Below are 121,896 nucleotides of genomic sequence, written 5' to 3'. Positions count from 1 at the left end.
TATGTTGCGCATCAAGATAAATTATCTGGGCTGAGATCTCAATCAGGAAAGTGCCTGCCTAGTAAGACAAGAACCTGAATTCCATACCCAGAACCCACATTAAAACAAAACAACAACAACAACAACAATAAAAACCAGATGTGGTGGTTCGCATGTAAACCCCAGTGCTGAGGAGGCAAAGATAAGTGGATCCCTGTGGGTCACTGGCCAGCCAGCCTAGCCTACGTGTCAAGTTCTAGGCCAGGGAAACACCCTGTCTTTGAAAAATTAAAAAATGTCAACCATGCCTAGAGAACAATACCGAAGGTTGTCCTCTAGACACACACACACATACACACACACACACACACACACACACACACACACACACACACTTCAGTCACTATGAACTAGTAACTACAGTGTATACCTTCACTTTTCTTTCTTTTTGAAATGAGGGTGTCTGTAGCAATAATCCCATGTCTAGACTAGGACTGTGTGTTGACTATGCAAGAGGCAGGTGGTGAGGTTTTTGACTTCACAGCTTTTCCAACTAATGGATGGACAGGTACCCTGGATTTGTACCCAGGAGACAGGACCAGAGCCATATACACACTGGGACCTGATTCAGATGAGATCTGTCATTGGGCTGATGGAATCAGATTTGAAGGTCTTGAGGAAAGAGATGAATGTATTTTGTGAACAGATGTCAAGATGTGGCAAATAACATCATCCAAGTTATTGGTCTCAACATAGCTCCCATTCATATATATTTATTGGGCTTCAGTTGATACAATGCCTGCCACACAAGCATGGGGATCTGGGTTTGCTCTCCAATACCCAAGTAAACACTGGGAATGGTGGCATGAGTCTGTAATTCCAGTGCTGGGGTGGTGGAGACATGGATCCCTGAAGCTCATTGGACAATTAGTTTAGCCAATCCATGAGCTCTAGTGGGGCCAGAGAGAGATCCTGCCTCAAAAAATAAGGCAGAGGCTGGATGTGGTGGTCCAAACCTTTAATCCCAGCACTTGGGAGCAGAGGCATTGTAGATTTCTACACATTTGAGGTCAGCCTGATCTACATAATAAGTTCTAGGCTAGTCAGGGCTACATAGTGAGACTCTGTCCCAAATAAGTAAGAAGAAAGGAAGGAAGGAAGGAAGGGAGGAAGGAAGGGAGGGAGGGAGGAAGGAAGGAAGGAAGGAAGGAAGGAAGGAAGGAAGGAAGGAAGGAAGGAGACAATTAAAGAAGACAACTGATATTGACCTCAGGCTTACACACACACACACACACACACACACACACACACGCATGCACGCACGCACACACATGTACATGCTCACACATGCATATACTCACACAAACACATACATACAAAAAAAACCTATTCCATACTTTTGTTATATGACTTTGACCTTCCTCCCATTGAGACATGGGATCTATGCTCCCTGTCTTGCAAGTGGGTTTTGGGGGTTTTTTGTTTGTTGTTTTGTTTTTTTAAGCCAGCAGGATTTCGTTTTTCTGTGCATTGGAACATCTGCCTTTGGAACCTTCAACTACCATGTGAACAGCCCAGTTGCCCTGAAGGTACCAGGTGGTAGGAAAACCAAAAAGCTACCTATGAGACACCATGAAGGCAGGAGGTTGTCCAGAAAGTTCCTGATGTTTAAGCCCCAGCTACCATTTGACTACAGCGACACCAGAACCATCCAAACGAGCTCACCCTAAACTCCTAGCCCACAGAAATTAAGATAATGAAATGATTGCTTACACCATAAAAAGTTATGGTGATTCACTGTGAGAAAGCAGATAAAAAAAGCAAACCTTCAAATGTTAACACAGAGAGAATCTGGGAGACGGGGTAAGTAGCGTGCTTTATAGGTCATGTGTGATGAGGTTACAATCTTTCATCTCAGGATGACTCAGGGGTTGTCTACACCACTCAGGTCTACACCTGCAAAAACAGAGCTGTGCTAGAACTTCATAAGTAAGAAAAGTAAACTGAGCCTGAGATCTGATCTCACCCTTGTTTTTGTAGCATCCAGACACCTCGTAGGTACAGTCAGGACAGAAACCACTTCGGGTTTCCGGTTCTGTGGCCAGGGGCAAATGTAAACTGGTACCTACATTTCTAACTATTTGTCTTGGGAATTATTTGTCAAACAGAACTTTTTCCTGAAAATTGCTGTAGATGGTGGGGAGGGGATTGGTTCACTACATTGGCATGTTTTGGGCAGGTTTTGGGTTTCATTTCTGGTTTTGTTTTTTGTTTTTTCCTACTCTCTAATCTGCCTCCTCTCCTCCCTGAGAAAATGGACCTGTTTGGGATGCTTTGATAGCAGTAGTCTTTGGGTAGTCCTGGGTGGGGTTCAGGGGAGCAAGACAGGGAGACTTGGAGGAGAAAATTAGACCTTGAAGGCTAACTTTTAAGTCACTCAAAGAGAATATAACATCTCTGGTGTGTCAGTGTGTCCAGAAGAATCCAGTGATGTTCCCCAAAGGGGTGTAATCAGAATATGCTTGTGTTCATACAGAGGGTGACTAAGCCAAGGAGGGCAGGGAGGGTGTCTTCAGACAGTAGGAACATACACCTCACTGGAAACACTTGTGACTGAAGAAGGGAGGAATCAGGATACAGAAAATGCAAGAGTCTTGGTTAATGGATGACTAGAGCCTTGGCACGAAGATCAAAAGATAAGGGTGTGGGCCAGCTAAAACAGTAGCAGCCGTAGTCAACAAAATATGTGCATAGACAATGAAGAAGATGTGGACTGAGAGTCTGAGGGAGTTAGGTCAGAGAAAGTGAGGAAAAAGCGAAACCTTTGTCTTCGCTTGAGTCAGTTACATACACAGTTCGTGGGACTCGTCTATGTGTCACATTCTGTGCGTGCGAGATGCCGAGGAGGCTGATGAATAAGACAGAATTCCTGCCCACCAGGATGCATAGTCTGGCTAGGGAGACAGAAGTGTAAACAAAGGATGCCGCTGTAAGATGCGTGTAACAAAGAAGGTGCATACGAGGTGGGTTCAGAGGTGACCACAAGACGTCCGTGGGAGTCAGGGCTGGGTGATGGGGAGACAGAAGACCCCTGCACGAAGAGAACCATGAAATCTCAATGATGCTGGGCACAACAAGGCTCTGGAGAGAGCAGTGTGGGCCAAGGACTGCAGGCGTTGGGAGGTATCCAAAACTGAGGAGCTCCATCAAAGCAGACTTGGAACAAGGAATTTGGGAATGCGAATGGGTATGTCAAAGAAGGACCTGGCTGTGAAGAATAGAATCTACACCCGCTAGTGGGCCAGGGGAAGGAACAAGAGCTGTCAGCAAATGCACTGTGAAAGGGACTATACGGTTGGCCAATACTCAAGGAGAGCAGATCAAAGGTGGTGAGTTCAAGGCCACCAGGCTACAGGAAAGAGTCCCTGTCTTTTGTTTTTGTTTTGTTGCTGCTGAGAGAGGATGTCACTCTGTAGCCCAGGAATGACCTTGAACTTTTGGCAATCCCTCCTGATTCCACCTCCCAAGTACTAGAATTATAGGTGTGAGCCTATAATTTACCAGGCTGCTCGGAGGACCTGTCTCAAGCAACATCGGCAAATAAACAAAACCCTCAAATATGTGTCTCAATGCCCATTCTGTTAGCTCGACTTCGGGGTAAAGGTGCAGGCTTCCTCGCGGGAGGCTCAAAGGGACGTTTCACTGAGGTAAAGATTTGAGTAACAGACTGCAACTGGAATGCCGTAAAGCAAGAAAGGCCATCAAACCCGGCTTCAGTCCTTCCATGTCAGCGAAAGAGAAGAAATAGTCTCTTCTTTTGCCTTTGCTGAAACGGTAAGAAAGACCCCATCATCCCGCTATGACGGGATCGGAAGTAAAGGCTTGTTCCTTTTTGGACGAGTCAGGGTGGGGGAATTGTTACCCTGTTGCTAAGGAAAAAGGAAGGGGCTGTTCCCAGTTGCCATGGTGACAAGGTAAGAGCGTTCCCTCGGTACCGCCGTACGTTTACCAGGCGGTTTCTTCTCCTCGTTGCCATGGCGATCTAGAGGGATTGTTCTCGTCTCCCGCACCTCCCGCCGCCGTTGCCAGGACGAGGTAGAGGTAGGGGTTGTCCGCCTCTCGCCGCCCGGTTGCCGTGGAGACGGCGGGTGCCCTGGCCCCGCCCCGCTCGGGCTGACAGCGGCGGCCGCATCGCGCCTGCGCAGTGCTCTCGTCCCCCTCCCGCAGTCTCTGTGCGTTGAAGCCGGAGACCGCGGCGGCCTCTGCTAGGACCCTCCGCCCCGGAGCCTCCGGCCGGAGCCGCAGCCGCTGCCGCAGCGCCCCCGCCGCCCGTCCCCTCCCCTGCCGCCTCCGCCGGAGCCGCCTCGCGCACTGTGAGTCGGGGCCGAGGCCACGGTCGCCGTGGGGCTGAGTCAGCGGGAGGCCCGGGCCGGGCTGGGGGAGGGGAACCGGGCTCCCCATCTCCGCCGGCCCCCGCCCCCACCCCCACCCGTGTCCCATTCCGCCGGTCTCCGGCCCTCGGTGGCCTCCGGGGCCAGGCCTCCCCAGCCACTCCTCCTACCCTGCCCTCCTCCCGCTCTCCCTCCCTCCGGACCCACCTTGGGGTTCTTCCCCCTCTAAATGTGGCGCTGTCGCACCTCTGCCCGTGGCCTTGTATTTTTCCTCCAAACTCGCTCCTGCCTGCCCTTGTCCCTTCTCTTTTACTCCGGCGCCTGGCATCTCCGGGCCTCTAGTTTCCCCAAGTGATATGCCAGAGGAAAAGAGTGACAGGGGAGACAGCCAGTGGAGACCTGGGGGAGGGGGGCATTGTATCCGTTCAAACCTTGGGACCCTAGGGACCAACTTACCCACCCTCTTCTGACCCACTCCTGACCCGCTCCTGACGGGATTGGTTTAGGAAAGCAGGCCTGGATAGTTCTAAGTAGCTGCAGAGAGCCGGCGCGGCTTTCGGAATAGGTTTTTGCCAAGAGGGGTCAAGCTGCGTTTGTGATCAGCTACTGTTGGGTGCGTAGGGCTCGTGCATGGTGGCCTTCTAGTGTGCTGAGCCACGGCCGCCCCGGCCACAGGGAAGCGAAGGGAGTGGGGGGGGGGGGGACATGGTTGGTTTGGGAGCTTCAGTTCGTGTGCTTCCGGTGCGTTTTTGTGAATAAGCATCCTGCAGGATTCTTTAAATGTCTTTAAAGAGTCACATTACATCCTTGGTATATGCGAAGTTTGAAGACCGACCTGTAATCGCTACAGCAAGTGCTTACTGTCTGTATGAGGGGTTTGGGCAGGGCTTGATTTTTCCGATACCTGTAAATTTGGTGAAGTAACCAACCAGGCAACAGTGGATTTTGACAGTATGAGCAGAGTGGGGACGAGGGGCGGTTAAGAGCTCTCATGGAGTAGCTCTGAGACCTGTATCCCTACCTCCTGCAGCTCTGAGTCTTGGTGGGGGCTGTTGCCTGGTGGGGGCTGTTGCCTGGTAGGATTCCCAGGGTTGCCTTTGCCCACCCACTTGCCCATCTTGCTGTACCTAGTGTTGAAAGAGAGACCCAAGCTATTTTCTTTTTGCCAGTAAGAAACTCAGCTGAAGTTCGTTTGTGCTCGTAGCCAGAAAGTTCTTCATAGACATGCCTCAACTCGAGGGCTCCTAACTACTGTGTGTACCTCATTGCCAGCTTCTTTGAGTCCTTTTTTTTTCCCTCTCCCAGATTTCAATGCAGTGTTAGAAAATATGTGTAAATATAAGGCAGTTCTAATGAATAAGAATAAAAGATTTCTTTCTTTTCTTTTTTAAACTCCAGGCTACAAAGGGCATGGTCCACTCCTAAAACTCATCAGGAGTTTCTGGAGTTGCACACAGCGATTTCGCTCCTAGGCTTTGCTCACTCATGGCCTATTGGCAGCTCCTCAGGGCCACTCCCTGCCCCCATGCCCATCAGATTCGTTTACAGTAGCAAGCACGGCTGTCGCCCTAGTTTTAAACATAGAGGTGGAGTTCAGGAGCATGACAGCCCCCATCCCACAGTGGAGTGTGTTCTCTTTCGGATGCCAGTCTGGGGTTTGGCGGGATGCACCTGCCTGTGGTACAGTGGGAACTCTGGGGCCTGAGAGTTACATTCCTTCTTCTGGTCCCTCTCTGTGTCGCATAGCTCTCCCAAATACCCGAAGAGGGCAGGAGGAGACAGCTGGAGAGTTGCTCTTCCTGGACTGAGTGTATTTTGGGAAGCAGTGTTATTACTGGGGTGGACCGGGCTGAATTAAGGAAGAAAATGTGTCAAGAGAGATCAGAGGAGTGTGAGGTACACATGTTCCCTTTGCAGTCTGCCATGGGATAGTAGCTTTTCAGAACATCAGAGTGGCGTTTATATGGGTTAATTTGCCTTTGAAATCCACAGCAATGCTTTATGAGATAATGAGTGAATGCTTTATAAACTGGTCCTCTTAAGAAACATGACTGAGACCTGTCGTACGCCTATCCAGCTGCTATTGAAGGTAATTGTTAAGATCAGGGAGAGAGGCATGATTTGGACCCAGTCAGACCTAAAGCTGTGTGACAGATGTTATATAGTTTTATAGGACTGTATTTCCTTGATCTTGAGACAAACCTGTAATTTACTGACAGCTTTTGGGTAAAGTGTGTGTGTGTGTGTGTGTGTGTGTGTGTGTGTGTGTGGTTTGTGTGTGTATTCTGTGCTACATCCTAGCTTGAGAAGCAGGAATTAGCAAGCCTTGAAGGAGGTATTTGTGTGTCTTAGAGTTAGAATGGTGTTTCATGTCTGTGAAGATACCAGGACTGCCTGACCTAAGAGCACATCCATTGTCAAGGAGGATGTCTCCAAGCCCATGCTCTTCGTGGGTTTAGGTGACTAACCAGACTTAGGCATGCATGTAGCTATTGAAGAAAACAAAGTTCCCATATGGCAGTGCAACTTAGGGCCGTATCATGGTACTTTCCAGAAATGTAGCAGACAGCCGGAAGCAAGCATCTTATGACTAGCCCTGAATTCCGGCAAGTAGCATTTGTCAGAAGCTGAGTAGAAAATGTAAATGTTCAGACTAAAATGCGTGTGCTCTAGTTCATTTATAGACGTGTGTGTGAGGATCCCAGACACATGTTCCTCTCCCTGTAGTATGTTAGAACTGGACAGGACATAAGATGTCATAGTGTTATTTCCAGGTTTTGACATGAGATACTAAGCGTTAAGTGATTTGCCCCAAGGTGATTGAACTCATGTAAAAAGTATGTGAAAACACTGTCAACTGTGTACAGTGTGCAAATGACTGTTGGTGGCTATTCATGGCTGAGTCAGGATTAGAACTCACATTTCCAGACTAGTGCTATTCTACACCACCACATTGCTGCATTTGTCACACTTAATAGTACAAAGGGCTTTAGTAAAAATAATTTAGTAGTCTCTAATTAGCCCTGTAGACAAAGGCTTCTTTTATTGTCTGAGATGTTGCAAGGCCAGGCAAAATTTAGTGTCAACATGTCTAATTAAATATTTATTCTTGCCACCTTAAAAATAATAATTTTTCCTCACACATTGCAACCTCGGGAGGTCTTCTTTTTTTAAAATATGCATCACCTAACAGAAAGCAAATGTGAAGTTGGGTGTTGAAGTCTTCTCGGCTTATCTGTGAGGGTGCTGCATTCTGGACAGCAGGGAGAGAGCAGAAATGGGGCTAAGAGTGGGAGCAAGCGTGAGGGACAGCTTCAGGGCTACCTTCCAGCTCTCAACAACGTTTCGTAGGTCTTGGGAACCACGTGGGTTTCTCATTCCCATCCTTTGGAAACTGAGTTGATCTGGCCTCTCAGAACAGATATATCTGAGCAGGAATCCTGTCCTTCTACTTCCCGGCTGTGTGACATTGGGCAGGTTATGTAACTGCTGAGTGTTAATTTTCTCGTCTGTAAGCCTGGACGATGGCTGTCCCACAGGACTGTTAGAGGATGCAAGTAAACAAACCTTGTAGAGCAGCTGCTTGGTTAGCAGGTAGCAATCATTATTTGTATTCGTTAGTGCTGTAAGCTCGAAAATAATGTCTCAAAGTTTGTCATGACGAGTCCATCCTGAACTAATCCAAAGACCCCATTCCTCAGGAGCCTTCCCAATGTTTTCAGTGGGAGCAAAGACTTGTCCCCTGGAAACCTGAGACTCGCAGTGTTCTTCCAACTGCCAAACGAGAGAGTGTGTCTATGAAATATTCCTTTGTCTCCATGCAATCAGCTGACTTGGTTGTCTGACAAAATGACCAGGCATGAGCAGTTGACTGGAGCCGAGCACAGGCTTGGTGTGTTGTGGGGGTGCTCAATCCTTCTGCTGGGGAGCTAGGCCAAGGAATGATCTTAATTTGAAATAGAGAAGCTTCTGTGTGCCGGCTTATTAGTAAACCTCCCATGGCCCTTGTTCACTTCCTCTACTCTTAGAGGTGCACCTTGAACCATGACATTGCTCAGATTAGTTTCCATACTTGTAGGATACAGAGGTCATGGGACAGGAGCCCCTCCTCCCAGAAGGGAAACCTTCACCCTGAGTGAGGAGAGGAAAGGGGTGGCCGTTCTGGATGGAGCAATCACAGGAAGGCCAGGGCAAGTCAGTCAGGTGGCCGAACACAGATGGATCTAAATTCCTAGATTAAGTTCGTATCCATCTCAGGCCTCTCCATAGCAGGTCCTCTAGCATGTGCAGCTTCTGGTTTGATCCCCAGCATTACAAGTAAACTCGGGAAATACCTCCCTGTGGGAAGTAGGATTGGGTGCAGAGACGGGGAAAGGGGCCTCAAGGGGGAGCTTTTACTCTCTCTGCTTCAGCATTTGACCTGTTGGAAGACACGCTGTTTTGTAACTTAGAGAAGACCGATGGATAGTGCATGTGGCTCAGTAAACACATTTTAATGTAAACCCCACTTGGAGTGTTCAGTGATGGAGCAGACAGCACTAATTGCTTCCTTCCTCACAACAAGCCCGTGTCCAGACCCAGCTCTTGAGGAAGGAAGAAGTGGCTGCTTCCCTGGTGGCCCAAATATTTAATGAAACACCTACCGCATCAGTTTTCTTGTCCTTTCGTTCCCTTTTTTTGAGGCTGGTCCCCTCTTCTTGACCATCTGAAGCAATTACTTCCTCAGAGGCTAAATTAATTTCAGCTAGTGACACAAGTGGCATCTGCCCACGTGACCTTTACAACAAGTCTGTGAGGTGGATGTGGTGCCACACGTGGAATCCCAGCCTTTGGGACAACCTGGGCTATATAGTGAATCTGAGTGTCAGATAATGACAACATACTAAATCCTGTGCTTCTTACATGAAGAGCTGGAAGCTTAGGGGACCTACCTGAAGTGTGGGTACAGTCTGTGATGGTAGCTGCTGCAGTCTCAATCAGGCCTGCCTGGTCCTTTTACACAGTTTTGACAGATTCTGTTAGAAATGACTAATAATGGGCTGGAGAGATGGCTCGGCGGTTAAGAGCACTTGCTGTTCCTGTACAGGACCTGGGCTCAGTTCCTAGCACCCACATGTTGGCTCATGATCATCTGTAGACACTCATGTGGTGCACATGCATGCAGGCAAAACACTCAAGCACATAAAGGAAGTAAATCTAAAAAGAAAAAAAAATACAGCGTGATGAGAATTCACTAAGTGATGTCGAATTTTTAATCTTGTCATCGATTGGCCCGTGGCCTCCCTTAGGCAGGTGTCCTGTTGATTATAGAAGGATGACACACTTAGCAGTTGGGCATGTGCTTTGGGTACTTACCCAGAAGTAACGTGGATTATGCTGGGTAATTTACAATCCTTCACCCATCTTTCCTTTGGCTAAGAGGACAAATCCGCGTGGTAGCTGGCTGGGGTTGGTGAGACATCCTACAGCCAAGGGTGGATTTTCCCCAGCATGAAGCTGGCTGGCCAGTTCTTCCACACGCTGAATGGCGTTTTCAGTAGCACCGTGCCCTGCCAACGTTGCTGAGCTGACTAGATGTTGTTTCCCAGCTTCTTATCATAACATCAGTGTTCTAGCTCGGGATGCTTCGTTTCCCTCAAGTAAATAAGGACTTAGCCCGCCTGGAATGTTTTGACTCCACACAAAATGGTGTTTTTCATGAAACTGTTTCCTATATATAGGAAATACATACCACTTGTATGATATGATTAAAATAGCTGAGCAAGAAGCATGACACCAAATCTGTCTAGTAGTTCAGACTACACACACACACACACACACACACACACACGTATGTACACACTAGCACATACATATATCCTTAAAAGGACATATATCCTTAGACCATAAATTGCCATTTTCAGGCTATTTAGAACCTTTGGTTAAAGGTGTATTTAAAAATACATGGATTTGTATTAATACATTATTAATAATATAAAATATTTAAGATAGCCAGAACTAATGGGCTAGAACTACTGGGCATGGTGGCCCACACCTTTAATCCCAGCATTTGGGAAGCAGAGCTTTTAAGTTCAAGGCCAGCCTGGTCTATGTACTGGTCTGTACATAGTTCCAGGCTAGCCAGTACTATAATGTGACCTTGTCTCAATCTCCCTCACCCCCTAAATTTAAGTAAAACAACCAGAAGTGTTAGACACTAGGACTGGTCAGGTTCACAAAAATAAAATACTGCATAGGCATTAAAAACATTTGTCTAGTAATATTATTGAAGCCAAAAATAGTGGCACATGTCTATAATCGTAGCACTCAAGAGCCTGAGACAGGAAGATCCAAGTGGAAGGCCAGCCTGGGCTGTACACAGAGTCCCGGGCCTCCTTGGGCACTACACATATGTGGAACATACACATACATGCATGCAGACAAGGCACTCATGCACAGAAAATAAAAATAAACCTTTTTTAAGTGGGTCTTAAAATATCCTTATTTGCCTCTTAATTTTGCTGTTGAGATTTATCAGCTGCCATAGCCCAGGGCTCTGTTTTGGGTGGCCTGCCTTCCTCCCATGCCTTTCCAGATTCTCTGAATTGCCAGATCCCCAGTGCTCGGGGACCTTCCCGTAGGCTCCACGGCTCCACCTTGCACTGGGTATACATATTCCTGTTAATTGTTCTCAGTCTATGCTCAGGACCTTCATAGCCTCCTCCTTTTCTCTGTCCTTGGTCCCATTTTGTTCGCCCATCAGCTCAGAGATCCTTTTTCTTCCAGAAATGGATGTGGTTGTCTAGGTTAGGCCTTTGCCAGTAGTGGAGTCTGTTCCACTTGAAATGCTGAGGAAGGGATATTTCTAACCTCCTCCTGAGGATCCAGGGCCCGCGTGGAGTTGAGGGACATATGGCCCGACACACAGCTTGGCCTGTGCTGCAATAAATGTTTGCTAAGCGGGGTCTGTCTCTGCTTCGAAGTGGTTCTGACTACCCAGACACTCATCCCAGATGGGGCAGATGCAAGCCCTGCTGTCTGGTGTTATTAGTGAACAAGTCTTCGGTTAGGTCTGGCTGGCAAGGCTCCACTACCAAGGGATTGTTGAACAAGCAGTCACCTTATCTTGAGGGCATTGTTGTCCTAGTCACCTTGTAACATGATATGATTATAATATAATGTCCTGGTGACCTTGTAGTGGTGTTTCCTGGCTGGTAAGAAGTGATATCTTAGCTGTTTCTGAGTCAGCAAGATCATAGAGTTGATGTGTACGTTGCCATGTGGAAGAGGCCACTAGATGAAATTCAATATTCCTTCCCATACGAGGAGTGTTGGGCTGAGGACTTATCCCCAGGGTGTAGCCAGATTTCCCTGTAGCACCAGACTCTTGGCCGCTAGCCAGCCCTCACCTCCTTCCTTGTACGTTATTACCATTTGTCAAGGTCTCTGATTTTAGATAGGTGGGGTTGGCAGCTGAAAGCTCACACTTGGGACATCGTATTAACACCCCTAAGTGACAGGACCACTGCTATGTGCGGAGATGTGATGTTCTGGCCCCAAAATAGCAAGCTGCAGTGTTTTGAGACAACTCCCTAAGACTTGTATTCCCCAGGAAGTAGAGCTTCCAGGTTCATAAGTTGTTCTTACGAATGTGCATGTTGTCTTCACGAGGCCTTGTTGTGAGTAGAGTCAGCAGGTATTGCCAAGTGTTTTCTCTGACTTGTGTACGTGATTGCTCTGTATTGATGGTGATCCAGCAGGATTTCAGTTAGAGTTTGGTATTTCAGTGATTTTGAAGAGGTCTTCACATATTCAATGGCATAAAGAAGAGCTAGAGTCAGCCCCCCTAACCCCCCATTCCTATGGATTTAACCAACCAAAAAGCAAAACTTGAATTTGGCACATACTGAGAGTACTGTGCTGAATCCATGTGAGGTGACATGTAGTCATTGCATTAGGTATTACAGGTAATCCTCTCGCGCGCCCTCCTGGATCATCCGCTTGACCCTGACCCTGATTTGAAGTATAAGGGAGGCTATGCCTAGGCTGTATGCAGGTCTAGACTATCTTATAGGAGAACTGAACACAAAAAGACTTTAGGATTGCAAGATCCTGGAGCCAATCGCCTATGAGATTATGTACCAAGGGACAGTTGTATTTGGAGACAGTCATTCAGTACAAAGGAAAGGGGGGCAGAAAGAACTGTCTGAGACATCAGGGAAGGGGTGCCTTCACAGGCGAGGGCTCTTCTCCCTCTGAGACTGGTGGCGGGGAACACGGCTCTTCCCACCTAACAGGTAAAGTTCGGGGAAGATGGCCGGCTTCCTGGTGAGAAATGATCCTCACTTCTGAAACAGCCAGGGCTGCCTGCTAAGGAGGAGTGGACGGGACGGTGGTGGGAGACTGAGGTCTCAAAGACCTGAATTAACCACAGTGAGGATTTAGCCTGGGCATTTGGAGATGAATAAAAGTCTTATTGTTCAGGGCCAAGGGCCTGTTTGGGCGTATGAATTCATAATGGGCCAGGTCTCCGTGCTGGCCCAGAGACACAGCAAGGGGAAGGGGGCCCCAGGATTGGGGTTGTTTGACATTGTCTAGGCAGGGATTCTGAGGAGGCAGAGTTTAGAACAGCTATGATGCAGCCGGCCCTAAGGTCAGAAGTGAAAGGAGGGATCCAGATTGAAGCGAAGCTGGCTGCCCACCAGAATGAGGGGTCCCAGTGACAACAGAAGACAGGTTTGGAATGAGGACTGAGCCACAAGGAGGTTAGAGACGGGGGGAGGTCTTCACTGGAGTTGGGAGTTCTAGCTGTAGCTACCTTGACCTTTGTTTACCTTCGTGTGGTACCTGGACTTGTTTGAAGTGGGCGTACCTAACCAGCCACATCTTTAAGCTAAAATCTCAAGAGAAGAGCTGGGGCTTCATGGTGCCGCTGGCGTGTTTTGACACTGATGAGGGACATGGAGGCAGGTCTGGCTCTATAAGTTGTTGGAACGGGGAGGAGCCTCTGCTTGTCAGCTAGTTGCTCTTAGTTAGGTCCCAGCTTGTCACCACTACAGAGGCGCCTGGCCAGGAGCCCTTATCTGCCTGCACGTAGAGCTTAAGCTTAAGACACTGACCCTCCAGGAGGCTCCACAGCTGTATCTTAGACGTGCAGTTGTGTGGGTCGGGCTGTTTCCCCGACTTCTGCCCACATACCCTTCCAAATCAGTCCTTCCTGGCCTTTGTCAGGAAAGAGGACCACCTCTGTGTCATCAAGACTGATGCCACCCCTGGCTAGAAGTGAAGTTTTGAGAGTGGGTCTCCTCCCTTGCCCATCCCCCGAGCTAAGTGCCCTGTGCGGTGTATAGACTGTAAAATTGTATGTAGCAATCTTTTTTCTCACCTGTTCTCAAGCTTGCCCTAAGGCCCTTGCCTCCACCGACCCCTCTGTCCTAATGTCCTCCTAGACCATCTGCTTTGACCCTGACCCTGACTGACACCCTTGCTTGTGGCCTTTCACCTGCTAGACTCAAATGACTCTCAGGCTGGAGAACGGAAGGCGTTGGCCCAGCTACTGCTCCAAAGCAGTCCCAGGGCTGATGACCCTGGACACACGGGGTGGAAACCTGAGGAGGTCAGGTGTGAGTGTGGAGAGCTGGAAAGGCAGGGCTGCCTCCATTCCGGGGCCCTAAACCTAACCTAACCCTTGCCTGGATGCTGTGTCCATGCCCCTTCCTGAAAGCCAGGGCCCAAGCAGGAGCCTGGCCCCCAGCCAGTCCCCACAGGAAGGAACAAACAGCCCTGCGCAGGCAGGCCTCCAGCCAGGTGGGGTAGAGCGGAGGTGCACTGTCTTACGTGGAGAATCAAACGGACGCTTTGTAAACAGCCCCGTGCCTGTGCCCATCCTCTTCCCGGTTCTCCTGCCCTGCCCGGCCCAGAGTCATTAGTGCTCGGCTCGTGATTGGCTAAAATCAAGGGTTGACTACAGACAGCTGATGGACTTCAGTAAAGAACCTCGGACTGGAGTTAGCAGAGCTGGGCTTGGAGTTGTGAGACTTGAGAAAGTTTGATCTCAGTTTCTCCGCTGTAACATGAGGGCGATCTGTGTGTGCGCTTCCCTTTACATGAAGCATCTTTCCCTGGCTCTTTTACCCTCCTCTGTCTTGGCCTAACGAAGCATTCTGTGACTTCCGCCCTGTTCCACTGTCATTTAGGGCTCCTGTGTCACCTTCCTGTCAGTGTGACAGACTACCTGTGAAAATCAACTTAGAAAGAGGAAAGACATTTTTTGGCTCATGGGTTCCAGAAGTTTGAGTCTGTTGTCAACTGTCTTTGTTGCTCTGGGCCTGTGGCAAGAAGAGGATCACTGGGGGGAGGTATGGGGTAGAACAGAGAGAGGTGCTCACCGTATGGGGCCAGGGAGAAGGGAGAGAAGGAGGGGAGAGGGGAGGGGCAGGGAGGAAGAGAAGGAGAGAGGGAGGAGGAGAGAGAAAGAAAGAGGGAGAGGGAGAGAGAGAGGGAAGGGAGGAGAGAGAGTATAACCCTAGTGACCTAACCTCCTCCTGATAGACCCCACCACCTAGGGGTTCCACCACCTCCCAATGGGACCCTAGTTTGACAACCAGGCCTTTAATCCATGGGACTTTGGGGGAGACCAGATCCAAACTATAGCAGCCTCCACCACAGGCTTTTCCAGCTTGTGGACCACAGTCATTAACAAGCAGAGAGCAGTCGATTGGGTTTTGTAGCCATTGTTTTTAAAATGAACAAGCCAGGGACTGGGGATGTAACCCAGCTGACAGAGTGCTTCCTTAGAATGCTCAAGTCCTGTGTTCCATCCCCAGCACCACGTAAGCTGGGTGTGGTGGTACATGCCGGTCATCCTAATGCTGAGGAGGTGCACAGGCAGGAGGATCAGAAGGTTAAGGTCATCCTTGTCTGAGGCCAGCCTGGGCTACGTGAGATGTGTTCTCCCACCTCCCCCAAGAAGGAACAGATCAGAAAATACCGACAGCAATTGCTTATGATATGGATGAGAGTGCTTTAATGAATCATTTGTTATTACATACATCTCTGTCCGTATGTTTGTATATATGTTAAATTATAAAATGTATTTTCATAAGTAGATTAAAGGCCTCTGCTTTAAAAATCTTCTTTCCCAGTACTTGTCCTTCGTAATATTTAATGTGCCATAGCAGCAGCTTATAATTACCTATAGCTATGAGTATGATTTATACATAACTAACAGACTCCTTGAGGCAAGGACCAAGACTGACTCACTTATCCACATAAAAATTGATGATAATTTGGATATGTCCTTATGTGTGTATATGTATGTGTGAGTGTATGTGTGGTCTGCATGTATGTGGTGTGTGTACACATCTGAATACACATGTGCAAGGCCTGAGGAGCATGTCAGTCTCCTCCTCTATTGCTCTTCACCTTCTTCCCTTGAGACAGAGTCTCTCACTGAACCTGGAACCAGACAGGCCCCAGCAAGCCCCAGCAAGCCTCCTGTCTCTGCCTGACACAGCACTGGGGTTCTGGGGATTCAAACTCAGGTCCTTAGACTTGCACAGCAAGGACTCCCCTGTCCCCTGGTGATACAGTGGGTCAGTGCCTTCTGGCTTTCAGGGGTGTGCTGTGTGGTCATCCTTAGTGGCTTCGATGAGGAAAAGAAAACCTTACTACATAACTGATGGACAGAATACCAGGAAGAGCCATTGTTTTGCCTCCCCATCCTCAGTCAGCAATGACTCTAGAAAGGCCACCCAGCCTGGTGGCAGCAGGAGGCGGCAAGATAGGACACCGCTGAGCACCTCAGGTCCAGGTTTTCCAGAGCAGCGGCTCCCTTCCCTTCAGGACCCTGCCCGCTGCTGGGGTCTTGAGGACTGAGGCATCCATCAGGGTCTGCCACACATGCAGCTTCTCCTCTCGAGAATTCCACCTTTACACTGTTACTTCACCCTCGTCCTGGTAACATTTGCATCCGTGGGTCTGCCTTTTCAGGAGTGAAGGAGAAAAAAGGCTGTTCTCAAGAGCACTGTGACCTTGCCCATGTTTGGAGAGAAACTTCAAGAGTGACAAATATTTGAAGGGAAGTTCTCCATCACTTTGTCCCCAAAGAATCGTTGCCACTGTTTAGGTGAACAGTCCCCTTTACTACACACTGATACAAGTTATTTGTTTGTTTGTTTATGTATTTGTTTATTTTCAAGGCAGCGTCTCACTGTGTAGCTTTGGCTGTCCTGGAACTCACTCTGTAGACCAGCCTGCCTCTGCCTCACAAGTGCTGGGATTACAGGCGTGCACCACCATGCCTGGCTCTAATAGTTTTTAAACAAACAAAGTAACAACTTGAGGGGCTGGAGAGATGGCTCAGAGGATGAGCGCACCTGCTGCTCCTGCAGTGGACCCAGGCTCAGGTCCTAGAACCCACGTGGCCGCTCCCGATTACCTCTAACTCCAGTTCCCAGGAATCTGTGCCCTTTTGGGGTTCCACAGATACTAGACTTGAACACACACACACACACACACACACACACACACACACACACACACAAACACTTAAACACATAAAATAAATATAAATATTTAAATTAAAAAGAAACAAATTGAGATCTTGTTGATTTTCATTTATAGAAAAATTGAGAGAGTTAGAAAAGGGTAAGTGGGAGAACTAAAACTACTTAGGCTAGATGGAATCCCAACACTTAAGCAGCTGAGGCTGGAGGATTGTGATCTAGGCCAGCCTGGGCGACACACATATAGTAAAAAATTGTCATGTGTCAAAAATTTAGAAAGAAAATAAAACCATTTTTATTATACTAATGAGAAGTAGTCCTAAGGGGTGGTTTAAGTAGACTTCAGCACGACCCAGTCTCTTCAAGCAGCCCTAAGTAGACATAATACAGGTGTGTGTGTGTGTGTGTGTGTGTGTGTGTGTGTGTGTGTGTGTGTACCCGCATGTGCACTCACATGTTCTGCTCATGCAGTTTCAAGGCCCTCCAGGTGACCCTCCACAAGCCCCTCCTACAAAAGACTTCTTGCCGCTGAACTGTTTACCTGGGTAAACGTGGAATGCATTTTCTTGCATGTCCTCTAACTAAATTAGGATCATCTGTCCCTAGGGTTCCAGCAGTCATGTTCTAGTCCCAGGGCAGAGTCCTGTGGGAAACACTGCCTGTTGCTCCCACAGCTCTGGTTGTGGATTTTGCATTATTTCAAACAGGCAGGAATAAAACATCAGGAACTTTGTTCTGAATTCACTGTGTCCTAGTCAGGGTCACTCTTGCTGTGATGAAACACCATGACCAAAGCAACTTGGAAAGGACGGGGTTTATTCGGCTCACACTTCCAACTCACACTCCATCACTGAAGGGAGTCAGGACAGAAACTCAACAGGACAGGAACCTGGAGGCAGGACCTGATGCAGAGGCCGTGGAGGGGTGCTGCTTGCTGACTTGCTCCTCATGGCTTGCTCAGCCTGCTTTCTCACAGAACCCAGGACCACCAGCTCAGGGATAGTCCCACGCACAATGGCCGGGCCCTCCGCCATCCATCACTAATTACAAAAATGCCCGACAGGCCTGCCTGCGGGCCAGTCTGGTAGAAAGAAGCGTTTTCTCAGTTGAGGTCCCTCCTCTTAGATGATGACTTCTGCTTGTGTCAAGCTGAGGTAAAAATATGCAGCACACTCTGTGAGGTGCTTCCGCTGTGCTCGCTGAAGAGCTAAACACATAAGGCAATCAGTGGCTTGCTCTGTCTTAGCGGGATTTACCTGCTGGTGTCAGAATGCGCAGGAGCAGCAGGGACTTCCTGTGTCCTGACTTCGTCCTTTGAGCCTAGATACCGGCTGCTTTGTGCCAGATGCTGCTCAGATGCGCCTCTGCTTTGGAAAGGCTGTTAAAGACATTGCTGCTCAAAGACTTTCTCCCCTCTTGTGGAAGGTTGTTGCCAGAGTCTGCCAGGTACCACATGGCCAGGCTCCAAGCCACTGAGCTGCTACATGGTCCTCTTGCCCACAGTATTTCACTAGGTCCTCTTCCGTGCATCATTTCTCCGTGAGCACACACCTTTCCAGAGGAACTTCTGAGAGAGTCAGGCTGAGCAGGTGAAGCTATTCCTTTAGCGGTAACATGGCAGACATAGGCTCTGGGGAGCACCACAGCAGACCCGTGCCAGCCACAGCCAGTGGGACAACCATCAGAACCGGAGCAAGCTCTGCAAGGCCAGACAACAGAGAGACTCTTCGGCTTTGTGGGTCCAAGTGACAGGAGATATGATTTGTGCGGTGATTTTCAATTGCACCTCTAAGAACTTACACTGGCTTAGACTAGCACATCATCTTAGGGCTCTGGAAGCTGGAAGTCCAAAATCTTTGTCAGTGGGTCTAGTGGGCTGAATGGTGTCTCCCCAAATGTCCTAAATCCCAGAACTTGAGACCACTACTTTATATAACAAAAGAATGAAAATTACTTTGTATGACAAAAGGTGTAGCTAAATTAAAGATCTGGTAATGCATACATAGAGAAGCAGAGGCAGACAGATCTCTGTAGGTTCAAGGCCAACCTAGTCAGCGTAGTAATTTCCAGGACAGCCAGGGTTATGTAGAGAGACCCTGCCTCAAAAACCAACAACAAAAAAGTAAATATCTTCAGACTGGGTTATCTTGAGCCCTAAATGCAGTCATGTCTCAGTCCTGGGGATGAGACGTAGCCCAGGAGCTCAGTGGTAGAGCACTTACCCAGCTGTGTAAGACACACATGCACACACGCGCGCGTGTGCACGTGTGCGCGCGCGCACACACACACACACACACACACACACTCCTTGTCTGGAGAGGCAGAGGGATTTTATGAAAGAAGAGGGGACTGAGCCACAGAGGCAGAGATTGGAGTGGCGTGGCTATAAGCCCAGAGATGCCTGAAGCCCCGAGAAGCTGGGAGCGGATCCACAGAGTCTTTAGAGGGGAGGGTGCGGCCAGGCCAACATTTTGTTGTGGGGTTTCTGGTCTCCAGGATAATGAAGGAATAAATGTCTGTTGTTTTAGCCACCCAGCGTGTGACAGTTTGGTGGTGTAGCCATGGGACGCTCCGTGGGTCAAAGTCCAGGTGCTGACAGGGCGTTCCTTCTAGAGGCTGCAGGTGAAGTTGTGTCTCCTTGCCCTACTTGGCTCGTGGACCTGAGTCACTCTGTCCCGTCACCACTCCCCCTGACCCTTCAGCTTTCCTGGCCCCCATTGGGTCCACCTCGATAAGCCTTTCCCTTCCCAGTTGCTCAGCCTTACCACAGCGCAAAGTCCTCTTTGCCACTTGAAGTAACAGATTCAAAGGTCCCTGGCGTGAGGGCGTGGATTCTTGAGGGGCGCGGGGTGGTTTAGCACAGTCTATAATCCTGAAGGGTGTGGGGAGGAAAGGTGGGTCTGTTCACCACATCAGGGTGTTCTCAGGAGAAGCCAGTCCTTGGGATGGAGGCGAGCACTGGGGTTGTGTGGACCACATTACTCTCCCAGGTCCTTTGGGCAGAAGAACATAGGTCTAGATGAGCAGTGATGAATAGGGTGAAGGGTGAAGGGCTGGGGCTGGCTGTGTGGCTCAGTAGGTAGAGGCACTTGCCCACCGGCCAGATGGCATGAGTTCAATCCCAAGAGTGTTGCTGACCTCTACGTGCGTGCCATGGTACACATAACATCTGCACACACACAGCCAAAACATAAAATAATAGATGAGGGTGTGGATGTGGCCTGGCTTAGATTAGTGCTCCCTTGAAGTTTTTGAGGTGACAGTGGAGCAGAGAGATTGTCCTCACAGCCCTCACCTGTGGTGCTCACAAGGCTGACTGAGCTAAAGGGATCTTCGGCTCAGCCCAGTGAGGACGTTTTGTGCAGCCACCGGTTATAAAGCTGGTGTGGAGATACTGGCCACCTGAGGTACGTCACAGGGAGAGTGCATGGTGTGAGGGCTAGAGGTGAGGGACAAGTTCTGATACTGAGAGTAGCTAGTGCAGTGGCAGGTGCTGAGCTCTCCTGGGAAAAGACGGAGCCAGCCCCTGGGGTGTTGATCAGAAGGGAGAACGAAGGGCTGAGGAGCGGCCCGGTGAAGCACTTCCTCCTAGAGGGAAGACAGCTTGGGACCAAGTGGCCATGTGACGTTGCTGTTGAAGCAGGTGGTGTTTGAGGCCGTTTGAAAATACATCAGCCATCAAAAGCAGAGTCCCCATTCTGTTCCTGTTTGTCTCTCCAGCTCTGGAAAATAATTTCTTTCTCAGAAGTAAATAAAACTTCCTACTTGGAGAGGATGAGAAGGCATTCATTATTAATGTTTATTTTCACATTTATAGATGAAAGGCACACTGACTTCAAAGCCGTAGATTGGGACTGGGAAAGCGAATTCATTCTTGACATTAAAATTATCTGCTAGAAAACACTCACACCTGTTTTGAAAAGGTTTCTTATGGTTGAATATAAAGTTAAGAACTTGAAAAAGAGATTTGACAACCAATAGAAGTGAACAGTTTGTTAGGACTGAAGTGTTGGAGTTCCTAGGCACCCAAACTCCTTTCTAGGACAGGGTCTTAGACAGCAGGCAGCCACATCAGGCATGCTGGGGACTGTGAGAGGTTCTGGCCAGTTCTCACAGGCTCTCTGCTCTGCCACCGCCTCACTTATGGAAGGTCTCACTATATAGCCCTGGCCGTCCTGGAACTTGCTCTGTAGATCAGGCTGGCCTGGAACTCACAGAGATCCACCTGCCTCTGCCTGCTGAGTGCTGGGATTAAAGGTGTGTGCTACCATGCCTGACCCATAGGTGTCTACTTCTGTCATAATACAAAGGTTTGGAATTCTAGTTGATGGATTTCCCTTTTAAGAAGAGCTTTTTGAATACTTGCTCTGGTATAGAATACAAAGTTAAGGCAGTGGCTCTCACCCTTCCTAATGCTGTGACCCTTTAATACAGTTCCTCATGTTGTGGTGATCCTAACCATAAAATTATTTTGTTGCTACTTCATAACTGTCATTTTGCTACTGTTATGAATCATAATGTAAGTATCTGAAATTCAGGGTATCTGATATGTGATCCCCACAGGTTGAGAACCAATGGTTTAAGGTAAAAGACACCAAAAGAGCTCATCCTACAGCCACCTTTACACAGACCACAGTGCCGTCTGACACACACCCCCAACAGTCTCATGTAGGCTGGCCTAGAACTTACTGTGTAGCCGAGATTAGCTGCTCCTCCTGATTACACCTCCCTAATGCTGGGATCACGGGCGTGCGCCACCACACTATGTTTATGCAGCACTGATCAAGCCCAGGGCTTCGTGCACGCTAGACAAGCCCTCTGCCAATCAACATTCCCAGCCCCTGAGTGTACCTCCTCAGCCATTGGCCTGTGCCACAGTCATATGGCCACAGTGTCACTCACGGACCAGCTTCCTGACTTGATGGCTTTTAAATTCAAGGCCATTGCCCCATCTCAGCATTCTGTGCTAGTGTGAGATACTATTTATCCTCCTAATCTTTAAAATGTACATATCTGATCGTCAAGAAAGAACACTGCATACATTATTTGCTTCAGAATAGTTGGCAGAAGAAACCAATCAACTAATAGCAATGACCTGGGACCCCTGATCATGGATGGGATCTTTGTTTTTGTTAACATCTATATAAGAAGGCAGCACTTAAAAAAAAAGCTTCTTCACATTGCATTTATCCCATCACAACATTCTGGAACCCAAGAGAAAATACCGAGGCTTCTAGAGATGGAGGGAACAGCCGCGTAAAACACCGTGTCTTGTAGTGACTCAGCTGCTTACTGTCAGGCTGCTGGCTGACTGGCAGTGACAGGAACAGGGCCAGTAGCTGGGGACTTTGCATGTGTTCTCTGGAGTTGACCTACTCAGACATAGCCCTGCCGCTGAGTCACCAGGCGAGCCTGTGGAAACACCGCCCTGAGCCCTAGCCCACACGTGTCCTCCTCTGTGCTGGCCTTGGGATCTGTGGTAGTCATAATCGAGTCCATCCATCCACACTGTAAGTTCTGAGGACTTTGCCCTAAGGAACTTTCCTTCTTGAGGTCAGTCTTGGCCTGAAGAGGTTCATCCAAAGCCAAAAGAAATCCTGCCAATCCTTAGTAGAAAAGGGATCCTGTTTTTGTGTGTGAATCTCTTTGACCTGGGAGAGAGCTGTGCACTGACTCAGCATTATCTGCAGGGAAGCCCTGGCTTTATCACTCATTGCCACCCGACTCTTTGTAAGCAGCCTACCATTCTAGCATTTTTGTGTTCAGAATAGATATAGAAGCCAAGCCTTGGGATGTCACTGTCTTCACCTCTTGGATTGCATGAGGGTGTTCTTGAGTTTTTCTTTACCCCCTAAGAAGAAAGGGCTGTGAAGACTTTCTGGTTTATCAGACGTCAGGCAACATCCTCTCATCTCCAGAGCCCCAGGAAGCCCCTCCTTGATTTGGTCCAAGAGAGAAATGGGTGCTTTGCTGAGCTGGGCACCGTGCAGAAAGCTCTGCACGCACACCTTAATTAATGGTGAAAGTCGTCCTTCATCATGTAACTCGGGCGGAAGGACAGTAATGTGAGCAGAATGACAGACAGGCTCCACTGTGTTCTCAGTTTCAGTGTTGTTGGCATGCTGTGCTGGGAGAGGCAGCTCCTCGTGCCTCTACAGATCCTTCTAGAAAATAGAAAATGAGGGTACTGTCTGTTCCCATTGATCGTGAGGCAGTGTTGAGAAGACTTTGAATTTTTCAGATGAAAGATGATATCAAACTCCAAAGTGAGGAGCTGGCTGCAGGACCAGGTGCTGGATGCCTGCAGAGGAGGGTACGCAGAGCACAGCTGCAGGATGTCAGGCTCCTCTGCTGCCATGGGGGCTCTGGGGACATTTGTCCCATGCTTGTCTGATGAAGGATAGGATACACAGTGTCCCAAAGAGAGGCAGCATTTGCTTGTGTGGCTACAGCAAAGCCTGGGGTCTGAGTCAGAATTCTGGGGATGGAGGCAGAGCACATTCCTAAGATGATTCTGATGCACCCCAAAGTTTAAGGAGCATCTCTGCCTCACCAGCATGCATTTACACACTTCCCCAAACACACACACACACACACACACACACACACACACACACACACACACACACATTCCCCTTTCCCACTCAGCCCCTTTCTGTGCAAGTATCTCGTTTATCACACGTGAATCAGATGGCCCACTGCTGATGTACCAACTTCCTTCAAGGCCAGGTCACACATCACCCTTTGCCCCAAGCCTTTCAGGCTGAATTACTCTCAAAAATGAAAGAATAATATACAACCAGGAGAGTGGGGAGCTTTTCCATACCTACATAGAAACATGACCATGGGGCTTTTAGAGGGAAAAAGTCACACCATATTCTGAGTCTCTGCTCTCTAAATTTTGATAAAAATATGTGTTCATATAGGTTAGCTTATATAAAGGTTCAAAGAAAACGTACTTATTAACAGAGTAGTTTATGAATCTGTGTTATTTGAGCTTGCATACTCTTTATGTAATTTTTCAAGCTTAATACTAGAGTACTAAATAAGAGAGTAATTGCTTGCATAGTTACCAGGGAAGAGTCGGTTGACTTTATAGTCCTTGTATAGTGTGGCATCTTTATGCTTGTGACTTTCCACCGTTCAGTGATGAGCTCTAATGACAGAGTCCTGTGCTGCGCATCTGCCTGTCACCAGTGCTCAGCACTGTCCCTGACACTTCATGGATGTAGAATACATATTTATTGGGTTTCAAAGATCTAAACAGCTGGGCCTGGTGTTGAATGCCTGTAATCCCAGTGTTGAAAAGGCAGGAGAAGTGTGAGTCTGAAACCAACCTGGGTGCCTCTTGAAGAGAAAGAGGGAAGGAAGGAGGAGAATTAAAACACAATCTGGGAGTCTCAGATGGTCATCTGGGGGGAGGGGTCAGGTCAGCACTGATGAGCAGCAGATGGTCAGTGGCGTGTTTAACCCATATAGGACTCTAGCAGGAAGGAAGCAGTGTGTGGACCACTATTTCCCCTCACCACAGAAAGGGTTTGGCAGTGGTGGGAGAAAGGAGAGGACTTGAGGGTGGCAGTTGGCTACACATGGTCTGTGTGGGTGGTCACCACCCCTCACTCTGTAAAGGAGTGACTCCTCCGTTCTATAGTGTGTCTGCTCAAGAAACTGCTACTTTTTCTAGATACAATGAAACACGCTGTTCCTTTGTGGGACGTAAAGAAAGGGGCCCATCTTCAACAGTGTCCTTAGCATTCTCATTCTTTCCCTGTCCAGAATCATCCATCATGAAACTGCCTCCTCGGTGGTCTCTCTGGAAGGCCACCTTCTGGGCATCCCCCTGTCTCACGTTCACAGTCAGCTTCTCAGACTCTAAGTGCAGACAGTTATAAACAGGTGCCACTCTCCATGTGCAATCCGTTCTGAGGCAGCTGTCATGCTGGCCAGGCCAGGCTTGTCACCTTGACCCCCTCAGCCACACAGGTGAGCTGAGTTCCCGCCCTTCGCTACCAAAGCCAGACACATACTCTGTGCCAACCCACTAGTAGAAATTGGATGAATCCAAAACTGTTCAATCTCATCATTTGGAGAACTCAGGAGCTGTGATGATGGCTATAACTAGGAAAGAACAACAAATTTAATATTGAGTGTTTCCACCCAAAAGTTAACACTAACATGTAACGTGTAATTGTAGAACTGAGGATGTAGCTTGATGGTAGAGTATTTGCCCGGCATACTCAAGGCCTTGGATTCAATCCCCAATGCTATTTAAAAAAACAAAACAAAACCAAAAACTGGTAGCTTTAGGGCTGGAAAGATGGCTCTGTGGTTAAGAATGCATATCACTCTTGCGGAGGCCCCAATTTCGATTCCCAGTACCCACATCAGGCAGCTCACAATTGCCGTGACTCAAGCTCTGGGGGAATCCAGTGCTTCTGACCTCCAAGGGTACCTGTATTCACAGGCATGTGCACATGCGCGCGCACACACACACACACACACACACACACACACACACTTTTTAAGTGCATTTACTTTAGGATTGAGGTCACCCTGCCATGACACATGTGTAGAGATCAGAGGACAGTTTGTGGGAGTCTGTTCTCTCCTTCCACCTAGATTCTGGGGGTCAAACTCAGGTCATCAACCTTAGTGGCAGACATCCTTACCCACTGCGCAGTCTCACTATCCCGCTAAAAAGTGATGATTTTAAAGTGATATTTTAGAGGGATCGTAACGCTTGGTCTCGTTAAGAATTGTTCTTAGGTAATTGTTCTAATAGTGACTTATTGTAAGAGTTGGGATGATGTGTGAGCGGAAGGGAAGATAGTCACCCAATAAACATTACAAATTGACTTGGGCTGTGTATTAAAATGAAAGGACAAATATTAGGCAACGCTACCCTGTTCCTGTCCTTGAATCCATGCTTTGGTTTTAATATACTCTGCCATAATCTTGAAAATGTTGCATAAGTCCTAAAACTGGAACCGAATGGAAATTGATTGATATTACTCATCGACAGCCTTGTTAAGACACTGCGTGGGCCACAAGTGGGAAGATGGCTAGAAGCCCTCCACTTCCCTGTGTGGAGGTTGAGTCTGCTGCATACCATGTCATTTCTGCCCAAGGAGGCCGGCCTTCTGCTTTATCCCCCGCACACATTGTACCTTCACGGCCTTCCTACCCTGTTCTGTTTGCTCTAGTGGGGCTAACCGCAGAGCAGCTGTAAGGACTGCACAGCTCCTACTTAATTTTCTCTGCAGACACTGTGCATGCTGCAATGGAAGACCTGGCCAAGTATAGTGTTAGAAGCTGATTCCCTGTGCGTCTCTGGGCCCCTTTTAAGCCTAAGTGTGAGTCACTTTAGGCTGGCTAGTGTCAAGTTGGCTGAGCATCCCACCAGATTACATCAGTTTTTCTAGTCACAACCTAAGTCCCCTTCCAAGATACAAGTCGTTCCTGGGGACGGGAGATCTTTGTCTAAGGATGATCATGAGGAAGTGGGGGGCCTGCCTGACTTAGTGTAGCCTGCTGACACAGTGAGAGTTAGGAGTGGTGTGTGAGGGGACGGAAGACAGACTCATCAGTAAACATTCTGCATCCACTTTGAGTATGCGTTAGAGTTGAACGTTCACCAGGATAGGAGACACTGCCGATGTGTGGAGCCACTGTGGGAGCCGACCAGGATCTTAGTTTCGAATGTGACTTGCTGCATTGTGGGTCTGCCAGCTGGAAGTCAGCTGAGGAACCCTCTGCTTCATTCTCAGCCTTACCAACATCAGTGTTGACTGATGCTTGCTGTGTTCAGGAACTAGTTCTGATCCTTGATCCTTCTACTATTGATAGGGCCAGCTTGGTAGTGACCGCTGGGTGAATCTGAAAGTTTGTGTTTGCCTGGAAAGCCAAGGTCACATAACAAAGATTAGTGACCTGCCCTGGCTGAGCCAGACAGACTAAGGTTGACTTAAGGAATGCCTCCAGAATACCCCAGGGGTTGGCCGCAGACAGGTGGGAGCTGTCCAGCATTTCAGCCTGCTTTTGCATCTGCCTGCTGGCAGGAAGTGGATTGCACTCTGGCCGTCTTGACTGTTGGGGGTCAGCAAGATGACTCCGTGGGTAAAGGCATCTGTGACTGTCGTAGTTACTGTTTCTATTGCTGTGACAAAAAACACCAGGATCAAAAAGCAAGTTGGGGAGGAAAGGGTTTGTTTGGCTTACACTGCCATATCGCTGTTGATCATTGAAGGAAGTCAGAGCAGGAACTCAAGCAGGGCAGGAACCTGGAGGCAGGAGCTGATGCAGAGGCTATGGAGGGGTGCTGCTTACTGGCTTGCTCCTCATGGCTTACTCAGCCTGCTTTCTTATAGAACCCAGGACCAACAGCCCAGGGATCGCACCGCCCACAGTGGGCTGGGCCCTCCCCCATAAATCAGTAATTAAGAAAATGCCTTACAGCTTGATCTTTTGGAGGCATTTTCTCAGTTAAGAAATAACTAGTTTCAAGTAACTAGTTTGTGTGTCAAGTTGACATAAGACTAGCCAGCACAGCAACCAAACCTGACTATCTGAATTCAATCCCAGGACCCACGTGATGGAAGGAAAGAACCGAGTCCATGAAGTCCTCTGACTGCCACAAGCCTACTGTGGTGGGCATGTGCACACGAGTGTGCACACGAGTGCCCGCACACACACACACACACACACACACACACACAAATAATACACATAATTTTAAAATGTATTGTTTGTTGTGTGCCGTGTTGCAAACTGGTTTTTAGTTCTAACAACTTCATGATTGGTTCTGAAGGTCAAGGGCCCTGAGGACGCTGTCTGCAGTTATTTCCCAGGCACATAGAAGCCAGAGATTCAGTTTAATATGGCGGGGACATGCTGCTTCCTAGTCTGTGGTACCTTGGAAACCAGAAAAGTAATCAGAGCTTGCTTTGTGAGCATGAGACAAGAGCACCTGGTTTTGGGAGATGCTAAGGAATGGTGGGTGTGTCATCCACACCATGGTTAGTCCAGGCCCCTCCGCCATCACCATGGTGACCAGAATATCAATCCCAGCTGAAAAGGATGCTACACTCTTGACAGTGTTGGAATTTCTCTGGTATAGTTTCACTCTCCTGTTGCCTTTTCTAGATTCTATAATAACTACCACTTCTGTTCAAAACTGTCCTAGAATCCAGATTCCACACCGTGCTGTATGACAGTTTTCCAAGCCTGTAGACTATTTTGCATTAGTGAGTTAAGTCACTGCTGCCGGATGACGTATGGGAACAATACCGGCCATATTTATAGTACACACTGCACTGTTTCCCCTGACGGGTGACCCTGTGCATACGAGTAAACACTTCTTAGTGGGGACTTAACAGGCACTGGCTCTAAGGGCCAATTACTGAAAATTGTACCTTGGCGGACTCAATGATTTCAGTCACAACTATACTCTGCTGTTGTCAAATGATAACAACTGCTCACAACAGGTAAATGAGTGGGTGTGTCTGTGTGCCCTTAGAACTGCTAAACAGAAGCAGAGAGCACTAGCTGCTTGTGAGTCACGGTTACAGAGGGGGCTCTTTCCTGGCTTTGCCACAGGCCTCTTAAATATTGGCTTACACCTTTAAACTGGATTCCAGTTGCCTCTCAAAAGTCCAGGAATCTGGAAATGGCATGCTCAAGACTGGGACTGGGAGACTCTGTTGGCCTAGAACATCTTACTGTGTCAGAAATTGAGGCCCCGGAGGACTGGGGAGATGGCTCAGCATTTAAGAGCACTGGCTGCTCTTCCAGAGGATCTGAGTTCAATTCCCAGCAACCACATGGTGGCTCACACTTGCCTGTATCTCCAGTTCCAGGGATATGGTGTCCTCACACAGACACACATGCAGGCAAAACACCAATGCACATGACAACATCTTTTGGGGGTGGGGGGGGCAGTCAAGACAGGGTTTCTCTATATAGCCCTGGCTATTCTGGAACTCACTCTGTAGGCTGACCTCAAACTCAGGGATCTGCCTGCCTCTGCCTCCTGAGTGCTGGCATCAAAGGTGTGTGCCACCACCGCCCAGCCAAAAATAGATCTTCAAAAGAAAAAAGCAAAAGAAAGAAGTTGAGCACCTTCTTGAACAATGGTGAGATGTGTCTGAAAACTCGCAAGCAGCTGGATTCCTCGTGGATAAGCTGTTTTCCCTGGGTCTTACTGGGACAGTTAGAGCATCAACATAAATGATATCAATGTGTTAGACCCCCTCAGATAGAACAACAATCTTTTTTTTTTTTTTTTTGGTTTTTCGAGACAGGGTTTCTCTGTGTAGCTTTGCGCCTTTCCTGGAACTCACTTTGGAGACCAGGCTGGCCTCGAACTCACAGAGATCCGCCTGGCTCTGCCTCCGAGTGCTGGGATTAAAGGCGTGCGCCACCACCGCCCGGCACAACAATCTTAATAAATAGGAAGCCAAAGCTCTTTCTAGGTTGTGGGATTAAGGGGAAAGAATTGCTATCCAAGTCAAGTGATGGTGGCACACGCCTTTGATCTTAGCACTTGGGAGGCAGAGGCAGGTGGATCTCTGTGAGCTCCAGGCCAGCCTGGGCTACAGAGTGAGTTCTAGGACAGGCATCAAAGCTACACAGAGAAACCCTGTCTCAGAAAGAAACATGTGGCTGTCCAGTAGACTAGAGGTAAGGCAGAATCAGGTCTTTTCAAACATTGAGCCTCTTGCTAGAGGGTATGTGTGCAGTAGAAAAGCTTCCCTGGTGAGTCTCATGAGGCTCTCTGGAGACCACTGCTACCCAGATCACAGAAGACAGAGGACAGTGGACATGCCATGGGAATGGTGCCATCGTAAGCCTTCCTGGCCTGTTCTTCCTGCCTGTCACCTCTGTATTGTCTGCACTTCTTGTTAGTGTGTTTGATCCTCTTGAACCTGGAGGTCCAAACCCAGAGCTCCTGCCTCTGGAGTTCTTGGACAGCTCTGAGAACCAAAGCGGAGGCCAGAGGCTACCCCCTACACACACAGACACACAGACACAGGCACAGACAGACACACACACACAGAGACACACCACATACACACAGAGACAGACACACACACACAGAGACAGACACACACACACAGAGACAGACACACACACACAGAGACAGACACACACACAGAGACAGACACACACACACAGAGACAGACACACACACACAGAGACAGACACACACACACAGAGATAGACACACACACACAGAGATAGACACACACACACAGAGATAGACACACACACACAGAGACAGACACACACACACAGAGACACACCACATACACATAGTACTTCTCTTTTTTTCTTCTTTTGACTTATTTTTTGGTTTTTCAAGACAGGGTTTCTCTGTGTAGTCCTGGCTATCTTGGAACTTGCTCTACAACCAGGCTGGCCTCAAACTCAGAGATCCATCTGCCTCTGCTTCCCGAATGCTGGGGTTAAAGGCGTGCACCACCACCCCACTATTATAGCAAAATTTTAAAATCCAGATAAATCTAAAGAATAAAGTAAAAATCCCCTATAACTTCAACATAGACAGAACTATTGAATATATATATATCCTTATATTATTATATATAATTATATATGGCTATAGCCTTATGTGTTTTATATATATATATATATATATATATATCCTTATATTATTCTTCTGAGCCTATTTGTTGTTTGGTTCTGTAATCCACCCCCTTAAAATGTGTTACAAGCATCTTCACCTGTCTTTCTGGACTTTAAGAAAACATTTGAATATTTACTGGGTGGCACACACACTCCCCAGCATGAGTGTGGAGAGGTCGGAGGACAGCTGGTAGAAGTCATCTCTCCTTCTACCATGAGGGTCCTGCAGAACAGACTCAGGCTGTAGGGTCTAGAGGCAAGTGCCTTTACCCACCGAGTCTCCTTAGCCTGTCAGGATTGCTTTGTGGACTTTTTTAAGATTTATTTTTTACTTGTATTAATGTGTATTAAATATGCAGTCAGTCTGTGTATATGTGGTACCCAAGGAGGCCAGAAGATGATGCTAGATTTCCTAGACTTTGAGTTACAGGCAGTTGTGAACTGTCTTCTGTGTGTGCTGGGGACCAAGCTCTGGTCACCTAGACGAGCAGCTAGCCCTCTTAACCACTAAGACAGCTAGATCTCTAGCCCCCAGCATGGTTTTGATGCAAGGACTAGCAAGCTCTGTTAGAGGCATTAAACAAGGGTGTGTGTGTGTGTGTGTGTGTGTGTGTGTGTGTGTGGTGTGTGACATGTGTGGTATGGTGTGTGTGTGTGGTATGTGTGTCTTGTGTGGGTGTATGTGTGTGATGTGTTTTGTGGTGTATGTGATGTGTGTGGTGTAACGTGTGTAGTATGTGGGGTGTGTGTCTTGTGTGGGTGTAAGTGTGTGATGCATTTTGTGGTGTATGTGATGTGTGTGGTGTAACGTGTGTAGTATGTGGTGTGTGTGTGTGTGTGTGTGTGTGTGTGTGTGTGTGTGTGTTGGGGGTGTTTTGCTCACATAGTGGAATCTGGAAGAAGGCAGTTCAGACTGGTAAAAACTCCCTTAGGCTGCTGTGCTGTCTCCTGGTCTCGGGGTGACTCAGCTCTAAGGGAGGCTGGGAGGCAAGGGTCTCCACTCCTGACCTCTGTGGAGACAGGCAGGGAAGAAGACGGGTGCTGGATCAGCAGCTCCTGGGGCTAAGGCGTCACACGTATGTCCGGAGTAGTTCTCTTACGTAGTGTAGCTTACAAACACTGTGATGTGTTCAAGAGTTCGTGTTGAGTACTTCTGTTGTCACCTTTCCACGACTACAGATGTGCTTATGCCTCAAGCCAGGTGTGGTGGGGCACATGTGTGAACTCACCACTCCAGAGGTGGAAGCAAGAGGATGAGGGGTTCAAAGCCAGCCTTGGCTACATAGCAAAGGCCACAAGGAACTATATGAAATCGTATTTTGAAACAAGTAAATAAATAAACACCTAAGGTTTAGACATATCCATAGTTATTGACTTATTATAGAATTCCTAGACATGGAATCAAGGTCAAGGTACTGAAAATGTAAAGACATTTGATTTTTTTTCCTTTCTTTCTTTCTTTCTTTTTTTTTTTTTTTTGTTTTTGTTTTTGTTTTTCGAGACAGGGTTTCTCTGTGTAGCTTTGCACCTTTTCCTGGAACTCACTTGGTAGCCCAGGCTGGCCTCAAACTCACAGAGATCCGCCTGGCTCTGCCTCCCGAGTGCTGGGATTAAAGGCATGCGCCACCACCGCCCAGCTCTTTCTTCCTTTCTTTCCTTCCCTCCTTCCCTTTCTTTCTTTAACCAAATTGCCCACCAGGCAAGGCAAGAGAGCCAGGGATCTGGCCCAGCTGGTAGAGGCATTCTGCCAAGCTCGATGGCCTGAGTTCAAGCCTGAGACACCCACTGCACATGGGTGGATCCAGAACTGAGCGTCCTTTGAACTTCACACACACACACACACCATGCTCGCAAACCCGTACACATGCATGAACAACAGAGATAAATATGAATTTTAAAGACGAGGGTGTACTATTACCCTTACCAGTGTGTTGAAGAGCCATTTCCTCAGCCCAGCGTTAGATGTTTAAATGTTGTCATCAAGTCCTGTGACTGTTAACTACAGATTCATTGTGCCTTAGCCCTGACCACTCTGAATCCCCACTGGTCTCTTAGAACCCAGAGCCAGGGACCTTGGAAGCCCTAGGCCAGTCCTCCCTCTGGCCCCTTGCCGTCTGGAGGTGGGTGGGACTGCAGGTGCATCGTGTGGATTCACAGGCCTGCCTCACCCACCTGCCCCTGTGTTGAAAATCCTTTTGTTTTCCTTTTTTGAACTGGGTCTTCTACATAGTCCTGGCTGGCCTCGAACTCACTCTGTAGACCAGGCTGGCCTCAAACCATAGCAGTCCTCTTGCCTCTGCCTCCCGAGTGCTGAGATTACAGGCTGGATGCTAACACACCCCACTCTTACGTCTTCTGTGCCATCTCACCTTAGTCCCCATTCAAGGTCATCCTTGTCTAGGTGTGTCTGTACCTGGGGTCTGGCCGAATTTGAATCAGCTGCCCCCATCTCCTGTCACAGCACCGCAGGAAGGTGACCGGACAGGTTTCTGACAGTGTGACAGAGAACTGAGTGTAGCTCAGTGGGAACAGGCAGTGGGGTGGCTGGGCGAGGGAACAGACAATGTAGCCTGACTCCAGACGGAAGGCTGAGAAGATCGTGTCAGGAGATTCCAAGGCTGTCTTAATCATACTGTGCTGTGACATGCTGCAATTTCCTGGGAAGTAGTCAAAAGAGCACGTTACTCCGGGCATCACCACTGTTCAAAATACTTATTAACTAGCGAGCACTTAGCCGCTGTGTATAGTCCTCAAGTGAGGAGTCAGCCACACGGTGCCGTAATGCCTGTGGTGTAATGCCCATGGCGGAGTCTCTGTGCACGCAGCTGCTCTAAGATGTCCACACCTGCAGGCGTCATCATCCTGTGTCAGCAGAGGAGGAGTGGGGAGCCAAGGAAGGCAGCCAGGTCAAACACCAGCACCATCCAGCACCCCTCTGAAACAAGAGGAAGAACACTCCAGAATCCTGATCTAGGGAGGGGGGTGACCGAGACCATTTCAGTGGTCCTTCAGGACCGTACCCAGACCTTAGGGGCCACTCCAGAGTGTGAGAGGCACTGTCTTAAGGAAAGTGGCCTCTCTAAATGCCTTCTTGGGGTGTGATTTTACTCCCTTGTTCGTTATTACCACCCCTGGAGAAGAGACAGGAACACTAAAATCCATGAAGTGTCTGTTGTGAATGCATCTAAAGCAGGATCCGGTGCCATGTCCTGTCTCTATGTCCTGACTCCCAGCTCATGGATCCAGTGCCATGTGCTGTCTCTACCTAAGTAGCCCATTCCTGGCCCCATGTTAGGCTTCCTAAAATTCTCTTGCAGTCAGAATTGCATTAATAACCTCTGACCTGTAACCATTACTAACCCACTGGCCAAAGTCGAGTCTTGTGTGACTCCCACACTACCTGAGCTTCGACCTTCATAAAGTCTGTTGACTTTGACTTATGTCATATAAGTTGAGTTTGTATCCTAAATTAGCCACTTACGCTCCCTCTTCCGTGAATTGTCTGTACCTGTGACCTTGTTTCACACCCCCCAGTTATGGCTGAAAGGCACTGTATTTTATAGTAAGAACTTCTGCCCTGGAGAGGCCACCTTCGTCCAGGGCGTTGACTGTCAGGAGGGGTACATGGAGTTTTTCTAACAGATCTTCTTTTCTTTTTTCTTTTTTTGGTTTTTTCAAGACAGGGTTTCTCTGTGTAGTTTTGGTGCCTGTCCTGGAACTCACTCTGTAGACCAGGCTGTCCTCAAACTCACAGATATCTGCCTGCCTCTGCCTCCCAAGTGCTGGAATTAAAGGCGTGCACCACCACCGCCTGGCTTCTTTTCTTTTTTCAAACATATTTATTTTTATTTCCTGTGCACTGGTGTTTTGCCTACATGTGAGGCATCAGTTCCACTTGAGCTGGAATTACAGACAGTTGTGGGCAACTGGGAATTGAACCCGGTTCTGGAAGAGCAGCCAGACCTCTTAACCTCTGAGCCATCTCTGCAGCCCCCTCTTGTTTTTATTCCTTCCTCTTTTGGGGGCCCCAACTCCCAGGTCCCAAAATAAATCACACACGGAGTCTTATTCTTACTTATAAATGCCTGGTCTTAGCTTGGCTTATTTTTATCCAGCTTTTCTTAAATTATCTCATCTATCTTTTGCCTCTGAGCTTTTTCCTTTTCTTACTTCTGTATATCTTACTTTCACTCTTACTCTGTGGCTGGCTGGCTGGCTGGCTGGTTGAACCCTAGTGTCCTCTTCTCCTTGTTCTTGCTCCTTCTCTCTTGCTTACTGGTCCCTCTTTTTCTCCTTCTATATATTCTCTCTGCCTGCCAGCCCCGCCTATCCTTTCTCCTGCCTCGCTATTGGCTGTTCAGCTCTTTATTAGACCCATCAGGTGTTTTAGACAGGCAAAGTAACACAGCTTCACAGAGTTAAACAAATGCAATATAAAAGATGCAGCACATCTGTGCATCATTAAAAAGATGTTCCACAGCATAAACAAAAGTAACACATCTTAAAATAATATTCCACAACACCCTCTCATGGCTTTTCTTTCCATGCACCACACTGCCTGTCTACATAGCTGAATGTACTAGAATATTCCTTGGTACGTACACCAGACCACAAGTCTTTCTGTTTTGGTTAGTTTTCAGTTAAAGTTTGTTCCCTGGGTTCTGCGTTTCCTACTAACAGCAACACCTTGGGAAATCCTACGTCATTTTCTCTTTCTGAACAAGTCCATGCAACTTTTTTTTTTCCTAGACAGAAATTTAAGAGGGGAGTATCTTGAGTGAGCTTCAGTTTTTGCCTGGTCCTCTGGTAATTTGTGTTTTCCTGTTGGTACCAAATTTCCCCATTTTTCAATATAGCAGGAACATTCTGCCTGTTTAAATAATTGCCTTCTGTGGATCTTCAAAACCTTCAGTAAGGATACCTCTAGTGTCATGTACTTCAAATAAAACTCATAGACTAGTGAGTATTTTATTTTAAAAAATAAAATTAAGCTGTGAGGTGGTGGCACATGCCTTTAGTCCCAGCACTAGGGAGGCAGAGGCAGGTGGATCTCTGGGATTTCAAGGCCAGCCTGCTACAGAGTGAGTTCCAGAACAGGCTCCAAAACTACACAGAGAAACCCTGTCTCGAAAAACAAAACAAAACAAAAAAATTAAGTATTGTGGATATGTCTGAAGGCAGTACAGATTTGTCTCAGGAAGCATGGCTGTGAAAATTCATTATCAGGACTTCCAAATGTTAGACATGCATGACCACACAGATTTCCAAATGGTCTCTAGATATTACCATCTCTCAAATGCTACAGCCAGAAACGATTCACAGAAGAGTAAATATGTGTGGGCAATAAACATGAAAATAAGTTCACCTTTACTAGTCATCAAAAAAAAAAATTAGAAAAATAAAAAAGTATCAATTTTATTAAATCAACACATAACAAAACAATAATACTCAGGGACTGGGCATGATTTTACCAAGAATATTTAAAATCATACTGTTTAGTTCAGGGGTCTTGGACATGAACAAAATGTTTTGGGAGACACCTTTGAAGAGTTAGGAGGACCACGTGGCAGCTATCCAGTTACCCCTTAAATTCTTGGGGCTGGATCTGAGGAGGTTCAGAATGACCTGCCTTTCAATTTCTACACAAACGTGTACAATACCCTCTTAAGTCAGAACAAAGGGGGACTAAAACAGTCAAAAGCACGATGAAAAAGGACTGTGTGTTCTTTGAAAGACCCTGACACTCCTAGGAAGAACGCCAATGGGTGGGATTACAGATTTGCTCAGAGCCTCGGAACTCTAAGTGGTTGCTTCCTCATTAGAACCAAAATACAAACAAAAGAAAAAGTTGTAGTTTTTTTGTTTTTTGGTTGCTTTGTTTTGTTTGCTTGCTTGCTTGCTTGCTTGTTTGTTTTGGTTGTTGTTTTGGAGGTTTCCTGGGTTTTTTTGTTTGTTTTGAGATAAGGTCTCACATAGCTCAGGCTAACCATAACGCACAATGTATTGAGCTCCTAATCGTTGTGCCTCTGTCTCGGAAGTACTGTGATTACAAGAGTGTGTCACCAGCCCCAGCTTGTAGTTTAATGAGTGATATACGTGATGATCGGTTTTAATTGTCAGCTTGACGCAGTCTAGAATTACCTGGGCAGAGTGTCTCAATGAGGGATTATCTAGATGGAGCTGGCCTGTGGGCATGTCTGTAGGGGTTTATCTTGATTACCCACAATGGGTGGCACCGTTCCCTGGGATCTTGAACTGTCTGAGTGAAGGAGAGCAGGCCGAGCACAAGCATCCTTGCATCCATCAGTTTCTACGCTTGACTGTGGATGTAACTAGCTGTTCCAGTTCCCGGGGCCTGCAGCTGTGAGCCAAATAAGCCCTTTCTTCTTGAAGTTGCTTTTGCCGAGGTATTTTATCGCAGGAACTAAGATAACACAACAAATGTCCATTTCCTGTTTCTAGCCATTGTCATATAGCTGGCGGAATCTGGATATGGACACCCGAGAACTCTTCATTTTTATTGGAATTTCCAGTCTCAAATCACTTTAAAATGAAAAACTTGCAAAAGTTGGAGCAGTTCTGTCTTCCGCAGCAGCCCTTGGAATTAATTCTCTTTAGTATTTTATAGGAAAGATAACAGAAAGGAAGACCTCTGAAAGTTGTACATTGAATTACGTTTCTAAATGCTGTGACTCGTATCGATTTCGGTTCAGAAATGGCACTGCAGTTTTAACCATAGTCTTGTTACCAGTACTTGTGTAGTGCTGCAAATATCGTGTATTCACAAGAAAAACACTCTTTGGAGACACCCCCCCCCCCATGGCACCAGAGCTGCTGGCAATGTGACTTTTGCCTTTTTTTTTTTTTTTTTTTTTTATTTTCCGAGACAGGGTTTCTCTGTGTAGTTTTGGTCCCTGACCTGGATCTCACTCTGTAGCCCAGGCTGGCCTCGAACTCACAGAGATCCGCCTGGCTCTGCCTCCCGAGTGCTGGGATTAAAGGCATGCGCCACCACTGCCCGGCGCTTTTGCCTTTTTAGTCATGTCTTTTGCCCACACTTGCGTTCTGGGTAGGCTCTTGGCCATCCTCCCTCTCTTCCCTGTTCATTTTCCTTCCTCTTCACTCTCAGCTCAAACTCTGCTTTTCCTACGAAGCCTCCTAGCAGGAAAAGCAGAGCAGCTCCATCAGCTGAGTGTCACCTCTGGTCGCTTCTCTCACTGCGTAGTGCCCCTTCACCTTGGTTTGCTCCGGCACCAGGCTGGGTCTCATGGCTTCCTGTAGGCTGCATGCCTTGCACAGTGGCTAGCATGCAGTATGTGTGTGGAGCATGCAGCCTGCAGTACTGTGTGTGGAGCATGCAGCATGCAGTACTGTGTGTGGAGCATGCAACCTGCAGTATGTGTGTGGAGCATGCAGCCTGCAGTACTGTGTGTGGAGCATGCAGCCTGCAGTACTGTGTGTGGAGCATGCAGCCTGCAGTACTGTGTGTGGAGCATGCAACCTGCAGTATGTGTGTGGAGCATGCAGCCTGCAGTACTGTGTGTGGAGCATGCAGCCTGCAGTATGTGTGTGGAACATGCAGCCTGCAGTACTGTGTGTGGAGCATGCAGCATGCAGTATGTGTGTGGAGCATGCAGCCTGCAGTACTGTGTGTGGAGCATGCAGCATGCAGTATATGTGTGGAGCATGCAGCCTGCAGTACTGTGTGTGGAGCACATGCTTCAGTTGCAGTGAGTGGAGTGAGGAATATGGCAGAGTCTCTTCAGTGTCTCTGGCAATCCCTGAGTTTATCCCTTGTCTTCCTACATTAATTTTCCTTAAAACTAAAGGTCAAAGGGGCCTCTGATGAACCACACCCACACCAAACACTGAATTAATACACAAAACGTTCTTTTCTGGGCTGGAGAGATGGTTCAGTGACTAGGAGTACTTGAGGACCCTCGTTTGGTTCCCAGCACCCACATCGGGTGGCTCATAGCCACCTGTAGCTGCAGCCCCAGGGCATCTGATCCCCTCTTCAGACCTCCCCAGGCAGCAAACACAAGACACACACACACACACACACACACACACACACACACGTAAAGAAAAAATAAACATTAAACAAAACATTCTTTTCTAAATAGTCAACTCCATGTAGATTTTATTAACATTCCCCCTCATTCTTTTGGGGTACTGGCAACTAAACCTGGGGCCATACCCAGCTAAGCTGGCCCTGTAACTTAGCTGTATCCTCAGCCCTGTCCATCCTTCCTTCCTTCCCTCCTTTCTTTTTTTGTCTTTCTTATTTTGAGACAGAGGTTCACTGAGTTGCCCAAGCGGGCCTTGAACTTGTGACCCTTCCCCCTCTTCCTTTCTTCCTTGATCCAGTGTTTTAAGCATGGCGGATATGCTCCCACTCCTGAGCCTCCTTGCGCAGATAAGATCTAGAACTGACTTGGGCGGGTAGACCGTGAGTTCTGAAGGACTGTGGAGGCTATCAGCCAAAGAGTCTGTGTTGAATCTATATTGCACTTGAAGTTTTAACTAAAGGAATCTGAGCTCACTGCTCTACAGGCCGCCATTCCCTTGTCTGCCTCAGACACAAGTGGCCTTCGTGACAGACTCCTGAATTCCTTCCTTAGCATTCTTCTGGCTGTGACTCCCCAGTCACTTGCAAGTCTAGCTTCTGTCCCCACACTCCAACAGAATGACTCAGGGTTCCATCATTCCTTCGTGTGCACTCTAATGGCCGCTCCATCAAGTTCTGGTCATACCATTAACTGGACTGCCACCCTCCTCTGGAACCAGCCCCTCCCTTGGCTCCCGGGACTTGCCCACCTGGCCCGGCCTCCTTTCCTTTGATGGCACACCCTAACATTCCTCCAGGACTTAGTCACAGGTCTCATGCTTACTTTGTCAAATAAAAGTGACAGTGAACACACTTCCCATACCCAAGTTCCCTCTTTTCACTGCTCTCTGTCATCCTGTCATCTTCACAGTTCCAAACCAGGGACCACCTTCCCCCAGAACTGCCTGCCTACTGAGCCCCGACTCATCCTTTGCAGGCCAATGGGGTGCCCGAAAGCCAGATGTCCTGTTCTAGTGATGAGGTCCCTGGCCCTTTTATGAATGACTTTATGTCTTCAGCCAAACAAAAGACTCCTTAAAGGCAAGACCAGGCTGTAAAATGATGCTGGGGCTACAAGGTGCCTCACTGTGTGAACACATGAGTCAGTGGTCAGCAAATACTTGCTGGTTGAAAGTGAGGCTGATTGAAACAGTGGGTTATAGACAGACAGACAGACAGACAGACAGACAGACAGAGGAAACCTCTAGAATTCCTTCTCTTCTCTCACTCAGAGGGTGAAAGCAGAGTGCAAACATCAGCTGTCTCTCCCAGTCAGCGCAATGGTGTTGGAAGGAGCTGAGCTGGGTTCAGGAGGCCTGGGCTCAGCTCCGACTTTGGCAGTGGCTGACCATGAACGTGGGCAAATCACTTGAACCCAGAGCCCTTCTCATATGCAGAGCTGAGTCGGTGATTAAAGCTCTGGGGGAGGAATGCTCTGACCTCCACGAGGGATGCTCCCAGGAGGCATTTCAGGGCCTGGGATGGGCCAGAAGAGAGGCTATGGGAAGGTAGGCAGGCCTTCTGGGACCTCACCAGTGTGCACTCTTAAGGTGGGGTCTGTCTCCATTTGGGACAAACCCTGTAAGTGGGCAGGGAGGGTGGAGTGCTGGGTGCGTGGATCGGCTGGACAGAGAATCAGACAACACTGAATCCTAAATTTGTTCTGGACAGCTTTATGGCAGGCAGGCTGGCAGGAGGGCTGGAGGATAAATGAGCAGTCTGTGCTCTGTCAAAAGGGCAAGGGGCCGAAACTGGGAAGATCCAAAGGGGACACTGAATGGAGGGAAGGAAGGAAGGAAGAAAACAGAGCAGGGGCTGAGCCTAGGGCCAGAGGAAACATACTGGTCAATCCAGCCACTGTCCTAGATGACCACAGTAAGCTGCAGATCAGAAAGAGGCAGCTCTGTTTAGTGTGTGTGTGTGTGTGTGTGTGTGTGTGTGTGTGTGTGTGTTTTTAGTGTGTGTGTGTGTGTGTTCGTGCACATGTGTGCAGTGGTGTGTATATGTAGAAATCAGAAGATAATTTGGAAGAGTTGGTTCTCTTCTTCCACCACGTGGGTCCTAGGTATTGAACTCAGGGCATCAGGCTTTGCCGCAAGCACCTTGAGTGACTGAGCCATATTGAAGCCCAAATGTAGTTTTAAAGGAACATAAAGTAACATGGTTTGTATGTGTCCCCAGAAACACAGACAGGTTTTGGGAACATGGAGAGCCACAAAGGAGATGCCAGACCCAATAGGGCTCTGGAAACAGGAATGTTCTCTTCCCAACATGTCCCAGCAGCTCCTGCAGCTCCATTCCCTGTCCGTGGGCCATCTGCAGTGGGTGACTCTCTGTTCCCCTGAACATGCTAGGGGGGAAGATGCTCTGGAGTGTGGCCAGCCAGGTCCTTCTCTGGAACCATCCTGAAATCCTTCTCTGAGTAACCTGGAGAACTGTTGTCTACTGCTAGAGAAGAGACTTAAGTCTATGCTGAGAATCCCAAGGCTCCATACTGTATGTGTAGCCAGATACCAAGCTGGCATTTCCTCTCTCCCTGTCACCAGCTGGCTTGGAGTGAACACATAAAACAAGAACAGAAAATCATCTTTCCCAGCTCCACCTCTGCATCTGATTCCTGCATCCTGGTGATACCTCTCTTACCACTTAGCAGCTGTTGCATCCAGGACCCTAAGCTAACTGAAGGAAGAGAAGGGTACCTGGCTCCCAAGATACCCCTCTGTCTTCTTGCCAAGAGCCTTGGCAACCAGGCAGCAGAGAACCGAAAGACAAGCCCGTCCCTGCCCTCTGCCTGCTGAGGACCCTGAGTCAGGAAAGAAGGAAAGGAGATGAATAGGTTGATGATCTCAGAGTTGCCCAGCCCGCAAGGTGATGCAGCCTTTGGTCCTCACAGCAGTGTCTCCCCCTTCCCTTCCAACCAGCCCCACACCCAATATTGTCACAAGTCTGGTTCTTCAGTCATGAAACCCAAGCCTCTTGCCTGGGCTGTCCAGGCAGGAAGATGCATTTCTTCTGCACACATTCTCACTGCATCACGTTCTCACTGCACCACGTTCTCACTGAACACATTCTCACTGAACACATTCTCTCTGCACAACGTTCTCACTGCACCATGTTCTCACTGAACACATTCTCACTGCACAACATTCTCACTGCACCATGTTCTCACTGAACACATTCTCACTGCACCACGTTCTCACTGAACACATTCTCACTGCACAACGTTCTCACTGCACAATGTTCTCACTGCACCATGTTCTCACTGAACACATTCTCACTGCACAACATTCTCACTGCACCATGTTCTCACTGAACACATTCTCACTGCACCACGTTCTCACTGAACACATTCTCACTGCACAACGTTCTCACTGCACAATGTTCTCACTGCACCATGTTCTCACTGAACACATTCTCACTGCACAATGTTCTCACTGCACCACGTTCTCACTGCACCATGTTCTCACTGAACACATTCTCACTGCACCACGTTCTCACTGCACCACATTCTCGCTGCACCACATTCTCGCTGCACCACGTTCTCACTGCACCACGTTCTCGCTGCACCACGGTCTCACTGCACCACGTTCTCACTGCACCACATTCTCACTGCACGCATTCAGACTGTATCATATTCTCAATGTACACATTCTTTCTCACTGCACCAGTGTCACTGCACACATTCTCACTGCACCACGTTCTCACTGCACCATGTTCTCACTGCACCACGTTCTCACTGCACACATTCAGACTGTACCATATTCTCAATGTACACATTCTTTCTCACTGCACCAGTGTCACTGCACCATTCTTACTGCACCACATTCTCGTTGTACCACACACTGCACACATCCTCACTGCGCACATCCTCACTGCACACATCCTCACTGCACACATCCTCACTGCATACATTCTCACTGCACCACATCCTCATTGCACGCATCCTCACTGTACACATCCTCACTGCACCACATCCTCACTGCACCACAGCCTCTCTGCACCACAGCCTCCAGGAGCCTTGGTTTGATGATGGTTCCATGGAGTTTTATTGACTTAAAAAAGTAAGTGTTAATGGGGCTGGAGAAATGGCTCAATGGTTAAGAGCATTTGCTGCTCTCACAAAGGACCCCAGTTCGGTTCCCAGAACTGACATTGTGACTCACAACAGACTAACTCCAGTTCTAAGGAAACTGACACCGTCTTCTGGTCTCCCCAGCACTAGATATGCACATGGTACACAGATTTACACACAGGCAAAACATTCATCCACGTAAAATTTTAAAAGATCTTGTCTTGCCTGGCAGTGGTGGCGCACACCTTTTATCTCAGCACTCAGGAGGCAGAGGCAGGCAGATCTCTGTGAGTTCAAGACCAGCCTGGTCTACAGAGTGAGATCCAGAACAGGCTCCAAAGCTACACAGAGAAACCCTGTCTTGGAAATAACCAAACAAAAAAAGATCTTGTCTCAAAAAAATTAAAAATTAGCCTGGTGTGGTGATACATACCTCTACTGCATTTAATCCCAGTACTCGGGAGGCAGAGGCAGGCAGATCTGGAGTTCAAGGACAGCCAAGGGCTGCACAGAGAAACCCTGCCTCAGAAAAAGAAAAAAAGATAGCCAGAGAAAAGCTTTTAGAAGAAATGATTGTCTTTCTCCCTGCCCAGATGGGTCTTACATTTTTTAAAGGGCTACTTTTAACAATCAGAGCTGTTTCTGAATGCCTAGCTCTCCCTTAACCCAATGAGTTATGGTCAAATAGAGCAGACTCGTTGTGACTCCCCCAAAGACACCTTTCCCTAGACAGTGGCCAGCCCAGGGAAACCTCTGTAAGAATTAAAATCCTCTTTGGCAAGACAGACTCACAACCCAGCACTGAGACCTCAGCTGGGCTCACTGGCAGGGAAAGAGCTCTGAGATTTAGGAGTGTTGTGAGGACAGATCTCTGAAGAAGCCCTGCTCCCTATGGGCCTCTGCCACCATCCAGATCTTGTGCTGGATCTGCCAGAGTGGGTGCATGTGTGTCCCCTGGCAGGCCCTTACACCACTCCCCTTCCCATCTCTGCTTTGACTAAACCAGGTTTTCGCCACTGAGCCTCTGTGTGAGTCAGGTCTTCACTCAGCCATGAGAGGAAGGTGATTGGCTAGGCATGCCAGGGCTTTGTGACCCGCTGGCAGAACCCTCTGGCTCTGCCAGCCCCTCCGAGTCTGCCATCTCTGCTGTCACCTACTGCCTCCATGGATCCCCAGAATAGCACGGGTGTGTGAGCCGAACGGGGAAGGAGGAGCAGTTCTGCAGCGTTTCCAGACAGGCGACTTCAGCCCCCTGGGCCTGGCAGGAAGGGGTAGCCCAGGGACAATGGGCATAGCCCCATGTCAAGAGAGGAGAGATTTTGGCAGGATCCACAGAGTTCTCTCTTCTCAGGTCTCACAGCCTCTGTTCCAGCCTTCCTTCAAGGTAGGATGCCATCTGAAAGCAGATTTATGGAGCTGGGCCTGGTGGTGCACACCTTTAATCCCAGCGTTTGGCAGGCAGAGGCAGGTGAATCTCTGTGAGTTCAAAGCCAGCCTGGTCTACAGAGTGAGTTCGAAGCCAGCCAGGATTATATAGTGAGACCCTGTCTCAACAACAGCAACAGAAGGCAGCTATATGGGGAAGGTTGGAGTTGGGAAGGGATTGTGTCAGAGGCCCTGATGGCTATCCCAGGCAGAAGGGCAGAGAACAGGATGGTTCTGAGGTATCTTCTGAACCACTGTTAGGATCTCTAAAACCTAACAGTAGCTGTGTGCCAGGTGCCTGCTCTGAATTGAATGCTCTTGGACTCTTGTCTTCCTAGTAATATTGGTGACACTTAGCAAATACTGGGCACCAGGCTTTGTATGAGCCTGGTGTATACATAGTTCACTTAGCCCTCAACAGCTCCATCTGGTGGAACCACCCGTTTTATAAATAAGGAAAAGTGAGGCCTAAAATAGAATAGGACATGGAAGAGACTGGACTAGAACCCAGGTGGTCTGACTAGAGATCCAGGACTCTTTCAACAAAGTTTTTGGAGCTGACACGATGGGATGTCAGTCTCAAACTGTGGGAATAGAAACTGTGTGTAGTTCATAGCTATGCTGAGCAGAGGTCGTGGGCTGGGACCTGCAGAGACTTCTCCAGAACCATCCAGAACAAAGCTGAACCTGAGAGAAGGAATTCCTAGAGATTAGAGAAGACTGGAGCCCCTGGCTTGTCCTTGAGACATATGTAGAAGGTAGATGTCAACTAAAAATTTGAAGCCAATGAAATGGAGTTAGGATGGTGGTGAGGCAGTTAGACATTAGAATATGAGATCCGAGAGGTCTTTAGACATACTGTCTTTGTGATTTAGGAGTGGGAACACCAGCAGGGGAGACCAGGGTATCTGAGAAGGAGCTGGGGCTCTACAGAAACCCTTAAAAGAATTATTTATTTGCGTGCATGCACTACAGCCCATGTGTGGAAGTCAGGGGACAACTTCATTTTTTTCTACCATGTGGGTCCTGGGGATCAATAAAACTCAGGTTATCATGTGTGGCAGCAAGGGCCTTTACCCACTGAACCACTCACCAGCCCTCCAGGAACCCTTCTGACCACAGGATTTCAAGATTTGCTCTTGGCAGCCATTTTTCAAGGCCTCGGCCAGCAGAATAAGCAGCAGGTCCCCTCCTATCCAGAGCAGTGGGCACCCAGATCCTGAGGAGCCTGGCTCAGGTAATGACTTAGCAAAGTCACAGAATTATACCTCCTGGCACTTTCCTTTCTGACGCTGGAGCTAGTAACAGGAGTCAAGGCCCTGGAAAGCAGGCTCGTCCCAAGACTACATCCTGATCAGACCCCAGAGTCCCTAGCTCACCTGGAAGGGAAGGTGCTATAACCTGATCAGAGGATGTTTCTCTGGACAGTCACTTGGTGACCAGAATGATGGTGGACAGATGAGGACATTAGATGATCCTGCTGGTATAGCTCCAGGGAGGTTACCTGCCATCCTCTCCCAGGAGTCAAAAGCTCTTGGTGACAAGTGTGTTACCTTTACAAGTTTTTGCAGACTGTGACTCTGCCATCATTCAGCCAGCTGTCCCAATGGGAACCAGATGTTTGGGCCAGTGCTTTATACACCTTTGCCCCAGCAACTGGCTTCTCAGCTCAAAGGCTATCACAAGCTGGACCACTTGATGGGTTTAACATGTGGCTTTAGGAGAAGGGAAAGCTGGACTCAGCCTAGAATCTCCGAGTGTAGTCCACGCTAGGCCACTTCAGCTGACCTGACTCTGAGGGGACAGGCGTCCCATTCTATGTGTTTCCATGTTGTTACCAGATTTGGGTGTAAACTGGCTTTCTTTAGGGGGAAGGGAAGCTCAGGCCCAAGTTACAGGATCTCTCTCTCTTTCTCTCTGAACTGAACTGGGGAGAGGGCCTTGGCTGGGAGAGGGAGGCAGTTCAAGGACCTGGGTGCCACCTGCTGGCATGCCTCTTTCCATGCCCAGGGCCAGACTCGGGTCAGGAAAACTAAAAGGGAACCTGTTCCCCCACCCCACCCCACCCCACCCCACCCCAGCCTAACAAGGTTAAAAAGGCTGACTTCTTCGTGGTGCTATGGGAGTTGTATAGATCCCCATAGGACCTGTCAGATGAGTCCTCCTGAACCAAGATGGACCCAGCCAGGGCAAAGGGCATCCCACTTGCAAGAAGCACTCTGGTTCTGGTATTGCTCTCCCACAAAAGCCAATTTGGGAGATGGCGTGATTGGTTACTTGGCCCTTAAAGGAGCTGGGGTTTTGTTGTTGTATTGCTGTGTTGTGTTGTTTTTTCAGACCTTTCCTTACCAGTACCACCTCTCGAGGACCCTAGATTCACATTCCTGAGAAGTCTGGGAAGTGCTCCCCCATCACTGGGCACTGACAGTACAGGAGGCGTGTGATCAAGCTGAGGAGACCTGGGCATTTTTCAAGTAGTCATGTAGCTCTTGGTGACTCCTGAGAGTATCCTAAACTCTAGGAAAACTAGAGATTTTTCTTGATGCCAGGGAAGAGGGGGCTAATGTTTTCCCTCAAGAGAGGTAGCAGAAATAAATAAATCTCCCGGCCCCAGCCGATGCCCTTGCTAAGATGAGGGCCGTGGTTCTCAGATCTGGCAGCTATACAGCAGAATCACCTGGGTTTGTCTTGTTTGTTTTGTTAATGTGTGTGTGTGATGGATGGATGGATGGACAGGTGGATGATGGGTGGGTGGGTGGATGGATGGATGGATGGATGGAGAGACGCAGACAGACAGTACGTATATATAACACAAACACACACATAGGCACATGTACACACATGCTTGGCTTCTCCTAGTATGGAGCCTCTGGAAAGCATGGAATGGGCCTAAACCTTCAGCAAGTCCCATAGATGCCCAGAAAGGCCTCCCTCAGGCTAGGAAACCCTTTGAAGGTCATAGACTGAGGAGTGGAGTATAGGACCATTGTCTCTGCTTATGTGAATGATCAGCTTTCGAAAGTCTCACCCATAACACAGAATAAAATCCCTAATTTGCCTGAAGAATTCCCAGAGCAAAACTAAGAACAAGAACCACCCCACAAACCCAGACCCTTTCAGGGTGTCTCGGAGTGTCAGTGGACCAGAGTCGTCCTTGCTAATGAGCTCAGGGACCTCCTAGAGAAATGAGCCCCATATAGGAAAGGTTCATTTTGACGGCCACCAGAATGGCTTATGCCCACTACACCCAGCCCAGCAGACCACACCCAGAATCTGGCCATCCTCATACGTGGGTCCATTCGGTCCACCTCTCGGAGTTACATGCCTTTCTTGACTTCCTGTGGTGCTTTTGTTTTTACCACACATTAGGGCATTTGGTTCTGCTCTTTATCTCCCTGAACCCTCGCAGTCCATAGCATATGGGAATAAAATGTCATCCTTGGCTCTTTCCCATTCTGCCTCTTGAAAAACTTACCTATCCACGCGGTCCACCACCCCTGCTGGTGCTTCAGGGGAGTCCCTTGGAGATTCAGAAACTCCTGACTCCAGCCTCCACCATCCCCTTCTACCAGTGTGGTTCGGCCATTACTGCTCACCAAGAACTAGCATGGAATCCAGAGGTAGATCACACAGCCTGGCCCCGCAGCGCTCCATCAAGTAAAAGGGGTAAGGCCCACTGATGATTCTGTGAGCGCAGGGACGCCATTGTTAGCTTTGCCCAGGGTTCCATAGGGTCCCGTAGTGAGCTTCTAAGAAAGTTCTCTGTAGAGGATGCTGACACCAGACCCAAGGAGTGGAGCTGGGGACCCGTGCCAGAAAGTGATGGAAGACACCGAGAACGGGTGTGAGAAGCTGTAGGTCCATCCTTCAGCAACTTTCCTAAGCGGCAGACCATGTTTCCAGGCACTTCCAGCAGGGAAGCCAGGCATAGAAACATGTCTAGTGGTGAGTTTGGGGGTCAGGTACAGGGCAGTGGGCTCAAACCCAGTCAAAATTATCCTGGGAAACCTCTGAAATTGCCGGGTCCTGAGTCTTTAGAAAGTCCCAAGATAATAATTTTTGTTTTTCTTGGCTTCGGAGCCCCACTTGGGCTCCCTTGCCCCAGACAATCAAGGACAGGGTTTATTTTAAAAGAGGAAGAACTAGGAACAAATAACAGGATTTTTCTTTAGTGGTTTTTATGCCAAAAGAAATGTCCATTTAAGTGAAAGATGCACGACACGAGGGTCTGTGAGATAGCGATGGGTAGGGTCAGGGACGGAAGCGTGAGGGGAGCCAGCCCAGACAAAGCTGAGCTGAGCCCTGTTTTACATCTGTCACATCTGCCTGGCCTAGAGTGAGTGGCCTGATCAAAGTCAGATTCTGAGTCAGCAGGTCTAGCTAGGTCTCGCTAGTGAAGAGTATTTCTCCAGGTTTACTGTGAAGGAAGCTGATACCAGGCATGTGCTACCACATGTGGGTTTTTTTTTTTTTTTTCTGGTTTTTCGAGACAGGGTTTCTCTGTGTAGCTTTGCGCCTTTCCTGGGACTCACTTGGTAGCCCAGGCTGGCCTCGAACTCACAGAGATCCACCTGGCTCTGCCTCCCGAGTGCTGGGATTAAAGGCGTGCACCACCACCGCCCGGCCACATGTGGTTTTTATGCAGATCAAACCCAGAGCTTCATGTGTGCTAGACAGTGCTCTACCACTGAGCTCCATCTCTAGCTCTGGAAATGATATTTGAGTGGGACCCCCTTTCTACCACTGAGCTCCATCTGTAGCTCTGGAAATGATATTTGAGTGGGACCCCCTTTCTACCACTTGTGCTACTCCTAAACAGACCCTGTCTCTCTGACCTTCCCTCTAAATTCACCCAGCCAGGAGCCAGAGGCAGCTCTTTACTCACTCTGTCTTTGGCAATCTGTCCCCAATCCCAGAGTCTATTCTTTACTCTCCAATGGTTCACAACATGTCATCCCTGGCCCCACAGCACTGGGGCTGTGTGGACACTACCCCATTAGAAATGCTAGTCCTTGCACATCACTATGTATCAAGTTGCAAGTGGCTGTGGGAGGGGGTGACTGCCTACAGGGAACTAGGAATTGGGATGGCATTGTCTTCCTTCACAAAGACACTGCACATTAAACCTAGAAAAACAGCCAGGGATGGTGGCGCACGTCTTTAATCCCAACACTCAGGAGGCAGAGGCAGGTGGATATCTGTGAGTTCGAGGTCAGCCTGGTCAATAGAGCTGATTCTAGGACAGCCAGGGCTACACAGAGAAACCCTGTTTCGAAAAACAAACTAACAAAAAAAGCCTGAAAACATACTCTTTATTCCAGAAATAGAAGCTTTTCAGTTCTTGGGACACGTTCTCCATTTCTGATGAAGAACAAGGCATGAAAAATTCTTCCCTCTGTTGTTAGCAATGACAAAGCACAGCTGATACCTGATTTCTGTGTGAGGTGGTGGGTAGCGGGGTGCTCGTGCCTGCCTCCTAGAGGGCCCTGAATGCCTCTGCTCAGCACCATCTGTATGAGTGGAAGAACATTTTGGCCCAAGGTGCCCTGACCCACCCACCCCCAAAAAAAACTTGAGTCCTAAGTAATGTATGCAAAGCATCCTAGGCCTTAAATACTGAGTGCTAACTCACAGATGTTTCCAACATTACCACTGCTGAACCGTTCAAGTTTGCGAGGCAAATTCATCCTTGGGCACCTTATTCACCACTGCTGGCTGGAAGTTGGGCTGTGGGTGTCCAGGCCTGCTGTTAGATAAATTCAAGGGTGTCGGAATGGACGTGGGAGAAGGACTGGAGGGCGGAAGGCGTTGTGGGAGGTTCCTGGTAGCTGTGGCTGCCAGAAATTATGAGATCAGTCAGAGGGAGGGAAGAGCCTGGACCACTGAGGAGGGGGAGCTGAGGAGTGAGGCATACCGGAAGATGGCAGAAGAGAGAGTTGATGGGCTAGGAGACCTCACAGGTTTATAATGCGAGTGATTCAGGGCTGGTGCTTACAGTCTCTGCAACTATAAATACCGATAGATGTTTTATGGGACAATTCTGGAAAAATGGAAGTTAGTTGCCTCTGGGTCATCCAGCAGACCACTGGCCACGGGAGCAGGGACTGTAAAAGCAGAGGGAAAGCAGTGGTTAATTGGCTTTAGAACATAAATCTGGTCAGGTTACTGTCTGTTTAAAATCTCCTAGTGACTTCTCATTGACTAAATAGAATTTCCCCGGGGTAAACAAAACCCTTCCAAGTCTGTCCCTGCTAATCTCATTGCATCATGCCTCAACACAGAAACCTATGCCCCGGGCCTGCCTAGCAACTCAGAGCTCTTGAAATGAGCCATGGCTTTGTTCTGGCCAGGTCTTGGGCTACTGGACCCCTTCACCCCATTCCTTGCTCTGTCCAGAAAATCCCTACTCTTCCCATCTCTGCTGTGAGCCTTCATAACCCTGCCAAGCCAAAGATACCCCCTTCTCTCTCTCTCTCTCTCTCTCTCTCTCTCTCTCTCTCTCTCTCTCTCTCTCTCTCTCTCTCTGTGTCTGTCTCTGTGTGTGTCTCTCTGTCTCTATCTCTGTCTCTCTGTCTCTGTCTTTCTGTCTGTCTCTCTGTGTGTGTCTCTCTGTCTGTCTCTGTCTCTCTGTCTGTCTGTCTGTCTCTCTCTCTCTCTCTCTCTCTCTCACACACACACACACACACACACACACACACACACACACACACACACGTATTGTTTTGCCATACTTGAACTTCACATGTTCATCAGCTGCTCATCTCACTGTGCTGAGATTTGCCTGTCTCCTGAAGGTAGAAACTTAGTTAACTTTGTATCACTCACAGGCTCCTAGAGCATGCCTAGGTATAATAGACACTGCTTAATATGTCTAAGGAATGAACATAAATCTATTCTCTACAGGAATTGCAAGACTGGTATGAAGGGAATGCTGCTTATGTCCCCAGGACCCAACCAGGCTGGAGAACAGCTCAAAGGCCTCATGCTGACATCATCTCTTTTCTTTCTTGGCAGCTGGGGTATGGCCGTCAATGTGTACTCCACATCTGTGACCAGTGAGAATCTGAGTCGCCATGATATGCTTGCGTGGGTCAATGACTCCCTGCACCTCAACTACACAAAGATAGAGCAGCTCTGTTCAGGTAGGCACCTGCAGCGGGGTGGCCCAAGGGAAAGGCGGGAAAGACTCACACGACTTGTGATTAACAGGAAGAGGAAGGGCAGGAAGAGCATGTGATACTCCAGCGCTTAGAGTTGAAGTCGGGAAACAGGCTAGAAAAGTGGAGAGCAGGTGGGGCATTCCTGGGTGACCAGAGCCAGGACAGACAGTGGAGCCACGAGTTACAGCATGGGGTCCCATGGAGCCACTCTGGGTCCAGCTCTTTGTTCTCTGCTGCTGCAGCCCTTGTGGGTACCAGTGTTCCCATCCAGAGAGAGAGGCATCGCCTGTCTGTGTCAGGTAGCTATGGGGCTAACCTACGTACTGAAGGGCTTGAAATGGCCCTGGTACATGGTTTGGATCAGTAAGTGGTCCTTTGGGGGCTGGGCAGGTAGCTCAGTGGTACAGTGCCTGTTCCAAATTTGCAAGGCCCTGGGTTCAATCCTTAGCACTACCAACAGGTAAATACGTAAATCGTAATCATGGATACTCTTGTAAAGCCAAGGGGAACCTAACCATATCTAACATGACAGTTGGACTGGCCCTCGCTGTAGGACACAGGGAGAGGGACCAGGCTTTGGGAGGCAGAGCAGCAGGGGGCCTGGGTGGTAGCTGAATGCCCTGCATCAGCCATGCCTCCTCACAGGGGCAGCCTACTGCCAGTTCATGGATATGCTCTTCCCTGGGTGTGTGCACTTGAGGAAGGTCAAGTTCCAGGCCAAGCTAGAACACGAGTACATCCACAACTTCAAGGTGCTGCAAGCAGCTTTCAAGAAGATGGGTGTCGATAAAGTAGGTGTCTGGACCCCTGGGGTCCATGAGGAGCTGTGTATCCCTGGGGAAGAAGATGACCCACCAGCCAGGGTGACAAGGGCTACTCGGTTCATTCCACCACATGTGTTTCTAGCCCTGACCCCCAAAAGGGGATGCTGTCCATCTACCAAGGCACAGTGAATGCACTTAACCCCCAAGATCCCACTGAGACAACACTTCCTTCCCTTTCTCCTCTGTGGACCTGCCCCACTCTGGATGTTAAGGCTCTTGTGTATTACCCCTGCCATGTCTCTCCAGAGGCCCCCCAACACATCAGCTGACTATCCTGCCTGTGTGGATCCTGAGCCTCCTGTTCGCACACAGGCAGCAGGGTCGCCTCCCACACAATGTCTCCTGTGCCTGTAGGAAAGGAATGTCCCGAGTTCCTCTCTGGTGGGGCCTGCCAGCCTGCTTGTCTACTCTGGTGCCAGGGGAGGGGGTGCAGACGGAGAAGGTAGATGTGGTTGTAGTCTAGGGGCTGGCTTTCCTGTACTCACAGCGGAAGGCAGTCCTACCCAGCAGGTGGTTAAAATGATCTGCTTCTGTGGTCTATTTCAGATCATTCCTGTAGAGAAATTAGTAAAAGGAAAATTCCAAGATAATTTTGAGTTTATTCAGTGGTTTAAGAAATTCTTTGACGCAAACTATGATGGAAAGGATTACAACCCTCTGCTGGCGCGGCAGGGCCAGGACGTAGCGCCACCTCCTAACCCAGGTGATCAGATCTTCAACAAATCCAAGAAACTCATTGGCACAGCAGGTAACATGCCCAAGCTGGTGGAGGGAGTTTGGGGGGCTGGGCCGGCAGGGCTATCCAGCCAGGAGTGCCCCCTGGGACACCGGCCCAGCCCTGCCAGCCTGGAGGAGACTGTTATCACGGAGTTCAGATGGCACCACCTGCTGCTCACCTAGATGGGGAGTCCTACTTTGGGGGTGAGACGGCTCCCAAAGTTGTTCTAAGAGGGGAGCCACCTGCACCAGGTATGGGAGCAGCTCACTGAGACCCAGGATGCTGTGTCTTAACATAACTAGCTTGTTTGCCTCAAGCTGGATGGGTCCACTATCCAGATCACTACCCAGGCTGGGCTCCTGGAGCCAGGATCCAAGCCCCTTATGGATCCCTGCCCACTGGATACTCAAAAGCAAGAGTTTGCCAAGCTTGATCCTGCCTTTTATCTCTTCCAAAATCCCGTCGCCCAGAGATGCGTTTCTAGAAAGGATCCCTTGCTGGGTTGCTAGGAACAGTGAGAGAAGCAATAAGGCCTTTGGGACAGCAGGGCTGTGGCCAGAAAGGGGAGCAGCTCCCGCCCGCATCTGACCCGTCATAGCAGAACCACCTCCCCGTTTGCACTGCTGTCTGCCTGGGCCGGTCCTCACCCAGCCGCTTGCTTTGCATTAGAAGCTGTCTAGGGAGGCGCCCCGTCGCTAAAGAGCAAGTAGCCACAGCATGCAGGCTGTGCTAGGGAGGAGCCTGAGTCCTCCACCACTGCGCAGATACTAGTCCAGCCCAGCAGGGGGAAACAGAGCCCAACCTGAGAGGGAGCTGGAGGGGTGGGGCTGAGTTTCACTGAGGGTGGCTTTGGCTTCTGCTAGGACAGACTGCATCAACTGCTCTCCAGGGTCTCATCTGTCAGTACTGAAGGCCCTGAACCCTCCCAGCTCCACTTCATCAAATTCACCATCCCAGTGTCCTGCATCCCTCCCTCAGGCCAGCTTCCTTCAGGCCCTGGTACTGAGATGGCCTTTCCTTTAGCTTCCCGTGGCACTGACGCTCCCAGGCTTGCCAAAGGGCTGTCCAGTTGTTGTAATGTCACATGTGGCCGAGGCTTGAGGCCTAGATGTAGATGCTCTTCCTGAGGGAGAGTGCCTGCCTGTTGCATGGTCTGCATACCAGGCTCTCTTGTGCTGTGTCGCCTCTTCTGACTCTTGTCCTCTGGACAGTTCCACAGAGGACGTCCCCCACAGGCCCCAAGAACATGCAGACCTCTGGCCGACTCAGCAACGTGGCCCCACCCTGCATCCTTCGGAAGAATCCCCCATCAGCCCGAAATGGTGGTCATGAGGCTGATGCCCAGATTCTCGAGCTCAACCAGCAAGTGAGTGGGATGGGAAAGGGTCGTTGATCCTGGGGACAAGAGGAAGGCGGGCAGAAGCGTCAGAGGCAGGAACATCTGGCATAAACATTTCTTTCTGCCTAAGCAGCTGCTGGACTTGAAGCTGACGGTGGATGGGCTGGAGAAAGAGCGAGACTTCTATTTCAGCAAATTGCGTGACATCGAGCTGATCTGCCAGGAGCACGAAAGTGAAAACAGCCCTGTCATCTCGGGCATCATTGGCATTCTCTACGCTACTGAGGTGAGCCCCCTCTTCACCTCCCTCCCACTACTCTGCCAAGACTGGAAAGCAGGCTAGACCTCTGAACCTGTGGCCACTCGGCCCAGCCCTCGTTTCTAGACCATGTGTGGAACCTGATCCCTCAGCCTGGCCACCTGGCTCATTTCTTTCCCCCCTCCCCTCCAGGAGGGATTTGCACCCCCTGAGGACGACGAGATTGAAGAACACCAACCAGAAGACCAGGACGAGTACTGAGGGCAGCACAGCGCCAGCCCTGACTGACTGTGGCTTCCCTGCCCCCTTCCCTCTGCCCAGCCCACATTATAAGTCCTTTCCTGCCAGCCAGCCAGCCGGGTGCTTTGTGTCAGTGCCACAGCACTGGGGAGCCGGGCAAGTGGGGTTTGGGAGGTGGGGGCTGGTGAGAGGACAAGGCCCTGTCGGGTCTCTCAAGTGGCACTGGCCCAGGGGACATCCAGGACCCCTGTCCACTCCCCACTCCTATTTATTTCCGTTGTCTCTATGCTGTGTTGGCCAACTCTTTCCAGGGTGCTGCTGTCACCCACAAGCCAGCCACCCGCTCCCCTGACAGCCCGCAGCTGTGTATTTGACAAAGTCATCGGTATATTTTTACTTACTGGATGTCCTTGCACTTTACCTGTTCCTTTCCAGGTCTGATAGCAGGGCTCGGGGCAGTCATCCAGGCTTGGCTCCCCTTCCCTAGAGCCGAGACGGGGGCAGGACTCACCAGTTCTTATTTATTTTGTCTTTTGACTTCTCTCGCAGTAGTTGGAGGGAAGGCTGGTATGAGGAAGGGGTGGGGGGCTGAAGAGGCAGTGCTGTGAGTCCAGGGATCAGGGAGAGAGAAGGGAGCGTGTGAGGGATAGAACTGACCTCACTGGGCTCACCCACCCGAGGCCCCTGCCTCTGCACCGAAGCCCAGCACTGCCCCAGGCTTCCTCTCCCCTCCCTCCTGCAGCCTGGTTATACCACACAGACTCTGCCTGGCCCCCATTTTCTGTCTGTCCCCCATTCTCCCACCTCCCGACCTTTGCCCCTTGGGCACTAGCCTGCATATGTGTTCACTTTTATTTAAATAAATTTGTGTGGTAAAAGTCCTTGCCATGTTTCCCTCAACTAAGCCAGAGCCAGGGATCAGAGCACATCGCGCTCTGTCCTCTTCTCTCTCCTGAGGGGACAGCCATGCAGCGCAGCCTCATGATATCAGAAGCCACCACTGGCCCTAGGCCAACTAGACCCAACTCCCAAGGCTAGGGACTGCTCTTAAGGCAGGTTTCCTGTGACTTTTTCAGGGAGATGTAAGATTGCCTCCCAAAATGGGGTGGCACCAGCAGGCCTAAAAATGACTTGTTCAAGTTGATGAGTAACATGAGTTACTCATGTTTTTATTATTATTATTATTCTCATATTATCTTGATAAGTAACATGAGTTTATTAGGGATGCCTTACAGGCCAGTGAATGACAAAAAACACCTCTCTACACACAACCCTACTGTAGGTGGAGCTTTTTGTCAGGACTTCCAGCTCCTCAAATAACCACACAGAGACTTATTATTAATTATAAATGCTTGGCCAATAGCTTAGGCTTGTTACTGACTAACTCTTTCAATTTAACCCATATTTATTATCTATGCTCTACCACATGGTGGTACTTTTTTTCAGCACAGCATATCATCTCCTGTTTCCTTTGCATCCGCTGGCAACTCCACCCTCCTCCTTCCCAGCGTTCCTTAAGTCTGGCTTTCCCGCCTAACTTCTTTCTGCCTAGCTATTGGCCAGTTGGCTCTTTATTAAACCAGTGAGAGCAAAACATCTTCACAGTATACAAAAGAATTATTCTATAGCATTTCCCCCTTTTGTCTAATTAAAAAGGAAGGCTTTAACTTTAACACAGTAAAGTTATATACAACAAAAACAGTTATCAAATAAGAATTAGTTACAATATCCAGTCCATTTGTATTTGGCAAATGTAGAAAAAAAAATACTCTATTAGCTATCTTATCTTTATGAATCTAAAGTTTTATACTAATTTATTTTTTATCATAACTAAGAAAAACTATAAGTCTAACTAGTCTTTAACTCCATCAAAGACCTCAGAAGGATATAATATGACCTAATGACAGGGACATCTGGCTGCCTGGACAGTCACCCAAAGTTCCTCTGTAACATTGAGGCCGTCTTTGGACTACAGGCCCAGAATATCTGACAGACATTTCTGAGAAGCAGGGAAATTTGAAGGACTGTCCTACCTTGTCTTGGCAAAGTTTGACAGTTGCTTTCTTTTGCATCCTGCTGGTCCAGTTTGGACAGTATACCGTCAGCAGTTGAGGCAAGGGCAGTTTCTTTGCCCATGGGCTAGCTTTTGCCACAAAGAAATTAAAGTCCATATGGAGTTTCTTCGATGCTCACCATCTTCTCTGAAGTAAATTGATGCTGCCAGGAGCAAATGTGTCTTACTGTCAAGAAAAGCCTTATGTTAGTAAAACATTTTATATGCCATATTCTGTAGGTCTTTGAAGTGTTTAAAGATCACCTGTCTATCTAAATATATCTGTTTAACCTTGAAAGCATACTTAATATGACTACAAGTTTGATCTTTATAGATGACTATTAATCTGTAATTCTCAATTATACATTACATTTTTAAATGAGCTACATAATTACAATACCCCAAACAAGAGTAGAAACATACATACAGTATAACAAAAATGACTTTAAATTTGTATCAATAAACCAAAATCTATACCAATGTAATATATTTAAGATTGATAGTTGTATTTTGGATTAAAGTAGATTCAATAATCTACCCTTTTATCTCATCATTTCTGTATCATATCCCCCCCCTTTTTTTTTAGAAAGAGATCTTTGAGGGCTAGAGAGATGGCTCAGCAGTTAAGAGCACTGGCTGCTCTTCCAGAGGTCCTGAGTTCAATTCCTAGTACCCACATGGTGGCTCACAACCATCTATAGTGGGATCTGATGCCCTCTTCTGGCATAAAGTCAATAGAGCACTCATATACATAAAATAAATAAATAAATCCTTTTTTTTTTTCCCCTCTGTGTAGCTTTGGCACTTTTCCTGGAACTCGCTCTGTAGCCCAGGCTGGCCTCAAACTCACAGAGATACACCTGCCTCTGCCTCCTGTGTGCTGGGATTAAAGGCATGCGCCACCACCACCTAGCTTAAATAAATCTGTTTTTTTTTTAAAAAAAGAGAGAGATCTTTGAATTTAACTCCTTTGCTTAGCTTTTTTCCTGACTATGACCAATAACAACTTGTAACCAACTCCCTTTAAATGACGACAAACATCCATAACCCTTTTCTTTTCTTTTTTTTTTTTTTTTTTTTTTAATGTGGGCATTGTTTTCTCTAAACTGCTTCCTGTTGTTTGGGGGCACTGGCATCTTTGGGGGAACCTTGAGAAAATCAGGATAATGATTAAGTCTTGGCTAGAGTAGTCTGTGAGGCTGGAACATCTTAAAGTTGTTCTGGATACAGAACTCCGAAGAAACTGCAACAGTGGCACTCTGAGATGCTGGATCACCTGGGTCATTCATTTTTATTAGTGTCTGGTCCCCTTCTCTGAAAATACATAAACTTTCAAAAGTAAATATATGTATATATATATAAATTACATCTGTATTAATACAAGTATAGACTGTGCGATATACACAGGTTAGCCAAAGATGACTTTTTGTTTTATGTTTGAGTAGGCAAATATATATTATGTGTCTTGTAGTTTTTCTAGGTTTATTTCTTTATGTCTGTAGCCAGGATTTTCAGAGAGTCTTCTTCAATCAAACTTGATGTTCTTTTTGTTTGTTTGTTTGTTTGTTTTTGTTTTTCAAGACAGGGTTTCTCTGTGTAGCTTTGCGCCTTTCCTGGAACACTCTCTGTAGCCCAGGCTGGCCTTGAACTCACAGAGATCTGCCCGGCTCTGCCTCCTGAGCCTTTCATTTCCTATGGGAACAAATGCATAACCTCTTCCCCAAAGCAACACATCTTTTGACTTCCCTTTTGAAGTCAAGACGTTTTAAAAATACTTAGGTTGGTTTAATCCAGCAGCCTTCTCAATCCAGTGTCTCTCAGCAGCTATTGTTCGTTCATCAGCAATCAAAAATTTCAAAACAACACAATAACATACAGGATCCAGACTCCCTGTGTGTTTTTCATCTTTACATAGCTTTTTTCTTTTATATCACTTTTTCTTTAAACACTTTATTTTGTTTTTAATTTTTTTCTATGACTCTATACTCTTTTTCTTTTCTCTCCCAAGCCTATGTACATTTTTAAACACACTGTAACCGATTTAGAGGATTTTTTTTCTGTCTGGATCTGTGTTTACTGCATGTCTGTAACCTTTTCTGTCTGCATGAGCAAATCCTTACATCACTGCCTTGCTTAGCTCATGGCATGCTGGTGGCTGGCTCCTCCCACCTCATGGCTGGCAGGAGCCATATTTAACACCCCAGCTCTGGGAAGTTTTTGGTTCTACGCTGCTGCGGTAGACATTTTAACCTAGTCTCATGCCATCGAATAGCATCTCACCCACTACTCATAAACCTCATACAAGTGCTCAGTAGCAGGGCCTCGTAAGGAGCCATGCCTTTCTTTGCCACTAGCACACCAAGCCTACCTGAGATTAGGCTGTCACCAGGAAGCCATGTTTGACTTTGTGTTCTGAACTTTTTTTTAAAGATTTCTCAGGCCTTATGTGGATGTAGGTGCCAGGTGTTGGGTGCTATTTGTAGGCAGAGTTTTTTGTTGGGACCACTGGCTCCCCAAAATAACCACACAGAGACTTATTAATTATAAATGCTCAGCTGATAGCTTAGGCTTGTTACTAACTAGCTCTTTCAACTTAAATTAACCCATATGTCTTATCTACACTCTACCATATGGCAGTACCTTTTCCAGCATGGCATGTTCATCTCTTGTTTCCTCTGCATCTGCTGGCAACTCTGCCCTCCTTCTTCCCAGTGTTCTCTTAGTATGGCTTTCCCACCTAACTTCTTTCTGCCTAGCTATTGGCCAGTTGGCTCTTTATTAAACCAATGAGAGCAAAACATCTTCACAGTGTACAAAAGTATTATTCCACAGTACCTTACCAAGTAGTTTTATATGGTTCTTGTTTCTAGAGCAGAACTGATGCAAACCTGGCCTCAGAGCACTACTTAGTGTTAAAGCACCAGAGGTGACTAACACTCAGACAGCATAAGGCACAGACAAAACTAGACAATGAGAAAATTGTGTTTACATGTACTCAATCCTTGTCCTTGCCAGGAACTGAGCCAGTTCTGGCAAACACCATCCAGTTGAAGTAATGGATGAAGTAAAGGATGGCTTGTCTTGCTGCAGTCTGGCACATAGACCCGTCAAATGGTAGCTTGCTGCAAGACAGTTACTCTAGTGAGGATTTGGAAAGATCTTGCCACAACAGGGGACCCTCAGGAGGGAGGAGGAAGTCTGGAGCTGTGGCTGTAAGATGAGCAGCCCAGAAAGTGGCTGTGGGGTGATGAGGGTATACTTGGCCAAGGAAGGTTTCATTCCAGTCTCCTATAGGCTGGACTACATGATAGCCCTGAACTGCTTTCAGACTGCTCACACCTCACAGCAGCCATGTAACAAAACAAGCCTGGAGTCCAGAGGACAACAGTGTCTACATGGTTCCTCTTTCTCTTTATTAATTTTGTGGGGTGTGTGTGTGTGTGTGTGTGTGTGTGTGTGCATGTGTGTACACTGGGGGTGAAAACCAGAGCAAGTACCCAAGCACTCATCTTACACCCAGCCCCCAAGTGGGTTGTTCTGTAGAGTAAGATGTAATGGGAAGGACTCAGAAACACTTCCATGTCATCCACACAGCCCTACACTCTTGGAGCATGTTTATCAAAGAGCCATGATAGCCAAGGCCCTGGAAGCCCAGCAAAGAACAAGAATACTGAAGTGAAAGTGAGCCTCTTGGGAATCGCTGAGGCCAGTGGTTCTCAATCTGTAGGTCATGACCCCCTTGGGGGTCAAATGACCCTTTCACAGGGATCGTCCAAGACCATCAGAAAATACAGATATTTACATTATGATTCATAACAGCAAAATTACAGTTTTGAAGTAGCAACAAAAATAATTTTATCCCAACATGAGGAATTGTTTTCAAGGGCCACAGCATTAGGAAGGTTGAAAACCATTGACCTAGACCATGCCTAACAAGGCTTGCTTAAGGGTAGAAATCTTGGTTAGAATTCAGACTCTTTTAAATATTTACTATGATTTTTTTTATGTATGTGTGTGTATCTATGTGTGGGTATGTGCCCATACTTGTGGGTGTTCTCTGATGCCAGAAGAGGGCATCAGATTACCTGGAGCTGTAGTGGAAAAGCCAGTTGTTTTTCATCACAAAATAGAGCCTCTTCTGCCACCATACATGTGACAGCAGGAATAAAACAAACAAACAAACAAAAAACCAACAAGAAAACGAGTATGGTTAGTGTCTGAGTAGAGGGAGACAGGGATCTGAGAAATTAACAGACTCATGATCAGCTCAAAGGCGTTCCATCTCAGAGCTCTCTGAGACAGTTAGCCATGCTCAGGCCTATAGGGATGGAGGATCCCGAAGGGGCTGCAAGGGTTGGTCATCCCTCACCCGTTTTCTCCCTCTGTGACCATCCCTCACACAGCCCCACGTCCTGCTTTTGTAAGGGTCATGTCACCTTTCCACTGTTTTCTAAGGTCTAGAGAATAAAGCCCAGATTTGGCAACCAAGATCCTTTTCCAATCTTGTCAAGTCCTGTCGTGTTGAACTACTACTAGTTTTACCACCCTAGACCCTTGCCTAAATTAACAAAGGCATACAAGTGAAGTAGCCTCTCCACTGGCCGTGATCCCCAACCAATGAAAATTCTCCCTTCCTAACAGCCACCTCAACTGTCATTTGTTTCAGGAACCCTTCCCTCATCCTCCTAGGGCTTCCTTCGTCCCACAGCTGAACTGCACATCCTGTAAGAATACGTACTGCCTTTAATCCCAGCACTCGGGATGCAGAGGCAGGTGGATCTCTGTGAGTGCGAGGCCAACCTGGTCTACAGAGCGAGTTCCAGGATAGCCAGGGCTACACAGAGAAACCCTGTCTCGAAAAACCCAAAGGAGGAGGAAGAGAAAGAGGGAGGGCAAGACAAGAAAAACGGGACTAGTCCCGTTTCCAAGCTGGCCAGGGCCGAGCACGCGCCGCAGATGTTAAGATAGGGATTTTTGCGCCACAGGGGCGGGGCCTGCCCGCCGCCGCCCCTCCCTAGCCCCGCCGCGCGGTGGCGCGGATGGACTACGAGTCCCAGGCTGCCTTGCGGCGGCGGCGGCGGCGGCGGCAGCGCCGACGTGGCACGGCGCGAAGGCCGTGCGAACTGGAAAGCCGGGGGGTGGCGGAGCCGAAGTCATGGCGGCCAAGGCAGCGGGCAGCGGGGGCTGGGAGGTGGTGAAGAAGGGCCGGCGACCTGGAGCCAGCGGCGGTGGACGAGGCGGCGGCGGCGCTGGCGTCGACCGCCGAGCGCTCGGGGAGGCGAACGGAGTGTGGAAATACGACCTGAGCTGTGAGTACCCGCCGCCGCCGCCCACCCGGGCCTGTGGGGCAGGGGCGCGGCGGAGCAGCTGCGGAAGCCGGGAGCGGATCCGCGGGTCCCCGGCCACCCCGGCTGATAGCGCAGAGAGAGGTGACCGTCCCCGCTGGACAGGTCGGGATGCGGAGGCCCAGCGAAGCAGACTCCCGAGTCGAAAGAGACTGGAATTCCGATCTCCATCTGTTCGGGCCTTTGCACACAACCCACTCAGCTGTCCCGGCCCTGGTTGGCCAGGTGTCCGAGCGGCTGGGCAGAGAGGCACCCGGGATCCTGCACGGTGCCCCTTCTAAAGTAACCAGCAGGTCGGGGAGGGGTGGACGAGAAGGCCAGCCCTGGGAGGAATGACCCGACATTCACTTCCAACCAGGAGTTAATCTCCGTGTCACCTGTTCCATAGTCTCCAGAGGAGGGGAGAAAACTTGCCACTTGTTGAGTATAGAGTTGTCATTTCAGAACCGACAAGAATTGGGAGTAGAAACCGTGCTGGAAAAATTCTGCCCTTACAGACTAGCAGCCAGAAACAGTGAGGCCCACCCTCTCTGTACATGAGCCTGGCTGAGCTCCCACATGCTTTGATTTGTCTGATAAAGAACTGGAAGAGCCAGGGACCTGCTGGTGGTGACTGCAGTCAGCCACCGGGAGGGCTCTGTGCTGTGCTTCTAAAGCTCCCAAGGAAGCAGGAGCTTGGGACAGCATCTCACTGTAAATGACTTAGGTGCCCCTGCAGAGAAGGGGCCACTGTGCCGTGAGTCCTGGGGTCTTGAGGGTGGCCCTGCTGTTTTCTACCTGTTTCCGGTCCAGCTCCAATCCAGACCACAAGCACTCTTTATGAGCGTGGCTTTGAGAAAATCATGAAGCGGCAGAATAAAGAACAGGTTCCACCTGCTACGGTGGAGTCTAAGAAACCAGCAAACAAGAAGCAACCAAAGAAGGTGACAGCTGTCACTAGCCAGAACCAGAAGCAAGGCCCGTTCCGAAGCCTGGAGGATGCACTGAAAGCCGTAAGTGGGCCTAGTCTCGGGGTGCAGAGAACATGTGGGATTTAGGACACCCAGATGAGAGGGGTTCCAGAAAAGATGGAAATGCCAAGGGACGGAATGTCTGCACTTCGAATAGAAAGGAAGTGGGATGTTCATAAGAAACGTAGGCGAGGAGAATGATGGGAATCCCGAGAACAAGATGGAGGTCATAGAAAAGCTGGTTTGGGGTCTCTGTCCCACAGGAGTGGTCTTTCACTTCCCGTCTTGCCCTTGAGTATGTGACGGGCCTACAAGTGTATGGCGTTGAGATCAGCATTCTCAGCTGTCCTGCCCCGTCCTTTCTTGGGGCCTGGGTGTGGCAAAATTGTAGCCTCCACATAGCAAAACCTCCTCCAGCCACTTTCCTATGCCTGTCCTTCCCTGCCCCTTCCCACTCACCATAGAAGTCTCTCTCCCTGGCAGCTGGATATAGCCGCTCTGCAGAAGGAACTGGACAAAAGCCAGAGCGTCTTCACTGGGAACCCCTCTGTATGGCTGAAGGACCTGGCCAGCTATCTCAACTACAAGCTCCAGACTCCACGGAGCGAGCCCACCCTGAGCCAGTATCCACATGGTTAGTGCCCCAGCCCTCACCTTAGATAAGGCCACGGACAGTCGGAAAGGGTGGATGTTCCTAAGAGCCCAGTACCTCCACTGTCCTGATTCAGACGTGGCTGTACAAGTGGCCGGGTCTCCTTGGGGAAGAGAGGGCTAGCCTCGATGCAAGGGCATCTCGACCTAGCACTCACAGAGGCCAATGGCCCCAGATTATCCCTACAGCCTCGTGAGCCGAGAGCTGCGTGGGATCATCCGAGGGCTCCTGACCAAAGCCGCAGGGTCCGTGGAACTCTTTTTCGATCACTGTCTGTTCACCATGCTACAGGAGTTGGATAAGACACCAGGTAAGAGTGCCCTATGAAGGATGACCATCTTGAGAGCCCCCTCCTTTTTCTTGCTTCCAATGTGGTCACCAGTTCCCTTCCCAACAAGAAATGTGCTAATCTCCGAAACGTTTTTTGGGAGAGGAGGGGAGGAGGAGGAGATTAGGATTTGGGCTCACAGCTGAAAAAAAAAAAAAAGCATGGAGTGCCAAGTCATACAAGTAAATCTGAGAACGTATGTCTCTCTAGGGGAGTCGCTACATGGGTACCGCATCTGTATTCAGGCCATTCTGCAAGACAAGCCCAAGATTGTCACCTCAAACCTGGGCAAGGTGAGCCCTAGGTGGTGCTGGGACACCCAAGGGTAGGATTAGGGAAACCAGACAGAATCTCCATTGTTAGGCTTGGTCGTGGGACAGAATAGCACGTAATACCATTAGGACGCCCCGTACATTTACGGTATTATGGAGTGGCTGGGCCGTAGAGAGGTCCCATGGCTTTCCTAGAACTGGTCAGCCAGTTTGAGGAGTTAAGAATGGAGGGAAGCATCACTGAAACCACTGAGCCACACTGCCATAGGGTTACACCATTCCTGGCACCCTTGGCACCTATAACCTTCTTCCCTTAGGATCTGTAGTACCAGTGTGCTGACCTATAACCTGCCCTTTCTACCCATCTCCTCAGTTCCTAGAGCTTCTGAGGTCCCACCAGAGCCGACCAGCAAAGTGCCTGAGCATCATGTGGGCCCTAGGGCAAGCAGGTTTTGCCAACCTCACCGAGGGACTGAAAGGTACTAGACAGAGAACTATGGATCGGTCTCTTCTCTGATGAGCCCTGTGTATGAGCCTGAGACTTGCTGACTTTTGGACTTTTGACTCTACAGTGTGGCTGGGGATCATGCTGCCTGTGCTGGGCATCAAGTCTCTGTCTCCCTTTGCCATCGCGTACCTGGACCGGCTGCTCCTGTGAGTAATGGGGGGACAGCGAGGGGAAGGCCCAGGGTGTCCACAAGAGGCTGTTTCGGCAAAATGGGATGCCGTGATCCTGGTCTCCATAGATGCGAGGAAAATCAGGACCAGCTCCTCCCACCTCCAAGTGTGATGGTGAGGAAGGAAAGGGAGGGAGCCATTGAGGGCTGGGGATGGGGTAGAGTTTATGCCCTTCTCCCTGTCCACTGGCTTAGCTGAGTTCATGACTGGAGCGCCAGAGTAGTTTCCAATAAGCCTGCTTCTTCTTTCTCTAGGATGCATCCCAACCTCACCAAAGGCTTTGGCGTGATTGGCCCCAAGGACTTCTTCCCACTTCTAGACTTTGCCTATATGCCCAACAACTCCCTAACCCCCAGGTAGGACTGCTTTGGAGCATGCATACAGGGGAGAGTTCCCAGTACAAAGTCAAGCCGCAACAGTGCATTTCCATCCCCCTTTCCCCAAAAGCCCTAGATTCACACCTGGAAGGTTCAACAGTAGATTTCAAGGGGCCTGTGAGGCCCAGAAATTATATATGCCTTTGAATGTGACAATGTGTGTGTGTGTGTGTGTGTGTGTGTGTGTGTGTGTGTGTGTGTGTGTGTGTGTGACATCAGGCAGTCTTTAGGGAGACCAGCTTCTCAAGGTGCTTCTGTGTCCAGAGACTCAGAGCACCCCAAGGCACTTCGTGACTCTCCCTTCAGGCCGGGGCTGAGCTCAAGAGTCACAGTTGCTCTGACAGCCTGAGCCCGGCCCCTCCCCTAGCCTGCAGGAACAGCTCTGCCAGCTCTTCCCTCGACTGAAGGTGCTGGCGTTTGGGGCCAAGCCAGACTCCACCCTGCACACCTACTTCCCGTCATTCCTGTCGCGAGCCACCCCTAACTGTCCTGCTGAAATGAGGAAAGAGGTGAGCCATCTCCCCTTGCCTGGAGCGCAGCTGCGGTCCGCCCTCTGGTGATGGTCCCTGGTGTTCCGCAGCTCGCTCCCACAGCCACCCGCCCCACTCACTTGTGCTCTCCCACGGAGTATGGGCCTGAGAGGTGGGAGGGTGGTCAATGGTGGCCTGTCACTTGTAGACAAGGTCCTTAAGCTAAGGCTGCAGGTCAGGAGCCTCACCTACCCCGTGACAGCGTCTCAGGGGTCTTGACAATACTTCTCACCCTTCATGGTAGACGTGTTGTTACCAGAAGCCCCAGCACCCTCCCTTTCACCGTCCTGAAGCCCCAGGGTTCTCTCTCTCTCTCGTCCTGTGCAGCTCCTAGGCAGCCTGACCCAGTGCCTGACTGTGGACCCCCTCAGCACCAGCGTCTGGAGACAGCTGTACCCCAAGCACCTGTCACAGTCCAGGCAGGTGGGGGTGGGGTCACCTGCCCTGGTGTACACAGAGAAGTCTCCTAGTGTGTGCTTTCCAGACTAGGGCTGGTGTGTCGTACCAGAAACACTGGTCACTGTTTGCCAGGCGCACACCTCTCAGTTTGCATGAGAACACAGCCGGAGTGGCCTTTAAAGGGCTCTGCGGGTGGGGGCCTTCCAGTGCTAGAACCCAGATCTTGGTGGGCGGAGGGGAACGGCCAGGGGGCTGCTGACTGAAAGGAACATGCTTCTTCTCCGCAGCCTGCTGCTGGAGCACTTGCTCAAGTCCTGGGAGCGGATTCCCAAGAGGGTGAGTTGCTGAGAGGATGTGGGAGGCTAGGGCTTGTCTGGGTTCTCGGTTTGTGCCCCTTGACCTCTAACCTCCCTTTTCTGTGCCTTTGGACACTGAGCATGAAGCAAGATGGAGGCTCAGGATCCTCTGACAGGCCAGGGCTCACCTTCTCAACTCATCTCTTGGTATTCTGTAGGCACGGAAGTCTTTGCAAGAAACCATTCAGTCCTTCAAGCTTGCCAACCAGGAGCTTCTAAAGAAGGGCATTGGTAGCAACGAGCATGTTGTCACCTGTGATACAGCCTGCAAGGTGTGACACCCAACCTCTCTGGCCATGTACAGTCCTACATCTGTCTTGACACACCCTGGGTTGGGCTTGGGTCACATCCCTGTCCCACCTGTCTGTGGATGCCCCCCCCCTCAAGCTTATGTGTCGGCCTAGCTTAGGACTTGCACTAGGAAGTAAAGACCAGGCCCTCTACCTCTGACCACTGTCCTCTCTGCCGCCAGGGCTTGTTACAACAGGCACGAGGTCCTCGGCCACCCTGGGCCCGGCTACTCCTGTTGCTTCTGGTCTTTGCAATAGGATTCCTCTGCCATGACTTTCGGTCCCACAGCTCCTTCCAGGGTAAGTGGTGGTCGGTCGTCTGGGAAGAGAACATGGTGGGGCACAGAGCTATATGTAGCCTCTCCAAACCCCACCTTGTCCTGAGGAGTTCTCAGTGCGTCAGTACAAACACTTTCAGCTCACTGTTCTGTGCAGGCTGGACTGGTAGTCCCTGGGAGAGACATGGTTACAGATTTACAGCAACTAAACACATGTTTTCCCCTTTTAACTCCTGAGGAAGAAGGTTTAGCCTCAGATTAAGATCATAGCTAGTAGGAAGAGAAAGATAACTAAGTGGTCAAACGTGCTTGCTGCCAAGTATGACGATCTGAGTTCCATCCCCAGGGTACACATGGTGGAAGTCCACATGAGTCTTCTGACCTCCTGTGCGTGCTGTGGCATATGCACATGCATGCACTCAATAAATTAGTAAATGTAATTTTAAAAAGATCACAGCTAGTAAAAGGGCAGATACTCAGACCTGAGGTTTTCTGACCTCTGAGTCAAGACTCTACCCATTGTCCCATTCTTCCTGTTCCTGACCCAGCAGAATGTATTCGGCCCCTCTGGCCTGCACTTCTCCCTCCAAACCTGTCTAGTTAGACCCGAGAGCACACGAAACTGCCCACTCTTCACTGTGCCTGCCCCAGGACCTGGAATGTCTGTCCTCCAAGCCCTTGCCCCTGCTCTCCCAGCTCACCAGAGGCTCCCTTTGCAGCCTCCGTCACTGGCCGCTTGCTCCGATCATCTGGTTTCTTGCCTGTTGGCCAGCAAGTATGTGCCAAGCTCTCTTCCTACAGCCTGCAGAGCTACAAGTGAGTTGCTGCCAAGGAGGGCAGGGTGGTGCGGTGGTCGGGGCAGGCATGGACAGTGGGAAGTACTTCAGATCCTCTTCCCCTTTTTGGGTTCTTCTTTGGTGAGCAAGTTGTCCTGGGGAAGCTCAGAGTATGCCTCTGCCCTCCAATTTCTCTACAGCTGGCTGCGGGGGACATTGCCAGCCTGTGGCTCCCACCTGCTTGCCGTGGTACAGCCCAGTTTGCAGCTGGCCTGGACACACACCAATGCCACAGTCAGCTTCCTTTCTGCCCGCTTTGGCGACAGCCTTGCTGGCTTCTTGCAGAGGGTAAGCTGGAGATGAGGAGTCGGAAAAGGACCCATCCTCCCAGAGACAGAGTTCTTGGGAGGGAGCAGTCCTGCATGGGCAGATCCCCTTGCCCTGGGCATCTTGTCCCATCCCCTCCCCGTGGTCCTGCTGCAGGTCCAGCTCCCTGAGGCCCTGCACCAGCTCTCCCACTCCTTGAGGGAGCTGCTGCTGCTCTTCCACCACAGTGTGCTGCTGCCCATGTGGCACCTGCTGCTTGTGGCCCTGGCCCGAGCCCAGGAGTACTGCCATGAGGCCTGCAGGTAAGACCTTCACTCCAGACGCCACCGCTTCCCTGGGGACAAAGGAACACGGTTCACTCTGTCGCAGCCACTCTGGGATGAGGTTCTGGGTTTCAGCTGCAGCCCTCTGAGGTGACACAGCCCCACACGTGACCCCCAGTCCCCTCAGACATTCTGCTTTTCTCACAGAGGAGAAGTGACGTGGGACTGCGTTAAGACACAGTTCACTGAAGCCGCCCGATGGACCTGGCTCTCTCTACAGGACGTCACAGTAGCTTTCTTGGACTGGGCACTTGCCATGATATCCCAGCAATAGACCCGGCCTACCTGGCCACTGGTTCCTGTGGTGGGCAAGCTGTCAGAGACTGGAGGGTAGAGAAGGCGGCTCTCTCTTCACTTGGTGCCTGAGTTCTATCTCCTAGGCCAGGGCCCGGTGTCTGCCTCACTTCCCCCATCTTGAGGGGACTGGGCCAGAGCTCAGCCTCCCGCTCACAGGTCTGCTGGGTATCTCAGGCCCAGTTGCACAGCTTCCGGCCTCCTTGGGCTGATAGCCTTTCTCTACTTCTCTCACCCCGCTCTCCTCCATCTCACCACGTAAACCCCCACAGCCCACCTCTAAAGAGGGAGGTAGCCTCCTGTCCCCATTCCTGGTCATAACTTCAACCACAGCAGAAAAAGGGAAGGACTTCAGAAGGGCCAGCACCACAGTGGGTGACAGCAGCTAGAGTAACCATCCATCAGTGGACATGCAGGCCACACGGAAATGACTGTTACCTCAGAACACCCAGAACAAGCAAGCCTTCTGAGGCCACTTGTGCCCTGCTCTGTCAGCGTCCTGGCTTCTCAGCACCGGTCCCCTCAGCACCAGAGCCTCTCAACATCTGTCGGATCTGTCCATGGCACCATCCACCTGGAGAGCAGCGCCTTCCATCAGCCTCTCGACATATGGCTCCTGGGTGGAATAAATGACAGCGATTGGATTTCTAGTTTTCCTTTCTTCTCATCTTCATGTGGGAACTTCCATAGTTTGGGGACAGAAAAATAGTCTTGGGCCTCTGCCCTGGGTATTGTACTGATAATTGAGCTCCTGGTAGAGAAAGTCCATCTCTGTCACTCAAAACGGGGTTCCCATGATCCGGTTGGCTCTGCTGGTTTTGTCTGGCTTGTCAAGTGATGCCTGTCCAGAAATTTGCTTCCATATGATTGGAAAAACGGGCAGAGTTGGGTGGTCTCCCAGTCCTTCATTTATTAATTGGTTCATTTTTATGAGACTGGTTTAGAATGCCAAGAGACAACCAGGGTTCATTGCTCTGAGACGACTCATTGCGAGCATGTTAGTCTGTCCCTTGGTCTCCTTAGGTCTAGTAAGTGTTGTTTCTCGGGTGGCTTTGTTTTCCCTAGAAGCACCACAGATCAGCAGGAGTGGCGGCCACTTCCTTTCCATCCCTCTCCAGTGGTCCCTGGAGATGCTCCTCTGTCCCTTCCCCAAGTGAATTTCAAGTAACAAGTTTAAAAGCATCTTGACCCAATTTATTTATAAGTAATAAAATATTACTTACTTTAGGAGGTAAACAGTCACAGCTGGCCACTCCTTGCAGGCTGCCTGGCCATTAACCATGACCATTGTTCCCAGTGAGAGATAGCCCTTTCTGTCCAAGGACCAAATGTGGTCTGCTAGGCCAGATTGTCCAAGTGCCCCATAACACGTCCTGTTTGTTCTTGTCAATCAGCCACAAACAGTTCAACCCTGCCTAAGGAATTGGAGAGGACTTTTACAGCCCGGGCAGCCACAGCACAAGACAAGATACTACGGTGTCTCAAGAAGAGTTAGAATGCTAGCCCGGTTTGCTGGGTTTTGTTCGTTTGTTCGATTGTTTTTTCAATCTGACATCCTTGGGCATGCCATGATTCTGTGCTGGCTTCTACTCTGTGGTGACTTAACTTGGGTTCATAATTTCTGATATTAAAATCCTTAAATATGCCAGGCGCACACCTTTAATCCCAGCACTTGGGAGGCAGGGGCAGGTGATTTTCCATAAGTTCAAGGCCAGCCTGGTCTACAGAACGAGATCCAGGGCAGGCTCCAAAACTACACAGAGAAACCCTGTCTCAAAAGACCGAAAAACAAAACACCCCATTGGGAAAGCGGCTCTTTTTCAAAAGGCCCCCACCCACCCCAAGATTGGGGTAGTACTGTGCTTTTCCTGGCTGTAGCCACGGACCACCTGCTGTCCATTACAGTAAGGCCAGACGTTCCGTTTCTGTCGGATCTCATGCAACTGAAGTTCAAGTAACATGCTGCAACACTGAAGGGCCATTTGAATGAGAATGTCTGTCCCACCATTACCAGTTCTTACTCGGACGTGGAAATAACACTAGTCATTTCTAAACAGTTTTTCTATTACAGTTTTCTATTGTGTCTCAGGTTTCTACCTTTGGTATTTCCACGTCCTCAGCTTTAGTTTTAGATGAGGGCGACATGACATGGTCACTGCCTGACAGATCATGTCTCTGAGCTCACGCCTGCAGCATTTGTAGTCCGCTCTCAACACCACCCTAGTGTGGCTTGCTTTCCACAGTGATGGGCGTGCTGCCCTTCACGGAGGTGTCTATATGGTTGGGTGACTTCTGAGCATTTTTTTGTTTTGTTTTGTTTTGTTTTTAGAGACAGGGTTTCTCTGTGTAGCTTTGGACCTTTCCTGGAACTCACTTGGTAGCCCAGGCTGGCCTCGAACTCACAGAGATCCACCTGGCTCTGCTTCCCGAGTGCTGGGATTAAAGGCGTGTGCCACCAACGCCTGGCTAACTTCTGAGCATTTTAATGTCATCTGAGATGTGGGACTTGTGTGGATGCCTAAAGTGACCCATTCTCTTACTCTACAATAGTTTCCCACCATTCACGGTATGACTGAATATTTATTTAATACCATGTGTCTTGCCCCTTAATAACTAATGTACTCTAATATCAGTCAGGACATTAGCACACTGGTACATTTTTTTAATGTGTTATTTTAGAGCAATTTCAGATTTATGTCAAGGGCAAAAATAGAGGCTCGTCCTTCCTACCACCCCCACATGCACACACACACACACACACACACACTCACACTCACACTTAACAATACAGCAAGTCTTAGGTATCTGATGGCATGTGTCCATCACTCTACAGACAGGTAGGTCTCACTGACCTAGAGATGCCCTGACTCTGTATTATGCTTCCCAGGCCACTGGAGGTTACTGATCTTGACAGTCTCCAGAGATTTGCCTTTCCTACACTGCCATGGCATTGATTGCTGCACATATTTTAAGTTATAATCTCTCCCACCACGGAGAAAAATTTCTGTTCCCAAAAGGAGAGCCAAGGGCAGTTCAAAGGAGGCAGGACCCTGACCTCACCTTTAAGCATCAGTCAGCAGAACTAACAACCTGGGAAGTAAGACAGAGTCCTTTCAATGAGTGGTTTCTGTTACATTCATCATGTTCCTATTAAACCCAGTATTCCAAATCTTCTGGGTCATAGCCACATCTTGGTGGTTTGGTTCTGCACACTGCTGGACCACCCTGCCATCATCACAGAGCAGGCTACAGGGGCGGGATGCCGCTGTGAAAGACTGTCACAGTAAGGAGTTAAAAATGACCTAGAAATGTCTTTCTAGAAACGTCTTGAGAGCCCAGAAGCAGTCATTTGATGCTTTTGAGTGTGCATGCATTAATGTTGACATTACAGAAGAAAGTGGTGTGTGGTCTTCACATTGTTAGATGTTCTATCCCTGACTTCATCATGGGTCGGTGGAGGATGTGCCAAGGTCTACAGAATTTAGGGTGGGAGAAAGGGTACACACAAAATCCCAGCGTTATGGTAGTGTGGAGTATCTGAATTCAGGGGGAAGCAGTTAAAATTTCTCCATAGCTCCTGAATAGACCATTTATTTAAGTGAATCTTTTTTTCTTTCTTTTTTTTTTTTTTTTTTTTTTTTTTTTTTGGTTTTTCGAGACAGAGTTTCTCTGTGTAGCTTTGCACCTTTTCCTGGGACTCACTTGGTAGCCCAGGTTGGCCTCGAACTCACAGAGATCCGCCTGGCTCTGCCTCCTGAGTGCTGGGATTAAAGGCGTGTGCCACCACAGCCCGGCTATTTAAGTGAATCTAATGCCACATCAGGACCATTGGCTCACTGACCTCACCGAAGCTAAGCATTTGGGACTATAACAAGTTGTGAACTTAGACGGGCCCACAACAACTATCATTATTAAACATGAAGAGCCAAATGTGAGGCACACCTCTAATTCTAGCACTTCTGAGGGGTGGAGGCAAGAGGCTCAAATGTCAAGGTCATCTTCAACCTGATCTACAGGTGACACTTTCAAAAAAAAAAGATAATCCCAGCACTGAAGAAGCGGAGGCAGGTGAATTTCTGAGTTCAAGGCCAGCCTGGTCTACAAAGTGAGTCCTGGACAGCTGGGGCTATATAGAAAGACCCCTGTCTCAAGAAAACAAAACAAAACAACAAAATACCAACACAAAAAAAAAATAAATAAAATAAAAAATAAATTTAAAAACCAAGAAAGCAAAAAGAGTGAACATCCTAGCCTACCAGATCTGAAAGTATGATCAGAAATCTTCTAGAACCTTCTAGGGGTTCTAAGAATTCAAGATTGTGCTCATTTGTCTTTGTGATTGACAGGAGCATAACTGGGTTGAAGCACAAGTAAACTGCTAGGGCATCAGCAGGAGTCCAGGCAGTGTTATTCAAGTATTAGCCCTTGTAGGGGGTCCAAAACAGCTTGACCACACAGCTGCTGTGACAGCCTTAGAGGCCCAGACACAGCTTCTGTGACAGGCTTACTGGCAGGCAACACCTGGACTCAGGAAAGGCCATAAGATGACCCCACCCAGGGAGGGCCTGCATCTAAGGGAAGTACCCAAAGAAAGCCGGGTGGTGGTGCACGCCTTTAGTCTCAGCACTCGGAAGGCAGAGGCAGGCGGATCTCTGTGAGTTCGAGGCCAGCCTGGTCTACAGAGTGAGATCCAGGTCAGGGACCAAAACTACACAGAGAAACCCTGTCTCCGAAAACAAACAAACAGTACAAGTGTGTCTGTGTACGTATGTGTGAGTGTGTGTGCTGCAGCATTTGTGTGTGTGTGTGTGTGTGTGTGTGTGTGGTGTATGTAGAGATGAGGGACAGTCTGCAAAGGTTGGTTCTCTCCCCACCCCATGTGAGTCCCAGAGGTCAAACTCAGGTTGTCAGCCCTGGCAGCAACGGCCCTGCAGAGCCGTCCTGACAGTTCACGTGCTTTTGTTAGGATCGCTGTGAGTTCGAGGCCAGCCTGGGCTACCAAGTGAGTCCCAGGAAAGGCGCAAAGCTACACAGAGAAACCCTGTCTCGAAAAACCTATATATATAGATAGATAGATATGTATATATGTATATATCCATCCTATACCTGAATATATTTCAGATAGATTAGAATAAAATAAGAAAAAGAAGATATGTGAATATTTAATCCTCCCTTGCATAATAATATGCTAAATTTAAAAGCAACAGAGAAAGGTCCTAGAGGAAATGGATGATAAATGTTTGTACACAGAATTTTAAGATATATATCATAAAGTACCACAAAAAACTAGAGAAAAATATTTGCTGGAAATATGCAATAAATATATATCTAATGTTAAAAATCTACTCTAAATAAAAAAAGCACTGAACACAAATTTGCGTGTGTGTAAGTGACTCTGCAAATTCACAAGTGATTCTGCAGATGAACAGCAGGCTTGCAAAAAGATCCATTTCATCAATGAAGTGAAAATATAAAATAAAATGCAACTTATTTTCCACATTAATAAAATGTTTCTCTCTTTTTTACATTCATTTATTATTTGGTGTTACACGTGTGTGGGTGTGCATGTGTGTTCTTGAGCATGTCCTGGTGTTCGTGTGGGGGTCAGAGGACAACTTGGAAGAGTTGGTTCTCTCCTTCCACCATGTGGGTCCAGGGGATCAAACTCAGGTCTCTCAGGCTTGGCAGTACATATCTTTACTGCTAAGCCACCTCAATGGCTTTGAAGGATTCTTAAATACTTAAATCAATGAATGCTACGATAGAATTTTGTATATTTCTAGGAAGTAAATCGGTAACTTTTATCAAAAGGTAGAAAAGTCTCGTTTTGTTTGACCGAACAAGTACACTCCTAATCATTTTCTAGATGAGTAAGCAGTAATATGGGCAAAGATTTCTAGGAATGTGCATGCCAGGCACGGTGTGGCTCACACATTTAACCCCAGCAGAAATGGGCAGAGCGCAGAACATCTCCAACGTTTAAGGTCAGACTGGTTTACATATCGAGTTGTGGTCTAGCCAGGGCTACACAGTGAGATCCAGTCACAAACACAGACACGCAGAGTAAAGGGTGTTGGTGCATGTCTGTGATCACCAGTACGTGGGTCAGGATCAGCTTCCAATACTTTTCTTAAAAGAAAAGGAAAGCTAGAGACTGGAAGCCGATTAGTGAGTAATTGCCAGGGAAGGAAGGGAAGTGATGCCAGGAGCGATTGCTTGGAGGGTAAAGGATGTTCTTCCTAGTGATTTAAAAAAAAAAAATAGTAATTGTCAGATGTAGAGCTAGCTGCACGCTTTTATCTCAGCATTCTGGACGCAGAGGCAAGCGAAGCTTTTCGAGATCGAGGCCAGATTGATCCCAGGCTCGAGCCCGAATATTTAAAAAAACAAAACCCTCTAATAGAGAGGTGTCATTTGTACAGCATTGCGATTGCGCTAAATGTCCCTGACTTGCTCTGATCTAAGCAATGTTGGGCCTGGTTAGTATTTAGGTAGAAGACCCCCTTGGGAAAACTTTGTGCTGTAGGTTTGAGAAACAAATAGATAAGTATGTTTTGTAATCCCCAAATAAATTTTAAAGGCGTCACAATTAAATATCACAAGGCAGGGGGAAGGGGGCGGGAGGGATAGACAGACCGGGAAGGTAGGGGAGGAGAAAGAGAAATACGAATTACTTAAAAATGCTAAACGTGTGCCCTGAAAACTCTCCACAGCTGCGGTTCAGGCACGGTGGCAGCATTGTTTTCCCCCAGCAGAATGAAGTCAGACAAGATTTCAAACTCTCACTCCACCGGGCTGGATGTTTCGGAACTGGAACTGGAGGCCAGGTCTCTGGACACACCCACTCCGCCAGACAGAGCCGGCTGCACCGAGGACCCGGGGGTTAACAGTGTTCCTTTGTTTTTTTTTTTTTTTTAAAAAAAAAAAAACAATCTGGTAGCTTTCAGTGAGCCAATGGTGGCCCTGGCCTGTAAAGAAAAGCAACAAATACATGAGCCAGATAAGGGGCAGCGGTGGGGGTAGACACGATCGACCCAGGAGAAGACATTTGGTTGCCAAGTGCCAGGGCAGGGGCTTGGGTGCGGCGGAAACCCTTCCCAGACCTGGAACATTTAAAAAACAAGTAAGTAAACTTGTTTAGCAAGCGCTGGGCACTGCAGGACCGGGCAGGTCGGGGGACTGCACCCGGCCGGCTCCAGGCACCGGGGAGCGGGAATCCGCGTCCCCCGCCGCATCCCAGCGTCCCGGGATCGCTCCCCTCCCGCGGCTCGGCGTTTCCTTCTGGCGGGGGCCCTGGTTGAATGGACCCCGGCACCCGAGCTGACGGAGAGAGTGTCTTCCGCACCGTCAGGGGAGCATGCTTTTTATTTGCACCATGTCGAAAATCAAAGGAAACTGGAGCTGAAGCAGCGAACACGATTCGCAGTCTCCAAACTCGGGAACTAGTGTCTGCACAGCGGGAGGAAGGCCGCCCGAGCTCGGGCCGGGAGCCGGCTCACAGCGCGCTCCCGCCCCAGGGTGCGAGCCGGCAAGCCCGGGGCCGGCTCCCTTCGCCTTTCCCGCCGCCCCGGCTCCCTTGGCTTGCTAATAGCCGAGAAGTTAGCAAAATCCGCGGTAAGCATTAGAGGGAAAATGGCAACCCCCGGGAGCAGCGGAGCCTTCGATAGCTCAGTTGGTAGAGCGGAGGACTGTAGTGGATGAGCTGTGGCAATCCTTAGGTCGCTGGTTCGATTCCGGCTCGAAGGACTTCGTGCGCTATTTTTAGCTCTTTCCTATCTTGATTATTGGGGAGGGGGCAGGGCGACGACGATAATTTGGAAAGAGGTGGTTTATTTGCTTGACGACTGCTGACCTTGGGTGAGACACATAGGTGAGATAGGTAGAGTGTTTCGCTTCTGGTTCGCGCATTGGGTGTAAACATAGTGTACTGCAAGGAAAGTCCTAATTGTTTTTTATTGCACGGCTGCGTTTCAAAACCTTGCTGAGGTTATACTCTGAATTGTTAGAAATTTCCAGTCCCGCGGACCTCTCGTCGAAACTTCTAAAGGCAATAGGAAGAGCAGCGGTAACAGCTGGGGGATTAGCTCAAATGGTAGAGCGCTCGCTTAGCATGCGAGAGGTAGCGGGATCGATGCCCGCATCCTCCACTTCCCTTTTGCACGCCCCCACCGTTAACCGGTTAACACCGGCGCAGGAACTGTTACGCGCGTTTTGCTCTACAGTGCAGCGAGGGGCATGGTGAGCGAGGATCCGCTCCACATGGTGTCTTATTCGCAGGTGAGTCCTTTCCTGTCTCCCAGAGTTTCCCGCCCCTCCCCGCGCCGTGTCTTTCCCGCCTCGGGGAGGCGGGCCGTTAACCGCCTGCAGGGGAGGCGCTGCCCGAGCGGCGCACCGCGCTGGCCCGCGGGGAGCCCCCAAACGGCCCCCTCGCAGGTACCTGCCAACGTGCACGGAACCCTGCGCGCCGACCAATGGCAGCGCGCTTTACTGGGCGGGTAGCCAGCTGCAGCGGCGCCCAATAGGCGAGAGACTTCTTGTTTCCTGGCAGAGCGGGGTCCCGGCACCGCGGCGGCTCTCTGGTTTTGTGTGGGTCCCTGGGTGGAGGGCCCGGGTGCCGGGGCCCGAGGTACCGCCTCGCTAGCGGGAGAGGGAGCGGGAGCAGCGGCCCGGAGAGAGGTGAGGGGCTCTGCGTGGACCGCGGCCCCGCCGCCCCCCCCGCCGGCCCCGCCCCCTTCTCGGAGCCCGCTCCGCCCGAGCCCCTGTCGAATGCCACCCCGCCCCCCGGCCTGCCGCGGCCGGCCGACCCCGCCTCCGGTGGACCACCTCCGAGCCCGTGGCCTCACCTCTGACCCTTAGGACCGGCCCTCCCGCCCTCCGGTGTATCTGTCTCGACCCCTCCCACGCCTCCAAACCCTCCCCTGCCCGGGACAAGGCAGTCAGGGCGAGGGTCCTCGCGAATCGAGGAGCTGCGTGCTGCTGCCCGGCGGGATTCTACCGGCCCAGCCTTCCTAGGGGTGCTTAGGACACCCGTTACCCACGTCTCCGAGGGTAGCTTTTGCACGGGCTCCAGTGTCTACAGGGCGGGAGGATGGAAACAGACCCTAATTGGAACTGAGGTTCAGGGCAGGTGAGCAAGTGGCTTTGGCCAGGCACAGGCCACGTTCTTGTAGTTTTCCTAACAGGCATAGTCTAGGAAGGGGTGGTAACAAGAGAAACAGCCCTTCGAGGTCTCGTAGAAACAACAGCATGATTCTAGTCGGTGCGCGTGGAGACAAAGGGGTAAAGAAAGGAAGCCACCATTCACACTTAGAAATGTGGTTCTTCCTGCTCCGGGCTGCACAGTACAAAGCCAGTCTAGGAAATTTTAAAATGGCCCCTCGTACAGTCGGTGGCAGCCATCTGACCTCTCGGCTCTGCTCTTCAGGTTTCTGAGAAGCATGAGAGTCTAGTGTTTCCCGTTGAGCATTGGATTTGGCAACAGCTGCGATGTAGTAAAATGGGGTCTTTTAGGTCACTCCTAACCCTTTGGTGTCCAGGGACAGAGTTCTGCTTTCTCTCTTGCTGGAAGGCTACGTCCATGTTTTCTAAGAAAAGGAGTATTTTGCTTCGTCGAGTACTAAAAGCATCCTTACTTACCTAGAGATACTCAAGAACATTGTTGCATTTTTCTCCCCCCCTCCTCCCTACACCCTTTCATTTTTTCCCCCAGCTCTCAGGGCCAGTGTGGGGCAAGAGGATGCTTTCCCAGCCCCACCATGGAGCTGCGCTGTGGGGGATTGCTGTTCAGTTCTCGCTTTGATTCAGGGAACCTAGCCCATGTGGAAAAGGTGGAGCCTGTGCCTAGTGATGGGGAAGGAGCAGGAGGGGTGGCCTCGGTCCCCACTGGTGGCATTGCTTCCCCTGACTACGAGTTCAACGTGTGGACCCGGCCAGACTGTGCGGAAACAGAATTTGAGAACGGGAACAGGTATGAGGACTGAGAGGGTGGGTGGGGTGTCCTGGTGCCCGTGCGGAGTGGGGCCAGTCCTTTGACTTTGCACATAACGGCACACTACAACCCCCCTCCCTTCCTCCGTACTGAATGGCTCGTGGCTCTTTTGACTGGATCCAGCTTTCCCCACATCTGACAGCCGGCCACTCTTTCGGTTCTCAGATCATGGTTCTACTTCAGTGTCCGGGGAGGAACTCCGGGCAAACTTATCAAGATCAATATTATGAACATGAACAAGCAAAGCAAGCTGTATTCTCAGGGCATGGCCCCCTTCGTGCGCACCTTGCCTTCCCGGCCACGCTGGGAACGCATTCGAGACAGACCCACCTTTGAGGTAAGTTCTTCATTAGAGGAAAGCCTGAGTGCTAGCAGAGGAAACGTTCCTAAAGAGAGCACTAGGCAGGTGGAGCCCCTGAGGTTTAGTATCTTCTCTCTTCCACCCCTAGCTGGGGTCCAAGATGAGCCTCTACTTCAGCAAGCCTGGAGAAGCTGGCTCTTTCTCATGTGGAAAGTATCAGGGAGGGGAGTTGGTGAAGGTGAGAAGGCGAGAGGTCAGTTCCTGGTGTCCCCACAGGAGGAGCTCACTCCTGATCTAGATGACTGTCCCCTCCCTCTTCCTCTCCACTCCCCAGATGACAGAGACACAGTTCGTGCTGTCCTTTGTGCACCGTTTTGTGGAGGGCCGGGGGGCCACCACCTTCTTCGCCTTCTGCTACCCATTCTCCTACAGTGACTGCCAGGATTTGCTAAACCAGCTGGACCAGCGCTTTCCAGAGACGTACTCTGCCCTTAACAGGTGCCAGCCCATCCTTACCCCTGCCACACTGTCTTAGCGCCTACAGTACCTCTGCTGCTTCTGGCGTCTGTCCTAAGAGTTCTTAGCCAGAACGTCACCAGTCTTTGCCCTGCGCAGAACACACCGTTTTGAGAAAGGTGTTCCTGTGCAACCGTACCACCACCTACACGGCATCCCCCACATGCCCAGTTCTCACCAGTTGTGTAGAATTTAGCCGGTGCCGTGGCTGCTCGGCATGTCGTCTTCACCTACCTCTCTGATGACAGCTCTTTGTCTGCACAAATCTACCCTGACGTCCCACAAACTAGGAAAAGTTCACCCGAAATAAAGGGGTGGAGGAATGGCGCAAGATGCCTCAGTGAGTAGAGAAGGTGCATGCTGCAGCCTGGTGATACGAATTCATCCCCAGAACTGACAGGCCAGGAGAGAAACAACTTCTGCACGTTGTCCTCTGACTTCCACAGGCATGTCATGCACACACACGCGCGCGCGCACATACACACACACACACACACACACACACACACACGCACACACGCACACATGCACGCACGCACATACACAGCTTCAGTCCTGTATTCTGCCTCTGGCAGTGTAGGCCCACAAACATCCTTAGGCTCACCAGTTCAAAGGACTAAGAGGCCCCAAAGGTTCTGGGGAGGGACCAGATAACTCAAGTCCTGAGCTGGTGATGCTGCCCACTTCTTGCTAAGACTTTAGGGACTTACGACTCATGATTTTATCCCCATAGTCCTCTGGATAGCATTTATTACCACCGGGAGCTGCTCTGCCATTCTCTGGATGGACTTCGGGTAGATCTACTAACAGTCACTTCTTGCCATGGGCTTCGAGAAGATCGGGAGCCCCGTCTAGAGCAGCTGTTTCCTGACCTTAGCACTCCCCGACCATTCCGTTTCACAGGCAAAAGGGTGAGTGGGGAGAAGAGAAAGCTCTTGGGTGGAGGAGATGCCCAGTGTCGAAGAGCACGTGATACTCTTCCAGAGGGTCCTTGGTTGGTTTCCAGCACCACGCTGTGTGTGGTTGCCTGTAACTCCTGCTCCAGGGGAGAGAACGGCTTGCAGCCTCCACAGGTGCCCACAGACACATAAAGAAAATAACACAGGCCGGGCGGTGGTGGCGCACGCCTTTAATCCCAGCACTCGGGAGGCAGAGGCAGGTGGATCTCTGTGAGTTCGAGGCCAGCCTGGTCTACAGAGCAAGTTCCAGGAAAGGCGCAAAGCTACACAGAGAAACCCTGTCTCGAAAAACCAAAAAAAAAAAAAAGAAAGAAAAGAAAAGAAAATAACACAGTACTCTGGCCTTATTCTAGCTCCAGCCACTGAGGAGAATGTAAAGCCGTCACCTCTACACATTCTGGACCCAGCTTAGCTTGTAGCCCAGGGCAGAGGACTGCATTCCTGTACCTCTGGCAGCCAGCCAGCTAGAAGTCTCATGGCTCTTTCTGCCCACATGTCCGAGTGAACTGGAGCACCACTGACCTTCCCTCTGCTTTCTTCTCCACCTCAGATATTCTTCTTAAGCAGCAGGGTACACCCTGGAGAGACTCCATCTAGCTTTGTCTTCAATGGCTTTTTGGACTTCATCCTTCGACCTGATGACCCCCGGGCGCAAACCCTACGTCGACTCTTTGTCTTTAAGCTGATTCCCATGTTAAACCCTGATGGTGTGGTTCGGGGTCACTACCGGTAAGTAGCCTAAACAGTCTTTTTGGGTTTTCCCCAGTTTCTCTTCCATCCACTTCTCTGTGAAAGTCAGCCAGCCTTCTGACTTGTCTGTATGTCTGGTCCTCTTGTACCGGAACAAGGACAAGTTCCTCTAATGTTCCAGTGAGATGAGGGGTGTGATTGCATCTAAGCACACTCCTGGGTGGGGGCTAAAGTGGGACAGGTGAAGACTCCTTGGGTAGAGGGAACTCAACTGTCCTTGATTGCTGTGGTAGGGGACAAGTCAAGGAAAGGCCGTGTCCTCCTTCTTTCCAGTAATTTAAGTCTCCAGTCTCCTTGTCCCTACTCTAGTGTCTCTTGCTGGCCCAGACTCCTAGACCCTGTTCAGTCCTGTCTTCCTACAGCACAGACTCACGTGGAGTGAATCTGAACCGTCAGTACCTGAAGCCTGACGCTGTCCTGCACCCAGCCATCTATGGCGCCAAAGCTGTACTTCTCTACCATCACGTGCACTCCCGTCTCAACTCCAAGAGTCCCAGTGTCCAGCAGCCCAGTCTCCATCTCCCTCTTGAGACTCCTCTTTCTGACCTCGAGAAAGCCAATAACCTCCACAACGAAGCCCACCATGGGCAGTCACCTGATGGGGAAAACGTTGACACCTGGACTGAGACAGAGTCAGCAGAAGAGAAGACTGATAATACTGTGTGGATTATGCCACAGCAGCCTCCTGAACTGGAGGAGCCAGCCCCTGACACCATCCCCCCAAAAGAGAGTGGTGTTGCTTACTATGTGGACTTGCATGGACATGCTTCCAAAAGGGGCTGCTTCATGTATGGAAACAGCTTTAGTGATGAGAGCACCCAGGTAGGACTCTAGGGACTGTGTGGCAGCATTGCAGGCTAGGAGATGAGGGCTAGGGGACAGGCAAGGTGGGAAGGTGGCCTTCTGGAGAAGCAGGATGGCCTGTGCATGCTACCTCTGCACAAGCTTCAAAGAGATGGCATGAGGGCCTTACAGCTTAGCCATCATATCCATGACCCCTGAGGGAAGAGCAAGCTACCAGCACCCCCAGTCTTCTGTAGAGCTTGAGAACCAGAGCAGAAGGAAAATTTGGAGGGGAAATCTTAAAAGAAATAGTGTTCAACAGTGAGACTTCAAGAAACACTGATTACTGCTAATGGTTATAATGGTTTATGCTACATAGTCACATGACTAGCTGCCTTCTTCTCCTGCCCCTTGTCCCTTCTTCCTGTGCTGTCTTCTGAGTTGCCTTTTCCTCCCCCACACAGGTGGAAAACATGCTATATCCAAAGCTCATCTCCTTGAATTCAGCCCACTTTGACTTCCAGGGCTGTAATTTCTCAGAGAAGAACATGTATGCCCGAGACCGTAGAGATGGCCAGTCCAAAGAGGGAAGCGGCCGTGTTGCCATCTACAAAGCCTCAGGGATAATACACAGGTTGGGAGGAAACTGGCACAGTTGAGAAAATAACTTCTTTAAAGAAAAAACACTTGTTCCAGGGTGTGTAAGGGCTGGAACCACCCAAGTCTTAAGAGAGTCTTGGTTGGCATTAATCTGGGAGTCTTATTTTTGGAGGACTTCCTGGGCACACAGTCAGTTGTTAGTTGGGAATTATTAGCACTTTCTCTTGGTCTTGTTTCCAAGTGATTACCTTCTAGGCCGTCCACACTGTCCCTCACCATTCTGTCCTGAGCCCTGTTCAGGCAAGACACTGATACAGGTCTCTGTGTCTTAGCTACACACTTGAATGCAACTACAACACTGGACGCTCAGTAAACAGCATCCCTGCTGCCTGCCACGACAATGGACGTGCCAGCCCCCCTCCCCCGCCAGCCTTCCCCTCCAGATACACTGTGGAACTGTTTGAGCAGGTAGGAATCCACAGACTAAGTGGGAAAGTGGGAACCCCAAAACCTGGGAAGAGTCGATGCCCAAATCTCAGGTGCTCTGCAGGGTTGTTTATTTTCTTCAGGTGACTGTCATGGTGATAGGCAGGAACACAGGCATGATTTCTGATCCCAACCCTGGCACATCTAAGTAAATCACCTCGCCTCAGCTGATCTTCCTCATGGATTGATTCACCCCTACATTCAAAAGCACCCATTATTATAGTCTTAATGTGTCTTTTTCTAGGCAAATAAAAGAAATAGAACTTCATATTGTAAAAGATACAAAGTCTTTCTTCTGGGAAATTCACTCATAGTGTCAACCAAAAGCACACCAGCCCCTGCTCAGAGCAGCAAGCTGTGGACAGACTTGAGTAAAAGAACCTGGGCACAAACTCCAGGGTACCCACTGTTACATCTAGCCTCTTCTCTCCTGTTGTGCTGTGTACCACACCCCCAAACAGCAGCTAGATGAGAGGACAAAGACTGAACCACACTGAACTCCCCGCAGGTGGGAAGAGCTATGGCCATCGCAGCCCTGGATATGGCCGAATGTAACCCATGGCCCCGGATTGTGCTGTCAGAACACAACAGCCTCACTAACCTGCGGGCCTGGATGCTGAAGCATGTGCGCAACAGCAGAGGTCTGAGCAGCACTGTGAATGTGGGCGTGAACAAGAAGAGAGGTTCTCGGACTCCTCCCAAAAGTAACAAGTAAGACCAGCAGCACAGCAAGCACGCAGAGTGCTGGATGGTTGGCAAGCTCTAGGGGTGGGTGGGGAGCGGGGTGCCACATGGTGTGTCCTGGGTAAATGAAAACTGGTGAGATTACTTCAGTTTTTGAGAATGGGGGCCTCGTCCCTTTCACCTGGAGCTACATCTGAGGGAGCTGAAAGTCAGTCCAAGGGATTCCTAGATCCAGAGCAGTGCACAAAACCCCTGTCTTTGTGGTAAGGGTTCTAGAGCCAGCACCAACAAAATAAGGGAGAAATCCTTTATGAAATAAAGCTACTTAGGATGACCCTTCCAAGATTAGGGGCTTCGTCCCAAGTTAGATTCTCCATCCATGGGCATGCATTCCCTCCTTCCTTCCTTCCTGGGAATGGGTTCCTATGCCCTTTGACGCGGGAAGTGAATTTTAATTGCCATATCCTAAGGAAGCCTTAGGACCCTTCTTCCCAGGCCTTAACTGGTGTCTGCTTCTTTGCAGTGGAGTGCCCGTTTCCTGCTCTGAAAACGCCTTGAGCCGAGCGCGAAGCTTCAGCACTGGCACAGGTGGCGGTGGCGGTGGTGGCGGTAGCCAACAAACCTCTCCACAGATGAAGAACTCCCCCAGCTTTCCTTTTCATGGCAGTCGGCCTGCAGGGCTGCCAGGCCTGGGCTCCAGCACCCAGAAGGTCAGCCATCGGGTGCTGGGCCCTGTCAGAGGTAAGCCAGTCTGGGAGACCCTGCAGCAGGTGTTCGGTTGTTTGGGGCATTGCTGGGGGAAGAGAGCTTGAAGACACACCAGGGGTGACTCAATAAACTAGTCTGTAGCAGAAGAACCTCCAGCCTCTCCTGCGAGTGTTTTCCTGCGGCACGACTTCAGAGCAGCACTGTGTATGGCCGGCCACAGGAAGAAGTCCTGGGGATTGTAGCTTCAGCACATGCTAGGAGCCAGGGACATTTCCAAGGACAAAACACTAGCTAAAGCAGAGCCAAACACAGACATGGAACTTCCATATCGAGGACAATGTTGCAGTGTCTTCTTGTTGGCAGTAGGAGGAAATTCAAACTAGCACTGTAGAATGATGAGCACTGTCCACGGCCTCTGTGGCCTGATACTTCCTGGCTTCACGGCTATTCAGATAGTAATTCAAGATTCCAGTTCTTCCAAGGAGAAGCAGAACTGAAACAGCTTCTATTCCAGACATATAAACCAGCCGTATATCCCTGTTCATCAATGTGCACCACGGCACAATAGGCATTAGTAAGTTTTAGGTCTCACCTGGTAAGAGATTCTGGGTCAGAAGTTTATGACCAATGCATGGGCTTGAAGCGGGTGGGGATGGGGGAACAAAAGCTGGTGGGAAGCTGGGTTGTGTTGGGGGAGAGAATTTTGTCATATTAGTTCTAGAACTACACACCACAAATCAGTACTGTGGGCGTTTTCTGGGCTATAGAAATCTTGTCAAACATGGAGGCTCGTAAGCTGGAACTATGAGCATTTTTGTACTAGTCCGTTTGCAGCCTGGCTTTTGTATTGGCCCTGATATGCCCTGGTCAGTGTCTGCAAATCTGATTGCTACTTAGAGAAGCTGCAGAGGAAGCCCAGCTTCAACTAACTAGGATGTTCCTATTTCTGATATGAAACCTGGTTCTGTTTATATTCTAACCCCCTTTGAGAATCTGTCTAACTTGGGAATAAATACTTATATGCACTGTGCTTTAACATATTAAATTAGTAATCATGATGCTTCATATCTAGATAGCATTTAATAATGAATGAGACAATATCATAAATAGCTTCACTTAATCTAACCAGGTCCTATGGGATAGATGATGTTCCCATTTTTCTGACGAGAAAACTTAGACTGCTTTAGGAACAGCTCATCCAGCTGGGTGTGGTGGCACATACCCATAACCCTGGCTTGGTAGGCTGAAGCAGGAGAATCACAGGTGAAGGCCAATCTGGGCTACCTAATGAGACTCTCCTCATGGGGTAAAGTGGTAAAGAGTGATGTACTCCTTAAGTGGTAGTTTTTCCAGCTTGGCTTTCAGGTTCCAGTATAGCCAGTCTCCCATGTTAAATCTCGAAGTTTTTCTGTTGTTTTTTGTTTCTTTCTTTTGTCAGCCTTTCCTAGATCACAGCTCATCATTTCTTCATCAGCGTTATAAATCTTTTGTCCTTGACCACAAAGGTCCTTCTCTATATCATTACATGAGGATTCAAGGCAGTTCTTTTGTCTTTTTGAGGCAGAGTTGAGTTCTGTAGCCTAGATTGGTTTAGGATCCTCTTGCTTCAACTTACCAACTGTTGGATTATGGGCAGGCTATCATTCCCAGCCATAGGCAGTTTTTAGTCAGTATTTTGGTGACATCCTCTAGCCCCACTCCCTGATGCAGAACTTTGCACTGAAATCCTTGATGTGAGAGCCTTGTATTCTTTCTCTGTTACTTCCCCAGAGGACTGACTAATAGAGAATATGCAGCCTGAATACTAAGTAATTCTTGGTTGACTGACTTGAAGCTTAACAGCAGAAAGAAGAGAGTAAATACACATAAAAAGGACATGCACATTATAAACATCCAGGGCATTTGGGGAGCTACTGTGGTAGGTCATGAGTAATTAAGCAAAGAATGTTCGGTTGAGAAACAGCTTTGAAAAATAAATAGTATGTGGCTTTGACAAAAACATTCCAGAAGTGAGAAATGACAGCCATGATCAGAAACACAGCCTGGGTGGACAGCAAAAGCATGTATACTTAACTGGCATACAAAGGACTACACCCTTCACCCACAGAATCTGGTAAAGAAACGTGGGAAGTAGAACTGTTTTGAAAACAAGGATGTTTTAAAATGAGGCATATGGTAGCAACTATATGCTAAGGAAAATGAGAACAAAGAGACTGGGCTCTGCGTCTGGACAGGGAGAGGGGAGGCGTGCAGTCATTTGTTTACACATGAGCAACTAGAGCCTGGACCAAGGCCTGCAACAGGGAGACGTCTAAGCATCAGAGCAGAAGCGGCAGCATTCAGTAATGGTAGAAGGCAGATGAGCTAGGAGGCTTCAAAGCTATGTCCCACAGGGAAGTTATGGTGACATGAAGACACTTTGGGGAAAAACAGTGAAAAGCTACTTTAGACATAGATTTCTTAGGTTATCTATGGAGATGCCTTGTAGGCAGAACTATAGTAAAGGCAAGTAGAGAACTGGAGATCTAAGTTACCACATAGAAGTGCCAGTAATGTCAAGTGAGAAGGCATGTTCCTCGGGTGAACAAGCTTGGAACAGAAAGAGCTGGGTAGAGAAGAGATGCCCCAAGACTTGAATAAATATTTGTAAAAGCAGAAAACTATGGCTTTGAATTAAGAGGTCAAGATGAAAGTTACTATCAAAATAGACACTGTACGGAGTTAAAAAGTGAGGCCCTTAAAAGTGTTCTGGCAGGCATTTGCTGGCACTGTTCTTTAAGAGCCCAAGGAAGAGAGACTGGTTCTGATTTTAGATAGGGCTGCAATGCAGACTAACATCTGGACATGGCATCTTCAGTCAACTCTTGAGAAAACTTTTTTGTCGAGGGTGATCTGTCCTACCATGTGACATTTGCTTCCACACCTCTGGCTCTCTGGCTTCTAGCACAGCAAGCTATTTATATTTATTTCTTGTGTGTGAGTGTACGTATGTCTGTGGGCAGGGCGCATGTCGTGGGACCCGTGTGGAGGACAACTGATGGGAATTGTTCTTCCCTTTCTCCATGTGGGTCTTGGAAACTGAACTCAGCTTGTCAGGCCTGGTGTCTGTCCACTCAGCCATCTTGGCTGGCCTGTTTTCAAAGCTAGAAAAAAAAAATATGACCCCCAGATCTCAGAAATATTAACCATAAATGAGGTATACTTTATGACCCCAAAATTTGGACTGTGGTTTGATAATTTTGTTGTTTTGACTTGTGAATTTATTTGTAAAATTTCTATGTCAGGTGTGGTGGTACATGCCGGTAATCCTAGCACTTGAAGATATAGACAGACATGGTCATCCCTTGCCTATATAGTGAGTTTGAGGCTCTACACACCCTCCCCATAAAAAATTTCAATTACTGTGTATGTCATATTTAACTATACATTTTATTGGTTTTATTGACTAGAACAGATATGAAATTAGGAGTTCCAGGGAGTTTTCTCAGGAAAGATCTGGGCAGCTCAGCCAGCAGCTTAAGGCAGGCAGGGAACTGGTCTGAAAGGCTCCATCTCAAGCTGGAGATGGTGCTGTAGAAAGCCAGTAAATCACCAACTTCAGACAAAGAGGAAAGCTCTTACCACAGGAAGCCAAATAGTACCTGACCTTAGGGCCAGAATCTAGCTGACTGCCCGCCTGCAAAACATGCTCTGGCTACCTTCCCAGATCTGTAGCACACGACAGTCTACCGTCTCAGAAACACCAGCAACACTATCTGTAGCTGCTGTGGCTGTAGGGAAGAGGTCACTGGAGAACAGTACAGTGTGGACGCAAAGCCAGAGGCATGCACGACACTGCCAAAGCAGAGGTGAACTCAAGGGGCCAGGGTGACAAGGCAGGTCTCCTCACCATGACGCAGCAGCAGGTGAGGCACCCAGACACAAAGTTCCATCATCAAGCACTAGCCCCCCTTCAGTTTTGCATCCTAGGTTTCCCACTTGCATGATTCTAGTCTTGGCCCTTCAGCCCATAGTGATGTGAAAGATGAGGCAGTATCAAGACGAGCCTTTAACTGTCACCCCATAACCAGCACCTCTCATCCGTCTCCCAGCTCTGTCGCCTGAACCTGGCATTCCCGGAACTCTTTCCTGGTCTAGTCACGCCTTGGCTCAGCTGACAGGCACCGTTTGGTAGAGGAGCTAATGTCCAGCTCTCCACGGCAGCTCCTCTGGAGTGAGTCAGTAGGACTGGCTGTCTCTCTCACCTTTACCTTTTCCACTGCAAACCAGTATCAGGAAATTTCCCCCAACACCAGGACCTAGCACTATGCCTAACACTTCAGTATTCAGCAAGTATTTATTGTATGTTGAGTGAAAAGTTTAGTTGGGATCAAATTAAATGCTTATCTAATCTTTCTAATTTTTAAAGGGTTATAAGAACCAGCTGCGTGAGCATTCCAAGGACTCAATAATATCTGGGCACTGCATGGAGAGATGTCGAGTCTAGGTATAAAGCAAGAGACTAGTATTTCCAACTGTGACACCTTCGATTCTAGTGTTTAGAACATGCATGCATCCTAACTCTTTGCAGGTGAGGGCAGCCTGGCTCAATTTACCAGACCGTGTAATCTGTGATAAGCTCCAGTCCTATCCTGCCAGTCCCAGCTTGTTACCATGAAATATCACCTTCAGAAGCAGTGCCAATCACATTACCCTGTATTCAGCACTAAGCTGTTGTCTGGACTTCAAACTAAATCCAGAATTGGGGCTCCTTTTATCCTCTCAACAGGAATAGAATAAGTCCTGGATTAAGTCAAAAGTCAAAACACAAAAGTGAGCTAAAGCCAGGTGGTGGTGGTGCACACTTTTAATTCCAGTACTTGGGAGGCAGAGGCAGGGGGATCTCTGTAAATTTGAGGACAGCTAGGGCTGTTACAGAGAGACCCTATCTCAAAACATCCCTCCCCCCGACCAAAAAAAAGTGAGCCAGCCATGTGTTCTCACTGACAAATTACAGGAAGGCCTGGACAGGTGTTACGGCAGTCTTTAATTGATTGAAATACTGTCTTTAATACCTTATATTTTCCAGACCAACCAGACCTTGCCTTTTCTTCAGAAACTCATTAGGGATCAGATTCCTGAGCTTTATCTTTTATCTGGTTTGCTTCATTATTTCTGGAGTGACATTCAGCACTCCATTTATTACTAGAACCTACATATGTCCCAAAGGTTTTAATCTTTTTTTTTTTTTAATGTGTCAGAATCTCATATAGCCCAAATTGGGCTCAAACTCACTTTGTAGACAACTGGCCTTGAATTCCTTCTTCCCGGCTCCACCTCCAGAGGCTGGGATTATAGATGTGCATTACCATACTCCAACTTTCCTGCTTCTTCATTATTTCCTTAGGGTAAGGTGAAGGATCACCCTATCACATGATTTCAGCTTGCCTGTATATAGACATGATCTCTGATCATCTGCACCCTATTATTTCTGCCTTCTGTGCTGAGGAACATGCTTTCATTTTTGTGACAGGGTCTCACTATATAACCCTGGCTTGTCTAAAAGTTGTGTAGATCAGGCTGGCTTCAAACTCAGAGATCTGCCTTAAAGGTACACAATCAGCCCTAAGAGACAATTTTAGTACCCAAATCCCCCTCCCCCCAGACAGGATTTCTCTGTGTAACAGCCCTGGCTGTCCTGGAACTCACTCTGTAGACCAGGCTGGCCTCGAGATCCACCTGTCTCGCCTTCTGAGTACTAGGATTAAAGGTGTGCGCCACCACCACCTGGTCTAGTGCCCACATTTTAAATCAAAACCACCAGGTCTATATGTACACTTGAGTATCACAAGTCACCAAGGGTGACTGTTTCAGGTGACTTCTGCCGTCATAACAGCATTTCCACTCTCACTAGCCCCCTAAGGTCTGGCTGTTTCGTACTCTTACACTATCCACCTTAGACTCTAATTGGTATCCAGTAGTGTCACTTAGCCAGAAGGGCTTCCATTCTAAGATAGATCAGAAATATGCCTTCAAACAGGGCCTCATTATGAAGCACACACTGGCCTAGAACTTGTGATCACACTGCCACAACCTTCTGCATGCTGGGATTACAGGTTTGTACTGTTATGTGCATGGCACTGTCTGCTACAACTCAGTGTAGACAAGTTGAAGTCAGTCACTGTCGCTGACTTGCAGAGTTGGACACTTTCCACACCACACACCTAGAGCTTGTATTAAGAGGACATCTGGGCCGGGCGGTGGTGGCGCACGCCTTTAATCCCAGCACTCGGGAGGCAGAGGCAGGCGGATCTCTGTGAGTTCGAGGCCAGCCTGGGCTACCAAGTGAGTCTCAGGAAAGGCGCAAAACTACACAGAGAAACCCTGTCTCGAAAAACCAAAAAAAAAAAAAAAAAAAAAAAAAGAGGACATCTGGAATACTGACACCAGTTTTCTTTGGTTCTACGATAATTCAAGAGCGCATGGCACCTGCTAAAAGCTACTGAACTTGAAGTCCCCTTTCCCATCCACCCACCATCTGTGTCTCTGGGACCCCACCCTTCAGAACCTGTAGCTGTCAAGTTCTAGCCAAAGGAATGCATCAGGGTACTACCCCTAGAGGTTACGTATGCCCTTAAACTGTAAGAGGTGACTGATCTATAAACAACTACTAGCCGTGTGAAAAAAGGGCTGAGAACTAATTCTGCCTGTAAATGGCCAAGGTAACACAGGGAGCTGACATTTGAGATGGAACATGGGAGAGAGCCAAGGTACTCCCTAAAAAGAGAAAGGGAAATTTCAAAGGAACCCCACAGCTAGTAGCAACAACGGTTGAGGGATGAGTGATCAAGCCAGCATCCTAATGATAGGTAGCCAGGAGACACAACACAGGACTCTGAATGTAAAGGTTTAGAGTAGGTGTCATCTTTAAAAAGACCTTCAGAATTTAGCCACATGCAGAAGTCAAGGGAGAAAGAATGGCAAAGGAAAGATCTGCATCTAGACACTGGGGATGGCCTGAGTAAGATTCCACTGCAGCGCCGACCTTTAGGGTCTGACTCAACAAATGTAAATGGGGGGGGGGGGGGCGCGGTCAGGGACTTAACAGGTAGAAATGTCTGACACAATGCACTTGGTGAGGAAAGGGCCTTAGAGATTTCAGGACTTACAAGAAGACGAAGGCTGGGAACACTGTTCTTAAGTGGCTGACCAAAGGGAAACCATGTCAGTGAAGGCTATCATAAGTGTTTCACTTATTTCATCTTGTACCTGCTTGTGTCCTTTCCACTCAGAGCCCCGGTGCCCAGACAGGAGACGGCGGCAGCAGCCACTCAACCACCGACCTACCACAAGCAGCCTGGCCCCATCCCCAACTCTTCCTAGTTCTGGCCCAGCCTCCTCACGAAACCTGGGCTCCTGCCTACTGCCCAATTCACTCAACTTATCAGGTCTGTACCCACAGCCCCTGAACTCTAGGTTGCCCAGCTTACCTTCCCTACCACCCAGGGCTTAGACAGGCTACCAACTAAGCTTCAAGAAGAAACCCCTTCAGCCATACTGCTACCTCACCTGGACTTCCTTCTTGACCTGATGTCAAGGCCACTTCAGAGCAGATGCAAGTTATTCTGGTACCTCATATTCCTACCACATGTGCCTTTGTATAGGAGGTTGGAATGCAATGAGATGAATTTCTAAAATAAAGTTAACAGTTAACATTTACTGAACTTTCACTCTGTGCAGGAACTGCTCTATACTATCTAGTCCTCACTTGTAGTAAAAGAATCTGAGGACTTTTCCTACCTGCAAAGTGCTTCTTACCCAAGTTCCCTAACTGCAAGAGCTAGGAGCGGGGATAAAATTGGAACATTTGAAAAAACACAGGCTTTTCACCTATTTTGATTATAAATGGATCCTATACCCTAACTAAACTTACAGGCACCTACTCCTTTTAAAGTTAGAGATCCAGTGGTATAAGGAACTAAATGGGATTGTTCTTTTTTTTCTTTTGAGACAGGGTCTCTCTTTGTAGTTCTGGCTGTCCTGGAACTCTCCGTAGACCAGGCTGGCCCCAAACCCATAGAGACCTACCTGACTCTGCCTCCTGAGTGCTGGAATTAAAGGCATGCACCACCATGCCCAGCAGGATTGTTTTCTATGATTGAGTCCAACATATACTGTACCAGCCTAACAATTTTTAATCAAGTTAGTCTTCAGTCCAGTTGTACATAATGGACTCCCTGACTCTGCCTTGGAGACAGGTCTGTGAAGCCCTGCCTGTCCTGGAACTCATTATATAGACCAGTTGGCCTTCCAGTTCTACTTCTGGAATGCTAGGATGAAAAAGTCCACTATGCCCAGCTGGACTTCATTCCTAAATACCAAAACAGATGACTGGAGTGGGCTCTAAGGCTTACAGATTGAGTCATTAAACTTGAGGGTTGAATTTTAACCCAAAGTGGCAGCTTCACTCCTTAGATCAGACTAGAACCCCTCAGAAGCAATTTTGCCACCCAGGGAGCATATGACAGCATCCAAAGAGGTTCTGGTTATTACCATGGGCAAGGACCTAAGGAGGAAACAGTACCAATAGTTGAAGGTAGGGATGTTGATACACATCCTACTATGCACAAAAATCACTGTAACAACAAGTGACTGTACTGCCAGTTAGTCACTGATGCTGAGGGTGAAGGCTGCTGGTGTGGCGCAGCAGTTGAGCATAGGCTTAGCGTGAAATCCTAGATTGAATTCCCAGCACTATAAAGAAAACAAAACAAGGTCAGGAAACTGATCTGAGTGAAGTTCCCGTCCCTTCTAGTCCTACCTTGATGATCAATTTCCTCTGTTCTCTAGGGAGCAGCTGCTCATTCTCGTCTTCAGGGGACAAGCCAGAGGCTGTCATGGTGATTGGGAAAAGTCTGCTAGGAGCTGGTGCTCGGATCCCCTGCATTAGGACTCGTTTGCAGGTAAAATTTGGGGGGGTCTTTCCGTGCCCTTGGCATTAGGAGAACCCAGGAAGGCACTATTCTCCTGAGCACTGGGAGGGCAACTGTTCAGTCCTGTTCGACAGCCTCCTGTCACCAGTCTAGCAGAGCTGCCATGGTACCTGTGTTAACCTACCCAGTCCCAATCAGCCAGGTATCTTGCTTGTTTCAGACTCCACTGTCCCTGCCAGATGCACCCCAACCGCAGCCTGCTAGCTTTGGCTTTCCCTACCTGTCCTTAGCTTCTCCTCTCTTTCTGACCAGACCTGCCCGAGGAGAGTTTCCGCCAGGAGGGGTCCCGGATTCCCCAGGTAACACATCTGGTTACTGCTCCTAGTAACAGCCCTACCATCACCTCCAACTCAGACAAGCTCTTCTTCCTAGTTTGACTATGGTTGGGTAGAGGCAGCTGACTGATGAAGCTTCAGCTGCCCTGGCAGGGGCGGAGGCTCAGAAAGCTGAGGGAGGTCTGCTAGTTCTCTACCATCTTTCTCCATAGTGCTTCTCTCCTCAGCCACCTCTTAGCCATGGGATACCCATGGAGGTAAAATGCTGGGTCCTTTTGCCACCCTGAGATAAGTAGGACCTGGCATGTTGTCCTAAACTGAATCTGGGAGTTCTATAGCTGCCACCACCTCATTCTCTCAGCTAGGCACAGTGCCCAGGAGTTCAAGGTCCTAGCACCTCTGTTGATTTCTGTGCTAGATTCTTCTGCATGGAAGCTCTAGAAGCAGAAAAGCCTCCTGGAAGAGCCCAACCTCTTAGACTACCCCTGTCCACACAGGCTAGGCCCAGGCTGGGCCGGAGCTCACCGCCGACTCGCAGAGGGATGAGAGGCTCTTCAAGCCCCACATCCCCTGTCCCCCAAACCAGAGAGAGCAGTGAGCAGGAGCCGGGACCCCGCTCTGCTACACCAGGGTGAGCACCGGAGTCCAGTCCTTCATTCTACCCCTCATTTCTACTATTCCTTCACCCCCATTTCTACCATTCAGGATCATTTTCTCTTTTATCCAAAGACTAAATGCACTTTCATTAATAATCTAGTCCCTGATTTTTATTCTCCCATGGCCTCAGTCTTCACTTCAAAGGATAACTTGTAGTTAGGTTCTTAAGGCCTAGGCACTAGCAAGCTAGTTCTAGTATCAGACATCTGTGCAGTGATAAATCTGCCTGTCCCTACCCACCTTCTCATTTCCCTTCTCACCTCCCAGCCCTTGGCTAACAGACCACAAAAGGGGCTGTTTCCACAACCCTGATTTCCTCTCTCTTCTCTGTTGCAGGCTGCCTCAGGCCGGCCCCCCACGGCCCCGCTCTGCCCCTGCCTCTTCTCCTATTTCCTGTACTCTCTCTGACTCCCCAACCCGGATTTGTTACAGCAGGGGGCCCTTGAACCAATGTGAGGTTTGTTTGGTCCCTAAATCTCCATCACTCGCTATTTTCCCCAGGGTCTGACAATGCCTTTACCTCCATGCCCAGGATGTAGACCTAAGGTGAGGGAGCACAGTGAAACGCTATGTTAGTCCCGTCTTCCAGCTGCTGATACCATGTGACAACCATAGCTCCTTGGAATACTGGCCACACTGTCCGAGGCCTTGCAGAACATCACCTTGAGACAGAACAAAACAGGGACCTGCCACCCCTTCCCTCCCTCCACAGCACAAGATTTTGGGACCACAAAAAATACATATCTATATTTTTGTATTGGGGGGAGGGTGTAGAAAAGAAAGCAGCCCCTATACTGGGCCCTATTCAGTGGCAGCTTCTTGTTCCATAGGGTTAAGGAAGACTTTGAGGAAATAAAAGTTGTTTGGAAAAATCCGGGTGTAGTTGCTTTGTATGCTGTGATGGGTAGGAGAGATGAAGTGAAGGGTGCAGGCCCCTTACACCCTCCATCTTGCCTCAGACTATGTCCTGGAACCCTAGAAAAAAGGGGAAAGACCCGAAGTAAGGAAAATGCTGCAGCTCGCCTGGGGGGGAGTCCTTCAGGAGCCAACCCCCGCCTAGCCCGTCGTCTCCCCTCACATTTTTAAGCACACTTGGGTTCCAGACTCTGTCCCCCCTCCCTTTTTTCCTCTCTGGTTGGTGTTTGTAGTTCATCCATAAAAAACCAACGTCACTGGCTCCAGAACATGGAAATAAGTCTACATCTTTCACTACCATGCCCTTCCCCCAAACCTGCCTAAATAACGCCGCAGCCTCTGGAAAAGTGAGGCTATTAAGGGCCTGGTCCCCCGTACTTGGACGTTTGTACTGGTGTCAACGCCTCCCTGTAACCAGACCGTGTAACTTGGGCCTCTAGCTAATGGGAACCTCACAATAGAGCCTGGGGAGGGCCCGAAACCCACCTACACTGTAGGAGGAAGCCGTTTAGGGGAGGAAGCCGTATTTCAAGGCACTGGACAGGGTGCGACCACAGGGGCCCGGCTCTGGACTAAGCTTGGCTCGGCACTCCCTGACTTGACGTCCCTAAGCCTGCAGGCCCTGGCGCGGCCTCACTACTCGGCTCTCCCGGGCCTGGGCGCCACTGCCCGGACCGTTACCTGGGGCGGAGAGAGCGCTACTTTCATTCCTGCTTCTTGGGATTGTTGACTGCCACGTAGTGATAGAGAACCACAAGCAAGAAAAGCGACACGCCCAGCATGTTGGCGAAGATGGCAAGCTGCACGTCCGTGATCATCCTGCGGACAAGGGGAGGGACTGAGCCTCGGGCCGCGCTCTCCGGGCCCTCACCAGGTCCGGTCCTCGCCACCACGGTCCAGCCTCCGCCGGGGTCTCTCACCTGACCGGCTCGCCTTGGCTCCGATGCTACCGCTGCACAAGCTCGAGGTAGGCGACCTGAGCCGGAACTTCGTAGAGCCGCCCGGGGACCAACGGGGCACTTCCGGCTTTTCTACCCCGACGACTCGTCTGCTCCGGGCGGCGCGCGCGCGCGCACACAGAGCGGGTCTTGGGCGGAGCCTCGGGGCCGCCCTTCTGCGGGGGCGGGTCTTGGGCGGAGCCTCAGGGGCCGCCCGGCCGCGGGGGGCGGGTCTTGGGCGGAGCCTGGGGACCGCCCAGCTGCAGGGGGCGGGGCGGGGCTGCGATTTCTCAGCTGGCGGCAGCTGGTGCGGGGAGAGCCGCGGTTTGCTAGCGACGTTGTGGTGGCAGCCTCCCCGGAGCCCAGGAGTGGGCTAGGGCGAGGGTGCTGCGGGCGGGAGGCCGGGCCTGACCCGCAGGCTCCGACTCACTTTCCTGCATGCTGCCACCCTTCGCTTCCCTGCCCGACCCAGCCAGGTGCTTCCTTTGGGTCCTGCCCTCCCGGTCCCCTCCCAGGCTCGCAGGCGGTGGGGATGGAGTGCAGAATGGACAGGACTGAGGATGCCGGTGCTCTCACGGGCGCTAGTCTTTCTGAAACCACGTCCTACCAAACAGGCGGATCATTGACTACTTGACCAGTGCCCGTCTCAGGCGGGCTCCCTGCCTCCTCCATCCCACTCCTGGAGGTGGGCGTCGAAATGAGGGCGGACCCTCTCAGAATCAAAAACCAAACGTGGGACCTCGGCCAAGTGGGAAATCACCCCCCGGATGTGAAGGAGGGGGTAGGAAAGGAAGGGCTGGGACAAGCCAGAGGGGTCGTGGGTTTGTGGTGAAGAAGAGAGTTGGCTGCAATAGACAGACGTCCGAGGGTCACTGGTGAGGGTAGCAGCACCCTGAATCTCTACAACCCTCTCTCCAGCTAGAAACGGGTTTCCCCTTTCTTGCTTTACCTTCACCATAAAAGGGAATGATGTGGAGCCAGGCAGGCAGGGCCGGGGGCTGGACCATTCCTTGCTCTGGAGCTGTCAGGGGTAATGGAAGCCAGTTGCTTTGCGGTAGAGGGGGGCCGGGGCTCGGGGGAGGCCTCTGCTTCTCTGAGCCAAAGAAAACTGTACGGGAGCTGCTATAGGTCTGGAACAGCTGGGACAGGGGACCAAATTGCCTCCTGTGTGCACAGTGAGCTGAATTTGCACTCTTCCAATGTTGCTTTCTCTGGTCTCGGACCATCAGCAGTTTGTGTTCAGTTTGCTCCTAAACTCAATACTTGCCTTCAGTAGTTAGTTTATAGTTTTCCATGCCTCCTCCCACTTCTTGCCCCAGCCCTCACCCACTGTTTCCCAGAAGTTTCATATTTAGAAATCCCAGGCCTACGTGCTCTCCACATAACACGGGTGAAACCCCAGACGTGTTTTCCCCAGGCATCCCTCCCTGAGCTGGTGTGTCCCCAGCTCCGCCCTGAAAGAATGATGTCTAGATTTTAGGATTACACATTATTATGCTTCGTGTCTCCTGGAAAATGGGAGCAGATCCAAGTTCAACCACTTAGGTATGCTATTGAATCAGAATTCAACTCTAGTTTTAAAAGAAGCTGTACCTTAAGAGAAGGCCCAGGGAAATGCTTCAAGATTTCAGGTGCAGAGCGTCCTAGACAACCACAAATGAAAGGCACCTCCTTGACTTGTTATTGTCATCTTATGTGCTTATTGGTAAAGAAGGAAATAGGCCCAGAAGGTAACCTAGTCAAGGTCCTACAGCTGGCTGAGAACACCTGTTCTTCCTACCCCCACCCCCCACCTCCACAGTAGAGAGACTTAGGAGGTTGTCCAAAGGTCAGGGACAAACGGGAAAAGATTTATTTTAGAATTACCCAGAAACATCCTTCACCTCCCTTTCCCTTCCCATGCCTAGGTCAGTGAGTCTTTATCAGCCTTCACTGGGTCATTTGGCCTAGTGCCTAAAGGAACTGAAATAAAAACTGATCTCAGGACTGAACTAGACTCAGCTAAGAAATGACAAAGCTTGATTTAAAAAAAAAAAAAAAATCCTGGATGGAAAAGTATGTGGGAAAGTGAAGCAGGCCAAACCTCTTCCTGGCAGGATTTGGGGAAGGTGGTAGGAAGATACTTATGAAACGTACTCTCCAATTAATATGATGGTTTTATTGTTGGTGCAATTTAAATAGAGCTTCACTCTGTAGCTCAGGCTGGCTTCGAACTCAGGATTCTCCTGCCTTTGCTTCCCCAGTGCTGGGATTACAGGACATGAGGACCGGGGTCAGGTTTAGGAGTGAGAAATCCTAAGACTTGGGAAAGGAGGAAGACTGAATCCCAGGATGGTCAGCTCCTAAAGTATTATACCTGGAGAAAGGCCTAGAAGGCGTACACACACACACACACACACACACACACACACACACACACACACACGCTTGCATTTGGAGAGGCATGAAATTTGGCTCTAATTGCCAACTGTGTTGGCATGATACAAGACCCAATTCACATGATTCCCCTTCTTCCCACCCACTGTTTAGTTTTTTAACAGAAGGCCTTAGACATAAAACACTCCTTATTTCTGGAGCCCCCTGCTATCCTGGCTCTGAGAACTTCAGTTCCTTGTTAAATCAGTGATGGCTGAATGAATGAATTGCCTGTGGCCAAGATGTCCCACAGGCACTAGGTCATCGAAAATGAAAATCCCCCACCTTACAGTTGTTATAAAATAGAGTCTGGCCAGGTGGTGGTGGTGGTGGTGGTGGCGGCGGCGGCGGCGGCGGCGGCGGCGGCGGCGGCGGCGGCGCACACCTTTAATCCCAGCACTTGAGAGGCAGAGGCAAGTAGATCTCTGTGAGTTCGAGGCCAGCCTGGTCTACAGAGCGAGTTTCAGGAAAGGTGCGAAGCTACACAGAGAAACCCTGTCTTGAAAAACAAGAAACAAAAAACAAAAACAAAAATAATAGACTTTGTCTTACTACAAGGACGTAGCTTTTTTTTTTTTTTTTTTTTGGTGAGCAATTCTGGCCAATGACTTTGGAAAGTTGTGACCGCCTGCCAGTACTACCACAGCAATGCCACTGCCACCATTACTACCACTACGGCGTCCTTGCCAACACCGGTCACCATTGCTGATTGCTTGCTCACCCTGAGACCAGCAATGGGAAGTTTCGCTGCCAGTGAATGGTGAGTAGGAGATTTCACAAACCTTCATGTCAGAGCCTGGGCCTTGGCTCCTAATTACAAGGCTAAGAGAAATGCTCTTTTCAAAGCCAGCATTCTTTTGCTCGACACATTTAAACCGTACAACAGAATTTCCGACCCAAGAGCACAGGAGAGGGAGTGTGTGGTAACTGGGCAGTCAGTGACAGGAAGGCTAGGCTGATTTTTTTTTGTTTGGTGAGGTTTTTCAAGACAGGGTTTCTCTGTGTAAAAGCACTGGCTGTCCTGGATACTCTCTCTGTAGACCAGGCTGGCCTCAAACTTCACAGAGATCTGCTTGTGTCTGCCTCCCGAGTGCTGGAATTAAAGGTGTGTGCCACCACTGCCTGGTCTGGCTTATTGTTATTTTATTTATTTTTTTTTAAGGTTGCCAGTGGTCCCCTGAAGGGAGAGGAGGAGAAGAAAAATACAAAACTCAGGGCTTGGAGAGATGGCTCAGTGCTTAAGAGTACTGACTATTCATCCAGAGGGCCTGGGTTCAATTCCCCACAACCGCATGGCAGCTTACAACTGTCTGTAACTCCAGTTCTGGGGGATCTGACACCTTCAAACCAATACACATAAAATAAAGTACAATGAATTATTTTTTAAAAGAAAAGAAAAATTCAAAACTCATAGTGGTAGCCAGGATAATCTGGGGGGCCCGGGGAGTGGGTTTGGTTTCTGCCAGGGCCACGACCTACAAGTCATGCAAAGGCCCAGAGACAAGGCCCCCACCTCCCACTGGCAGACTCCTGAAATCAGGGCCTCTTGTGAACGCTTCCTTCAAGTCTTCCCACGTGCTGGTCCGCAGGCCCCTGAAGAGCAAACATATTGCTACTTCTATTGGTTCTGATTTTTTTTTTCCGACACCTTGCCTTGCAACATCAGTATTTCTTCTAGCCACCAAGGTCATATTCTAGGTCTGTGGCTCTCAGAAGTCGAGGCAAATCACTGAGAGTCAAGGAGAGGAGTTGGTGACGTTCATTCTCACGGCTTCCAGTTAGCACTCTATAGATGGTTCCCAGAATGCAGGTCTGCATTTTAACTATTTCTTGACAGTTATTTCTACTAGAATGTATTACTCTTGTTTTAGTTTTTTTGTTTTTTTCCCTGTATGTTCAGACTGAAATAGCCTCTCTTCCCTCTAGGCCTACTCTTTCCAACCTCCTTGTTTTAGCTCAAGCTCTGGAACCTTCCGTGGTGTTTCCCTCTATCTTCACGCACCATGCAGGCATAACCTTTCTTTCTTCTCATGGCCGTGCTCACCAGCACAATCCCTCTGCATCACTTTACAGTGTAGAATTTGGAAGAGGCCCTCGAGAGCAAACAGACTCCCAGGGGTGGTGTGGACAGTATTCCAAGTTACAAGCTCCAGAAATTGAGACTCAAGTCCTTGTAACCTCATTCTGGGTTCGTTGCTCTTACTCCAAACCTTGCAAGTCAACAACCTGGCCAGTCATGGAAGCCTCTCTCTCATTGGCCCATAACCTACCTCTCTTGACTTCTGCCTTGCTCCTTTCTGACAATTAATAGCTTAACAGTTGCTGAGTGTAGGCAGCTGAGGCAGGAGGATTCCCACAAGTTCCAGTCTACCAAAAAGAGCTAACATATACCACGTAAGCCTGGACCATATTCTGGGCGCTATTCTGAAATGTTTACTAATCCTCATAAACCTAAGATGGAAGCAGTTATATTATCCCTGTGTCTGAGGAAGAAACTGAGGCAGACCACATTCCCTGAGCCTGAAATCTCTGCCCTTCCCTCGTCTCTGTCCTTTACTCCTCCTCCTCTCCTGCCCCACACTGTTCAAGCTCTGCCTTTTCCAGCAGCTTCTTCTCCTACCCCCAGCAGCCAGCTGTCTCTTCCCAACTCTTAGCCAGAGCACACATCATCTTTGTCCTGGCCTCTTGGCAATAGGTCCGTCCTGCCTCTGGGGTTCTCTGTTTGGGGGCCCAACCACCGGAGTTGTTCCTGAATCGACAGTGACGGAGTTTTAGACTTGCAGCTCGGGCACCTTCTCCTGCACCTGGCACGCGGCCACCTCTGGTGCCCGTTGTCTGTCTGGTCCTCCAGCTTCTCCCTTCTAGCGTCCCCTGGGAGATGCAGGTCCAGAACATACCGCAGAGAAGGCAAGAGGCGGCAGGCATCTCACCAAGAGCTTTTGGGTCAAGCTGAGGATTCTGTCTCTGCAGGCCACAGAGAAGGACTAAGTCTCACTCTGCGATCACCATATTCAACCCTCCTGGTTATGGCCTGACCTTCACCAATGGCAGACAGGAAGGAGATGCCTTGACTCTTGTCTCCTCCATTGTTTAAGAAAAGACTGCTTGGTTTTCTGATTCCTTCCTCTTCTCTCTCTCTTAAGTTTCCCATCTGTCTCCGTGGAGTACCCCTTCCCCTCCCCCCACTTCTTCTCCTGAGTCACTGGAGTCATTTAGAGTCCAATCTCAGCCATATTATCGATGTGCTGTGTCACCTTGGACAAATGAATTACTTTCCCACGTGAGCCTCTAAAAGGAGGCAGAAGGACCCAATGGTGGTGAGGTCCTGCCGAACCCCCACATGCAGTATCCCCTGTACAGTCCTGCCTTCCCGCTGGCTGTCCTCAGGGCTCCCTCTCTCTTCATCTTCTCCCATGGGTCCTGTTCTGACTGACCCAGGGGAGCTGGGACTCTGGCAGGAGTTCCTGGTCCTAACCACCACCAGCCGGGGGCCTCCTATCCAGATTTGGCCCCGGCTCTCCATGTGGCCTGTCTGGGAGGCTGGCCTCAAGCCCGGCGGCAACTCTACATTTCTCTGTTTTTCCTTTTTTTTTTTTTTTTTTTTTGCCCCCCTCTTTCCCGGAGTTAACAAGAAGCAGATGTGGCCAACGATGGTTGGAGAGGTGGGGGAGGAAGGGGGAGGCTGGACCGCCAGCCAGACAGGGGGAAGGGAGGGGAGAGAAGGGAGGGAGGAGGCTGGCCCGCCCCACGGTCACTCTTGTGCCTCTCAACAGCCACAGGGGCAAAGCTCTGTCATCCCGAGGATCCAGTCATCAGGGAACAGGACAGGGAGACCAGAAGAGGGCCAGCTGGAGCCAGGGGGTGGAGGAGGCTCAGGAAACAGCCTCTGAGAGGGGCAGGGACCAGGCCCAGGAGGCCAGGGGCCCAGAGAACAGACTCCCCTCAGAAGTGCAGAAGAGGAGAGCGGAAGGAACCGAGGGAGGGACAGACAGGAGCCCGAGGAGGGAAGAGGAGGGGGAGAGAGGGGTCAGGCCCAGCAGCCAAGGAGGAGGCGTGTGGCTGGGGGCTGCAGGCAGGAAGCTGGGGACTGAGCTGGCTTAGCAGGCTTGTCCCCTGGAGCCGCAGCAGCGGCAGCGGCAGCGGCATCCCCGCGAGGCGCGGGTGTAGGCACCAGCGGTCCAAGCCGGGATGTGTCTCTAAGGGCGGCAAGGAACACCTCACCATGGCCCCCGGCACCCTCTGGAGCTGCTGCTGTCTGTGCTATCTGCTGGCCGTAGCCAATGAGGCTACCAGTTACCCTCCCCGAGGTTACAGCCTCTACACAGGGGGCAGTTCGGCCCTCAGTCCTGGGGGACCCCAGGCCCAGAACTCACCACGGCCCGCCAGCCGCCACAGGTAAGAGTCTGTGTCCCCAGCCAGCGCTGGAGGCTGTGGTTGGGAAAGTCCCCAGAAGATGGGCAACAGGCTATACCCCCCAATGCCAGGAAGAGGAGAGTGAGGACTCCCATCCATCAATGGCCCTCCCGTATGCACCTTCCTGCGGGGACTTTTTCCAGAGCTTTGGTGGCCTAAGGGGGATCAATCAGCTCACACCCCTCTTCTCTATGGAGGCCTGCAGTTGGGTGCCCAGGGAAACTACGCCGGAGGGGCATGGACCAGACCTGGCTGCCAGCTGCCCCGCTGTGTGCCAGCCAGTTCTGGATCAAGCAGACCTTTTGTCCTTCTCTAGGGCTTCCGTCGCCCCAGCCACTGATGTAGAACTCCCGCCCTGCTCCCTCTGGTTCCGCAGCAGCCCACAGATTAGAAGCCAGTGTGAATGGGGCCAAGAGTGCAGCCCCGCAAGCCCCAGGGGGACAGAGCCCGGCTGTGGCTTATTCTCTACTTAACCACAGGCCGGACATCTGCCTGCCCCTGCTCTCCTCCTTGAGGGGTGGGTAGAAGCACCATGTGCAGGGGATTATCCCCAGCATCCAAGTTGGTTGGTTTACACAGCTGGGCCTTGAGACAGGCCCAAGGGACTGTGAATTCCAGGGTGCCCGGGACCCCACAGTCATGAGGACTGACTTCTCTTTGTGTGTTCTTTTCATTATATCCTCCCTGTCTTGAAAAGTCTTTATCTGCTATGGTGATAGAAGAAGTGGGGTGGGGACTGCCCTTGCAAAACCCCTTTCATTGGTCCCCAAGGCCCCTTCATCTTTGGACCCGCCATCAGCCTCTGGGCCCACTGGGGCTTGTGTCTTTGGTCCTTTGGCCCAGGTAGGGTTGTGCCTACAGGAACTGGTGTGCCTACGTGGTGACTCGGACCGTGAGCTGCGTCCTTGAGGATGGAGTGGAGACCTTTGTCAAGCCAGACTATCAGCCCTGCGGCTGGGGCCAGCCCCAGTGTCCCCGAAGTATCATGTGAGCCCCCCAACACTGAGGGATTGGGTGCTTAGTGGGAGCTGGACCAGGGCAGACAGCTGGTGGCCACTCAGGGATTCTGTGCGGAGCAGGGAGCAGGGGGCAGGACAAGACTTTTTGAGAGGATATTAGGGTCCTGGCTTAGCTGGTGAGTTCCTGCAGGCATACTTCCCTTGTCTCCAACCTTCAGGCCCTCCTGTTGGACAGGTCAGCCTCCTAGCCACGAACTCAGGGTTCCAGCGCTGGGAAAGGGGAGGAAGAGGCAGGATTTAGCCCTTGGCTAAGAAGCTGATAACTGTCAAGTGAGCAAGGCCACACACAGACTGGCCCGAGAGGGAGACTCAGCCTGAAGAACAGGTGACTGTTCACAGAACCGAGTGAATACAGAGCCTTCCTTTCCTCTCTGGCCAGGTACCGGAGCTTCCTTCGCCCTCGCTACAGGGTGGCCTACAAGACGGTAACAGACATGGAGTGGCGGTGCTGTCAGGGCTACGGGGGCGATGACTGTGGAGAAGGCCCTGCTTCCGCTCTGGGTCCTGCACCCTCCACACCACACCCCCGGCCCAGGCCTGCGCGCCCCAACCTATCTGGCTCCAGTGCAGGCAGCCACCTCAGTGGGCTAGGGGGAGAGGGTGAGTCTGCAATTTCCTAGGGATGGGGAGATCCCGGGTGGTAAACGTGGGCTCCACTGTGGAGGGAAACCTCTGTGCTCTAAACTGGAGGGAGGCGGACAGAAAGGACGTAATGACGCCCCTGAGAGTCTGCATGTGTTTATGCTTGCGTGGTTTGAGTGTGTCGGGTGGGGGGGGGGGGGGGGAGGAGTGGGGATAGATTGATTGAAAGACCTGAAAACCTAGTGCCGGATAAGAAGGCATGGAGAGGATTTGCTCACATACGCCCTCATGCGGCCAAGGTCCTTCCTAGTCGGGCAAGGCTGTGGGAGAAGCGGGGAATTCCTTTGAGAAGCTCGGTCTGTCCTCATTGAAGACAGTTAAGACTACAAATCCTAGCATGCATTGCACCTGACTACAGGTCCCAGGCCCCTTTCTGGCCCCTGGAGACTGCAGGTCCCAGAATGCAATAGTCCCTGTTGCATTTTTCTTTCCTCCCGTGTGTATGTGCTAGGCCAGGCACACCGGATGTGCGCTCTTTTCCTGCCAAAGAGATAACCGAACTATAATTATGGAAACAGGAACTTCTGGCTGACGGGCTAGCCAGCCAGCCCTCCAGCGGGCTTGCTGAAGGGTTTCTTGTTTGACCCGTGGTGCGCTGGGGAAATGCCCAGTCATTGCTACAGTACTTCACATTCCCATTCCCATTTGGGACTGTCAGCCCAAAGAGGGAGGACACATGGTGTCTTTCTCATTTCCCAGATAAGGAAACAGTTTCCAAGAAGTCAAGAGGTCTTAAGGCCAAGTGGAAACGATGTGGGTGGGTTTGGTGGCCGGATAGACGATCTAGATTAGAAATTTGACACGGGTACTTGGTAAGCCTTTTTTCTCTTGCCCAAATCGTCCAAAGAGCCTCTGACTCTTCCTGGGACTACCTGCCTAATTCCTCTGGTCCTTGGTTTCCCATGCCATCAAATGGCAAGAGTCTCTGCCCAGTAAATGTTTTAAGAGTTGTGGTTCAAATCTGGGGTAAGGGCAGTCAGTAAATGGTATTGCCTTTCTTTTTTTTTTTTTTTTTTTCTTCTTCTTCTTTTTTTTTTCTCTTGCCCACATCATCCAAAGGAGAGCCCCTGACCCTTGCTGGAGTTGGGGTAAGCTGGGCCTGGGCCCTCAGTCATCCGCTGTTCTCTCTCTCTCTTCAGGTCCTGGGGAGTCAGAGAAAGTACAGCAGCTAGAGCAGCAGGTACAGAGCCTGACCAAAGAGTTGCAAGGCCTTCGAGGTGTCCTGCAGGGAATAAATGGGCGCCTGGCCGAAGACGTACAGAAGGCTGTGGAGACAGCCTTTAACGGGAGGCAGCAGCCGGCGGATGCAGCCGCCCGTCCCGGTGTGCACGAAACCCTCAGTGCCATCCAGCACCAGCTGCAGCTCCTGGACAACCGCGTCTCCACCCATGACCAGGAGCTGGGCCACCTTAACAACCATCACAATGGAGGCACCAGTGGAGGCGGCAGGGCCCCGGCCCCTGTCCCAGTCCCTTCGGGCCTCAGCGAGGAGGTGTTGAGGCAGCTGGAAAGGCAGCTTCAGGAGTCCTGCTCAGTGTGCCTGGCGGGGCTGGCTGGCTTCCGCCAGCAGCAGCAAGAGGACAGGGAGAGGCTGCGAACACTGGAGAAGCTACTGTCCTCCCTGGAGGAACGTCAGCAGCAGCACATGGGACCCGCCATGGCCAGGAGACCCCCTCAGGAGTGCTGCCCGCCAGAGCTGGGCCGGCGACTCTCAGAGCTGGAGCGGAGGCTGGATGTAGTGGCCGGCTCAGTGACGGTGCTCAGTGGACGTCGGGGTTCTGAGCTGGGAGGAGCCGCTGGGCAGGGGGGCTACCCCCCAGGCTACACCAGCTTGGCCTCCCGCCTTTCTCGCCTGGAGGACCGCTTCAACTCTACCCTGGGTCCCTCAGAGGAGCAAGAGAAGGACCGGCCTGGGGGACCGAGGAAGCTGGGCCACTGGTTGCCTGATGCTCCGAGACGGCTAGAAAAGCTGGAGGAGGTCATGGCCAACGTGAGCAGGGAGCTGGGTGGCCGCCTAGGTCTGCTGGAAGAGCAGGTGACAGGGGCTGTGCAGGCCTGTGGACAGCTCTGCTCTGGGGGCCCCGGGGAACAGGATTCCCGGGTCAGTGAGATCCTCAGTGCCTTGGAGCGCAGGGTGCTGGACAGCGAGGGCCAGCTACGGCTGGTGGGCTCAGACTTGCACAAAGTTGGAGCAGCAGGGGAGGCCCAGCAGGCCATGTTGGAGGGGCTGCAAGGGATCCTGGGCCGGCTGCAGGAGCGCATGGATGCACAGGAAGAGACAGCAGCAGAACTCTCGCTGCGCCTCAATCTTACAGCAGCCCAGCTAAGCCAACTGGAGGGTCTGCTTCAAGCCCGTGGGGATGAGGGCTGCGGGGCCTGTGGTGGTGTCCAGGAGGAGCTGGGCCGCCTTCGGGATGGTGTGGAACGTTGCTCCTGCCCACTGTTACCTCCACGGGGCCCTGGAGCTGGTCCAGGTGTTGGGGGGCCAAGCCGCGGGCCTCTGGACGGCTTCAGTGTGTTCGGGGGCAGCTCAGGCTCAGCCCTCCAGGCCCTTCAAGGAGAACTCTCTGAGGTCATTCTCACGTTCAGCTCCCTCAACGACTCACTGCATGAGCTCCAGACCACTGTGGAGGGCCAAGGTGCTGATCTGGCCGACCTGGGGGCCACCAAGGACAGCATCATCTCTGAGATCAACAGGTTACAGCAGGAGGCCACGGAGCATGTTACAGAGAGCGAGGAGCGCTTCCGAGGCCTGGAGGAGGGCCAGGCACAGGCCGGCCAGTGCCCTAGCTTAGAAGGGCGATTGGGCCGTCTTGAGGGGGTCTGTGAGCGACTGGATACTGTGGCAGGGGGACTGCAAGGCCTGCGTGAAGGCCTTTCTAGACACGTGGCTGGGCTCTGGGCTGCACTTCGGGAAAACAACAGTACCAGCCACACACAGGCCGCCCTGCTGGAGAAGCTGCTGGGGGGCCAGGCAGGCCTGGGCAGACGGCTTGGTGCCCTCAACAGTTCCCTGCTGCTCCTGGAAGACCGTCTGCAGCAGTTCAGCCTGAAGGACTTCACTGGTGAGGACAGAAGGCATGAGGGGGTTCCCCCTTCAAACCCTTTCTATTTTTTTTTTTTTTAAAGATTGATTTATTATGTATCCAGTGTTCTATCTGCATGTACCCCTGCCCGCCAGAAGAGGGCGCCAAATCTCATTGTAGATGGTTGTGAGCCACCATGTGGTTGCGGGGAACTGAACTCAGGTCCTCTGGAAGAACAGCCAGTGCTCTTAACCTCTGAGCCATCTCTCCAGCCCCCCAGACCCTTCCTTTGTCCCCTTCCACCCTGCAACAACCAGCAAAGAGGCCTGGTCTCATGCACCTCCTCTTTGCTCGGCCCCAGTGGTAGCCCTTATTGCTCCTCTGGGAGGTTGAAGTGTGTCTGCAGAGAAGCTGCCAGGGTCCAGCTCCCCGCCCTCCCTCTGGTTGTTTCGATGGGTCTGGGAGTGGAGGTGGGATGTGGCTCTGTCACTCAGGTGCCTTGCCTGCAGCACAAGGGGCCCCAGGTCTCCGTCAGTCCTCCAAGCCCATCTCTCTACCTGTGGAACCCACCACCTTTCCTGTGAGTTGGACGCTCCCTCTGCAAATGTCCTTCAACTAGGTTTTATCACCATAGGGCCTTCAGGAGAGGCTGGGCCCCCTGGGCCTCCTGGGCTCCAGGGGCCTCCAGGCCCTGCAGGACCTCCAGGACCTCCTGGCATAGATGGACAAAAGGGGCCCATTGGACCACCAGGTATGTTGGCTGAGACCCTTGCTACGGCCAGGGTTTCGACTCTCCCGGCAGCCCAGGCATAACATTCCACACAGAGCTGGACTGAGAAAGGGGAGAGAGGACATGGAGGTTCCCAGTGTCTAACCGTGAACAGAGAAGAAAGTGACTAGTAGATGAGGTGACCATTTGGCTGCTGGGTGTCTTGGGTCTCTCTGCCGTATTACAGATTGATGCTTAGCCTACAAGGGCCGTCTGGGGAAAAGCTCGGGGCTGAGGCTATGGCCCAGCAGCTGCACAGATTTGACCCTACTTAGGCCTTTCTTGGCATCTCACCCCTCCTTGGAAACACACCTAACACTCAGAGCCCTGCAAGACAGATGTTGGATGAGTGGCCCAGTGAGCCATCTAGTCACTGTAGTCTCTTTTTCTCTTCACAGGTCCTCAAGGTGAACAGGGTGAGTTCTTCTCATTAGACCCTGGAAGGGGAAATGAGCATGAGGCTGGAGGAGGACAGTCCTCAGGCAGCCTGGGCAGCGGGAAGGGGGCATCCGTTCTAACACCCACTTTACCCCTATTCAGGAGTGGAGGGAGCGCCAGCAGCCCCCGTGCCTAGAGTGGCCTTTTCAGCTGCCCTGAGTTTGCCCCGGTCGGAACCAGGCACAGTCCCCTTCGACAGAGTCCTGCTCAATGATGGAGGCTACTACGACCCAGAGACAGGTAACCTGTCGGGGGCGGGGCTGGGTTGAGCAGTTGAGGGAATGGGTGAGGTTGGGCCAGTGCTAATGCCTCATTCCTGCCTGCCTCGGTAGACAAGTACATCTTGTCATTTTGTCATTTAGAAAGACCTTTATTCTCTCCATGCATTTCCACCACAGTTGGGCAAGGAGAGGGTGGGGAGGGAAGGAGACATTCACACCACAGATTTTTATGGTAGGGACGAGGCTCCAGCACACGTCCTGCAGTAAGTGCTGGAGATGCAAGACGGGTCCCCTACAGGGTACAGTCCAGTGGAATAGCAATGAAAGGTGTTCCCCCGCCCCCAGTCCAGGAGTGCTGTACCCGCCCACTCCCTCCTCGAGAAACCGTCCTTGTCCCAGACACCGTCCCCCCTCCTGACTGCCACCCTTGTCCCCAGGCGTGTTCACGGCACCACTGGCTGGACGCTACTTGCTGAGCGCTGTACTAACTGGGCACCGGCACGAGAAAGTGGAGGCGGTACTGTCGCGCTCCAACCTGGGCGTGGCCCGCATAGACTCGGGGGGCTACGAGCCCGAGGGACTGGAGAATAAGCCTGTGGCCGAAAGTCAACCCAGCCCGGGCGCCCTGGGCGTCTTCAGCCTCATCCTGCCGCTGCAGGTCGGAGACACTGTCTGCATCGACCTGGTCATGGGGCAGCTGGCCCACTCGGAGGAGCCGCTCACCATCTTCAGCGGAGCCCTGCTCTACGAGGACACAGAGCTTGAACAGGTGTAGACAGGGTCGGCCCGACCACCGAACTTACCTACACGGGCCGCAGAGCTACCTGGATCGCGGCTCCCCCTCCGCCCCCCACCGAGGCCGGGGTGGGCCAAGTCCGGGGACCACGCCCCGCTGCGGTTCAGGTCTCCAGAGCGGCCACTCTGCATGCAGCGACTTCGTGGTGTCTGGGACCTAGGCGTCTCCTCTTGACTTTTGGCCTCACTGCCGTCCCCACCAGAGCCCTCTCCAGGACCCGGGATGCGGAAGAGGAACCGTCCCTCGAACCCCTTCCTTGCTTCCGCAATCCTCGGGGTCCAAGGGCTTTCCCGAGCCCGCACCGCCGTACTAAACTATTCAGGAATAAAGACACTTAGTTTTTTTTTTTTTTCTACAAAACACAGCCATTCTGGCCCGGTGCATGTTCAGGGGTCGATAAGGGACAGGACGGGAGGAGACGGAGTCCTACGGCGGGGATCTCCTCCTGGCCGGTGGTCTCGGGGTGCGCGCCCCGCTAAGGGCACCCGCGGTGGCAGCCTCAGGGTCACGACCGCGGTTCCCCCAGCGGCCGCCAGGGGGCGCAGGGCCAGAGCCGCCTCTCGGGCTGGCAGCCTTCCCCGTTCCCCGTCACGTGACGCCCGCTAGCCTGGCAGGGGCGGGGCTTCGACTGCGACGGGTGGGCCACAGGGGCGGGGAGGAGCCCTGTGCTTCGGGTGCTCCTCCTGCGAAGGAGGGGTTTCGGTGGCCCGACCCGCTCGTCCCGGTGGACCAGGGTCTGCAGTCTGCAGCAGGTGCAGAGGGATCGAAAAGGTGGTGCATTATTAGTGCGTTTTCGCTTTGCATTCGTGGGACGGTCTGGCCGGGCTCAGAGAGGTTCTGCCATTGGCCCGTGGAGCTCCGCACGCGGAGGAGGAGCCAGGGCAGCCCCTGAGAAGCTGGGACACCTTCCTTCAGCAGATAAGAGGCAGAGCCCCAGTAGGAATTCCCTCCGCTTGCGGGTAGGAAGCTTGGGGAGCAGCCTCATGGAAGAGAAGCAGATCCTTTGCGTGGGGCTGGTGGTGCTGGACATCATCAATGTGGTGGACAAGTACCCAGAGGAGGACACGGATCGCAGGTAGGGGCGCCCAGGCCCCTCAGAGACCCCAGGGCCGCAGTAGCCCAGTCTTTGTGCCTGTCACTGCTAATTGGCTGCTGAGCCGGGGATATCCTCCTTCCCCATGCAGTGAGGCACGATTCCAGCCTAGCGTGCGGGTGTTCTTTGCCAGGGAAGCCTGGGGGCTCTCAGCGGGAGTGAAGACAGGAGACTGGAGGCCATTAAAAATAGAGTCTGGGGTTTGTTGTTTTGTTTTGACAGGGTCTTGCTAGGTAGCCCAAGCTGTCCTAAAGTCCTCCTTTCAGCCTCAGGAATTATCTGGAGTGCAACACTGGGCTTGAATCATGGCTGTTGTTAGCCGATTCCCGTCTCAGTCCTAGGACTGTGCGCATCGTCAGAATCCTGGGTTTAGAGACAGGGCTGAAATGATTCTTCCCTCCCAAGGGCACACAGCTGATGAGGTGCCAGACAAACGTTCTTCAGCTCCCCTCCCCACAACCCCAAGCCTGTGTATGCACTTCTAACTTGCCGCCTACTGCTGAAATAAAACACGAGGTAGCTAACAGTGAGTGATACGTGCCATTCAGTCACTCACAAACGTTTAAAAACCTGGCGTTTGAGCCTTGCCTAGCTCAGGGCTGGCTGTGTAAGCAAACCTGGAGCCTCTCTGGGTTAGCTAGAGAGAAACTTGGCTCAGTTTTTTTCCTGGTGCTAAGTGCCCAAAGGAGTCTACCACCAGAAGTCTTTTTACAAAGATGAGGGGACATCTTAGTGGACGTTCTGAGAACATCCCCCGGTTCTCTGGTGGAAGCTGAAGTGTCCTTTGACAGTTTTTATCTTTACTCTTGATAAGGGCCACCCCATTTTGCTGCCACGCCGTGAAGGCATGCCTGTGGAGTGGAACATCGGCTTTCTCTTGGTGCTCTGAACAAGGCCGATGGCCTCTCGGCTATTTGTTGTCTCAGCAAAGAACTGGACGAAAGGAAGTTCTAGGCAAGAACTAGAGCTCTGACAGCGAGGAACTTGCAGAGGTGGGGGGGCTGGGTGCTCTTTGGCTTTGGGGGTCCCCAGAGTACTGTCCCCTGTGCTGTCTCAGGCCCCCTGGGAACTGTGAAAGCACCATGCAGATCCTTTCTGTAGGTGAGGAAGCTGAAGATTTGGAGGAGCCCAGCTGTGTTGTTCATCGGGCCACATACGTAACACGAGGCAGAGCAATGATTACAGCGCATGTCTCCAAGTTCAGGGTGCTGTCTCTGTTGCTGCTCAGCTCGTGGAGTTTAGCCTTTGCTTTAAGTTGCTTTGTTTGCCAGAAGTTAGAGAGCCCTTGCCAGGGGTACAGGGACAGTGGTGAAGAGTTCAGGGTATTTAGTTGTGTAGACCCAACCTACTTACCAAGGTAGAGCCACCTGTACAATTTGGCGCTCAGTGGGGGAAATCGGGCTTTCTCTCTCTCTCTCTCTCTCTCTCTCTCTCTCTCTCTCTCTCTCTCTCTTTAAAAAAGATTGATTTTATTATCTGTACGTATGTGAGTGTTCTGCCCACGTGTGTCTGCACCACATGCAATCCTGGTGCCTGAAGAGGTCAGAAGAGGGCACTGAATCCCCTGGAACTAGAGTTACAGGCGGTTGTGAGCCACAGTGTGGGTGCTGGGAGTCGAACCTGGACCCTCTGCAAGAGCAAGTGCTCCTAACTGCTGAGCCAGCTCTCCAGCCCTCCTCCCTCTCTTTTATTAAATGACTTACTTGTTTTTATTTTATGTGCATTGGCGTTTGGCCTGCACGTATGTCTGTGTGAGGGTGTCAGATCCCCTGGGCTGGAATTACAGACAGCTGTGAGCTGACAAGTGGGTGCTGGGAATTGAATCTGTCCTCTAGCCCTCTAACCACTGAGCCATCTCTCTGGCCCCACATTTCAGATTTATTTACTTTATGTGTATGAGTATTTTGTGTGTGCATGGATGTATTTGCACCCCTTGCGTACCGGGCACCTCCTACAGAAGTGAGAAGAGGACTTTGGGTGCCCTGAACTGGAGTTCCGGATGGTTGTGAGTCACTGTGTGGGTCCTGGGAATTGAACCCTGGTCCTCTGCAAGAACACATGCTCTTAAACCACTGAGCCGTCTCTCCAGCCCTCGGCTTTTTCTTATTCCAGGAGAACATGCGTATTTCAGGCTCCCAGTTCTCCAGAGATTGTATTTGAACCAGAATACATGCAGTACCACATTCTGCTAGAACTGAACACCGCATTCCCTTGAACTTCTTTACCTGAAGGCTAAGAGAAGGGGGACCCTTTCTCCCCTGCTGATGGCACAGGCTCCATTTGGAAGGTGGATACTACTGGAAGAGCCCCCGCCCTTGTTTGTCAGGTCCCTGCCCTCGGCGTGTACCCTTCTCTGCAGACCTGTGGTGCTGCATAGCATCCCTGGTTCTGGACTCCAGTCTCCCAGAAGAGCAATCCTTCCTGATATCCCCACCCCACCTGACCCAGGGACTCTCAGAACTTGGGGTTCACGGTCAGAGATGACCTGAGATATGTCTCCTGTTTCCCAGAGTGCATACTGAGGAGAGTCTTCCAGAAAAAAAGAGAAAAAAAAAAAATCCTCATGCTGAGCACTTCTGCACAGCCTGAAGCTTCAGCGTGACTTTGGAGGGTTTCACTGGGACATCTCACTGTGACTAAGGAAGAGATGACCCAAAGCTAAGGGAGCCCTCCGAGTGAGAGGGGCCCCCACAGGTTTCCTGGTTTGCTAGAAACAGGCGGATGCAGCTACATGCTTGAATGTAGCCCGAGATATGGGGACCGACCCGCAGCCCAGCCCCGTCCCACCGCTGAGTCTCGGCAGCTCCATTTATAGCAAGTGAGCTGAAACAGATTCATCCTGGCTCCTGCATTCTGTGGACGCCTACACAGGGGACTGAGGTCGGGCCTGCTTCCCCCCGCCCCGGGACCAGTCCGCTGAGGCTGCAGGGATGCACCTTGTGCCTTACAGGTGCCTATCCCAGAGATGGCAACGTGGAGGCAACGCGTCCAACTCCTGCACGGTCCTTGCCTTGCTCGGAACCCGCTGCGCCTTCATGGGCTCGTTGGCCCCTGGCCATGTCGCCGAGTAAGTTTGGGAGGGCGTACCTGTTGGAGGGGATGCTTGCCTGCAGGGCACAGGGAGAGGAGAGTCGCCTGAACCGTGGGGTGGGCAGGATAGAAGAATGGTGGGTGGGTGGTGACCCACGGGAGAGTCCCAGATTCCCTGGTCCTTCTGGGGTGGTCTGTCTGCTGTTTGGGTGCTAACCCCCCACTCCTGTAAGGGTTCCGTTCCCACAGCTTGCCGCAGAGCCTGCTTAGGCTGCCCACCACCTCCTTCCTTGCTTCCTGCAGCAATCTGCCTTTGCCCTTCTCATGGCCCTTATCCTTGCTGTGTTTGATGTAAAAGGCAGTTAGGGACAGGCTGTATACCCTTCCCTGCCCCAGGGGCGCCCTGAGCATCCATGGCCACAGGATGAAGGCCCACAGTTGAGGATGAGGGCCACCGCTTGTGTCCTCGTTGTAAGTCAATACCAAGAGTCCACGGCGCAGGACATCCTGAGGTCACATGTTAACACTGAGGCCCAAACCCATTTGCTGCAGAGGCTGCGGTCCACAAGTGACCCACGCGCCTTCTCCATGTCAACTTCTGCAAGGACCCGAGAGCCCTTTGACCCCTGACACCATCAACTCAGCACACACTTATCGGGAGGTGTGGCCCATACTTTGCCCGCTGCGGGCACTGGGGCAGACTGCCAGGTTTCTGGCCTGTAAAGCACAGCCCTTTGATCCCTGGTTTGAGGGGGATGTTGACAGCCAAATTCCCAGTCTTGGTGAACTGGAACAAAACTAACAGAGTGAAGAGACTCTCTCCTGGAGATGGGCCAGGAGTCCCTTCCTAGGTGGAAGCAGGCCCCCGGTTCTTGCTTAGGATGGTGGGCTCTCGTATAGTGAGCAATCATATTTGGGGGGTGAGCCCTTCAGAATTCTTTCTCTGCATTCAGCAAACATTTAATGAGCACCTACTATATGCCAGGCACTGTGGGTGCAAAGCATCGGTTAGCAAACCAAACCATATTTCTAATGCGTTGGGGGAACTACTAAGGGACCCTTGTGCGGTCAGGTCAAGGGACAATGCACTGTGTGGGTCCTACAACTCTGTCCGGCTTAGGTGCTACTGAAAGGGAGGTCTGCTCATAGTGAGAAGACACAGGATGGCTGGGCCACTGGGCACGGTTGCTTGCTCTGGAGTTTCCTGGAAGGAGTAGGACCAGCCTCCTTGCTGTTCCGCTAGGCTAATCTTGAAGTGATGTCTCTAAGCTCATTCTAACTAAGGGGCATTATGTGAAATCGTCCTGGGTCAGGTGCTTATTTACAGACCTCCCACGTGCACCAACCCATTGCCCATAGGGGTCAGTCCAGCTTTGAGAAGACAGTGGTGACCAGGTCCCCTAAGGCAGCACCGCTTCCTGGATGATCAGCCTACAAGAAATGTAAGAGGAGGTACCATAGCAAGGGACCCCGGAAAGCAGCACACCATGAGTATGAACACGCAGAGGGCAACTGGGAGGGTTGCCAAGTATCACCTTGGCGATTAATTATTAATTCTGCCTAGGTCTTGCACGAACAAACCAGGCCACAGGACTCACACACAATTGGTTCAAACAGGCTCCAGGCCCCAAATCTACCTCCGTCTGGCTTTAAGGGTGAGGGCAAAGCTTTCCAGTGTGAACTGGACTGAGACCAGCCTAAAATGTTCGTTCCTATCTCTCTGATGTCCAGGCTCTGCACCCTGCCTCTCCTGTCCCCCGCCATCACCTCTGGCAAGACTGAGATTGCCAGTTCCCTCCTACTTCCTCTGCTCATCCCCTTGCCTTTCAGGGTCCCTGGCGGCCCTCCCTTCTAGTCCCCTAAACTCTTGCCAAACTGCCCCTCCGGGTTACTCCACCCCGGCAGTTTTGTTCTGGATGACCTCCGCCGACATTCTGTGGACCTACGCTACGCGGTCCTTCAGACCGAGGGCTCCATCCCCACCTCTACAGTTATCATCAACCAGGCCAGCGGTAGCCGCACCATCCTGCACGCCTACAGGTTTGTACACCTGTCTGCTGCTTTGCCAGCCGCCGCCGCCGCCGCCGCCGCCGCCGCCGCCGCCGCCGCCGCCGCCGCCGCCGCCGCCGCTGCCATCGCTACACCCTCAGGACAGGACCCTTCTTCTTTCAGAGGCCCCGTGTGCTCCAGCGCACCCTTCCCACCCCTGGGGGAGGTCTCGGCTATGTGGAGCTCTAACCTGTGTTTCCTTGCCCTCTCCCTGGCTTGGGTCCCTCCCCCCAAAGCTTCCTGGTGGCTGACTTCAGGCGGAGGGGCGTGGATGTGTCTCAAGTGGCCTGGCAGAGCCAGGGAGATAGCCCTTGCTCATCCTGCATCATCAACAACTCCAATGGTTCCCGTACCATTATACTCTACGACACGTAAGGGCCCCTTGGCCTTGCCCTCCCACAACCCACCAATCAGTGCCCTCTTTCACTGCTGGGCAAAATTCCATCCATGGCTTCTCTATACCAGAAATTGCCCCCACGCCAAAACTGTTCGGTAATTTTTGAATTGTTTTCAATTGGGGGAGAAGAGAGGTGGGAAGGGGGTCGGCTCTGCCCTGCTTGGTAATTTGCCCTTGACCAGCACAAGGGTGGCCGGGCAGGCAGACCTGTAAAACATGTAATTGGTGATATGATTGCTTCGTAATTAGTCAATCAGCAGCTTAGGGCGGGGTGTACAGAGATGGGAGACAACCCATATAAAGCCTTGAAGGGCTAAGGGACCCACTGGGATGTCTGGGGTCAGTCCCAGAGCTTTGAGCCTGCAGCATGGCATCAGGGAGCTGAGGTTTGGGCCCCTCCAAAGGTCCTGGTGTGATGACACCACACACCATTGGCAGCCACTACGGAAGGAAGGGGACATCAGATCAGCAGGTCAGGGCTGACTGATGTGACGTTAACATACACAGAAGAGCATCCCTTTCGAGTCCCAAAGGTGGACCTCCACCCTTATCTCTCCCAGGCGCCTCCTGAACAGATTCAGAGATTCAGTTTACTGAGAACCCAGTACAGTAGGTGGCAGGTGCTGGATAAGGGCTGGTAGAGGGGACGAGGCTGGGGGCCTCAGGGTTCACGCTGTCCTTACTACCTAGCATGACCACCGGACCTGGGTAGGCTATGGAGATCTCAAGAGTGAGTGGGCATTCACCTATTAAAGGTGACTTTCAGATTAGGCAATCGCTGTCATCGACCTGTTAAGCAAGCGATGATCCGCAGCAACTCCGATCAAGGACACACACATGGGTACTGTCAAGCAGGCCGAGGAGGAGCCGAAGAGAAATGTTTATTGCCTTCTGGCCTGGGTCCAGGCATATTCACATGCATAGCTCCGACCGCAGCAGGCCCGGGAGGCTAAGGGCTTTCAGTCCTGTGTACCGATGGGAAAGCAGCCCCGGAAAGCCCTCCCCCTCCGCCACTAGCGAAGTGGATGGAAGGTTCCACCGCACTACAGAGAGGGAATAGGCTGTGTGGCCAAGCAGCATTGAGGCCAACCACATCTAGACCAGCCAGCCACACATGAACGCTTCCTCGGAGTGTCAACTTTGACCTTAGGGATGAAGTGAGGAGCCCAACTCAGGACAAGGTGTCCCGTCACTGGCAAACTCCCAGCTAGAGAATGTTATTAAAGAAAGCTCCTGGCAGGGCAGCCTTGGGCTTTGTAATTCGCGGGGCCATTGCCTGCTGGGAGCTGTGTGCTCCCGCGAGGGGCCTTCTGGGAAATGTAGTCTCCTGCACCCTAGGGGCGGTTGTTTCCGAGGAACACGGAGGGGCGGGAGGTAGAGGGGAGACTTGTCACAGGCTGCCGTGGTGTTTATCCTTAGATAACCTCAACTCAAAAAGGGCACCTTAGCAAAGTGGGACAGGGCGCAGCCGAGGCCCCAGAGCCCTGAGCTTCCCAGCTTCCTGCCATGCTGCTGGCATCGCTGCTAGGCACAGGGTCCCCAGCCGTCGGAGAACCGGGGCCTGGCTGCCCTCACCACGCTCCTTCTCTTTCCTTCCTGTTTTGTGATGTAGGAACCTGCCAGATGTGTCTGCCAAGGACTTTGAGAAGGTTGATCTGACCCGGTTCAAGTGGATCCACATTGAGGCAAGCCCTGCCCTACCTGTGTTTCTAGGGGCTTAGCCTGCCAGGCCCTTGCGCATGGTCAGCCTCTTCCGTGATTTCTTGGAACCATCAAGTACGACAGGGATAATGAATAGCCCTCTGCCATTCCTCTCCAGCCTTTTTTTTTTTTTTTTTTTTTTTTTTTTTTTAAGATTTATTTATTTATTATGTAGTGTTCTGTCTGCATGTGCCCCTGCAGGCCAGAAGAGGGCGCCAGATCTCATTACAGATGTTTGTGAGCCACCATATGGTTGCTGGGAATTGAACTCAGGACCTCTGGAAGAACAGCTAGTGCTCTTAACCTCTGAGCCATCTCTCCAGCCCCTCTCCACCCTTTCTTATGTTTTCCGATGAGGAAAGCGAGGTGCAGAAAGATCCGGAGATACAGCAGCATACAGGAACAGACAGCTCCAGGCCCCCTTTTTTGGGTTAGGGCTGCCTCCCTCCTGGTATCTGTTTCTGCCAGCTGCTTAGGAGGAGTTGACTTCTTTTACTTCTGAGGAAACAGGAAGGAGAGGGCCCGAAGGGAATTACAACTTTCTTTCCAAGGGAGAAATCTGGGGATCCAGATAAGAGGAAACCTTGAGAAGTCCGGGGTTGTCCCTTTGACTTAATGTAGATTCTTCCAGTGTGTCTCTACCTCCTGTCTCCATCTCCTCTCTCTCTCCCTCTCCCTCTCTCTCTCTCCCTCTCTCTCCCTCTCCCTCTCCTTCTTCTCTCGCTCCCCCTCTGTCTGTCTCTTTGGGGTTCTTGTTTTGTTTTCTTTTGTTTGTTTTTTGAGACAGGGTCTGACTATGTAGACCAGGCTGGCCTTGAACTCGCAGAGATTGGACCGACTTAGTCTCCAAGTGCTGGGATTAGAGGCGTGTGCCACCACACCCAGCTTCTCTTTGCTTTCTTGCTTCTTTCTAGGGTCTTACCTATGTAGGTCAGGTTGGCCCGGAATTCACAATTTTCCTACTTCAGTCTCCCAAGTGCTGTGGTCGCAGGCATGCAATGTCCAGCATCTTTCATTCTTTAGTCTCATTTTCGAAATGAAAAATTTGGCTGATCGGGCCTCCAAGGCCCAAGACAGTCCTAGAATCACATAGCTCCAAGGGGGTTCCAGCCCCGCTTCCTCCAAGCCCTCTCCCTCCGCACCCAGAATTCCATCAGGGAGGGAAGAATGAGCCCTTAGCAGCTGGGCTCTGAGCTGCCTTGTCCTGCCCCAGGGCCGGAACGCATCGGAGCAGGTGAAGATGTTGCAGCGGATAGAACAGTACAATGCCAAGCAGCCTCTGCCCCAGAGAGTCCGGGTGTCGGTGGAGATCGAGAAGCCCCGGGAAGAGCTCTTCCAGCTGTTCAGCTATGGTGAGGTGGTAAGTGCCCTGCAGCTTCTCTCGGCCATCTCTAGCTGACAGGGTTCTTAGGAGAACGAGAGAGGACCCGAGTCCTGCCTGCCAGGCTCTGAGTGATAACTTGGCAACTCCTAGTAGGTCACAGCTCCTGGGTTACGGTAGGTGAAGGTAGCCCTGAAGTAGAATTTTCCTGCTCAGGTAAATACATAGGAATCAGGATGGACAGGACCCAGATAGCCATGGGTATCTCCTTGCTCATCCCCTTCAGTCTTTCCCTCTGCAAAATGAAGACGGGAATGAATCTGTTCTCTGAGTTTTTTCTCACGTAAGTGGCAGGCGGCGAGAGAAGAGGCTGGGAAGGAGACTGGTTCAAGGAAGATTTAGACAGGGCTGTGTGTAAAGGGAACTTAGGCGATAATCCCGGTGTCGTAGCTAAAGCTAGTTGGACACTGTCTAGACACTGCTTGTTGGTCTTGGTGCACAGTTAAAAAATATGACAGTCTGGGGTTGGGGATTTAGCTCAGCGGTAGAGCGCTTACCTAGCAAGCGCAAGGCCCTGGGTTCGGTCCTCAGCTGGGGGGGGGGGGATGACAGGCTGATCGCCCCTCCCCTCAAACTCTCCCTAGGGAGAGAGCTCTAGGGCTGCCTTATTTTGCAGATGAAGAAACTCGCTCTGAAGGGCTGGGCTGTGTGGGGAGCAGACAAAACAGAGTCCACTCTTTTTTTTTTTTTTTTGGTTTTTCGAGACAGGGTTTCTCTGTGTAGCTTTGCGCCTTTCCTGGAACTCACTTGGTAGCCCAGGCTGGCCTCGAACTCACAGAGATCCGCCTGGCTCTGCCTCCCGAGTGCTGGGATTAAAGGCGTGCGCCACCACCGCCCGGCGAGTCCACTCTTGAGAGCCAGCCTGGTTTGACTTCACCCCAAGATGGTGCTCCAGGCTCCTTCTGGGTTTTGAATCCCCTCAACTCATAATAAAAATATCGGGGCCCCGGTGTCACAATTCACAAGGCTGTATTTTGGCACAGCTTAAGCAAGCATAAAATGCGTTCCTGCGGGACAGCGAGATGCCATGCTAGGGATATACTTGACTAACTTAGAAGGCTTGTGCTGTTAGTAGTGAGGGACTCAGTAGAGGTGGCTGCCGGCCTCTCTTTCCCTGCCCACAGGTGTTTGTGAGCAAAGACGTGGCTAAGCACCTGGGGTTCCAGTCAGCGGCGGAGGCCCTGAGAGGCTTGTATGGTCGTGTGAAGAAAGGGTGAGTGGGGAAGCCAGGAAGGGGCCTGAGGGGCCTGGGGGATGAGGTGGACTGGCACCCATCTGAGTGGGTCTTACAGGGCTACACTGGTCTGTGCCTGGGCTGAGGAGGGCGCCGACGCCCTGGGCCCTGATGGCCAGCTGCTACACTCAGATGCCTTCCCGCCACCCCGAGTCGTAGACACTCTGGGGGCTGGAGACACCTTCAACGCCTCTGTCATCTTCAGCCTGTCGAAGGGTGAGTCCCTCAGCGTGGGATCAGGGCAGGGCTGGGCCTGTCACTGTCTCAGACACCAGGCTGACCCTGCTGCTCCTTGTCCTCCTCCAGGAAACAGCATGCAGGAGGCACTGAGATTCGGCTGCCAGGTGGCTGGCAGGAAGTGTGGCCTGCAGGGCTTTGACGGCATTGTGTGAGAGGTGGGCGAGAAGAGGCACCAGCTCAACATCTCAGAGGCTGGCACCATTGCCTGCCATTGCCTTCTCCGCTTCACCCAGCCTGGCATCCAGCTGCCCTGTTCCCTGGGCAGGTGTAGGCCGCGGAAAGAACTCTCTGTGTTCATATTTCTGTATTCCTCCACCTCCATTCTGCAGATACTCAGAGCAAATAAATCTTCCCCTAAGTCAGATTTGTCTGTCTGCTTGAGTGGTTTTTGTTATTGGTTTTGTTTTGGTTTTTTCCATATGAGATAGGGTCTGGTCATGCAGCCCAGGGTTAGTCATAAACTTGAAGTCCTTCTGTCTCAGCCTCTCTGTGCTGGAATCCTAGGCCTAGCCCGTTTGTCCTTCTTGATACTCAGACTGCTCTGGTTGAAATTCCTGAGGCTTTGATACCACAGTCCTCCATCTTTTTTTTTCCCTCATTCTTCAGATTAGCCTCACCCACATAGACCC

At 50.4% G+C, this 121,896-nt stretch overlaps 6 protein-coding genes and 2 non-coding genes across 22 annotated transcripts; 7 read left to right on the top strand and 1 right to left on the bottom strand.

Annotated features, from left to right (window-relative positions):
• The first annotated feature begins 3,165 nt into the window (after positions 1 to 3,165).
• Mapre3 (microtubule associated protein RP/EB family member 3) lies at positions 3,166 to 54,750 on the top strand. Of its 4 annotated transcripts, none has more exons than XM_059248591.1 (7): positions 3,166 to 3,813; positions 51,118 to 51,245; positions 51,909 to 52,054; positions 52,634 to 52,835; positions 54,017 to 54,171; positions 54,278 to 54,430; positions 54,596 to 54,750. In XM_059248591.1, the coding sequence occupies exons 2-7, from the start codon at positions 51,125 to 51,127 to the stop codon at positions 54,662 to 54,664; spliced, it is 846 nt and encodes a 281-aa protein (XP_059104574.1). In that variant the 5' UTR covers positions 3,166 to 3,813; positions 51,118 to 51,124; the 3' UTR covers positions 54,665 to 54,750. The 4 variants fall into 4 exon arrangements, with proteins under 4 accessions (XP_059104574.1, XP_059104573.1, XP_059104571.1 ...); XM_059248590.1 differs by lacking the exon at positions 3,166 to 3,813 and adding an exon at positions 4,211 to 4,352; XM_059248588.1 differs by lacking the exon at positions 3,166 to 3,813 and adding an exon at positions 43,792 to 44,062.
• Positions 54,751 to 61,741: 6,991 nt separating this feature from the next.
• Positions 61,742 to 69,515, top strand: Tmem214 (transmembrane protein 214). 2 transcript variants are annotated; one of them, XM_059248460.1, is made up of 17 exons: positions 61,742 to 62,005; positions 62,834 to 63,033; positions 63,475 to 63,625; positions 63,819 to 63,953; positions 64,182 to 64,264; positions 64,617 to 64,722; positions 64,816 to 64,897; positions 65,176 to 65,277; positions 65,666 to 65,807; positions 66,156 to 66,247; positions 66,515 to 66,563; positions 66,742 to 66,855; positions 67,056 to 67,173; positions 67,871 to 67,967; positions 68,128 to 68,275; positions 68,411 to 68,556; positions 68,725 to 69,515. In XM_059248460.1, exons 1-17 carry the CDS (start codon positions 61,852 to 61,854, stop codon positions 68,849 to 68,851), a joined length of 2,046 nt encoding a protein of 681 aa, XP_059104443.1. In that variant the 5' UTR covers positions 61,742 to 61,851; the 3' UTR covers positions 68,852 to 69,515. The 2 variants fall into 2 exon arrangements, with proteins under 2 accessions (XP_059104443.1, XP_059104444.1); XM_059248461.1 differs by lacking the exon at positions 68,725 to 69,515 and having other exon boundaries at positions 67,848 to 67,967; positions 68,411 to 68,551.
• Positions 69,516 to 76,528: 7,013 nt separating this feature from the next.
• Positions 76,529 to 76,617, top strand: Trnay-gua (transfer RNA tyrosine (anticodon GUA)). The gene is given in 2 exon segments: positions 76,529 to 76,565; positions 76,582 to 76,617. It is a non-coding gene; the product is annotated as a tRNA-Tyr (tRNA).
• Positions 76,618 to 76,945: 328 nt separating this feature from the next.
• Positions 76,946 to 77,018, top strand: Trnaa-agc (transfer RNA alanine (anticodon AGC)). The gene has a single exon. It is a non-coding gene; the product is annotated as a tRNA-Ala (tRNA).
• Positions 77,019 to 77,054: 36 nt separating this feature from the next.
• Positions 77,055 to 95,424, top strand: Agbl5 (AGBL carboxypeptidase 5). Of its 8 annotated transcripts, none has more exons than XM_059248632.1 (16): positions 77,055 to 77,148; positions 78,581 to 78,838; positions 79,025 to 79,196; positions 79,495 to 79,658; positions 80,410 to 80,587; positions 81,186 to 81,364; positions 81,748 to 82,207; positions 82,633 to 82,802; positions 83,101 to 83,236; positions 83,763 to 83,965; positions 84,462 to 84,679; positions 91,918 to 92,073; positions 93,476 to 93,588; positions 93,871 to 93,917; positions 94,312 to 94,524; positions 94,887 to 95,424. In XM_059248632.1, the coding sequence occupies exons 2-16, from the start codon at positions 78,627 to 78,629 to the stop codon at positions 95,056 to 95,058; spliced, it is 2,793 nt and encodes a 930-aa protein (XP_059104615.1). In that variant the 5' UTR covers positions 77,055 to 77,148; positions 78,581 to 78,626; the 3' UTR covers positions 95,059 to 95,424. The 8 variants fall into 8 exon arrangements, 7 of the variants coding, with proteins under 7 accessions (XP_059104615.1, XP_059104618.1, XP_059104617.1 ...); XR_009375761.1 differs by lacking the exon at positions 77,055 to 77,148 and adding an exon at positions 77,327 to 77,547 and having other exon boundaries at positions 94,391 to 94,524; positions 94,887 to 95,000; XM_059248629.1 differs by lacking the exon at positions 77,055 to 77,148 and adding an exon at positions 77,327 to 77,547.
• Ost4 (oligosaccharyltransferase complex subunit 4, non-catalytic) lies at positions 95,288 to 96,518 on the bottom strand. Its single transcript, XM_059248637.1, has 3 exons — positions 96,386 to 96,518; positions 96,147 to 96,284; positions 95,288 to 95,525 (listed from the first exon to the last, which is right to left on the bottom strand). The coding sequence occupies exon 2, from the start codon at positions 96,281 to 96,283 to the stop codon at positions 96,170 to 96,172; it is 114 nt and encodes a 37-aa protein (XP_059104620.1). The 5' UTR covers position 96,284; positions 96,386 to 96,518; the 3' UTR covers positions 95,288 to 95,525; positions 96,147 to 96,169.
• A 6,049-nt stretch (positions 96,519 to 102,567) lies between these two features.
• On the top strand, positions 102,568 to 110,487 carry Emilin1 (elastin microfibril interfacer 1). Of its 2 annotated transcripts, none has more exons than XM_059248361.1 (8): positions 102,568 to 103,213; positions 104,093 to 104,218; positions 104,630 to 104,850; positions 106,032 to 107,957; positions 108,553 to 108,669; positions 109,086 to 109,103; positions 109,228 to 109,365; positions 109,784 to 110,487. In XM_059248361.1, the coding sequence occupies exons 1-8, from the start codon at positions 103,041 to 103,043 to the stop codon at positions 110,119 to 110,121; spliced, it is 3,057 nt and encodes a 1,018-aa protein (XP_059104344.1). In that variant the 5' UTR covers positions 102,568 to 103,040; the 3' UTR covers positions 110,122 to 110,487. The 2 variants fall into 2 exon arrangements, with proteins under 2 accessions (XP_059104344.1, XP_059104345.1); XM_059248362.1 differs by having other exon boundaries at positions 103,120 to 103,213; positions 104,075 to 104,218.
• Positions 110,488 to 110,821: 334 nt separating this feature from the next.
• Khk (ketohexokinase) lies at positions 110,822 to 121,629 on the top strand. Of its 3 annotated transcripts, XM_059248337.1 has the most exons (9): positions 110,822 to 111,217; positions 114,186 to 114,302; positions 116,171 to 116,305; positions 116,551 to 116,685; positions 118,324 to 118,396; positions 119,626 to 119,772; positions 120,918 to 121,006; positions 121,086 to 121,243; positions 121,334 to 121,629. In XM_059248337.1, the coding sequence occupies exons 1-9, from the start codon at positions 111,126 to 111,128 to the stop codon at positions 121,417 to 121,419; spliced, it is 1,032 nt and encodes a 343-aa protein (XP_059104320.1). In that variant the 5' UTR covers positions 110,822 to 111,125; the 3' UTR covers positions 121,420 to 121,629. The 3 variants fall into 3 exon arrangements, with proteins under 3 accessions (XP_059104320.1, XP_059104318.1, XP_059104319.1); XM_059248335.1 differs by lacking the exon at positions 116,551 to 116,685; XM_059248336.1 differs by lacking the exons at positions 116,171 to 116,305; positions 116,551 to 116,685.
• The last annotated feature ends 267 nt before the right edge of the window (positions 121,630 to 121,896 follow it).

Source organism: Peromyscus eremicus, chromosome 22 (genome assembly GCF_949786415.1).
Source record: "Peromyscus eremicus chromosome 22, PerEre_H2_v1, whole genome shotgun sequence".
NCBI lineage: Eukaryota > Metazoa > Chordata > Mammalia > Rodentia > Cricetidae > Peromyscus > Peromyscus eremicus.
The sequence above is the reverse complement of the archived record's forward strand: the minus strand, read 5'-3'. Positions and strand labels throughout refer to the sequence as shown.

Excerpts from the sequence above, each read along its gene's own strand:
- Ost4 (XM_059248637.1), bottom strand. The coding sequence starts at position 96,283 with ATGATCACGGACGTGCAGCTTGCCATCTTCGCCAACATGCTGGGCGTG.
- Agbl5 (XM_059248632.1), top strand. The coding sequence starts at position 78,627 with ATGGAGCTGCGCTGTGGGGGATTGCTGTTCAGTTCTCGCTTTGATTCA. Across the intron at positions 82,208-82,632 it reads TTAGTGATGAGAGCACCCAG|GTGGAAAACATGCTATATCC; the intron begins GTAGGACTCTAG and ends TCCCCCACACAG. Across the intron at positions 82,803-83,100 it reads GCCTCAGGGATAATACACAG|CTACACACTTGAATGCAACT; the intron begins GTTGGGAGGAAA and ends TCTGTGTCTTAG.
- Tmem214 (XM_059248460.1), top strand. The coding sequence starts at position 61,852 with ATGGCGGCCAAGGCAGCGGGCAGCGGGGGCTGGGAGGTGGTGAAGAAG. Across the intron at positions 64,265-64,616 it reads TCACCTCAAACCTGGGCAAG|TTCCTAGAGCTTCTGAGGTC; the intron begins GTGAGCCCTAGG and ends CCATCTCCTCAG. Across the intron at positions 67,968-68,127 it reads TACAGCCTGCAGAGCTACAA|CTGGCTGCGGGGGACATTGC; the intron begins GTGAGTTGCTGC and ends ATTTCTCTACAG.
- Khk (XM_059248337.1), top strand. The coding sequence starts at position 111,126 with ATGGAAGAGAAGCAGATCCTTTGCGTGGGGCTGGTGGTGCTGGACATC. Across the intron at positions 116,686-118,323 it reads ACCATTATACTCTACGACAC|GAACCTGCCAGATGTGTCTG; the intron begins GTAAGGGCCCCT and ends TTTGTGATGTAG. Across the intron at positions 121,244-121,333 it reads CATCTTCAGCCTGTCGAAGG|GAAACAGCATGCAGGAGGCA; the intron begins GTGAGTCCCTCA and ends GTCCTCCTCCAG.
- Mapre3 (XM_059248591.1), top strand. The coding sequence starts at position 51,125 with ATGGCCGTCAATGTGTACTCCACATCTGTGACCAGTGAGAATCTGAGT. Across the intron at positions 52,055-52,633 it reads AGAAGATGGGTGTCGATAAA|ATCATTCCTGTAGAGAAATT; the intron begins GTAGGTGTCTGG and ends GGTCTATTTCAG. Across the intron at positions 54,172-54,277 it reads TTCTCGAGCTCAACCAGCAA|CTGCTGGACTTGAAGCTGAC; the intron begins GTGAGTGGGATG and ends CTGCCTAAGCAG.
- Emilin1 (XM_059248361.1), top strand. The coding sequence starts at position 103,041 with ATGGCCCCCGGCACCCTCTGGAGCTGCTGCTGTCTGTGCTATCTGCTG. Across the intron at positions 104,219-104,629 it reads CAGTGTCCCCGAAGTATCAT|GTACCGGAGCTTCCTTCGCC; the intron begins GTGAGCCCCCCA and ends CTCTCTGGCCAG. Across the intron at positions 104,851-106,031 it reads CAGTGGGCTAGGGGGAGAGG|GTCCTGGGGAGTCAGAGAAA; the intron begins GTGAGTCTGCAA and ends CTCTCTCTTCAG.